The sequence below is a fragment of the Semicossyphus pulcher genome, unplaced genomic scaffold, assembly GCF_022749685.1.
Source record: "Semicossyphus pulcher isolate SPU_LCO1_2020_fin unplaced genomic scaffold, fSemPul1.0.p SCAF_1, whole genome shotgun sequence".
Lineage (NCBI taxonomy): Eukaryota > Metazoa > Chordata > Actinopteri > Labriformes > Labridae > Semicossyphus > Semicossyphus pulcher.
Genome location: NW_027211603.1, coordinates 29497717 through 29611806, shown reverse-complemented (window position 1 = coordinate 29611806; position 114090 = coordinate 29497717). Strand labels below are relative to the sequence as shown.

Here is a 114090-nt window from a genome sequence, read left to right as displayed (position 1 = left end):
TCCACCTTCAAGAGCAGGACTACTGTTGAGTAATGTAAATCTCTGTACGCCAGGCAGACGGAATCTCTTTACACTACTCATGCAAGAAAGCCCATCTGAGACGATGTCCATGCTGCAGGGATGACCAGGTTATGTATTTTTTTCTTTTTTCTTCTGGAAAAAAAATCTGGCACTCATAATGAAAATTCTGTACGCTAGGGTTTGGAATCTGGGTGTCTCACGATTCGATTCGATTCCGATTCTTGGGGTCGCAATTCGATTCAGAATCTATTTTTTAATTGGTACATGCTTCAGGATCTACTCCAGTCCTTTGTGAGCTAATAAAAGCGGTGCAGCAAATAATGGCATGAAAGCGTATATGATTTTCATGTTTTGAAAAAGTTATCAACTGATTACAATAATAACACACAAAGGCAAATCTCAGAGAAAAGGTAACATTTACCTCAGGGGTTGACAATGAGCACAATTTTCCACTGGCACTCCGGGCCAGTAACTTTCCAAATTCAATGGCCCTGCCGTTAAAACCACGGGCCCCCAAATAATTTGTTTTCGGTTCATGTCAAACTTTGTTTCTCCTTATGTAAGGGTTCTTATTACTGAATATGTGTACAATTGTGGAACTACTAATATAGACCAAACATTATCATAAGGGTATAAATAAAGAGGTTTAATAATAACTATTAATAATAATAAATAAGCTTTATGGTCTTCTACTTTCTGTAGGCACACACACAACCTTGTGCTGTTTGTGCAGTAAAAGCGTTCACGGCACGGACGTGCCACAGACTGATAGCCACCTCGTGTAACCAGCCAGTTTGCCTCGATCATCCCGCAGGCACATCTGTGAAAGAAGCAGCGTGGCGCGCATGTTTCCAGTTTACAGGTGACAGGTGACACACATACTCAGCATGCACAGCGGCCATTTCACTCTGTGCTCTCACAAAAAACAGCACTTATGTGATATCAGACTTTTCCTGTTGTTCTATATGTAGGAAACACAGCTATTGATGTTACACTGCTGGGGGGGTTATAAACATAGTGTCGGGCAACAGGCAAGTGCTTATGTTGAGCCCTGTACCTTGTTTTCTGCGGAAGTTGCGAAATGTGCACGGTGAGATGGGAAAAAAAATCTCAATTTGGAATCTTAGAAGGTAAGAATCTCGATTTTTACATGAATTGTTTTTTTTGCCCACCCCTACTGTACACTTAAACTTATTTACAGATTTCGGAATAAACAGATGACATTTTTTTACTATCTTTACTTTCGTTCTCTTCATTATTCCTTATTCTACCCTGATTGTCATAGTTTTATATAAAATCAAAATGGAAATATGACTATACGTCTATAAACTATGCTGGAGATATATGGCAATTCTTATTTACATTGTGCTTCTTTACCCTTACCCTTTTGTCTTGTAAGTTTTCATTAAATTCTTCAGGGCCACCTTTATTCATTCTTGTTTTGGTTATTTCATTTACTCAATATTTTTGTGTTTTTTTTTGGTTACGTTGACCTTTACCTTTATGTTATACCTTTTTGTCTTTGTCATATTATGTTTTCTCTTATTCTCTTAGTTTCTTTTTTGTTAGTTTGCCTTTTCAATTCTTATGTTAGTCACTTTAAGAAAAAATACATTCACACCCTGTGACCTGTGTCACATGACCTGATTTTTGCTGCACCTGGCAGCCCTTTTAATTTATGTCCTGATGAAGACTGCTGAGTCGAAATGCTAACTAGCTAGCTGTTAACTTGACCTATCCATGATTCAATTTCCACACCAGTTATTTTTTGTCTCTATAAATTTTTCTTGTACTTGGCACTTACAATTAAAGTTTGACATAGTTTTCTTTTTCACTTGATTCTTGAAATTTTTCTTTTTCTAATGTGTAGTCCAAACGCTCTTCTGTCCTGTCCTTGAAATTAATTATTCTTGCAGCCAGCTATAAAGTAAACTAAAGGCTATATCTCTTAAATCTTTTAAATGGACAGAATCTTTAAAGGGTCTTTTGCATTTACATCTCACGAGAGAAAAATCTACATCTGACGCACAGCAGGGACACATTTGTCAAATTTGTTGAGAAGTGTACTGGAGCTGACATCCTCATGTGTTGCTTACCATTTCCAGATTTGAAACCCAAAGCACAGGCACTCTGCTCCTACCTGAGCCCCACTCCTCAGACCTCCACCCCAGCTGCAGACATCCCAAGCTTGTTGAATCTGGTCCCAAGGCCTCAGTCCACCATCCCACCTGCTAAGCCGCCTGTGGTCTCCAATGTGGTCCCCGGCCTTTCTCCCTACATTGCGCAACTGCAGCATGTTGAAGATCCACAACTGTTCAACAGGATCAACCAGCAGATCAACCAGCAGATCAACCATGAAGTGGTAATTGATATGCTGAGGTATTTTAGTTTCAAAAAACCCAAATTTGTCACTATCTACAACTCCAACTGATCTATTTTTCCTTTTAAGTGTCGTGATGATTACATTTCCATTCGTCACCTTCAGTCTCTTCTAGCTGCATAAAGAACATCTCTCAACATATTGTCATATATCTTCCCTGTTTATTACTTAAATATTTAATTTCTTAAATGTTCAGTAATGTTGCTATGTTGCAGTCCCGACTCCTGCTCTTGCCCCTGTGCTCTAGTCCCAAGTCCTGCTCCTGTTCCTTCTCCTGCTCCTGCCCCCTTGTTCCTATCCCGACTCCTGCACCTGCCCCCATGTTCCAGTCAGCTCCCCAGCTGACTCTTGTTCCAGTCCCAATTCATGCCCCCGTCTTACAGTTGGCTTTCTGACCGACTCTTGCTCCAGTCCCAACTCCTGCACCTGCTCCCGTGCTCCAGTCCTGACTCCTGCTTTTGCCTCTATGTTCCAGTCCCAACTTCTGCTCTTGCCCCCATGTTCCAGTCGGCTCCCCAGCCACTCATGCTCCTGTCTTGACGCCTGCTCCTGCCCCCATGCTCCAGTCCTGACTCCTACTCCTGTTCCAGTCTGCTCCCTGGCCAACTCCTGCTCCAGTCCTGACTCCTGCTCCTGTCCCCATGTTCCAGTCGACTCCCTGACCACTCATGCTCCAGTCCTGACACCTGCTCCAGTCCTGACACCTGCTCCTACCCCCGTGCTCCAGTCCCGACACCTGCTCCTGCACCCATATCCCAGTCTGCTCCATGGCCAACTCTTGCTCCAGTCCTGGCTCCTGCTCTTGCCCCCAGGTTCCAGTCAGCTCCTCGGCCAGTCCTGCTCCTGACTCGACTCCTGCTCATGCCCCCATGTCCCAGCTGGCTCCCCAGCTGGCTTCTGCTCCAGTCCGTACTCCTCCATCTTCCAGTCCCAACTCCTGCTCCTGCTCCTGTGTCTGCTCCCTGGCCAACTGCTGCTCCAGTCTTCCTGCTCTTACCCCTGGGTTCCAGTCAGCTCCCCGGTCACTCCTGCTCCTCACCATAATCCTGCTCCTGTGCTCCAGTCCAGCACCTACTCCTGCCCCCATGTTCCAGTTGGCTCCCTGGCTGACTCCTGCTCAAGTCCCGACTCCTGGTCCTGCTTCTGTGCCCCTGTCTGCTCCCTGGCCCACTCCTGCTCTATGTTCCAGTCAGTTGAGACTGGAGTCTGTTCCAGTTCCAGTCCAGACTCCTGCTCCTGCCCCAATGTTCCAGTCCCGACTCCTGCTCTTGCCCCTGTGCTCTAGTCCCAAGTCCTGCTCCTGTTCCTTCTCCTGCTCCTGCTCCTGCCCCCTTGTTCCTATCCCGACTCCTGCACCTGCCCCCATGTTCCAGTCAGCTCCCCAGCTGACTCTTGTTCCAGTCCCAATTCATGCACCCGTCTTACAGTTGGCTTTCTGACCGACTCCTGCTCCAGTCCCAACTCCTGCACCTGCTCCCATGCTCCAGTCCTGACTCCTGCTCCTGCCCCCATGTTCCAGTCGACTCCCCGGCCAACTCCTGCTCCAGTCCTGGTCCCTGGTCCCTGCCCCCATGCTCCAGTCCCGACTACAGCGCCTGTTCCAGTCTGCTCCCTGGCCAAGTCCTGCTCCAGTCCTGACAACTGTTCCTGCCCCAATGTTCCAGTTGGCTCCCTGGCCACTCATGCTCCAGTCTTGACACCTGCTCCTGCCTCCATGCTCCAGTCCTCACTCCAGCTCCTGTTCCAGTCTGCTCCCTGGCCAACTCCTGCTCCAGTCCTGACTCTAGCTGGCTCATTGACCGACTCCTGCTCCAGTCCCTACTCATGCCAGTCGGCTCCCCGGCTGGCTTCTGCTCCAGTACTGCCCCCATGTTCCAGCTGGCTCCCTGGCTGACTCCTGCTCCAGTCCCGACTCCTGGTCCTGTCTTCATGTTCCAGTCCCGCTTCTGCTCCTTCCCCCGTGCCCCAGTCTGCTCCCCTGCTGGCTCCTGCTCCAGTCCCGACTCCTGGTCCTGTCTTCATGTTCCGGTCCTGTCCTCATGTTCCAGTCCCGACTTCTGCTCCTGCCCCTTGTCCCCCAGTCGGCTACCCTGCTGGTTCCTGCTCCAGTTTTAACCCCTGCTCCTGCCCCCATGCTTCAGTCCTGACACCTGCTCCTTTCCCTGTATTTGAGCTGGCTCCCTGGCCGACTCCTGCTCCTGTCCCGACTCATGCCCAAGGGTTCCAGTCAGCTCCCCGGCCACTCCTGCTCCTGCCCAATGCTCCTATCCTGACACCTACTCCTGCTCCTTTGCTCCAGTCCCAACACCTGGTCCTGCCCCCGTGCTCCAGTCCTGACTGCTGCTACTGCCCCCATGTCCCAGCTTGCTCCCTGGCCAACTCCTGCTCCAGTCCCGACTCATGCCCAAGGGTTCCAGTCAGCTCCCCGGCCACTCCTGCTCCTGACTCGACTCCTGCTCCTGCCCCCATTCTCCAGTCCTGACCCCAGCTCCTCCCCCCACTGTCCCAGCTTGCTCCCCGGCTGGCTTCTGCTCCAGTTTTAACTCCTGCTCCTGCCCCCATACTTCAGTCCTGACTCCTGTTCCTGCCCCCATGTTCCAGTCTGCTCCTTGGCCAACTCCTGCTCCAGTCCTGGCTCCTGCTCTTGCCCCTGGGTTCCAGTCAGCTCCCCGGCCACTCATGCTCCAGTCGTGACACCAAATCCTGCCCCCATGCTCCAGTCCTGACCCCTGCTCCAGTCCTGACCCCTGCTCCTGCCCCTATGTCCCAGCTGGCTCCCCGGCTGGCTTCTGCTCCAGTCTTGACTTCTGCTCCTACCCCTATGTTCCAGTCCTGACTCCTGCTCCTGCCCCCATGTTCTAGTCCTGACTCCTGCTCCTGCCCCCATGTTCCAGTCTGCTCCTTGGCCAACTCCTGCTCCATTCCTGATGCCTGTTCTTGACCCTGGGTTCCAGTCAGCTCCCCGGCCACTCCTGCTCCAGTCCCGACACCTGCTCCTGCCCCTGTGCTCCATTCGTGACTCCTGCTCCTTGTCCAGGCTGCTCTCTGGCCAACTCCTGCTCCAGTCCTGACTCCTGCTTCTACCCACATGTTCCAGTCGGTTCCCCAACCAGTCCTGCTCCTGCCCCCATGTCCCGGTCAGCTCCCCGGCTGGCTCCTGCTCCAGTCCAGCACCTGCTTCTGTGCTCCAGTTCAAACACCTGCTCCCGCCCCTGTGCTCCAGTCCTGACTCCTGCTCCTGCCTCCTGTTCCAGTCTTCTCCCTGGCCAACTCCTGCTCTTGCCCATGGGTTCCAGTCCCGACTCCTGCTCCTGCCCCCGTGCTCCAGTCCGACTCCTGCTCCTGCCCCCGTGTTCCAGTCTGCTCCTTGGCCAACATCTGCTCCAGTCCTGACTCCTGCTCTTGCCCACGGGTTCCAATCAGCTCCCCGGCCATTTCTGCTCCTGACTCGAATCCTGCTCCTGCCCCCATGTTCCAGCTGGCTCCCTGGCCTTCTCCTGCTCCAGTCCTGACTCCTGGTCCTGTCTTCATGTTCCGGTCCTGTCCTCATGTTCCAGTCCCGACTTCTGCTCCTGCCCCCTGTGCCCCAGTCGGCTCCCCTGCTGGTTCCGTCTCCAGTTTTAACACCTGCTCCTGCCCCCATGCTCCTGTCCCGACACCTGCCCCCGTGCTCCAGTCCCGACACCTGCTCCTGCCCCCGTGCTCCAGTCCGACTCCTGCTCCTGCCCCCGTGTTCCAGTCTGCTCCTTGGCCAACATCTGCTCCAGTCCTGACTCCTGCTCTTGCCCACGGGTTCCAGTCAGCTCCCCGGCCATTTCTGCTCCTGACTCGAATCCTGCTCCTGCCACCATGTTCCAGCTGGCTCCCTGGCCTTCTCCTGCTCCAGTCCCGACTCCTGGTCCTGTCTTCATGTTCCGGTCCTGTCCTCATGTTCCAGTCCCGACTTCTGCTCCTTCCCCCGTGCCCCAGTCTGCTCCCCTGCTGGCTCCTGCTCCAGTCCCGACTCCTGGTCCTGTCTTCATGTTCCGGTCTGCTCCCTGGCCAACTCCTGCTCTAGCCCCCTGGTTCCAGTTGGCTCCCTGGCCTACTTGTTTTACAGTCCCGACTCCTCCCCTTTTGTCCATGTGCCAGTCCTGACTCCTGCTCCAGTCCCTGTGTTCCAGCTCGCTCCCTGGCCCACTCCTGCTCCAGTCCTGCTCCCGCTCTTGCCCTGGGTTCCAGTATTGACTCCTTCTCCTGCCCCCAGGTTCCAGTCAGCTTCCCGGCAAGTTCCTGCTCCTGCCCCGGCTCCTGCCCCCGTGCTCCAGTCCGACTCCTGCTCCTGCCCCCGTGTTCCAGTCTGCTCCTTGGCCAACATCTGCTCCAGTCCTGACTCCTGCTCTTGCCCACGGGTTCCAGTCAGCTCCCCGGCCATTTCTGCTCCTGACTCGAATCCTGCTCCTGACTCCTGCTCTTGCCCACGGGTTCCAGTCAGCTCCCCGGCCATTTCTGCTCCTGACTCGAATCCTGCTCCTGCCACCATGTTCCAGCTGGCTCCCTGGCCTTCTCCTGCTCCAGTCCCGACTCCTGGTCCTGTCTTCATGTTCCGGTCCTGTCCTCATGTTCCAGTCCCGACTTCTGCTCCTTCCCCCGTGCCCCAGTCTGCTCCCCTGCTGGCTCCTGCTCCAGTCCCGACTCCTGGTCCTGTCTTCATGTTCCGGTCTGCTCCCTGGCCAACTCCTGCTCTAGCCCCCTGGTTCCAGTTGGCTCCCTGGCCTACTTGTTTTACAGTCCCGACTCCTCCCCTTTTGTCCATGTTCCAGTCCTGACTCCTGCTCCAGTCCCTGTGTTCCAGCTCGCTCCCTGGCCCGCTCCTGCTCCAGTCCTGCTCCCGCTCTTGCCCTGGGTTCCAGTATTGACTCCTTCTCCTGCCCCCAGGTTCCAGTCAGCTTCCTGGCAATTTCCTGCTCCTGCCCCGGCTCCTGCCCCTTTGCTCCAGTCCGACACCTGCTCCTGCCCCTTTGCTCCAGTCCCACACCTGCTCTTGCCCCCGTGTTCCAGTCTGCTCCTTGGCCAACATCTGCTCCAGTCCTGACTCCTGCTCCTGCCCCTGTGCTCCAGTCCTGACTCCTGTTCCTTTTCCAGTCTGCTCCCTGGCCAACTCCTGCTCCAGTCCTGACTCCTGCTCCTGCCCCCATGTTCCAGTCGGCTCCCCAACCAGTCCTGTTCCTGACTCAACTCCTGCTCCTGCTCCAGTCCCAACTCCTACCCCTTTGCTCCAGTCCGACACCTGCTCCTGCCCCTTTGCTCCAGTCCTGACTCCTGCTCTTGCCCCCTGTTCCAGTCGGTTCCCCAAACAGTCATGCTCCTGACTCGACTCCTGCTCCTGCTCCAGTCCCGACTCCTGCTCCTGCCTCCATGTTCCAGTTGGTTCCCCAACCAGTCCTGCTCCTGACTCGACTCCTGCTCCTGTCCCCGTGCCCCAGTCTGCTCCCCTGCTGGCTCCTGCTCCAGTCCCGACTCCTGGTCCTGTCTTCATGTTCCGGCCCTGTCCTCATGTTTCAGTCCCGACTTCTGCTCCTGGTTCCGACACCTGCTCCCGCCCCTGTGCTCCAGTCCTGACACCTGCTCCTGCCCCCGTGCTCCAGTTCCGACACCTGCTCCTGCCCCCGTGCTCCAGTTCCGACACCTGCTCCTGCCCCCGTGCTCCAGTTCCGACACCTGCTCCTGCCCCCGTGCTCCAGTTCCGACACCTGCTCCTGCCCCCGTGCTCCAGTCCGACTCCTGCTCTGCCCCCTGTGTTCCAGTCTGCTCCTTGGCCAACATCTGCTCCAGTCCTGACTCCTGCTCTTGCCCACGGGTTCCAGTCAGCTCCCCGGCAACTCCTGCTCCAGTCCCAACACCAGCTCCTGCTCCCTGGCCACTCCTGCTCCTGACTTGACTCCTGCTCCTGCCCCCATGTTCCAGCTGGCTCCCTGGCCTTCTCCTGCTCCAGTCCCGACTCCTGGTCTTGTCTTCATGTTCCTGTCCTGTCCTCATGTTCCAGTCCCGACTTCTGCTCCTGGTTCCGACTCCTGCTCCTTCCCCCGTGCCTCAGTCTGCTCCCCTGCTGGCTCCTGCTCCAGTCCCAACTCCAGGTCCTGTCTTCATGTTCCAGTCCCGACTTCTGCTCCTGGTTCCGACACCTGCTCCCACCCCTGTGCTCCAGTCCTGACACCTGCTCCTGCCCTGTGCTCCAGTCCTGACACCTGCTCCTGCCCCTGTGCTCCAGTCCTGACTCCTACTCCTGCCCCCGTGCTCCAGTCCGACCCCTGCTCCTGCCCCTGTGTTCCAGTCTGCTCCTTGGCCAACATCTGCTCCAGTCCCAACCCCAGCTCCTGCTCCTTGGCCAACTCCTGCTCCATTCTTGATGCCTGCTCTTGCCCCTTTGCTCCAGTCCTGACTCCTACTCCTTGTCCAGTCTGCTCCTTGGCCAACTCCTGCTCCATTCTTGATGCCTGCTCTTGCCCCTGTGCTCCAGTCCTGACTCCTACTCCTTGTCCAGTCTGCTCCTTGGCCAACTCCTGCTCCATTCTTGATGCCTGCTCTTGCCCCTGTGCTCCAGTCCTGACTCCTACTCCTGGTCCAGTCAGCTCCCTGGCCACTCCTGCTCCAGTCCGGCACCTGCTTCTGTGCTCCAGTCCTGACACCTGCTCCTGCCCCCGTGCTCCAGTCCGACTCCTGCTCCGCCCCCTGTGTTCCAGTCTGCTCCTTGGCCAACATCTGCTCCAGTCCTGACTCCTGCTCTTGCCCACGGGTTCCAGTCAGCTCCCTGGCCACTCCTGCTCCTGACCCGACTCCTGCTCCTGTCCCCATGTTCCAGCTGGCTCCCTGGCTGACTCCTGCTCCAGTCCCAACTCCTGGTCCTGTCTCCATGTTCCGGTCCCGTCCTCATGTTCCAGTCCCAACTCCTACCCCCGTGCCCCAGTCAGCGCCCCTGCTGGCTCCTGCTCCAGTTTTAACACCTGCTCCTGCCCCCACACTTCAGTCTGCTCCTTGGCCAACTCCTGCTCCAGTCCTGACTCCTGCTCTTGCCCCTGGGTTCCAGTCATTTCCCTGGCAACTCCTGCCCTCATGTTCCAGTCTGCTCCCTTGCCACTCATGCTCCAGTCTTGACACCTGCTCCTACCCCCCTGCTCCAGTCCTGACTCCTGCCTCCTGTTCCAGTCTGCTCCCTGGCCAACTCCTGCTCTAGCCCCCTGGTTCCAGTTGGCTCCCTGGCCTATTTGTTCTACAGTCCTGACTCCTCCCCTTTTGTCCATGTTCCAGTCCTGACTCCTGCTCCAGTCCCTGTGTTCCAGCTCGCTCCCTGGCCCACTCCTGCTCCAGTCCTGCTCCCGCTCTTGCCCTGGGTTCCAGTACTGGCTCCTTCTCCTGCCCCCAGGTTCCAGTCGGCTCCCCAGCCACTCCTGCTCCAGTCCCAACTCATGCCCCTGTGCTCCAGTCCCAACACCAGCTCCTGCCCCCTTTGCTCCAGTCAGCTTCCCGGCAAGTTCCTGCTCCTGCCCCGGCTCCTGCCCCTTTGCTCCAGTCCGACCCTTTCCTGCCCCTTTGCTCCAGTCCCACACCTGCTCCTGCCCCCGTGTTCCAGTCTGCTCCTTGGCCAACATCTGCTCCAGTCCTGACTCCTGCTCCTGCCCCTGTGCTCCAGTCCTGACTCCTGCTCCTTTTCCAGTCTGCTCCCTGGCCAACTCCTGCTCCAGTCCTGACTCCTGGTCCTGCCCCCATGTTCCAGTCGGTTCCCATACCAATCCTGCTCCTGACTCGACTCCTACTCCTGCCCCCATGTCCAAGTCAGCTCCCCGGCTGGCTCCTGCTCCAGTCCGGCACCTGGTTCTGTGCTCCAGTCCTGACACCTGCTCCAGTCCTGACTCCTGCTCCTGCCTCCTGTTGCAGTCTGCTCTCTGGCCTATTTCTTCTACAGTCCTGACTCCTCCCCTTTTCCTTTCCCTGTGTTCCAGCTCGCTCCCAGGCCCACTCCTGCTCCCGCTCTTGTCCAATTTTCCAGTATTGATTCCTCCTCCTGCCCCCAGGTTCCAGTCTGTCCCCAGCCACTCATGCTACAGTCCCAACTCATGCCCCTGGGCTCCAGTTCCAACACCAGCTCCTGCCCCTTTGCTCCAGTCCGACTCCTTCACCTGCCCCCATGCCCCAGTCCTGACACCTGCTCCTGCCCCCGTGTTCCAGTCTGTCCCCAGCCACTTCTGCTCCAGTCCCAACTCATGCCCCTGTGCTCCAGTTCCTTCCTCCTGTTCCAGTCTTCTCCCTGGCCAACTCCTGCTCTTACCCCCCGGTTCCTGTTGGCTCCCTGGCCTACTTCTTCTACAGTCCTGACTCCTCCCCTTTTGTCCATGTTCCAGTCCTGACTCCTGCTCCAGTCCCTGTGTTCCAGCTCGCTCCCTGGCCCGCTCCTGCTCCAGTCCTGCTCCCGCTCTTGCCCTGGGTTCCAGTACTGGCTCCTTCTCCTGCCCCCAGGTTCCAGTCTGTCCCCAGCCACTCCTGCTCCAGTCCCAACTCATGCCCCTGTGCTCCAGTCCCAACACCAGCTCCTGCCCCCTTTGCTCCAGTCAGCTTCCCGGCAAGTTCCTGCTCCTGCCCCGGCTCCTGCCCCTTTGCTCCAGTCCGACCCTTTCCTGCCCCTTTGCTCCAGTCCCACACCTGCTCCTGCCCCCGTGTTCCAGTCTGCTCCTTGGCCAACATCTGCTCCAGTCCTGACTCCTGCTCCTGCCCCTGTGCTCCAGTCCTGACTCCTGCTCCTTTTCCAGTCTGCTCCCTGGCCAACTCCTGCTCCAGTCCTGACTCCTGGTCCTGCCCCCATGTTCCAGTCGGTTCCCATACCAATCCTGCTCCTGACTCGACTCCTACTCCTGCCCCCATGTCCAAGTCAGCTCCCCGGCTGGCTCCTGCTCCAGTCCGGCACCTGGTTCTGTGCTCCAGTCCTGACACCTGCTCCAGTCCTGACTCCTGCTCCTGCCTCCTGTTGCAGTCTGCTCTCTGGCCTATTTCTTCTACAGTCCTGACTCCTCCCCTTTTCCTTTCCCTGTGTTCCAGCTCGCTCCCAGGCCCACTCCTGCTCCCGCTCTTGTCCAATTTTCCAGTATTGATTCCTCCTCCTGCCCCCAGGTTCCAGTCTGTCCCCAGCCACTCATGCTACAGTCCCAACTCATGCCCCTGGGCTCCAGTTCCAACACCAGCTCCTGCCCCTTTGCTCCAGTCCGACTCCTGCACCTGCCCCCATGCCCCAGTCCTGACACCTGCTCCTGCCCCCGTGTTCCAGTCTGTCCCCAGCCACTTCTGCTCCAGTCCCAACTCATGCCCCTGTGCTCCAGTTCCTTCCTCCTGTTCCAGTCTTCTCCCTGGCCAACTCCTGCTCTTACCCCCCGGTTCCTGTTGGCTCCCTGGCCTACTTCTTCTACAGTCCTGACTCCTCCCCTTTTGTCCGTGTTCCAGTACTGACTCCTGCTCCAGTCCCTGTGTTCCAGCTCGCTCCCTGGCCCGCTCCTGCTCCAGTCCTGCTCCCGCTCTTGCCCTGGATTTCAGTATTGACTCCTTCTCATGCCCCCAGGTTCCAGTCTGTCCCCAGCCACTTCTGCTCCAGTCCCAACTCATGCCCCTGTGCTCCAGTCCCAACACCAGCTGCTGCCCCCGTGCACCAGTCAGCTTCCCGCCAAGTTCCTGCTCCTGCCCCTTTGCTCCTGTCCCGACACCTGCTCCTGCCCCCGTGCTCCAGTCCGACTCCTGCTCGTGCCCCCGTGTTCCAGTCTTCTCCTTGGCCAACATCTGCTCCAGTCCTGACTCCTGCTCTTTCCCACGGGTTCCAGTCAGCTCCCCGGCCACTCCTGCTCCTGACTCGATTCCTGCTCCTGCCCCCATGTTCCAGCTGGCTCCCTGGCTGACTCCTGCTCCAGTCCCGACTCCTGGTCCTGTCCTCATATTCCAGTCCTGACTCCTGCTCCTGCCCCCATGTGCCAGTCTGCTCCTTGGCCAACTCCTGCTCTAGTCCTTACTCCTGCACTTGCCCTTGGGTTCCAGTCAGCTCCCCAGCCACTCCTGCCCTCATGTTCCAGTCTGCTCCTTGGCCAACTCCTGCTCCAGTCCCGACACCTGCTCCCACCCCTGTGCTCCAGTCCCGACACCTGCTCCCGCCCCCGTGCTCCAATCTTGACACCTGCTCCCGCCCCCGTGCTCCAATCTTGACACCTGCTCCCGCCCCCGTGCTCCAGTCTTGACACCTGCTCCCGCCCCCATGCTCCAGTCCTGAGTCCTGCTCCTGCCCCCATGTTCCAATTAGTTTGCTTAGTCTGCTGCTACTGTGACCCAACCCTGGATAAGCGAAAGATAATGGATGGATGGATGGAAAATTCATCCCTCAAGAAGGTCAATTCCTTTCTTGAAGCAGCACATAAGCCACTCTTCAAACAGCTGAGCTGCATGCCACCCAAGGTCAGGCTACTTCTTAAAGAATGGAAGAAGCTTGAATTTCAAGATGGGGTGTTGTATAGGAAATGTCTTGTGAATACACTGAAATCTATCAGCTTGCCCTTCCCCAACAATTCAGAGACTGAGCTTTAAGTGGCGTACACAAAGAAGTTGGCCATTTAGGGGCTGAATGTGCCCACAGCCTTGTTCATGCAAGACTTTATTAGCCTAAAATGGCGAAGGCCATTAAAGAAATGTCAAATGTGAAAGGTGCTTCAGTAAAACAAGCCTACAAAAAGCTGGAACTGGTGTGCATGGACTATGTGCCGATAGAGCCTGACAGTCGTGATACAAGAAACATACTGGTCATTACCGACCACTCAATGAAATTTGCAGTTGCAATTCCAAATAGAGACCAAAAGGCAAAGACTACTGCAAATAGTCTAGTATAAAGGAATTCTCTTCTGTCATAGGAGTGGAAAAGGTGTGCACCACACCTAATCACCCTCAAGGGAACCCTGTAGAGCGTTACAAATGCACACTCTGAGTATGCTTGGAACCCTGGAGGAGAAAGACAAAAATAATTGGAGAGACTATGTGCCACATGTTTGTGCATACAATTGTACAAGGAACGACACAACTGGCTACGCAACCTATGAATTAATGTTCATCCTGCGTCACCAGTTGACTTTATCCAGGAACCAGTCCTACTGCGGGTCCTGATGGTACTGTTTCAGAGTATGTTCACAAACTGTGCCAGCGTCTGCAGGAAAGCTATACACTGGTTTCTGACAGAGCACGTAAGAGAGGAGAACAAAACAACCAGATTTTACACCAAAATCAGGCTAACTGAACTTGTCATAGGAGACAGTGTTAGTGTGAAATGTTAACATTTGTTAAAATCATAAATTATCTGATAGGAGTGAACAATTCATGTTGCGGAGAAGAGGATCAATGAGGGACCTTTCTATGTAGTCAAGCCTGAGAGAGGCAATGGTCCACATCGCACAGTACATGGAGATCTTATTTACTTCAGTGTTCTGCCCATTAATGCTGCTCCAGAAGATGAAATGGACAAAAGATTCTAGGAGGGAAAAGGAAAGAAGCAGGAAAGAATCAGACAAAGACATGAATCAGAGTGATCAGGAAGAGGACATAAGTGAAGAGGATGAAAGTTATTGTTTTGAGAGGGCATAGTGGTAACAACAAAAGTTGAAGTGATTTTTCTCTTCTTGTTATCCAGAGAGAGTACAGACGATACAAGTATGATAGTAGTGCCAGCAAGTAGCACTCATGAAGTAAGTCAAAATTGATTTATAACTGGGTTTCAAGTGGAAACTAGTAACAGTAAATAAGTACAGATTTTCAGAATCTGGAAAAGAAAGTTATTCAAAAGCCATTGAGCTGCTGACCCAGTCGCAGCGGCGAGGGTATTGAATATTCCGGATTTTTTTGTTGATGCTGTACAGCAGACAGAACTGTGCTGCTCAAGTCTCCACCATTCCACTGCCTCCTGCTTTCCATCTCCATCACCACCATCTTCTCACCGTGCACTGGATCTTCATAATCGTCATCATCTTCAATCTCCACTACTCATTGGACTCAACCTTCCTCATCTTTTCCATCATCTCGGGAGTCAGGATGGACAGTTTTCCTTGCTAATTATGGTAGGAACTTCAGTGCATGCTCTTCAAAGAATAAAAAAAATCATGAAACAGTGCTGAACAAACATACGTACGCAGGTACAGACAGTTTAATTCTGTTTTTTTTATTTGATGTTTTTTATTGGTTCTAAAATCAGTGGCTGAAGTACAGGTGTACAAGTTTAGTGATTCCTTTAACAAAATGTTAAACCTTGTGCTGTAAATGAAAGAAAACTAAAACCATTACACACTACAGTTAAACATAAAGCTCAATGTTAGTGTGAGTTATTTAGGGAAGTAATGTTGTTGTGCACTTCCCAACTTCATATAGCACCTATCTCCTCATAGAACCCAGACACATAGATTTACCTGTTACACTTGGCAACATACTCGCCTAGTTACACCAGCAACCTTCACCATTCACTCCACCTGAAGATTATGCCCAATAACATCAAGCAACCTGCACCTCCACATGCTAATTTTTGCTTTCGCTAGACTTTGAAAGGTAGTCATCAGTGTGATTCACACCTGCGAGATGAGAGATATTTGTTAGTGTATGTCTGCGTTTTCGGTAATTCTGTCTAAAAATAATCAAGAAGTCAATAAGTAAAAAACATTAATGTTATATATCTGTCATACAGCATAAACTGAAACTAAAATTTGTGTTGACGCACTTCTAAATGTAAATAATCCTACAGTTGTCTCCAGTGTAATTTCTAAACAGAGCTTCACCGACATCCAGGAACTGATCAAGGTACATAGTTTCTTCTGCTACAAAAGCTGTTCACCAGCAATGCATACATCTGCTCCCCATCCTCCAGGGTTTACAATCAACTCTTCCCCTTATATCCTCCACAAGTCAGCTCCCCCAAAAAGTGCAACATAGTTCTTTGAAAAAAAGTTAAATCTTCTATAAAGTAAAAAAAATAATTGTAATTTCAATCAACCCACAGATATTATAAATGCGGTTTAACCAGACTAAAAACAAGTACATTTTTATGTAGCTCAGCATAAGTTCAAGCAGGAAGACTGTTCATACTCATTCATTCAGTAGCCATTATTCATCCATGTCACATTCTCTCTGTCCTCCTGTCTGGTGATCAGCTGATTATGGCCGTCCAATCATCCTGCTGCTGTCAAATTTTAAATCTGTTCTCCTCTCTTCTGCAGATTGTTTGTCGTTTCAGCTCGATCATTGCAACCCTCCTCCACCCCGTTCACCTCCAATCCATCTCATCAGTGTGCAAGTGCAGCTCCTCAGCTCATCCTGCAACCTGTCTTCACCTCCATCACCACCACCAGTGTCAAGACTCCATCGGGGGGTATCCTATTCTGCTCTCGGCCTCTACTCCTTAAAGTACATGAAGACGTCACAATGGGGTCTAATCGCCAAAGACTTTGCACGTTTCATTATTTCCAAACTTGTAAGTAAATAATTGTTCACTCTAAATGAAGTTTGTCCTGATTGAATTGATTAAAAGAAAATACTGAGGGTTTTTTTAATCTTAAAATGTTTAAAATGTGCTTTAATTTAACACCTAATTGGACATCTAAAACTTTCAATGAAAAATTAAATGAAAAAAAATGTCCATATTGTGCTAAATATAAGTAAACCTGATACAAGATACAAGATATAACATTGACTTGATTGAAGAAGAAACTAAATTATAATGCATTATGAAGTTATTTATAATAATCCCACTTTCTCGTCCCATTCAGTCATGACTTTTCACCAATGAGGTTCTGCTCAAGATTTCTGCCTGTTAAATTTTTTTCCTGGACACTGTTTCCAAGTGCATGCTCCTTGCTGGAATAATGTTGGATCTTTTAAAAAACATGACAAAGAATACAGTCTCGACCCAAGTTACTCAGGTACAATAATACAATTCCAGTAATAAGTGACAACATTATCAAGATAATTAAAGAAAAACAAAACTTTTTTTGAGAGTTCATCATAAAATTGTGCACTTCCTGTTGGGTTTTAGGTATGGGTGTAAAGGGCTTTTTGTAGGTGTGGACATGCTAGATATCCATACCAAATTTCATACACCTAGGTGAAAGTAACCCCACCCAAAAAAGCGATTCAAAAGTGACGAAATAATAACAAGAATTCCTTCGATTGCAATGGGTTCCTTCGATTCCAATAGGGTCCTCGCACCCTTAGTGCTCGGGCCCTAATAAGACCAGGTAAAAGATTTAACCTTAGTAAAACAACAGTAAATAAAAAGCAAGATAAAATGGAAAGTGCCATTAGTATAAACAAGATATGATGACAAGAAGATAAAATATGAAGATATCCATACATAGGGCATCAATACTACAGGATACTGCTAAAACTTGTTTATCTCTCTGATGGTTGCTGTGACAAAGCTATTTTTGTACCCCTTGGTTTTACAGGCTGGTAACCTATACCTTCCTCCAGAGGGAAGAAGCTGAAAATCCTAATTTAATGGGTGGGAGTGGCCATTTAAAATGGAGCCAGCCATCCTGTGTAACTGTCTGGTGCACAAGGATTCTGGGTTCAGCTGTAACTCTCCAGTCAGCCTACTTCCTACCGTTTCACAATTTGAGTCAGACAGTGTCTGTTTTTTAACGACAGGTTCCCAAACCATGACAACAAGCAAAATGATAAAATGGATTAGATGGATTCAATAAAGATAGATTCAATAAAAGCATGATAAAATAAGATCATAAAGGTTCTGTCAATGTGAAAAGGGGACAGTTTTCTTAAGCAGAACAAGTGCTGGTGTCCTTTTTTACACACAGCTTCACAGTTAGCTTCAAAGTTCAGTTTACTGTCTATTATTGTTCCATGATAGGAGAGAGAGGGTCCTTGGATTTTCTCTTAAAGCAGCTTCCCAATATGTTTATACAATAAGTCTAACATTACCTGATTATATGTTTGTCTTTAAATTCTAAATCTTAACGGTAAAAATATCTAATGTATTTAAATGAGTAGCTCTTGAATGGGAAAAATGGCCTCAATGCAATTAACATGCCAACATGCAATTTATTCAGTATAATTAAGGTATAATCAACAAAACACATTGACCACAGTGATCATAAGAAAAGTGTGTGTGTGCAGTGAGTGCTTGTACGAGAGAGCGGAGCAACAGGATTGTACATCTACGAATGAAGAGACCTCACCCTCAGGTCAAGGCCTCACTCACTCATTATACTCTGAGGTGGAGAACAGGAGGGTGGAGGGATTACTGCACCAAGGTTAATGGGAATAATGAGAGCAAACAGCTGTTTGATAAAAGGATTAGGTCTATGTGAGCCACCTCAGACTGCTCTAGAAATACATTCAGCAATAAAAAGCAGTATTTTTAAGATCTATGGTGGACATGCAGGTTTATTGACTTCAAGTTCAGTCAGAACTACATGGAAATATGAAAACAATTAATCCTGAGAAAAGATTTGCACAAATAGCCCCAAATCTGCTGCTAGTTACAGTAAAAGTGTGAGATCTATCGGACAAAAAATATCTCCATACATTTAAGTGAAGTCATGGAAAATTCAAATTCAAACAATTAAAGAACATAACACAAGGGTTTGATTTGCTATGAGATATAAGAAACATGCTCTTATGCTCACATAAGGCCTATTCTCCTGTCTTGGTAAAGTTACTAGTATAAGCCTTTAATAATGTGAAAATTGGTTAAAAAAAAAAATATATATATATTTTCCAGTACAGCACAGTTCTACAACATCATACACTCCCTCCTCAAAAATGACCAAGAAGTTGCATCAACAACCTTTTTGACATTTTCAACTCAACTAAACTTCACTCCGGATTTATTGCAGGACTAATATGTTGCATTATTCTTATGCACTATTCTACAATGATGAATTACAGAAGTGGAATTTCCCCAGAAGTATTATGAAATATTTATTGAAACATGAGAATTGCTTTTCGAGTAATCAAAAATGTCTGTTACTAATCTTTGTGTTTTATCTCATATCAGTTACATTTTACATCATTTTTATGACATGTATCAAATGTCTACTATATTTATATTAAATACTCTTCTGTTTAACAACATACACAACTGTAGTCTAAATCCTGACTTATATTTTTGAGTTTGATACTGACATCAATTTCAGAGTGTAAAATTCAGATTACCATTATGGAGGCCAAAGCATTAATATAAATATTAAAAATTATCATTATCATACATTGTCAACCAATTCTAGTACAGACCACCGTCTGCTCATTATATTATATGATATTAAAAACTATTTGGCTGCATCTTTGTTTCTTTTTAATCAGGGATGATTTCTTGATTGCTTATTTATGCACTTTCAATATTAAATATTACTCGTCCTAATTGTTATAGAGAGGGATCTCTCCCTGTAGGAGACACGAAAGAACTTAACTGACAGGGAAAGTTCATGTAGGGATGTCAAGGGTGTGTTCCCGTGGATCATGGCATGACGCAGCGCGTGCGTCTATCACGGATGTAAACACTAATCAGTCCACGTGGAGGAAGAACTTACAACAGCACCGCTGGAGCTGGAGGGTTTTGTCACACTGGGAAGAGGTCACTTTGTGCGTTGGATATTTTTTGTAGGCTACGGCTACAGCAGGTTATGATATGAATAAGGGCATTTTTCTCTCGTGTCTGTGAGTATATGAAGTAATACACACGTATATCGGTATTTGCTCTCCCTCCTCTGCCATTACCTATTTTACTGCAAAGAAATTAGATTAAAATATGTTTAGCCAACACATGCGCATAGATGAGAGATGCTATTTACTGTTGTGCTCAGTTGTCTTTATTTTGCCTCTTATTACCTTTCTTATATTTTTCGTAGTGCACGCGCTATTTGGCAGGGCTTTTATTTTGAAGGCCCTGCTCTGAAGAGACTCTGTTGTGTCTGGCTTGATAGTTGATGCTCAATCGCAGAGGAGGAAGTCTGTCAGAGCCTCACATTGCGGTCGATGTCCTGAGCTGTTACCGACGGGTTTCTCACCACAATATCTAACGGTCATGAGCTGAATAAAAGGACGGTCGTTGGAGGTTTTTAGCGGCAGAAACAGGTAAAACTTTACTCATGATCTGCTTTTTAAGGTACAGTAGATGTAGAAAGTTTAGTTAGGCTAGCTGTTGGGGTCTGTGAGGTGGGGCTGCTCAGGTGAGCCTCCTTCCTGCTCGGAAATATTTCTTCTGACAGGTGAGAAATCCCACGGTCTTCTTTAGGCTACTTCGTGGGAATTCCCCACATTATCTGCCGACGTCTGTGTGGAGCCGAGGTCCAGCTCCCTTCTAACATCTGGGAACACTTTTTTGTAGCCGCATCACATTTTTAAACAATGTATGCATTTGTTTCTGTGTGTGCTGCATGCCGAATGAAAGAGTAGCCTCTGTTGACTAAATTTAGTTTTGAGTGTTGATGTTATACATTTAATTTGACTATAGGAAAGAAGATATAGGTTATATGCAAGATTTTTTAAAGGAGATTGGTCTGACCGTTTCTTACTCAGCAGCAGGTCACTTTTAATAAGTTTGTTGGAAATTGTTTCAGGTACTTTCTCTCAATCCTCTAATACATACCTGCATGTTAAGCTATACTCCCACCCTTGTTTATGTTGTCACAGCGTACAAAAGTTTGTAACCACAAATCTGACAATCACATTTTTTAAATCTTGTCAAACTTCAGATAGTCTTGTTAAGTGCATGAGTAGTGTTACTTTTTGTTGTGTGTTTTCTGCAGTGAGCTTTACTGTTGCCCCATATCAAAGTGTAGGAACCGCAAACTGACACAGTTTCAGGAAATAGCTTCTCCTCCTCCGGTTCACACAGGTCTTTTATGCAGTTGCACAATTTTTCCCACCGAATGAGAAAAGAAACATAAAAGGCATGTAAAGTCTTTATGACTGTTACTGTATCAGCGTTTTAAAAGTGGTTTATATAAAAAGTAAAAATGACAACATGTTTCCCTGATATGTAGAGAATATGATGATCTGGTGTCTGCAACCAGGATGACAATTCACACAGGGGTCATTTCTGAGCTGGCCTGGTGTTCAGACACGATCATTGTTCGTGAAGCAGAACTGTAATATTTAGAGGATGCTGTCTGCAGAAGTGCTTTCATGTTTAACAACGGATTAACCCAGTATCGCTTTAAAACGCCATCATCCCTTTTTCTATTCTGTCTGGCATTTTGTGAAATCAGTGTCTTTGTTCGTCTCAAATGGTGGCGACCTGGTTTTGGAGTGAAAGCAGAGATGTGAGCTTGTTTTTCTAACAGCCGACAGTACATGTGTCAGCCTGCTGCAGAAGCTCCTGTAATAACAACTGCTGAGGCTTACTGTAGACAGGAACTATTTGGAGAAATGAAAAATATATATAATTGATAATATTTAATGTAATAAAAGTAATAATCTTACTGTACTTTACCCTCACTCACAGACTAATCTGGCTGGGTTTATTGCATAGAGCTATCTCTTTTGTTTTCTCTTTACATGAGAGAGTCCGAGAAATGACTCAAATGTGATGCAAGTGAGGTCAGCGTGAAGGTTTTTTGGTCAATGCTGTCTGCAGATTATGCCGTGTCTCCTTGAACTGTGCTGGCTCTGCCTCACAGCCTTCATGTGGCCACAGCGTCGGCCGGCTGCAGGACTGTAATGGAAAAGACAATTCATTATTTAATCCTGAGCAGGCTGATGTTCTTAAATCAAATGTGGTCAAAGAGTATATTTGTATGTTTCACCTGGTCAGCTGTGAAGTCATTCAAACTGTATCTGATATGTTCACGGTCGGTGTCGCTGAGCCTCTCAGCTGTGCGGCCTTCTGGTTGTAAGTCTCAGTTTCATGAGCACACCAGGGTCATGTTTAGCAAATGAGTTACTAAATGTTATTAGGACCACACCTACAGTTTTACAGAATTAGTGCCGAACTCATGATCAATTGTTTTCTGCTCCCATGATGCTCCTTGTTGGTCCCTCTGGCTTTGGAGGTTATCGTAACCGGGCTGTTAAGGTGTTTGGGACTATTCAAAGTTAAGTATTCGTAGGGTCTTTCTTTTAAGAGTGATTCAGCTCTCAGTCAAAAACCATAATGTGCTTGAGAACAACAGTTATATTGTAGGTGTTTGGTAGAACTGATTTACACACAAAAATGTTGCTAAAACAGCTGCTAAACTTCCACAGTATATAAAACCTTATCTTGTGTTGCACTTATGTTCTTTCCCGGGTCAATAGTCGGTTGTCCATGAACATATTTTTGTGTGCATCTGTCCAAAGAAAGATACAGGAGGTCTTCCTTGTCTTTCAACACATCCACAAATGCTGCACTAATTATCATCTGCACATACCACTCTGCCTTTTGTACATCTGCCTGAACACTTCTTCATGTACATCTGTTACACTGTGTTACATCTTAGTTTGGAGTTAACTGCTAGTTGTTAGTTCTGTTAGTTCTCTTCTGTCTTGCATGCCCCCGTGTTATATTGTGTTTTGTGTGATATTATCTATATTATATTATAATATATCCCATCCTATTGTATGATATCATATTATAACATATTAAAGGGATAGTTCAGATTTTTGGAGACTAAGTTGTATGAAATACTTGCAAGTAGTGTCATGGATGCAAAGCTATTAGCTTACTCACCGAGTCCCGTGGGCGGAGTTCCGGCCGGGTCTGAACGTAGAAAAAGTAGTTCCAGCGAGATGCCATGGTCATGAAACCAAAAGGTATTACCCTACAAAAACAACACGGAGGCAATGGTGATCCATTTGCAACACAAAATCATCATCCTAGGATTTCATATACTGCGCCCTTTTTGGCACTACTTCTCTCTTGACAAATCCAGTATTACTACGCCTGCGGCAGGCCAGTTCTCTTTATTATTATTATTGTGACTTAACTGTTAACATGTATATGTTTGCTGTGCCCTTTCTATCCTAAATAATATTGCACATGCATACCTATACTAACAGAAATGAACATTCAATTCACGGGCAACAGCTCTGGTGGACATTCCTGCAGTCAGCATGCCAATTACACGCTCCCTCAAAACTTGCGACATCTGTGGCATTGTGCTGTGTGATAAAAGTGCACATTTTAGAGTGGCCTTTTATTGTGGCCAGCCTAAGGCCCACCTGTGCAATAATCATGCTGTCTGATCAGCATCTTGATATGCCACACCTGTGAGGTGGATGGATTATCTCGGCAAAGGAGAAGTGCTCACTAACACAGATTTAGACAAATTTGTGAACAATATTTGAGAGAAATAGGCCTTTTGTGTACATAGAAAAAGTCTTTTAGTTCAGCTCATGAAAAATGGGAGCAAAAACAAAAGTGTTGCGTTCATATTTTTGTTCAGTGTATATCTATACTGGTCTTGAGACCTCCCTCCCTCCCCCAATGCCTACCTACCAGGGTTAGGGCTAACCCTAACCCTAACCTAAAAGCTCTTTGCCAGCCACCATTAAACAACAAAAAGAGAAGAAGCTGTTTTAAATTCAGAAGTTATACTTGTTCTGTCTGGTTGGCAGTCTCGACTTGTTCTGCCATGATCAAAGCACTGCTGGTACAACAAACTTCTTCTGATGAGTCAATTTATTCCCTCAAAGCCAGTTCATGGGAATGACGTAATTGGCTTTTCTTTTGTTGCTAAATTCCCAAACTCAACTTTGAAAGTTTTTGTCGACAATCGTATGGAAACATGACTATGGATGATCTGGTTACCTCTGTCGCTCGTTGAGCTCATTTCTGTTGCTTGCTCTCACAGTTGTTGATCTTAGAACAGAAGTTGATTGTAAGTTGCTCTGACAGAAGTGCAGGTAGTGATACACCCTAACAATAAAATGCAGCAACAAAAGGAGAGATGAAGGCTACTAGCCCAGTAGAGTGTGATGCAGGTCAACTGGTTTGTTGTGATGTGGAATGAAAGACATCCACCTTTCCTGTTTTAGACTGGTACAACCAAGACTGGTGCTCCCTTGTGCTTTGATAAACCGGTCACTGTGGAATTGAGCTGAACTACTTTTGTAACCCGGTCATGGCTTTAGTTTCTGTGAGTAATAAATCACAATAAAAGTACAGAAACTTTATGTAAAGGATCTTTGTGATTTCAGGTTTTTTGAGATTCAAAGTCCAGGATCGTGTCTGCTGAGGAGCTGTTTTGATCTTAGGACTTATTTTCATTTGTAATTTATTTTAGAAAAATGAAAATTTACTGCTGTTCAGTGTTTGCCATAATGTAATGAAAGGTTCAACTGAAAGGTATCATGTTTATATCTAATATTAAAGCTATTAATGAGCCATCCTTTAGAGTCAGCAGAGGCGATGATTGTAAACTTGCCTTATTGTTTTCGTCTGGCCTCTTGGAAGCAGCCGAACCAAGCTATTAACACAACATCGACATTCTGAAACTCTGAAGGAAGTCATTTAAACAGACTCTTCAGCAGACAGCTGATCTCTTTCAAATCCAGCAGACACAGAGCAAGAGCAGCATTCACTTGAATACATTTGTCGTATTTCTGTCCACCAGAGTCCAATATTCACTCCTCTTTTTACAATAGTTCTGTTTTGGTCTCCTCCACCTCCAGAGGAAACCATCCTGCTCTTCAGCTGCTAAATGCTCCACTGTTTGTTGTAAGTCGGCTGTTTGGTGCTTTACGGGTGGTATACAGTTGTTTTCAGAGCCTATTTGCTGAAACATGTTGCAGCTAATGCAGCTGAAAATGAAACCAAAGCAATGAGCTGGAAGAGGCTGCATGTCTGAACAAAATTGCATATTTGGGTGTTACCTTTCTGTAACTCTTTCACAATGAGCAACCAATTTCATTTTACACATAATCCAATACCATTGTATCCCTCCTGATACTTCTTCTGATACCTGAACTTGTTCTAGGACCTATCTTATTCCAGTGGGACAGAAAATGCACATACAACAGCTGTATGCTAATACTGCTAACCTTGTGTTGCAGCGCTTGTATTACCCCTCTAAATGAAAGCCCTGCATACTGGTCACGAGGGGCGGGATAAAATATTATTTTAATTTACAAACATATGGCGCTCTAAACAGATTTCACTGTGATCTTGCAATATATCGATTATCACCGTATCGTGATATTATCGTTATTGTGGGCCATGTATCGTATATCGTATCCTATTGTGAGTTACCCTGCGATTCCCACCTCTACTGGTCTCATTGTCATTTTATTGGTGGATTTTGCAGTTTAAGATTTTACCAAAGTGCAGACATTTTGTTAGCTTGGACTCTTTTCTGACAGGTGTTAGCTAGGTGCTATCGTCATGTGATGAATCAGCTTAAATTAGCTCCTCTTTGCTTACAGAAATGAGTAAGCAATGAGATATATAATATATCCATAGTGGCAATACAGAATTGCTGTGAAAGCTTAGTTTGAAGTGGCTAAGGTAAAGATACACTGTTTTTCCTTTAATATAGGGCTGCACGATTATGGCCAAAATAATAATAATCCCGATTATTTTGATCAATATAGAGATCACGATTATTAGTCCCGATTATTTCTTAATTATAAGAGACAACTTTTTTTTTACGTACTTTCACATTTAATTGAACAACGCTTTCAGCTCCATTTGTGTGCTACATCCCAGCACATGTACAAATTTTGCATCAAACCACGACCTAACCAGGTTCTTTGCATTGATGCATCATGGGTCATTTCAGTCTGTCAGTCTTTCGCGGTTATGGATGTCTGACTTTACGCTGGACAAGGACAGTAGGGACATTATTCCTCTTGGCCTTCATACACTCATCATGCACCCTTTGCATATAATTCTTTCTTGCTTATAACATCAGGTGCACGAAACCTGTAATACCTCCAAACAACTGATGACGAGCCGTTTCAGCTGAGTTTTCTACGGGTGGAGCATTATAAATGTCAATATTGCCGTCAGTCAGTTTATTTAATCGTGAGGATGAGAATTCGATTAGAGCTTTAAATGAACTATAAAAGAAAGATCCTCAATGAGGCCTATCAGTCACCATTTCCCCCCAGCCTGCCGCCTCTGTCTCTCCCTTTTAGTGATCCCCCTTCTAATCCTTGTATTTGGGTCAGGCTACAGAAATCTGAGTCATTACTTTTTGCATTTTATTTGAACTAGATATTGTTCACGTAGTTGGAGATGAGACTCATTCCTGAGATAAACACTTCTAGCTCTTACTCGTCACACTGATATGCATTTGGAAGAAATAGCATGTGAGTGAAATCTGTTGTATCTGTAATATGCATGTGTGATTAATGTTAGATGTTAAATTGCCTTGTCTGTCAATCTGTTCCATTTTCAGTGCATAACATCTGTCGTCATCTGTGCAGGTTTTGTAAACACTGGCTCTTGTCTTGTTCCTCGATCTGTCACCTCCCCCTCGCCTTCTCCACTTCCCCTCAACAGCTGATAACATGGCAGGTCATCGGTCGCAGTTAGTGACACAACAAACAAGGCCAGTAAGAGGCTTAGGGGGGTGTTCCTCTAGGAAAATCAGGTTTTGTCAGAAGCAGCAGCGTTAGCTTTGGGCTGCTGTTTGTACTGCAGAGATCACTTACAGAGATGACAGCTCGGAGCATTAGTGACGCATCGCAATAAGCTCAGACTGCTTTGTCAACCCGCCGTGTGTGCATGACATAGAGATCCTGTTTTATGTAAGAGGAGTGACTTTGCAGTGGGTTAACAGAGAATGATTGACAATGACTCAGCAACTGATAGTCACATTCAGCAAACATATAAAAGGTGCAGAGCAGTTCAGTGGCAGTTTGTCAGGAGGCAGCTTGTTCTGTATTTTGTGTTCTTCTTGTGTCTGATGTTCAGAGTACAAATGCTTTGTCCAAATGTTTCGCACCCAACAATCTATTTTTCAGACGGTGTGGTGACGATGCAGAATGAAGGGAAAGTGTAAGGAGTTAGTGTTCTCATCATAAATGGCTACTTTGAGTTAAAGCTCTGGGTTTATTGCTCAAAAAGGCTGCATAACGTACAGAGTTTGTGTAAATACCATTAATAAATCAAGTATAACATTTAGGTACTATAAAGTAATCCACGATGCAGGTGAAAGCTTGGAGCAAGTGGGTAGACCTTTGAGCTAACATCGTGTTTCTAGCTAAATATAGTTTTTGTCTGATAAGGGGATGTGAGAAAACAGTTAATGCCCATGGGTACATTACCCTACACACACACCCTCTTTAATCTTTGCCTGTATATTACAGTACATGTTATAATTGCTAAAGGCCTTCTCCACAGCGGACATGTTTACCTCCAACAGGAGGAAAAGAACAGGTGTTTATAGCAGCATTAATGATGGCTGTATTCCATTTAGCTGCTTTAATTTCATGGTCCTGGTTGTGTGCATGCTGATTGTGTCACAACTGAACCCAAATGCACGACTCAGAAACAAAGTTCAAATAAACAATCTTTTAATAACAAAGTGCAAAATGAAAATCACTCCACAGGAAAAAAACTTCTATGACAAAAAAAGTCAAAACAAAGTATCAAAATAATACAAAACCTGACTTGACAAAGAGCATGGTGTGGAAATGGCGTTGATTCTATGACTCACAGGACAAGACGAACCGGCACCCAACAAAGAGAAACGCAGGCAATATATAGACAAGGTAATGGGGACCAGGTGGAAACTATCAGGGCAGTGAAGACAATCAGACCAGCTGGGAACACACAAGGGGAAGGGGCAATCCAACATAAGCAGATTTCTTGGACATGACAAACAGGACCATTAAAGTTATTATAACACCTGTGCTTGTCCTCCTGTTGGATGTAAAAATGTCCGCTGTGAAATTGTTTTTGACTTCACTATCATCGTGGTGGTTGTGTCATTTCTTCCTATCAGTTCCCATGTAGTGTCTGCACTGCAGTTCTATGTTGAACAGGGGTACTGTGTTTAATATTTTGTGGCTGCTTTCACATTGATGAAGAGAGAATTTAGAGTTGTTTTAGGAGATGCTACAAATGTATTTGTTATTTAGACTTCCTGCAGGCTTAAATAGACTTTAGATTTTACTACAAAGAAAATCCATTTAATTAATTAACATTGGGATACAGTGGTTAGCGCTGTTGCCTCACAGCTAAAAGGTAACTGGTTTAAATCCCGGTTCAGACAGAGTGGGCCTTTATGTATGGAGTTTGTTCTCCCCGTGCATGTGTGGGTTCCCTCCGGGTACTCCGTCCCACAGTACAAAGACATGCTCGTTAGGTTCATTGGTGACTCTAAAATTGCCCGTTGGTGTGAATGTGAGCGTGAAAGGTTGTCTGTCTCTGTGTGTCAGCCCTGTGATTGACTGGCACTGACAGCAGGGATAGGCTTCAGCCCCCCCCTCGCGACCCTGAACAGGACAAGCAGCATAGCTAATGGATGGATGGACGATTATCTTAGGAAAGGACTTCAAAAAAACATTGCAAATTTTAGGAAATACACTTATTTCTCTATGAGCCTATGGCCCACTGATGAAAGCCTTTGCATTTGCAGTATATAGTATTATTACAGACTGGGTGTCTGTGGTGACATTCATGGAAAAAATCACAAGCGGCGCCCAGTTAGTGACGCGTTTTACAAAAGGGAGCCAACCATTGACGTCTGGTTAAATTGGGACGTGTCCTGCTGCCATTTGGGGGCCCCCAAGAGAACGAAACTGAAATCTTGGAGATTGTCAGTTTAAAAATGTTCGATCGATACAAATCTAATGTCTCTGTGCCAAATATTAAGCTACAGCTAGCAGAGTGTTAGCTTTGCTCAGCATGAACACTGTTAAAAAGGGGAAACTGCTAGCCTGGCGAGCTAAAGTTCACTGATTAAAGCTGTCATGTTTGTTTTGAATGAAAAAGTGAAGTATAAAAGTGACACCTTGACTTTACAGGGGGTTAAACGTGCTGGACTGGTTCTTGTCCCAGAGGCACAGACAGGCAGCGAGAGGAGAATCCATGAAGTCTCTTTGTAATCGAGACCATTATTACACGTTGGATTAAGTACTAATTTAATAACTGAGAAATAACTTTTTAATTAATGAGCTTAAGAGATTACATCTGTTACCTTTTGACAGGATAGACCTAGCTGTTCCCCTCTGTGTCCAGTTTTTGTGCTGAGCTAAGCTAACTAGCCATCTGGTTGTAGCTTTACATTTGCAGTAACAGGCAGACATGACTTTCTCAGTAAGCCTTGAGTTGTAGGAACATGACACCTGTGTTGAGGAATGGCAGCTTAATGTCAGTCATAGCTGTAGACAGTGGCTGATTCTTCTCTGTGTCTGTTTTTCTTACAGCTCTCAGTGATGTCCAGATCTTAGACACAGACTAACCCTCCCTCCTGTCATGGACTCCAAGAAGCCGGGCATGCTGCGGCATCTCCGCCAGAAGATGATGCCACATTTCCGGCGAGACAAGACGAGCCCGAACAAGTTGGCCGTCCAGCCCGAGCACAGCATGGACCATCGGATGAGCTCCTCTGTTCCAGACATGAGGAACATGAGGCAGGAGTACTCTCCCATCTCCCACAGCGCACAGCTCCAGCGGTTAAACTCTCCCTGCTACAGCAACCCCTCCTCACCGCTCGTCAAGCCTGCTAGAAGAGTGGGAGGAGGAGGGAGGAGTGGCCTGAGGACGGAAGGTGAAGGAGCTGGGTGGAGTGAACACAGTCTGAGTGTGCCGACAGACTGCACGGACTGGGCTTCCTCCCAGGAGTCATTCAACAGTGTCTATGAGGAGGAGAAGAGCTCTCCAGAGACGTACTACAGAGCTGCGCGAGGCATGGAGCCTGAGGAGCTAGGCCTGCCCGAGATGATGACCGTCTACAGCCCAGACCCTCCCTCTGCGGGGGTCTCCAAGGACAGCTTACAGGTACACACTGTTTTATTTAAGTGTTAATCGAGACAAGAAAGAGCAGATCATTCCTCCAAACATAAACCAAGATCTTCAGCTAATGTCACAAAGATTTCTTGGCTTTACTCGAGAGAAGTATTTCCATTTCATATATTGCTTCTGTAGAGTCATGTAACAGTGAGCATGATGGTAGAAGAAGCTTGTGTATTATTGTATTTTGTTCACAGGTAAGGAGGTGATACACTTCTAATGTGGTGACTGGTTTGTGTACAGTGGTGGGTGTGCAGTGTCAGGTGTATTTGCACAGGACGTACAAAGTGTAACTTGGAGGAGCTGGATGTAGTTGTTTACTGAGGCCCTTCCAAAATCAATACTCTACAGCAGCTCTGGGTAAACTGTTTTTACTCCGCTTAAGCACGAGATTTAATGACTGGTGTCTTTGCTGCTGCATTGTGATATTTTCTGCAGCGACAAGGATAATGAATGTGTGCAAAACTGGCATGGTCACATATTTGGTGCATTAGCTTAGACAGTTGTATGTTTACAATGAAGCAGAGAGGGAAGCCTTTCTCCAGTGATGATATCATCTTGTCAGACAAGATGAGGTGTGATATCAGTGGGAATCAACAGGTTGTATCAGGTGCAGCCAGCTTTCACTGCTCAGGGTTTGTAAATTGAACATTTTGGAATTTTCAGGCTCTGTTCTTGCTTTTATACGTACTGTAAACAGGTTATAAAACTTTATTTAACACTGATCCCTGTGTGACCGATAAAAACACCGGGACCGGATCAGCACAGACATGAAACGCACCGCTTTGTCAACAGGGCTGTCGAAGTTAATGCTCAATAAAGGTTCCTCACCGCTGCGTTAATTGATCAGTTCGTTGGTTTTATTGGATGCCTATCATTTCACATATTCAATCCATGTTGAAATGCTCAGTGTTCCCATTAAGAGATTTGGAGTCATTTTAAGGCAAAACTGAACCGTGCACAAGAAATTAACATTAGAAAAATCTGTAGCATGCCTTTCATTTAGGGGTTGCACAGTGGTGCGGTAGTTAGCACTCTTGCTCACAGGTAGAAGGTTCCTGGTTCGAATCCTGGTTGGGATGAAGTGGGCCTTTCTGTGTGGAGTTTGCATGTTGTCCCAGTGCATGCGTGGGTACTCCGGCTTCCTCCCACAGTCCAAAGACATGCTCGTTAGGTTCATTGGTGACTCTAAATTGCCCGTAGGTGTAAATCTGAACGGTCAGCCCCGTGATTGACTGGATGGAAGGATTCCTTTCATTTAGATCATTAGAAATGTTGTTTAATTGCTGGATTTTAAACCTTCCATAAACAGGATCTTATAACTCTTATAACTCGTTTATAATCTTATTTCTTTTATAGTCAAAAACAAGAATGCCTAAGGAATATTTATCAAAGACAAGCATTAGGAAATATCTGTCAGGATGTAAACTTTGTGCATAAAATAACATTTCCTGAAACATGACGCCTAAATCAATAATTCCATGGAGCTGGAGAAGTATCTGTAAATAAGGCCTATCCTGCTCTTTAGAATAGGTGGCTGATAAGCTTGTCAGTGTGAAATGAATAAATCAATAAGGATAAGAAGTGCAGCCAGCTCAAACTGCAGGTCTGTTATTAGTTCTTCACTATGAAATCTGACGACACTCGTAAACTCTCTCAAACAGCATTATGTTGACTGTCCCTGTGTTAGAGGTTCGTCAATGCTGTTTATGCTTCCTGTTATTTATCATATCACACCAGGTCTCAGGCCTGTCAGTCATGACTCTCTACAGTAGCTTTAAACAGTGCAGAAATGAACTTGGATTAGTTAATACTAGAGGTGGGAATCGCAGGGTAACTCACGATACGATACGTTATGTGATACGTGGCCCAGGATAACGATAATATCACGATACAGTGATAATTGATATATTGCAATACAATCATTGATACGTCACGATATCTGATTAACTTCTTCAACTAATGAATTTCCTTTCACATTACTCTCATGTCACAAGTGCCCCCGTGAGGAGTCGTGCAGTAGTGATGCGCTGAGCCAAATTTGCAGTGAAATCAGTTCAGAGCGCCAAATGTTTGTAAATTAAAATATTGATATTTGGTGCCACCAATCGATAGTGGACGAGTCAGGACAACGATATATTGCCGCATCGATATTTTGTCCCACCACGTTAATTTATGCTTATTTTATGCACCCTTATTTTGAACTGTTGAAGAACTGGGCAGCTGTATTAACTACACTTACATCTATATTTGACATATCTATATTATTATCTGCATATTATTGCTCTTTGATATAGGTGAACAATGTTTTTTTATTTACATTCTATTTTTGTCTTCATCAGATTGACGTGAACTAAAGCAAAGGTAATTGCTGTCACATTATACACCTTTATGTAAGGTGATCCGGTTATCTCACTGACAAACAAAAGGGCAAATACACACAAAGAACAAAGCATCAGAGAGGTCACAGAGCTGGACAGATTTAAAGACATGAAAAGGCCTGATATACCTTTGACATTATTAAAAGAAATAAGCACTATAAGCTGTGTTAGGTATGGCATACTTTCAAAAGCAGGTTGTAGTGCCTGTTGGACCAAAGCTACCATGTAGCTGTTGCTCTGCACATCACTGTAGCCACAGTCTGTACACCTTTATAATGTGATACAGCTCAGGTTTACATACAGCACACAGTCTGCGAGATCGTAGCCTGACGGTTTTGCCTATTCACAATGTTTGCTGTTAAGGCGGCGCATTAAAGCTCATAGTTGAGTTAAGACCTTGTTCATTAGAAAATACAATGAACAGAGGAAACAATGGTCGCGCATCATCTCCACCTCTATCAGGTTCCACACAGTCTGGCAGAGCCATTGTTTTCCATTGAGATGAGAAGCTGCTGTTACCGTGAGTTACCGTGTGCCTTCACTGCACAGCTCAGTGTGGCAGAGCTTCTCTTACCAACAAATCATCTTTCAGAGCGTAGGAGTAGAGGAGTGTTTTTTATGTTTGGATGCTTTTCTTTTAAGGTATTTTTTGCCTGGTTTTAAGTTTAGATGAGATGAAGTGTTTACAGCTGGTTCACGTATCAGTCACATTGGATCTCCACAGATAAACATGGATGAACCAAATGTGCTGCAAAACAATGACGGCAAACAGTGAATGTTGTCTAATGACTGCACCACACCCTTTTTGATCTTACTGTGATGACATGGCATTTGGTACAGTCAGCTCCTAATGCATGTCAACACCAACTCTAAAAACTTTTTCACAAAATCAACAACAGTACCTGCAAAGGTCACTCATTCAGCACAATAATTAACAGCTGACAAAGACATTTACAGATATTATGGATGGGCTGATGGGAAATGTAGACGTTCATGCCTCCCTCTGGATACATTTGATCACTTTCTGATCAGCTGTAATCTTTTATGCTTTCAAGCAAATGTTGCCAATCCTACAAGATAAACTAGTCCTGCATTCACGTGCTCCTCAGATGGTTGTGTGTCACTGCAGGAAACTGATGTAGGTCACTTCAAGAGCCACATAGCCTTTTAAATATAAGATGGGAGCAAAAGCTGATATGTGATACATGAATTTATAAAATGTGTTGCCATCAACACAACGTTTACTTTTGCCTGCGTTTTTTTCTGTGCAATTTGACATCAAGTTAGTCATCCATCCATGTCTGTATCGCTTATCCTGGTTAGAGTTGTGGGGGAGGTGGAGCTTTTAGCCAGCTGTCATTGGTCGAGAGGCGGGTTACACCCCGGACTGATCGCCATCGTCAGTCACAGGCCTGACGCATCTCTTTAAGTAACATAACAAAGAGTCGGTCTAGACCTGCTCTAGTGTCTCGAGATAACTCTGGTTATGATTTGGTGCTATACAAATAAAATTTGATTGATTGATAGATTGATAGAGACCTTTCATGCTCACATTCACACCTATGGGCAATTTAGAGTCACCAATGAACCTAACGAGCATGTCTTTGGACTGTGGGAGGAAGCCAGAGTACCCAGAGGGAACGCACACATGCACGGGGAGGACATGCAAACTCCACACAGAAAGGACCACTGTGTAGGAACTGGGATTCAAACCAGGAACCTTCTAGCTGCTCTACGACTCGGATATCCAAATTTTCACCCACTTTGTTGTTGTTGTTTCTACACTTGGGGGGGCTTTGTTTGTGAACTTTCTCAGTCGGGGATAACTTGCTGAACATGCTAAATATAAGAATGCTAGCTTTGACATGTGAGCATGCCTCAGGGAGCATGCAGTTGTGCATGTTGGTAGATTTTTTTTAGTGTTGTCAAAATCTAGTTTAAATGTGGTTTTTATTCTGTTAAAACTGTACTTACATGGTTGGTATTCCTAAACTAAATAGTGTTTCAACTTTAACTACAACTAGTGCTTTTGCAGTAAAGGAATATTATTGGCAATTTAAGCCTAATTCAGTTGACATAAACAGTAGACCATGTATTGTACACAGTGGAAAATCTACAGGGGTTAATATGGGCACAGCGGTTAGATATGCCATGGTTTCTTCAACGCTCAAGGAAATGTATTAAAAACACCACAGAGCACTTCACAGAAGTTGGCAATGAAGGAATAATTCTGAACCTTTTTTTTCCAAATGAAAATGAAAATGTTTCGTCCCTCGAGGTTTTAGGGGGAAGTAAAGGCTCAGACTTGTTTTAGTAGCGTTGACCTGAACGAGCAGAAAGAGAGCAGGAAAAGTCTTTATTTTTTCATTACTGTGTACTTTGGTTTAATGCTGCTGTTCAGTCCCCAGGAAGCAGGAATGTTTAATAAATGCTCAGAGGATTTGTGGCTGGCTCGTGGAAGAAAAACAAAGAGAACTGATCAGCAGACTGAAACTTTTCTGTCATTATCTGGGACCTTACACTTCCTTCATTTATCACATGATAGATGTAATATGTAGCTACCTTTTTCTCCTCAGAGTGATGATCTCAACAGTCACGGCCTGAAAGACGAGGACAACCAAAATGTAAGTGCTGCTGTACAATTTGGGCACCTGTTAATTTGTTTATGATTTATGATGTATGTCAGAAATAACAACATCATGTAAAGGTGAATGTAGGTGGCTTCATCCTGAGCTGCAGGTCTGTGACTGGGTGTTTTGACTGCATCATTGTGCTTTGACGGATGGAAGTTTGAGTCTAAGTCAAAGTTTAATTCCAGATTATGGTGTTGCAACCAGGACATGATATAACAATAGGTGGCGTGTGCTTCAGTGTGTGCCTTGTCTTCATGGCTTTTGTGGCAGGTCACGGTCGGGACGCTGAGCCGGGTGATTCAGGGTGACCGCGGTTTATTCTCTGAAAGATGCTTGGTTTGGCGGAGAGGCTTAATAGAGATTAAATAATCCATGGCCTGCAGAGGAAGCAGAGGCGGCACAAAACAGTATTAAGCCTTCCAGGGACTGAGCTTTTATATTGCATCAAAGTACATTAAAATCATAATCATTACAGTGGAAATAGTAAAGTACAAAATAAGGAGAAAATGCATAATGAGTAAGAAAAAGAGGGATACTAGGCGCTCACGGTAGCAAGTTGTTAAACTCCAGGTGAATGCTAGGTGCTCTTGAAGGCTAAAAGATGAACCAAATATTTGGACAAGGAATTGATGGTCATAGCATGTTTAATACACGTACTTCAATGGATATTGTAATCACAGACACTTTAAATGTATATAACTCAAAATCCATGATATAGTAAACGAACAGTTTTAAATGAATACGTAAGGGGGAGTTGTGTGGACCTGGAGGTCCACACAACTCCCCCTTATGTATCCAACAGGTCTCTCCCTGAAGTAGTTTATTAAGACGGTCACCACCTCTGATGGATTGTTCCACCTGCTCGATCTCTTTCAACAGGCTGTCGTTGCTGTGGTGGAAGTACATAATGAGTAAATTCCAGCCTGTGATGATCCGGCATGAACACATGAAAGCAGAACAAAACAAAACCTCACAATGTTGTGAAAGATGCCCAGAACTGCTTGTGAGCAGCTTGTGTTGCTATGGGGACCATGTAGATATCACTTTTCATTTTCACCCCAATTCATCACTTTATTCTTATTCTAGAAGAATAAACAACCACAACATGCAAACTCTCCAAATATACTTAAACTGTAAATAACATCTTGTTAGATAAAATCAGGAAATATGAAAGGAATAAACTTAGAGCATTTTGAAACCATTGTTAATACTTTTTAAAGCTCAGACTGAAATGGGACTTTAGCAACAACAGCTGCAGTGTTAAGTAGACAAAATATTGATACAGCAATATATCATCGTCCTGACTCATGCAATACAACTATCGATAGGCTGGTGCCAAGTATCAATATTTTAATATATAAATATATAATAATAATAATAATAATAATAATAATAATAATAATAATAATAAAAAAAAAAGTAATGTATCGCAGATTCACTGTATTGTGATATTATCGTTATCATGGGCCACGTATCTTGTATCGTATCGTGAGTTACCCTATGATTCCCATCCCTAATCCAGATACAGCTGCAGACTTAGAAAGTCTAGATCTAATCAGACATAGTACTACTACACGTGACAGTATAATAATAATAATAATAATGATTGTTTACTGTTGTGTGTTTCCAGTGTGAGATGGGCAGCGAGACCTCGACTGTCTCAGAGAACTCCAGGGATCTGGCTCGGTCCTTCCTGCTCACCATCAACCTTAAGGAGGGAAGAAACCTGGTCATCAGGGACCGCTGTGGTAAGAGCCTCGTCTGACAGTTACAGTACTGACATGAACACTGTCACTGTCTGTAAGGCTGTGTCTGTAAACGACTCCACCACTGTGTAAGCTTTATCATCTCAGCGTGTGATGATTTAAAATGTTTAAAATAAACACATTCACAATATAAAGTACACAGCAGATCTCTCTTTGTCTATTCATGATCTGTGGCTCTGCATGCAGACGGTGGCAGCCTAGCTGTAGCTCGGGCAAAACAAACTAGATCATCCTCTGATTCTGATATCATGCAAACAACATTAAATCAATTGGACCAACTGGAGAAAAGAAACCTTAATATTGCAGGACAAGAAAACTGGATGGATGCAGCAAATTAGAAGTGTTCACTTCACCCTCATGTTCTTAAATTGAAAATCTGTTTGATGACAAATTTTGAACTTCCCCACTAGCTGGTCCAAATGTTCTGGTCTTACATGAGACATATACAGATGTTCTTCATGATGCTGAATCCCACACCCAGACTTGAGATCTGGCCGATACCAAATACCCCTCCGATGCTAGTGTAATACAAAAATAAACATAAATTCATGTTGATAGCTGCACACTGCTAGCTCTGTATGTTTGCTTTGCTTTGTTGTTGACAGTCCTCAGGAATCCTCGTCTAAAAACAAGCTGAGCTGACGTTAGAGGCAGTCTCTGTTACGGCCCTTTTGCGTCTGCCAAATAGTGTCAGAGAAACACTGATTCTCAACATTAAAGTGTATTATTTTGTATTTTTGCCAGTTTAGTTATTTTACCCAAGACTCTTTGCTACTCTTACACAGTAATTGCTAGTGGCAGCCATAATATACAGTATTTTATTGTGTACAGTGTTACAATTTCATTTAGCAGACCCCTTTGTGCAAAGCGACGTACATCTCAGACTTACAATACAACATAAGCAAGGATCTAGACAGGAGGGAAGAACGTGAGTAAGTGCCAACACAGCCAACAGCTTCAAGTTCGATCTGAGACAGGTGCAGAGAGGAATTGCACAGAGGAAGTGCACAGGGTGTAAAGAAGCAACATCAACATCGTCATCATTATCATCATCATGGAAATCCTGATCAACATCAGAGGCTGCTGTTGCGGAGAAAAAGGAACAAGTCCATTTTTGGGGGGCTAATAAACGACGGTATCCGATCTGTACATTGAATAGTGTAGGGGAGACCGGGGTTGGTTGTCACAATTTTTGCTCTCGTGTGAATTACTCATGATCAATACATCTTGCATTGGTCATTCCAAAATCACGGAAGCTTAAAGTTTTGCCTTGTAGAAATGAATATCCCTTTCATTCTTGTAAAACCAACCCCATCACAGGGTTAGTTGTCACAGTGTATGGGGTTGGTTGTCCCTATAATTATTAATGGAGTTTTAGAAAAAAACACGTGTCACTTTTTCGTTTTTTAAGCTAGAGACACCAAATACGGGGCTGCAGGGTGGTGCAGTGGTTAGCGCTGTTGCCTCACAGCTAGAAGGTCACCGGTTTAAACCCCGGTTTGGGCAAGGTTGGCCTTTCTGTGCAGAGTTTGCATGTTCTTCTCGTGCATGCGTGGGATCCCTCCGGGGTCTCTGGCTTCCTCTCACAGTCCAAAGACATGCTTGTAAGGTTAATTGGTGACTCTAAATTGCCCATAGGTGTGGGTGTGAGTGCGAAAGGTTGTCTGTCTCTATGTGTCAGCCCTGTGATTGACTGGCGATCAGTCCAGGGTGTACCCCGCCCTTCGCCCAAATGACAGCTGGGATAGGCTTCAGCCCCCCGCGACCCTGAACAGGATAAGCGGTATGGATAATGGATGGATGGACACCAAATAAGTTTTAAAATTAATACTATCTCTATCTCTTTGTATTTGTCAATTTGTTTGAATTATCCTCTTTAATCAAGTAAAATGAAGGCATTTAGTGTTGCAAAAGGAATTATTTATTAATATAACTATTTATTGTGTGTGGATGGAAGAGAGAGAAAGCGTGTGTGTTATCGGAAACATTTGAGAACATAGAGACTGTAACATAGGTGTTTGCTGTGCCGACTGACTTTCTGAACTAGTTTGTCAGAAGATAAAAGACCAGAAGTGACATCGGTTCAAAAGACAGCCTTAAAAGTAGCCTACATAATATGTCCAACATCTGTCACATGTGTGTGCCCCCAGAGCAGTGAAACAACCATCCCCACTCTTGACAAAGATTTTATTACCACATGGCTTTAGCTGGCTAGCTAGCTGAAACTATGCTCAAATCCAACTGTCTTCTCACATCAATGTTATCTGTGATCTCAGCAAAATGACTAGATAGAAATGATCATGGCATCAGGCCAAATGTTTGATATGAACATGATGAAACAGCGCCCTATCGTTTGGCTGCACAACCAACTCGTGAGACAACCAGCCCCGGTCTCCCCTACTTGCTGATACCCGATACAGCATTTTGTATTTGGAGGCACTTGATCCGGGTATCTGTATCAGAACAAATCAAAATCTACATACTATATCACACACTGTTTCCTTGTCGTGTTATTAATATCTAACAGCTTCAGTCGACTGTGTCTTCTGCATTCATGTTTCACAGTTAGTGGAGTATTAACTGCTTTCATCACACATGGTTTTACAGTTTGGCACCTTACATTTATCATGACCGTGTTCATTTCTGTACCAGTGAGTAAGTGCTACTACTGTTGTTTCTTAGTCCTCGTGTTGCGTTCTCATGCTGTAAGTGGTGACCAGGGACCAAGTCCTATCAAATGTCATGATGTCTGTGTTTGTACACACTAGAAACCTGTGTCCTCTGCCTGTGTGTGTGTTCTTTCACTGGCCTCATCCTGTGTGTTTAGCCTTGGCTGGTTAATGACGACCAGGAGTGTCTGTTTTTATTACATGCTATGTAAATGATTCCAGGGTAACCAGAGCCAGCTGAGTGTCAGGTTTGCTCCTGTAGTATAACAGCCAGGGTTGGATTCCTCACAGCGTATTAGAACCTGTCTGAGCCACACCCAGCATTCACTACAACAGGCCTTTCACTCTGGGTATGCACTATCATGATTACACTCTCCCTCTCGTGTGGATTGTATTTACACACCCGGCTCAGGAGAAAATAATGCAGCAGATAAAAGCGGAGGATCGAGTGGCAGGAGAATTTGGTTTCTCTGCTTTGTTATGAAGATCATGCAGTCTTTCATTTTAAGCAGTGCATGAACAACCTTTTATTTCTCTGTTTGATCAGATTACATACATACATGTGCAGCATATGCTGACAGCTGTGTGCTGATGGCAACACTGCCGTGTTATGTAATAGGTTTGTGATGCCATGCTTATATTGAAACGGCCAAACCCTAAAGAAGCAGGTATGATCGTACAGGACATTGATGCACAGGAGGTGGTCCACACACAGTGTCAGGCAGTCTGCTGCCCTCAGCTGGCCGACTGACAGAACAGCTACAAACCACTTCCTTTACTTTGAAGTGTTAATGATTTAACAGAGCAGCAAACATGAGATATCAGAGTATAAAAACACTTTCATCTAAGCTAATAAAAGAAAGCAGTGCTGTATACTGACTCTTGGATTAGTCACCTTTTCCTTTTGCCCCACCTGCATTTGATAAAGAAGTCATGAGATGCTAATAAACACATAACTGTGTGCTCGCAGTGGGAGCTACAATCTGATTGGCTTTCGTTCAGGAAGTTGTGGTAACATCGGTTGGGGAGGAAAAAAACCACATCCTCAATACAGACAAACAAGGGACGACACTATGAGCAGACTGGTCCTCTCTTTTACTGGAAGCCCGTACGTTTCAGGAAATTAGAGGCAGGGTCTTTTCTCGAAAGTAAAAAATACAAAAATAAGTAAAAAAGCTATTTAACAGTAGTACTTTCACTTTCAGGGGACTTACATAGAATTAGATAAAATTAGACAATAAAAATAAGATATTAAAAATAGCAATATAATACAAAATATGCACCAGGTGGAATTAAAGAGCTGTACAGATGTGCAGGTTTGTACAAGATGATGCAAGTGCACATGTTTAACAGTATACAAATAAAAACAGTGCAATGTAAACAGACAGTATATAGTCCAGTGTGCGTTAATGTAATGCATACATCTGAATTAGAGACTTAGCATTACTGTAGTGGCTGTAGAAGGAGGGTGGGGTGGGGCCGGGGCCTTGTTGATGAGGCTGGCAGCAGAGGGAAAGAAACTGTTCTTGTGTCGGGAGGTTTTGGTCCTGATGGACCGCAGCCTCTCACCGGGGGGGAGGGTCTCAAAGAGACTGTGTCCAGGGTGAGAGGGGTCGGCCACAATCTTACCTGCACACCTCAGGGTCCTGGAGGTGTATAGGCCGTGTTTGGATTAAGCATCAACTACATAATCCAAACCGCATTGTTTCATGTTGTGCATCATTTTCAGGTACCAGCGACCCTTATGTGAAGTTCAAACTGGAGGGGAAAACGTTCTACAAGAGCAAAGTGGTTTATAAAGACCTGAACCCCACATGGAACGAGACCTTCTCCTTACCTGTGAAGGATCTGAGCCAGAAGCTCTACATCAAGGTAGCTCACTGTCTCTGATTATCGGTAAAATTCAACATTCGGTGGGAAAGTTAATTGTCATTCTGTGGGAGATTGATTCTGTTGAATTTGGCAGAGCTACTCGATCTGTGTCTCAATCTGCTGAGTGCTTCTTGGGAATTACCGTTATTGCACTTCAGCCCCAGAGGCATGCTTGAGGGACGTCTAATTAGCAGCTCTTTGGAATCAGTCAACAAATGAGTGACCTCAAGTTGACTGTTGATATCCTCCCACTCCTTGGGTTGAACATGTTAGTGCAGTGCATTGGTGTTGTTGTGTTATTACCATCATTTGTTTTGCTTCCTGCACACAATTGTGGTAAAGACCAAAAATGTGATCATTGTGTATGAGGCCAAGACACTCACACACACACACACACACACTATTACAATACTTCCTCCATGTTGCTCTGTGTATTAACAGTGTGTTGGTATTTGACGTGACAGGTGTACGACCGTGATCTGACAACTGACGACTTCATGGGCTCGGCCTGTGTCACCCTGAGTGATCTGGAGATTGACAAGTGAGTGCATCACTGAGGGTTGGTGGGAAACTCTGAGTGAGTGTAGTACGTGCTGGAAGCAGTGAGAGTGTGCCCTGATGATGTAGCTTAGAAACAGATTATACATATCAATAATTCAGTTTTTTACTTCCCTTAAATTTACATTTTTTCAGGAATGTAGACCATGATATGTACTGAGTCAGTCTGCAGTTAAAAAAATAAACATTTCAGGGCTCTTTAGTAAACATACCATGTGATTAAGACACTTCAAAAATGTCTTTGAACATATCTTTCAACATTTCTGTACTGCAGTGTCTTGTTACTGCTATAAGCTAATTTCAGCTGGTCAAGTTTGTACTGTTTGTTCTTTTGAATAAGCCTAAAAATAAAGCCTTGTCTTCTTGTGAGAAGGTTGAATTTTGTTCATGTTCAGTGACCAAAGATCACTTAGTTTTATTTTCCCTCATGATGTAAAATCCTGTATCTTAGGAGCAAAATGAAACAATTACGAGCAGGTTCAATAACTGCACAGTGTAGCTGTAATTTGTTCCTTCCGTTTGCTTTCCTTTTACTAATCTCACAACTCCTCTTATTCATCCTGAGACCCCTTGGGGGGGTCCCGGTCCTCAGGTAGGAAACCACAGTACTAGATTTGAGTGTTTCTCTACTTCCAGCAGGTGTAATGTGTGCTAATAGTGAACGTTGTTAGAGGCTGTAGTTTGAGAAGGTTCCCACATTTATTTTCTTTAAAACCTTTATTATTTAAAAACATGCTACAGTGCAGTACACAATAGCTGTGTCCCAATCCACGGGCTGCAGCCCTCGAAGGAGGCGGTCCATGGAGGATGTGTCATTCATAGCCTGTGTAGACCGATAAAGCCAAACTGAAATGAGACGGTCTGGTCTACAGAGGATTGCCTGTTTAGTCACCAGCTGTTCCCGCCCTTACCCTTGACTCACCAAACGCCGCTCCTGTCGCCTAGCAACAGGTAGCTAGCGAGCTAACTAACTAGCTAGCATATCTAACGCCACGTAACTTGGCCTGTTATTTTAAAGATCATTTGTTTCAAGAGCCCTTTTTTTATTTTTACATTTGTATTGCTAGGTATTCGATTGAATTGAAACCAAAAACGTTCACATTTAAAGTGTAAACTCGGCCGTTTAACAGTCCGCAAGTCAGCAATAAATCTTGGGATATGTTGGGCCACGAAGGAGGCACCCGATGGATCCTTTGTGGCCCGGGGAAAAGGAGGATGCATTTGTTGGCCGCATCTGAAGGAGCCTTCGAAATGGGACAGCCTTCGACGCAGACGTCCTTCAAATATGCCCTTCGAAAGGATTCAGCCCCTGTATTGGGACACAGCTGATGTCCCATCTTTTTAGATTTTTTTTAATATGCCATTAGCACAATAGCTAAATAGTCCTAAAACAGGTACTTACAAAAACATAAAAGAAAATTTACAATTGCAGGACACCTCACAGGACAGTCCATAGGACAGCAAATAGAAAGGTTCACAAACAGTTTTAGTTACAAAATGGACACAAATAACAGACCCACATACAATAAGGTGACTAAAAAGCAAGACGAACCCGAAGCCCTCCGAATGGACATCCCCCTTACAAAAGTCCAGCTCAATTCTTACAGCCCACTCATGAGTCCACCTCCACGTATGTTTAAGTCAATGCACCAAATGACCAAATTACCATACATCATACAGCTGTATAGTCCAACACAGCAGCCCTGTAATAAATGCTTTCTTTGTGAAGTTTATTTTATGATCAAAAATGTTCTTAAATCAGCTCTATCATTGCTCTGAAAACGACTGAATCACCAAAAGGAAAGTATCACTAACTATAACCTTCAAAATGACCTGGGGGTAGATGTAACACCTCTCTGACACTGTCAGCAGAACTAAATGTGATTACTACATAGAGGTAGTTATCACTGCAGGGCTGTTGTATATAATCACAGTGAAGAAGTGTACTAAATAAATGGTTTATTTAGTACAGGTTTATTCTTCTTATGTCCCTGCTCCAACAGCCCGCATTAATAACCACATTACCCACAGTGCACCAGTGAAGCTGCTTAGTATCTAATAAGAGAAACTGCTGGTTAGTGTCCTCTTTCTGCCTCGTACTTCTTTCTAATTGAAGTTGTGATCCCCTTCTCTTCAGGGTCAACGAGCTGTCTCTGCCCTTGGACGACCCGAACAGCCTGGAGGACGACATGGGGGTCGTGCTGGTGGACTTGAGTCTGTCGCACAGAGACGGAAGCAGCAAAAGAGGCCATGTGTGGCAACCTCCCATATATATTTACTGCATGTTGTCTAGCAGTAGGGATACTTGTGCTGCATTGTATTTACCCCACATTTATGTTTCTACACCGTGTTTCTGTCTGTGTCGTACTAACCACAGTGTTGTTCTGTTTTGCACCTAACATGCATGCTCCTGCTGACAGCGGTGGCCTCAAAAACAGAAACGAAGCTTTAGGGTAAGGCATGATGGAGGGAGCACACGGGACAGACATGAGGGGAACAACATTTTATTTTGAAAGTCTCAAGTTCGAATCCCTTTTCACACAAGAGGGCAGCAAATCACCACATTCTGCAGAGTGTGTGCCTATTGAAGGAAGCGACACACAACTCAATTTGTTGTTTACAGTCAGCCTTCAGTCAAAGACGTAACAGTATTAGGGCACTTACAGGATAAGTCTTGCAGGATTTTCCTTATTGTTAACAAATCCTATAACAGCAATGAATAGATCATACTATCAAGCATTGTCTGTGTGTCAAAGCTTGTAGTACCTTTGTGCCATAGACCACCAAATTTTATCTAAAAGCTATAAACCTCGCTGGTTAAGCATGTACTTAATAAGCCTTTTAAAGGGAAACCAAACTCCTTTTAATACAGACATTCAGGATCAAATAAGCTCCATCATTACGGCAGCTTTCACTTTTGTGACTGACCATCAATCCCAGTGTATTTCCACACCAGCAGCTGGGTTTACATGCACTCTTCTTTGTCATTCTGATTGGACTGTTTACATGGGGTGTGATCCATTACCATCAGGCGTTTACATTCGCCGAAGCATTTAATCGGAACAACCGTGTGACATGCGCACATTATGCATTCGGTTTGGCGCTTGTGTAACTACACAGCTGCACCTAAAAGCTTATAAAATAGTGGCATAAGAAGGTCCAAATTTAACATGGATGTGCACACACACACAGCTCCACAAGTACCACAGACCTCAGTTTGTCTCTGTTACTTCCTCCACTGCCTGCTTAACAGAGAAATGACACTGCCCCCTCATTCTGTCTGCAAACCTTTTATACTGAAAAGCGAGGCGTTGTGACAGTCCCGCCATGAACAGGCTGTTTAAAAGGGGCTTACAGGTAAATGTGCCACACCTTAGGATAATGGTTAAAGGCTGAAACATTGCAAAAGAGAGACAACACAGAAGAGTAATGAAGTTTGCTTACATTAGCCGCCATAAGCTACTGGTCATGCTAGACTAAGTAAAGCTGTGGGAGCAAAACCTCTGACCGTATTGAATTTATAATGGGTGTGTTTCATTCCTTATGAATTCAACCTTTTATTTATAAGAAGAACAATGAGTTTTGTCTCTTTTTAAAAGCAACAGTGTCACGTTTCAAGGAGTCAACAACATATATGACCCCCATGTGCTTGGGGCCCGTGACAGGTCGGGGAAGTAGGAAGCATTAAGCACAGACTAAACACTGCTGGTTTTGTGTTTTATAGGATTTGTTTACAATAACAAAACAATAACAATAGAACGTGGCCAACCATATCCATTAAATGGTTCTGGTTGTTGTGTTCTGACCTGTCACTGCTGAGGTGTTTTCTCCCACAGAGCAGCTGCTGGATGCATGCTTTGTTTGTGTCATCATGCCATCTGTACTCTCTCCTCTGTAGTGCATGAGTCTGTGTATGTGTCGGGCAGCTCTCTCTGAAGGTGCTTTAAACCAGCACATCTGGCATCTTTGCTCATTCCTGGGATTAGTCCAAAAACTTTTAACCTAACTGCATGTTTGTAGGTGGAGTTGCAGCCACGTGATTGTGTGTTTGCAGTGGCCGCCATGTGCACGTTCCCCTGCTGCAAAGTGCATTCTGAATTTAAAGGTTATTTCCTGCCCATGCATGTGGGCAACATACTCAAACATGACATCATAGGCAGCTTGATCTGCATTAATTGAATCTGGGTTAAATTTATCTCCCTTCAGTGCCGTGTCTTCATGTAAGCTCAGCTAATTATCTTAGAATATGGCGGCCTATTATATATGGAAGAGAGACTCTGCTCTGCATTGTAGCTACTGCAGGCTTTACCTAATCTCTCTGTGAAATGAAGGAACAATTTCATGCTCTTTTCACTGGAGAAGACAGATAATGCTGTCTCATTCGGCCGTGCCAGTTGTAATGTCTGAAGCACTGATTTGGAGCGTGCTGCCATCTGAGTTAAGCTTTATATGCTGTATATGTGACAGTTTAGAGGTAAAATGTACTTAATAAATACATATGAAGTGTTTTACATCCTGTTTTCTGTTGTATCCTGAGCCTCTTCATGTCCCCCTTCTTACCCTTCTCTCCTTTGTTTGACGTCCCTCTCCTGCAGTCGGGAGGCTCCTCTCAGAGCTTTCGCCTGTCAGAGATGCTGAGGAAGAATCAGCTGTGGACGTCCGTGGTGTCAGTGACTCTGGTCGAGGGTCAGGAGCTGCCGCTGGACACCGCTGGAGGTCAGCTCTTTGTTCGCTTCAGACTGGGAGAGCAGAGATACAAAAGCAAGGTACTGGATGGAGGACTGATGCTATTCATCTCCTTCACCTCTTCAATTCTCAATTCTTTTCCACTGTCCTCTTCTTCTTCCCTTCCCCTGCTCCTTTTCTCCTCTCCTCCAATCCTCAACCATTTTCTTTATTTCTTTGTTATTGTTAAACATCGTCTGTAAACTCTTTTTTTTTTTCCTTCAGTCTTCTGCTTGTCTTTTTTCTGTTGTCAGATTACACCGATCTGGTATTTGCTTACAACAAGGGAAATAAATAATGATGTTTGAAGTTAAATATTGGAAATGTTTCTTCAAGGCCAGCATCCAGTTTTTACAAATCTGGACACATAACCTCACATGTATGTACAGATAAGGTGTTACAATTGTGAGAACGTCAAATGCTGAAAAAAAGATTCAAAAGGTCGGAAAAAGAAAAAATTTAATGGGAGGAAAAAAGAGCATCGTCAAAATACTGTAGATTTTACAAATTAAAAATATGGATTCCAAACTCTTTACTATTTTATAAGGTATAGTCCATTATAGTCTTCATTGTTTTGTTTTTATTGATATTTAGTATTTACTTTTAAGGTCCAAGGCCGTGGTTCTCAACTTTAAAAAGAAAGTGTGGCATAAAGTCAATGCTGCGCTTTTATTTTGAAGGACATGGGTTTCCTTTAACGTGCGTGCAGTAGTAGTGAAGTTTATTCACACTCCTTGTATACACTGATTGGGTAATCCCAGCTACAGTTACATTGACATTCTTCAAACTAGATGAGACCAACAGCAGTTGCATTTCTGTTGCACTTTTTTACTTAATTGTGTAGAGGGAATAGTTTCCTCTTATGCACTGCCACCTGCTGGTCCTTATGGTTGACCATGATACTGTTGTGTTTTGTGATGTTGACATACTGTGTTTTACTCACTGACTTTTGAACAGCAACCATTTATTTAAATATTTTGTTAAAAAGGGGTCTTTCACAGTGTACTGAATCCCTGGTTGTTATTTTGGGCACATGCCTTTAGCTGGGAAGAATGTAAAGGCATCTGTGATTTCTTTAGGTCTCTGTGAGCTGGGCGTGTTGGCTGCTGCATTATAAAGAGTGGCCTCTATCGATGATTGTGTTGCAGTAGAAGAAGGGGCTTTACTTTTCTCTGCGCTTGCTCATCATTGTTTGGTCGTAGATAACTCTGTGATTGAATTTCAGGTGATTAAACCAATTGGTCATGTTCGAGTTAAATTAATCCTTTTAACTAGATTTTGTTTTTTAAATAATCGTTGGAAACCAAAATTTTATTTGAAATTAAAATTTGATTAACTAAGCAGCCCTACTGTGTATAATGTTTCGTCCTGTCTCAGGTCCAAACTGCACCATTTTTCATTAAAGCTCCTGTGAGGAACTTTCAGTTTGTGTGGATTTTGGCGCCCCCTGTGGACAAAGCCGTACCTCTTGTCTGTTTGCTGATTTTGTCCTGTCCATGCTGAAGTAGTGTTTTTTAACAACAAATCTCATCCTGCTTTCTTTAACAGTCATATGTATCACTCATTTTAAATGTTTGCCCTGGAAAATTTAAACAAAGGCAGCGTGCAGTTAATCTCTTCGTCTGACACCTCCCCCCCACCAGCAGGTTCAGGCATATATAACTATATAGAAAGAACCAATCTTGTTGCTGATGGTCTGGTTTGCTTTTGTAGCTCATATAGAGTCATCAGAATTAATTTCAGTCCTCACAGGAGCTTTAAATACATTTTGAGTGGCTGAAAAATGTCAGAAATGTGGGTTGTGGTTTGTCATTAAGTAGGTGATAGTGGGTCCGGAGGCGAGACCAGCTGAGAACCTGACTGGTCTGAGGGACCCTCTAAACTCTGATATGATTAAAGTGCTCCACGAAAGTCTTTAAACAAATGTAAATGATGAATAATCGTGAATGACTACATATGCCACACATTTTAATTTTCTTATTATCCACATGCTGTTCCTGTATCTAGAGGGACGTATAATTAATACATCAGTACAATAATAAGATAAATGGATTTTTGCCTGAGCTGTAATCCGGCTCATCCTGGCAGCTGGATGATGTCTGGCAGTGATGATGCTCACTTTTCCTGCGCTGCTGGCTCTGCGGCTGCTGTCGTTGACGATTATCTTGTTATTCTGCATCATCATCCGTTACACATCACAGCTACAGTACATGCTGATGAGCGTGGAGATGCAATAATTAATTGTTGAGGCTTAATGTGCTGTGAAGATTCGTGATGCAGATCTTTGAAGCTGTCAAACATTTTACGCACTAAAATTTACATACATGACAGACATTAACATTTTAAAAATGATACATTTTCTAAATATTTCCTGTGACAACCAACGAGAAGATTAGATACAAGTCCAAATTTTTGACATTTTTGAGTGAGTTAATTTTAAGCCTGCAAACAAAGGTAAATTATCATTAAAACATAACAAGAAAATGTTCTCCGACTTTTTCCGACTCAGTGTCCATGCAAGTAAATTTTTCTCTGTTTTTTATTCCTGATTCAGAATCACTGTAAGGTGTCCAACCCTCAGTGGAGAGAGAGGTTCACCTTTAACCAGTTCTTGGACAGGTCAGACGTGCTGGAGGTGGAGCTCTGGTCCAAGGAGGGACGGAGGACTGAGGAGTGTTTGGGATCGTGAGTCTGCATTTCTTTTGTGTCTCTTGTGTGTGCATGCTAATGTGCATGTTATAACCATTATTGTGCATGTCTATGTCTGATATATGTATTTTTATTGTACCTGCACATGTGAAGCAGAGCCTGACTGATAACAACACTTTTTAGAGGGTAAATTCCCTGACTTAAAGGTGTTATGGCTGGTTTTTGATCTGGAATGAAAATAGACCTTTTTTCCATGTGGACTTTGCAGTGATGTGAATCTATAAAGATTATCAGAAGGCTGACAATGTATAGTAAGGCTAAATATTCTTTAATAATGAAATTTGTTTTAGTAAGCAACCAGTTCCAGTGGTAATGGACTCTAGTGTACTCTGCTGGATGAACTCCATGTAGACACCATTTCTAAACCACCACAAGTGTTGTTTTCTGCATTATATGTTCTGTAGAAAAACGTCAGAAAAAACAAATGATTCTGATATATCCGTGAAAGGCAGAGACTGATAATATCTGCAAACAATATATCGATCTGGCTGTAATGTGAAGGTCCTGTGTGTGTGTGTGTGTGTACGTACAGGTGTGAAGTCAACCTGACCAGGGTCCCTTTCGATCAGAGGCAACTGTTCACACACACTCTGGACCAGGGGAGAGGACGCCTGGTCTTCCTGCTCACACTGAAGACATGCAGCGGCGTCTCCATCTCTGACCTCTGCGCCGCACCGCTCGACGAGCCTCGCGAGCAGCAGATCCAGCTCGACAACTATGTCAGTACCTGCACTGCGTTTCTTCCAGTGTCACTTTTTCCGACATTTGTTTGTTATTAGAAAAGTCTTTGAAGCTCCTGGGAGCCAACAGTTTTAGGCATTAAAAATAACTCTATAGAAATAATCAGTCTTGTTGCTGATGGTCTGGTTTGCTTTTGTAGCTCATAAAGAGACATCAGAATTAAAATCAGTCTGTTTCATAGCCAGCGAAAAAGTCCTCACAGGAGCTTAAACTAACTTTTGAGTAGCATTGCTTGTTTAAGATCTAAGCTAAACCTTCTAGCCCTGAGGCTAACGTTAGTTAGCAAACGACTGTGCTTCTCTACAGCAGGTTGGAGTCAGTCTGTGTTTTATCTGTTATCAAAACAATATGTGAAGTGGTACGATGCTCAATCTGGCACACACAGTAATCTTAATAATAACCTGCATTAAGTGATGTGATTGCTATTGTTTACATATCATGTAGTGTGTGGATGTTTGACATTAGAGAGAAGTGTATCAGTGATATTTCTCTGTGCTGCAACAGCAGATTTAAATCACGAGAAGTTTTAACATCATAAATGTTTTTAGATGGTATTGTATGTGCGTTTATATTGTGCGTGTGCTGCGGCCACTGGTTTCAGTTTATGCCTGAAAAGTATAAAAAAGCCTGAATAGACGGGTAATCCATTACACTAAGCGTTTAGTTGGATTAACTGTCAAAAGTGGATTTGAGAAGTGTGGCAGCGTGTCCTGTTGATGGATTGAAGTGTTTGTGGAGAATACTAAAAGTACTGGCTGTGAGATTTATGATTTAAACGCTCAAGAGAAACTTTTCCAACGCAGAAAAAAGAATTTCACGGTTATTTCAAGAAAGACAAAAACCGTCCAGTAAAAGCTCTTTTATTACAAAAAAACCCAGAAATCTAATAAATAAGAGAATAGTACGGTGGCAGTCAGTGCTCTCTGAGTGATTTCTCTCTTTTTTTTTAAAAAAAGTCTTTATTAAGAGACGGTTGAGAACATTTTACAGAGACATAGCCGTGTAGTTACAGAGAGCACAAAGGGTCTGCACTGAGTAACGCTCTGCAGCAAATTAAGTGTTTTATAATATACATCTTATAAGAGAATCCTTTATAGTGATTTAAATTATTAAAAAGAAAGGCAACACCTATATCAATAAAGCATCGGTTAATTTGTCAATTGAAAGAACTGTAGCTGTGACTGTGAGTGTTTTCTAAAGTCAATCACACCTCCTGTCTGCTCACTGTCCCCGCAGAGTTTGAAAAGGTCCCTGAAAAACCTGCGGGATGTTGGTTTCCTTCAAGTCAAAGTCATCAAAGCTGCAGATCTGCTGGCTGCTGATTTAAACGGTGTGTTTCCTGACATTCATGTTCTTTCTTTGCTCTGTCTCGCTGTACAGAGGGAGCCCCGAGTGAAAGTGTTTGTGTTTTGCAGGCAAGAGTGATCCCTTCTGTGTGCTGGAAGTGGGCAACGACAGACTGCAGACCCACACGATCTACAAGAGCCTCTACCCGGAGTGGGACAAAGTCTTCACATTGTCAGTCTGAGCCTCTCTCTCATATTAATACATCACTATGTGTGTATGTGTGTGAGGAGTACCTGACCTCCTCTCTTGTCTCTGCAGCCCCGTCAAAGACATTCATGAGGTTCTGGTGGTGACTATCTTTGATGAGGATGGAGACAAGGCGCCAGACTTCCTGGGAAAAATCGCCATTCCTCTGCTCTCGGTACACACACCTCTGAGAGCCCGTCGTGCAGACAGTACACTAATCTATTTACACTCTGTGTGTAAATTAAAGTGAAGAGGGTGACCTCACTGCACAGGGTTGAGGACTTGCTAAGATGTAATCCAGCTTGACTGATGGTCAGGGTCATGTCTGAGTTCAGCACCTGATGCCCTTTCTGTCCCGCAGATCCGCAGCGGACAGCAGATCGCCTACCCGCTGAAGAAAGAGGACCTGGGCGGGCTGTCGAAGGGGACCATCACTCTGGAGCTGGAGGTTATTTTTAACCCTGTGAGTAAAAGTTCAGCCTGGAAAGAGGACATGAGCGCATGATGGCTGTGAAAGATGGGCCTGATTCTGTCTGCGTCTCATCACTTCATGTTTTTATCAGGTCAGAGCGGGCATAAGAACGTTCCAGCCGAGGGAGAGGAGGTTCATGGAGGATAATCCCAAGTTTTCCAAAAAGGTTTGACTCATCTCTGATTAATTTCCTGTATAAACAAGGTTAGAGAATCATCATTTACAGGCAATAAACACATTATTCTGTAACACACCTGCTGCTTTGGATTGTTGTTTTAATGTGTTTGTTTAAGCCAGAGCAGCAGATACTTATGAAGGGCAGAATAACCCTTAAATATATATTCATTATAAGTTATAATCTCAAAGATCTCAGTTTCGTTCTCTTTGGCGCCACCTATGGCGATAAACAGTAATTGCGGGAGCATACTCCCCAGATATCCAGACAGTGTTGCATGTGTGACGTCCACGGTTGGCTCCGGTTGTAACTCTTGATTTTCCTGGCTGACGGTCGCTTTCCTTTTTAGACTGTTTGCTTCATCTGAGCATCAAATTTGTTTCTTTTTCTTTGGATTTTCACTTATTTTTGAAGTTGTATCTGTAGTCATCGATCTTTTCTTTGTTTGTTCAGCCATAGTAGATTACTGTTTACTCGCAACACTTGCAGAGACCGGAAAAGCAGCCGCTTAGCTCCGCCTACCCTCTCTGGCAGACCAACCACTGCTGGCTGATGGAAAACGCGTCACTAACTGGGCACCGCTTGTGATTTTCTCAGAGAAAGTTGCCACAGACACCCAGTCTGTAATACTGCAGATGCAAAGGCTTTCATCAGTGGGCCACAGGCTCAATCACCATTGTGTTACCTCATTCAGTGATAGATAGTGACTTAACAGACATTTATTTACATGAAAATCTTCGAGATTATTACTTTAACTTACTGTCTTATATGATAATAAACTGAATATCTTTGAATTTCAAATTGTTAGTTGAACAAAAAACATAAAGAAAAAAACAAAACTCAATTACTAAAAATGAGTTATTTATCAGAGAAATTATTGGCAGATATAGGCATTAAACGTTAAAGGCAACCAAGAGTAAAGAGGACAAGGGTCAAAGGTCGCTGCACTTTTGCTAATATTTCTGCAAAGCTTGGATAATTAAGAATTTAAAAAATGGGAGCTACTGAAAAAAAGATGTCGGTGGAGAAGAAAACGTTTCGATTGTTTATTCTGAATGAGCTCTTCTGGAGGTTTTCATGAACATTTCTGCTCTGCTCTTTCCTGAAAAGCAACAACTGCAGGGTAAAGTCCTTCCTCTGCCAGAATGTGTTGAATCGGGCTTTAATTGACCCCGACTGTGCCGAGTTCTTGTCCGCTGTTCTGCTACATTAGTTTGATATACAGTGTGCAGGACAGGGTGCGAGACAGGGTGCCTGACTGTCTGTACTCCCCACAAAGACTCATTGTTGTCAGACAATACATCGCTCACTAACGCCGAAATTGGCTTCCACACTGAGCACTGGGATGGTAACGTGCGGCGTTCCCCTCTGTTTAAATGTTGAAAGTCTCAGTTGACAAAATCAGGTCAGATTACTGACATTTTTTGACCTGACCATAATGGCTCGCTCCAAAACATACCAGCTACTCTCGTGATTTACCTCACTGACCCCACCAGCTCCTGGTGCTTGGGAATGAACACATTTCTTCTAAAGTTAACTATATACACATGATCAGGAGCTCTTTAATCCATATTTTAAACACCACTGCTGTAATATTTATGTGTTTTCATGTTGTCTAATCTGTATCTTTCAGGCCCTGGCCAGGAACGTGCTGCGAGTTAAGACACTGTACAGGGCGATCATATCCACTCTGCAGTACATCAAAAGCTGCTTCCAGTGGGAGAGCGTTCAGAGGAGCCTGCTGGCCTTCCTGGTGATGTGCTTTAACTGCTTATCAACACGCTATCTGCATTTCCCTCTTTTCCCTCCGAGCTGCAGAAGACAGGCGCAGTCTGGCCAGCCCCTACTTGAACTCTCCCAGAGAGAATCTTAATCAATGCGGTGTTGGGCTCAGCAGAAAGGCAGGCTTGGCCCCGGCTCTGTGTTGGAGTGGACGCTTTTTTAGCGTTGCGTGTCTCGTGGATGCAGAGTTAAGCCTCAGCTGGAGCGGGTACAGTCCCAGTGGAGCCGAGATAGAGTCTATTTTTGTTCTACTTCCCTGACAACTCATTAACCCTCTGTCCAATCTGTACTCGGTTTGATTTAGACCCCATTATGCAGACAGAAGTCCAATTAAAAGGCTCTTCAGAGATAAGGCTTATTCTCCATCCAGCCATTGTTGAAAACAAGTGTTAAGCAAGTGTGAAGACAGGAACACAGGACGAGCTTCTCAGGCCTTGTCTGTAACTGCACGGTGGAGTGAGTGCTGATCTTTCTGACATTATTCCCTCCCAAATCTGGCTTGATTGAAACCAAACAGCCAGTTGTGCATTAACTATGCAGGCAATCAAGGTCATGGAGAGTTCCTTCTGTTTTTGCAGCGGCCGTCCTGTAGATGGCACTAAAGTTTTGCTCAGCTTTCTAATGTGGGGAGACGGGTGAAGTGATACTGTACGCCAGCCAATAGCACAGTTTGTTCAATTTGCTGTGAAAAATGGGAGCTGCTGCACAGAGCTGTTATCTGAACAGAAGCTACTGTTTAGCCTTGAGTCGTGCATTTACATTTGTAATTTAGGATCTTTGGGACCTCCAGAAACGGAGTCGTCCAGGGTCAGCGCGCTTCAATCACAGACTGCTGCCATGGAAATATTTAAAGCAGAGTTAAAGCACACTGGTGGCAAAATATTCTTATTATTGGAATTATGAAAAATATCCAACTCCGCTCTGATAATTAACAAGGATAATATTGTTGTTTTGCCTGACAGCTCAGACACACACACACTCAGGCACAAACCATACAAGCATGACCAATCACACTACGCACACACACACACACACATCCTCCCACAGCATCTGAGTGTTTGAAAGACAGTACCATCTGTACTCATGTTTTCACACTTCCTGCCTTTTCAAGCCTCAGTGAGAAGACATAAATGGCTGCTTAATATCGCCACACGAGAGAAATGAAGCAAAGCTTCACTCCACATGACGGGACGGAGCGACGAGCTACCTGCAACATCTGCCGAGTGTCAGACAGCTTCATGCAGAGCGCTGCAGACACTGCAGTATACTTTAAGAAAACTATATGTGTTTCCACATACTCCTTTCAGTTTAGAAAAGAAATTTATATTTATAAGCTCAATTTGCAGAAATATTTGTCTTTAATTTGACACATTATGTAAAATGCTCTTTCACTGTTCTGAAATGTGTCCTTGATTTGAGGCTGCCTAGAATCACTTGCCATCAAATCCTTTATTATTCATTGATTGTGGAAAATCAGAGCTTCTTGAATATAAAGTTTTGGACAGATTACAAACTTAGTACTTGTTATATAAGGAAGAAAACAGTGAATCATGAACCCAGATCACTGGATTTATGATGTTCAGAGTGCATGCATTAGTGCCTCCTCATCACGTCTACATTTGTGTCGCTCTACAAAATCTTTCAAACTGAGTCCAACTAACCTCGTGGGGATCCACTGAGAATAATGTAAAGTTGAAGATTATAAAACTGCTCTTTATCTTTTCTAATAATTATAAAAAAGTGAAATTAAACAGTTAAAGTCCGTAGAAACAGGAGGTGTTGCATCAGAAATGAAAGTCTTTGCAGAACAGCATCAGTAGACGTGCACCTCGGCTTGCTTTAAAGAGATGGTAGGAAAGTTTTCCATTTCACAGGATCTGCAGCAAAAAGCCACATTGCTTAATTGAAACACACTTATTACCATTAGATATATTTAGTTTTCTATTGTTAGCAAACTTGTGCTTCACTGACTTTTCTCTTGTGTTACTATTAATGACTACATTTTAGCATTTAGTAATATCCCGTAAATGTTCCTGTTGGTCAGAATAGCTGCTGTTCAGCAACAGTTACACTTTAAAACAATGAATGATGTCAGCTCTTGGATTACCGCTGTGCCATGCAAACCCTTCCTCCGAGCATTAGTGTGGAAATCCTGCTGCACTCTGAGAATGTGCTACCCTCCAGTTCAGTAGCTCTCTAACATTAGGTAGCCTGACTTTTTTTCTCTCTCTCTGTGATCTGGATTGTATTTCCAGAGCCCTTTTTGCTGTCGAAGACTGTGTTATGCCTCTCACGCTGAAATGGGCGGCAATTATCACAATCTTTACGGCCTGAGTATACATTTCCACCAAAGCGTGACTTGGCTTCCCCCTCCGTCCCGGCTCTCGCAGTCATTACAAAGTCCTCACTAATAAAACATAACCCTTTCAGGGAGGAATTGGTTTCATCTCCTCTCCCAGGCCCTGTTTGGCTTGTGATAACACAGACAAGAGCATGCTTGGCTTTTTGCACATTAAAGCTGATGCTGGTCGTGGTGGTGGTTATAGGGGGGGCTTCAGCCATCTTTCATGTCAGTTGGTGCCTCAGAGGAGAGCGATGTCTTTACCAGATGTTCACTTCTATTTTTATTAGCGTATAAAAACCTGTAACCCTTCCCCACGCCTTGTGGCTCGCTGCCATTTTGGCCGGCGCTGCCTCTCTGACGGGATTATTTTATCGGTCCATTTAGAGACATCACAAGCCATCCTCCTTTATCCTCTTATCCTTTTTACCTGAGCCACGCACAGGTGGAATGTGCATCACAAGTGCCATTATGGATGCTAATGACATATTCACACACGGGCTCCCTGTGGCTGCGTGGTCGGCTTTAATGTACACCAGATGAGAGAGGCAGAGCAATTAGACGTACGTGGTTAATGTCAATGCAGATGCAGGGGGTGGAGGGCACGCCGGCCCTGCACAGCATATGCAGAATAACTGTGTGGCTTTGATAGTGGCAGGAGAGCCTTCATCAGCTTGACCAGTGCTCGTGTAATCAATAACAGATAGGATCAACCTTTAGCTAGCAGGGAATCGGGAACTATTGAAAATGTCTTAATGAAGAGCAGTTTGTTTTATCCTCCTGCCCCCCTCCTGTCTGCCCTCGCTGATATCTGACCCCTGACCCCCTCTGCCTGCAGGTGTTTGTGGTGACAGTATGGTACTGGGAGTTTTACATGCTGCCCTTCTTCCTGGTCCTGCTCATCTCCTGGAACTACCTGCAGATCCGCTCCGGTCGCGTCAGCCAGGACGTGGTGAGTCCAGAGCGTCTTCATCAGCCTCCTCCATCATGTTCCCTGCTGGCTCCCGTTCACACTCCTCTCCTTATTGTGTCGAGTAAAAAACAGCTCCCTCTACAATAGATTGCTCTCATTTTGTTCCATAGCAATCAGCTGCTCCTAGCTTTATATGAATAAAATAACACATAATGCAAAGAAAACTCCCTGAATAGACTAATGCAACATGATTACAGCTCAGCTAATCTTCAGTGTTTTTCTGCGTCTAACACTGCTTTCTTATTGTCCTGATTTCTGCCTCTCCTCGGCTGTAATTGCTCTGTTGCCCTCCTCTTGTTGTGACTGGTCAAATTAGAGGAAGTTTTTGGGCCTCTGCTCTGTAAAGGTCACAATTCACAGTGTTTCTTTTTTCAGCTGTAAACACTTTCAGCTTCACAGAAAAGAGGAGGGTGTATCTTGTGTGTGCTCAGTGTGGAGTAGCAGCTGTATTTACTGACTACAGTACTGGTAGTTCAACACAGACTGTAAGTTATAGCAAATTATATACACAGAACTGTGTTCAGACAACAATGTTCTTTATTATGGAGTGAAACCAGTTAAATATGTGCTGTTTTACAACCATAAAGAGGTGCAACTTACCATTACTCATTCTGTTTTTTTAAGCCTATACATAAGCATTTGCAGCTTACACTTATTTCAGTATTAATCTGCACAATATATTTATACATTTTTTGCTCTATTAAGCTTAGAAAAACGTGGAGGAAAAAAAGCTCAGCACAGTTTCTGAAAGCCCAAAGTCGTGTTTTCAACTTCTTTTGTCCGTCCGTCTAAAACCTCCAGACTCTTGATTCACTGTCATGAATGACAAGCACGAGAAGCAAACGAAGCTGCGACCAGCAAATGTTTCACATTTCTCATGGATATGATATAAAAATAATCAAATTAGTTGGCCGTTCATTTTCTTTTGATCAATAAATCCAGTAATTGTAGCAGCTCTAAGTTGTTCCCACAGCCCGAGGCAACTTCTTCAGATTGTTTCCTTTTTTTGTTTTTTTGTTTTTATACCAGACCAACAGTCCACAACAAATATATTTATCACATAGTTTATAATGATTCCAACAGCAGTATCATCGGAATAAAGCTGTTATGGTTTATTTTCTGAATAACTAAATGATTAATAGACTTTACAGGCATCACTACAGAATATAGCACTTTTACATTAAAAATAAGAATAAAATAACACCATTTAAAGCCGTGCATGTGGTGTAAAGTGTGTTTTTAGAGACTATTTTGCTGAGAGAGAAAACTAAAGTAAAGGTCTGAGAACCAAATCACTGAGCTGAAAGATGCAGAAACTCTCAGTAGACCTGTAAAGCTGGTGATAATTGTCTGTGTGTTCGTCACATTAAGGGAAAGTATAAGTAATCAGGGCTGCCTGTTTAAGTCAGCGGCTAAATCACGCGTCCCGTGTGCAGAGGCTCAGTCCTCGATGCGGCAGCCCGGATTCAACTCTCACCCTGTCCTGAGCTGCGTTTCGTCCTCGCTCTCTGCCTCTGATACTATCCACTGCCCGCTCTCCATCAATTAAGGCATAAAAGGCCAAAAAATGTGTCTAAAAAATATATATATATATTTATAAGTAATCATGTGATCCTCTGAAAATACAAGCCCTGATTACTGCAGTTTGAAGTATTTAATTCTGTAGGAGATGTGTGAGTCGTCTCACCTTCAGTCCCCCCGGCCTGGCCTGTCACTCAGCTGTCCTGTGGTGTTTCTTTAGGCTGACCTCAGGGTCGCGGCTGGTCCCTGCTCTTTGTCACATGACGACCCCGTCAGCCCTTCAGAGTTCATCCAGACTCCCAAAATGAGACAGTGTGTATAATGCTTGAATATCACTTGTTTTAACGCAGGTCTGTTTTGTTCAGGTCAACATGGATTTGGGGGAAGAAGAGGACGATGATGAGAAGGTTTGTATCTCTTGTGGCTGTTCTCTGTTTACTAAGCATCAGTATATTTATTTATATGCCAATAGATAGAAAAGATGTTAGCTTTATTTGTACATGTTGACAAAGGTTTGTGCCTCTGATCTATGATTTTCTCTTGTTAAGCTTTTTATTCAGCTCTAAATCTTCTGATGCGTTTTGATTCCTGCCAGCCTCCAGTCTTATTTTTGGTAAACTTGCGGTTACTAAAAGACATTTGGGCTTAATGAAGACCTCACCAGCCCGCTCCCACTTGTCAGCACACATTCATATGCTAATAGAGAGGCGGGGAAGGAGGTTCTGCTGCATTGGGGAAAGTCCCTGAGCTTAACACGCCATATAATACCATCAATATGGAACTAATGACAGCACTTAGACATGCCTTTTCAAAGTTTGTGTTCAAAGTGTTACAATGCTTTTAGGCAATGAAATATTCCTTCACAATGACAGCAGTTTATGGCAGACGTTGTGAATGGGCTGCGTGGGCCTGATGTGAAGTGCTTCTCATACTGGTTCCAGTGGGAACATGACCCTGAAATGGCTGAAGTGGTTAAATGCAGCAAGTAGGTTTGATGGATATTTGACTTCCTTACATGTGTTATTTTAGCTTGATAGTCTCTGTGCGTCTGGAATATCGCAGGTTTGAAGCTCTTTTCCCAGGCTCGCCCTCCCTGTGTCTGGATGGCAATGATCCAGCAGTCTCTCATACTGTTTCTGAGCAGAAGCAAACATTTATCACAGATCACACGGTGACAAAGACCACAGTCCCCCAATGACCACCTCTGCTCCCCCGCCGACCGTCCTCACAGAGCGCAGCTCCCCTCTTTAGTCCTCCTCCGGCCTGTGTTTGATGTGGACATGTGGCCGTGTCTCCGTCTGAAGTCTGATCTCTGTGTTTACTTTAAAGCCGTCCGTCCCTCCTGGGACCTGGACCAGCCTGAGAACAGTCTCTGTCATAATGTGAAGTCCAGTCCCCCTCTGAAGAGCTTTCACTTCAAACACTTTTAAACTTGCTCTTAAAGAATCGGCCTCTCCATTCACGTTTTGCAGACGCTGTTATCAGCGGTGAATGAGTCTGTTTCACTGATCGGGTTTTTCTTAAATAGCTTTTATTATTTAGTCTTGTAGAGAACAAAACTGTGGCCTTGACAATTTGTCGGATGTGCCTGGTTAGATAAACCTGTAAAGTCTCTCTCATTGTATAGTGAAGCTGACACATTTCTATAACTTCAGAGACGCTTTCAGAGGGCTCTCAGGGTTGAAATCAACCTAAAATCAAATAGCTGTTGTTAATTATCATTCCAGTAAATGATGCTTTAACCTTTTTCATATTTATTAAAGCTTCCTTATTTTTGAGATGCTTTCTTCTCATTTGAAACCGGCAGGTAAATGGGAACACACAGCCACATGAGAACACACACACATACTAACACAATTATCAATGATCAAAACGACATAAAACAACTACATTTAAAATAAGTAACACAAGTGTCTTTTGTTTTCACTTGTATTTTTTCTTAGTGATTTAAAGAGTTAAGAGAATTTAATGAGCTGCATGTCTCAGAATTTTCTGACCGGCACAAAACTCTAATTCGATTCATAAAAGAGGCTTTTATTTTGAAAAATGTGTACTTTAGCTGCTGAAAATGATTTACTAACCCCTCTGTAAAATTCCCCTCTGATTCATACTAAACTCTGAACAGCATGAAAACTTTGTGTCTCAGAAGTTTGTTTTTGTGCTTCAGGAGTCGGAGAGACGCGGGCTGATGGAGAAAATCCACATGGTCCAAGAAACCATCATCACCCTTCAGACCCTGCTGGACGAGATCGCCTGTTTTGGGGAGAGGATTAAAAAGTGAGAATAAAAGATTCATCGCCCGGCTCGCTGCAGTGAAATATTTATCTGTAGCTCAGCTGGAGGGATCTCAGATGTTTTTGGTTGCAGCAATGAAAACATTTTCTAGAAATGCCTCTTTTTCTGAATATTTAACATCATGGTAACTGTCCTGCCCTTTAATTATTCATAAAGATAGTCTGAGATACATTTAATGATAAGTTTAACTTTACTTTGATGAGTGTTTTGTTTTATGTAAATTAAGTAGTAACAAAAAGTCTTAATTTTTCAGCACTTTCAACTGGTCGGTGCCGTTCCTGTCGGGCCTGGCTTTCCTGATCTTTGTCATTGCAGCAATCCTCACATACTACATCCCAGTACGCTACATCATCTTAATATGGGGTGAGTCTCAGACTCTAAATCATGTCTTTTGTTTCCATTTTAGCTGCTTCCCCACCATAAAATACCTGTCCACTAGGTATTTATTTGCTGTCATTGTAATAAAAAATGTCTTTATTTCCTTTCTGAGCGTCTTTCTTTGAAACATTAGATCTACAAGGACACAGCAGTATTTGCTTTGTGTGTTTCCAGGCAGCTTCGACCTTTTTCCTTCTCTCTCTGGTGATGTGTGAATTAAAGCGTATCTCATTGTTAAAAATCTTACTGAAAACAATTATTGTGTGCCTGACTCGAGTGTAAAATGTTGCTGTTTTCCAGCCTTCAAAGTGAAAGTAAAACAAGAGAAAGGCACACACACACACACACACACACACACACACAGTCGTACTCGAGGCGATATTTTCTTGGACAACAAGAGTCTCCTCTCGTTTGTTTGTGTGGAAACAAAGAGCCGCAGCCACAGGAGACTAGTGCTAATGATATGTTGGTGTGAATTTCTGTTTTAGGTATCAATAAATTCACCAAGAAACTACGGAACCCGTACAGCATTGACAACAATGAAGTGCTTGATTTCCTGTCGAGGGTGCCTTCAGATGTGCAGAAGGTAAGCCCCGCCGGATCAGCCGGCCAGGAAGCCCGAAATCCCAGAGCCCTGCAGCTCTGAGTTTTACTACAACAACTCCCAGGCATCCAGCGCTCCTGTCTGTATAATTAGCTTCATCTGTATAATTATGTAGCCCCGTATAATTTCTGTTGTGTTTTGGTCATGATACATCCCTGGTGGAGGTCTGCTGTTCCCAGGCTGAGACAGGAGACGCTGCTGCTGCTGGTATCTCCTGCATGAACTCAGCAGCCTCAGCAGGAGTAAAATATCAGTGAACACAAAAGAGACAAAAAAGTAGCATCATTTTGTTTATTCGTAAAAATAACCAGATTTTTGGATAAAATTCAGGATGAAGGTAGCAGGATTTTGCATCGATTGTGCAAAATGTATTTCAACTACAAATCCTCTATAACTCTGAGCTATTCAAAGGAAATGTATTCATCACTCCTACTCTTTTTTTTCTCATCTCATCTCTCCTCTTATATTCGTGTTCCCTTGTGCTGACCTCTTTTATTCCTTTCATCCCTCTTTCCTCTGTCCCCTCTCTCTCTCTTTTTAGCCGCAGTCATCTCTCCTCCTCGCCCTCCCTGCCTCTGTCCGTTTCTCTCTAAGCTGTTTGACCCCGTTTGCCTCCTCCCTCTCCTTCGATGCCCTTGGGCCTCTGGGTTTAGTGACGCTCTCTCTCTCTGTCAACTCTCTCTGCTGACCACTGTTGTTGTGTCCTTATGACTACGGCCGTCCTAGTCAGCGCTGGTTGTTCTTTATCATATGCTGCCTCTGAGAAATTGTTTTTCATTAGACATAACTGAACAAGATGTAATGCATCAGCGGTAGAAAGAGACTCTCACTCTCGCTGTAGTTGCTCTGTGAGTAAAGAGCTTCTTGTTTCCTGCAGGTTCAGTACAGCGAGCGGAGAGGCAGCAGGAAGAAGAAGAACCTGTAGACTGTAAACGGAGCACGATGTGGAAACAGCCATGATGCTGTTGCTTGGGAGCGTCTACCTGAAACTGTTAGCAGAGGATCTGCAGGAGCTCTGCAGGGCGTCTCTCTTTGCTTTATTTCAATGAACAGCTCAGCAGCACTCACGTCGACCAGCACCTAAAGACCTGCCAACCAAAGAAGTCCACACTTCCTTTGACCACATTTGTAACAGAGTTTATTTTTGTCTCTATCTGTGCATTTCTGAAATCATTTGTAATATTATGTCCGAAGAATGTAGGTGTTTTATTGTATGTACAGTTGATTCTCTACGATGAACAATCAGAAGCTGCTTTATTCTATTTTCTGCCCGGAGATCGTGTGCTCCTGAAACCAGCTGAACTGTCAGCTGTATTTTACTGAATGTATATGTTTGGAAACATTTGTATATTTTTAAAAACATGAAGATTTTTAAACTCCGATTGGCTGCTCCAGCATTCGGCTGGGATCAAAGTAACTTTCCTGTCAGGTCACTTTCAGAAGTCGTGTTCAGGAATTTTCTACCAGAATTTATATATTTTCACCCAAAAAGTCACTTTTCCAAATATCACACAACATTTGTCCAAATACAGCAACATATCAAAAGTTAGTAGCAAATATAATGCATTATTATTTACATTACTTTGAGGATGTATAGAGAAATGTGCACGCAGAGTTGACTGACTGATTTCACTTCAGTGCCTACGTAAAGTTCAGTTTTCGTTCTTCATATTCATACATCCATGATTCTCTGCACCCTTTGTTGTGTATTACTCTGCTTGTGAGCGGGAAGGGTCCAGATCTGTACACACATGACTTTATTTATTAATGACAATCACTAATGAAGACTTTGTGTCTCATTTCTAACAGCAATAAATGCACTCGACCACACCGCCTGTGTTCCTCCTCTGTGTCTCCGCGTGCCGTATTCTTCCTCCTCTCCGTGCTGCAGGATTGTGGGCGTCTAACCGCACAGTTTCAGAGCCCCCTCTCTTCATTAGGCTTTCATGAAGCGAGGCGAGGCTGTGCGAGACCTCGCCGGCACCCTGGCTCCCCGCTGTGCCGATGGCCCTTGGGCGTCGCCACTAGCAGGAGGACCTGGGTGACCTCCTCTCAGCTGCTGTGACGAGACGCCTGCAGCCAGCATCCTATCAAGCTCAGCAGCCAGACAGACCTGCAGCGGCTCGCAGGCTGCACAGCGCTCAGGAGCAGGAGGAGGTTTTAAAACCTGCCACAAGCAACAACAGCAGCACCAATTTAGGGATTGGAGAATGGGAGTAGTTAAGATGTTGGCGTTCGCAGTAATACCCGGGGAGTTATGCCTTTTAAGTCAGAGCGCGTGGGCTCTCAGCTGCAGCCTTTAAATGAGGAAAACTGCTCTAATAAAACACAATAATAATCCCTATATGTCTGTATTAAATTTCATATAAATACTCACTTCAGATATCAGATATATAAACACTGCTCTGCTTGAGCTATACATAAAACAACACGTCCTCTGGAGAATAAACTGAACATCCTTTAACTGCTCGGTGTAACACACACAACATCCTACATGCAGCTACAGTATATAAAATAATGTGATGATTTGTCCAATTGTCTTGAGGAGCGAGTGTGTGGAGAACGTGGCAGATGATGACCTGTGTATCTCTTCATCTAGTTATAATGTTGACTTAGGTATTCAATATTAATAACCTGCTGTCAAGGACACTGGAAGGACATCTCAATTTGACACTTATAGGCTCGGCATGAATATGTATAGGCAGCGAGACGCGTCAGAATTACCAAGTAAAATCACAGTTCACACGTGGGGACTAATGTGATGTGGCACACGCATTCTGATGAGACACAAATACAGCGGCTGATCGGTCTCTGAAGACTTGTTATAGCTCGATACTGGACCTGAGAACGTTCAGCTGCGTGTGTGTGTGTGTGTGTGTGTGTGGAGACAGAGGAGCTGCATATGAAGCCCTGCAGAGGCTGTGAATGTCCACTATTATCCATTAACAGTCCTTATTCACACATTAGTAACACATCTATTATGAACTCTGTGTGAGACCGTGCAGACAAAGGTCCTGCATATACAGCTCCACAGAGGTTTTAAACGTCCAGTATTATGCATTAACAGTCTGTATTAACTCATTGATAGCTACATCAAACACTGATCAAGTGTGTGTGTGGAGATGGGATGGAGTGGGTCTAACCGGCTACGTCATTTTATCTATAAACCGTCTCCACAGCAGCAGGAGGCTGTTTCCACACTGACAGGTGTGTTTGATACACGCCTCACTTTGTCTCTATTTCTGCCACACTTCACCTTCACACTCTTCCTGATGATTAAAACTTCATGAGCATTGAATTCTTAGCACAATTTTTATATTAATTTTCATGTCAAAAGCCTGGGAGGCTTGGAATAAAAGTGCAGATATGGTTAACCTTCACGCTTTTCAGATCACACCGAGCAGCTCAGTCAGGGATCAAGTCTGTTCTTTCTTCCTGTTTCCAAACATCCTCGCTCATCTTAAGAGATGTATAATTATCATGACATTGATATAACCATAACCATCATTGCTGTTAACCTCTCACTACAAACTGACGAACAGATCATGTGTTTAATAAAGAGCTCTGCTCCATGGAATGAGAGTGAACTTTTCTTTTAGCTCTTGGAACGAATGAGAATAATAATATTTTATAAATAATATGCTGTCGAGTTTAAATGAAGGTATTTTGTTGTTGGTTCAGCCCATCTGTAATCAACTCTTATTCTAATTTTTGGAAAATGTTTGTTTTCTCACGATTGTTTTATCCTCGTTCAACATTCATGCCTGTCAGTAATGAGCCTGATTGTGACCACGCTGACCCCTCAGATCCCCCTCAGCTCTCCCACAGTGTTAACAATCCTTCAGGGAGTCTGGGTGCAGGTAAATCACAGGCGCACTGTGTTGGAGCTGGGCTGCTGCCCAGAGGCTGTGGGGCGACTGTGTCGTCCCGCAGCCGGGCCAACATCAAAGCCCCGATCCAGAAGAGCCTGAGGCTACAGCAGCCGACAGCTCTGACTGACGGAGGAGACGCACAATGATTTCGTGAGAGAGAATGATGAACACACTGATATTAAGTTTGGCTTTTGTTTCACTATTTTTAAAGATCTGCAGACTTCTCGAGAAGCAAAATAAACATGTTTGTTGTTTCATCTCAGAGGATGAACCTGAAAAATGATTTCGCTAATTAATTCCATAAAAAATCTCCAAAACTGACTCAGTATTTTTGGACGATCTGTGGCACACCAAACTTATTTATTATAGAAGATAAATCTTTAAAATCTGCTCTCAAATAAGTTTTAGAAAAGGCTTGAAAGGCTAAAACAAATAGGCCCTTTGGTGTGCAGCAAACATTACTCTAATACTGTATATGTATTATGAGTTTTATTTTCATCTATGACTAAATACACAGCATTTAATTCTTTTGTGTAGGCATCCCAAACTTTTTTATAAGTCGTACCCCACAGCCCTCTCAGATAATCTCAACCCTTTCTTTATCATCACCACCAGTCATGTTCTAAATGTGTTCATTGATAATCAATAATAAATTGCAGATTTATTACCTACTGATGATACATTAAATACGGTTTTAATACTCTTTCCTTTCACTTATCTGTTGAGGCTTCAGTTTGGTTTAGTGTATACTTAAACCATCAGTTACAAGGGCAGAAACTGGGCGTTTCATCCATTTAGCCATCAGGCTAATTTTAGCGACCTATGTAAACCAGAGGTTCCCAATCTTTTCAGACCATGGAGCCTACCACTATTTACTAGAGCAAAATAAAATTCCCAAGAAGGCTACCTCTATCCTCTGCAGATATGTTCTGGCAATATAAGAGCCAACACAATTTAAGTAAAAGTATTTATAATATGAGTACAATTTAACTGAGACAAATTAGCCTGTTTTGGGTGTAGTCTACTAAGTCAGCCACGATTGCAGTTAGCATAAAACAACTCTGTCAGGGACACAGCTAAGTGTTGCTGCTCGACTTTATCTTAAACCTTGTAGCCTTTTCTCAATTTGTTTAATTCTGTTAATTAATGACTGACGAGTTTGAATGCTTAGCGAGCTAACGTTAGCTTGATATCCCATGATATGTCTGATGTCATGACAAGACAACCCTACGTTGTAATGTCCATGATGAAGTATTATTGGTCTCGCAAAAAGGTAAATGAAATGGCAATTTTTGTTTGAACTGAAGAGCTTTTAGCAGGGTAACTAAAGCTAACGTAACATCAGCGGTACAGTTTGGGAATAACTATCTAAACCCTTTTGTTTTAGCTAACTCTTTCAATCATTTAGCCTTTACTTAAAGCTGTTTCAACGTCCCTCATGGCTTGCTAATAGTTTTGACACACTTCTTTTTGTGAAAGATGATGTTGTATTGTAACTGAAACTTGACAGATAACATTTTTAAATTAATTTGTTATTTCATGTGAGCTACTGCGAATCTTTCCTTAAACCTTCTGACATCTGCGGAAGAATGTGCAGATACCCGTTTTGGTACAGCAGGTACAGCAGGTACAGCAGGTTTATTTTGTATTCATGTTATATCAACTACAGTGTCTGTGATCGTGTTCTTGAGGAAAGCTTGAGCAACAGTGTGGCTAACTGCTGGGTTTTTAACAGGTGTTGGAAAACAACACAGCTCTGACACAGAAGAATGAGCTCTGAGGAAAACTTGTTGGTAGGATCAAGTCATTGTTGGTTTTGGTCTCTTTGTGAGCTTAATTCTGTGAGATTGAGTTCTGGAGGTTTTATTTTGAGCATCGGAGCCTTAGATTATTGCCGATCAGTGAGCTTACTTACATAAGTATGGTAAGCCAATAAGGTAGAAATTATATAAATGAGCAACAGAGACAAAAATAGAATGAATGCATTAACTTTATTATGTATATCAGAGGTTTCACACATTCATTTACTCCTATATTCTGCTGTTTGCTTTTCAAAGTACTTTATAACTGAGATGTGTTTTCCTAAATGACCACTTTGAAACATTATCATTGTTGTTAGCAGCCGTAGAGCAGGTTGATCCTCCTGATGTCCCAGTAGGACATGCCCTGCCTCTGGCCGATCTGGACGTTGGGGTCGGGGATGGGGGAGATGGAGTCCTTCCCGTACTGGATGGAGAAGGCTGTTCTTCCATAGTGCATGATGGAGGAGTAGTCGTAGGGAGTGTTCAGGTTGTTGGTGGACTGCTTGTAGAAGTTGTAGGCCATCTGCGGGTTGATGTTCTCCCAGTTGATCCTGACGTAGTAGTCGCGGTCGCTCCTGGTCTGTTCGTGCTGGAAGCCCAGAGCGTGGTTGATCTCGTGCATGACGATGCCGTGGTAGAGGCAGCCCTGCTTGTTGAGAGAGAGCACCTGTCTGCCTCCCTGTCTGCCCAGAGCGGAGAAACATCCGGCCTTGTTCTCGATGCTGATGTAGTCGTACTCGTTCCGCCGGGGGACGAAGCGGATGCAGGTCCTGCTGTGGTACACCTTCATGGCGCGGTCCATCTTCTGCCTCTCCCAGCTGGTGAACTGGCTGCTCACGGTGAAGGGGATCGTCACCAGGCCGTTGGAGGCTTTCCTCCACAGGCAGTTCTGGGACCAGCACATCATGGCGTTTCTGGTTCTGGGAGCCAGCAGGTCTCCTTCCAGCAGCATCTCGTCGGTGGCGTTGTTGGAGGTCAGAATCCTGGTGGTGATGTCCACGGTGTCTGGGACTTCTTCTTCTTCTCCGCTTCCTTCCTCCTGGAGAGGAAGAGCCTGAGAGAGGCCGAGCAGGAGCAGCAGCAGCAGGCTGGCAGAGGGAGTCATCTTCAGGGTGGGTCTGGAGGCTGTGGAGCTTCTGTGGAGAGCTGCTGTGGAGAGACTCCTTGAAGCTTGATGTTTGACTCAGGTCAGTCCACACTCTTTATACTCTCCTCTACAGGTGTGTCTGCAGGAGGATTATGGGTTGGGGTCCACACTGATAGGCCTAAATAAACCTCTGGAGGGAGGACTCCACAGACAAACCTACTCTTTAAACACAGCATCTAATCCGCCAAATGTTTCTTTGTCCACGTTGTCCTCTCAGTGTGCCCTTTAGTTACACAACGCTCAGCTGGTTTTATGTTTCTTTGTTTTACAAAAGGCTTTTAGGAACCTTTACCAAAGTATATATGTAAAAATTAAAATGATGTGACCCAAATACAGTGTCTTCACTCTCTGATGACCTGCGTAATTGAAATCCCCAGCGCGCCTCTTATGACAAGCTGTTAAAGTTGTAGCAGAAGCTGCGTGTCCCTCTGTGAGGATGATAGACGGCCTATTGAAACTCTTGCATATGTAGAGGATGCTAATAGGTTCCTGTGGGACGTGTTGCTGTGGCCGTGCCCGAGACGGCTCTCTAGTCTCAAAAAAAGAGAATACCAAATTGTATGAAACAGTCGAAGCTATTGTACAAAAGCATCATGGCGGCCCGTCCATCAGGGACACATGGAGGGTCTGCCAGCAACATTTGTTTACTGATTCATGATGCTAATTAAAATGCATTTTAATTAAAGGAGTTTTCTGTTAGTTTGATGCAGCTGTAATTTAAATTTACCACTTTTATTGACAACGGAAGGGCGATTAAATGGTTTCCCTTTCATTTCAGACGCAGCTTTGTTCAGTAAAACCTTTTTTAACAGTAAGTTGTGGTTTATCGCTTTTTAACCATCAAAATAATGTTTTTTTATGTGCTTTTGTGTCATGAAAATATGGACTGGGCTGAATTTGTTCAATTTAATTATCACATATAAGCCGACTACACCTTCCTTGAATCCTGGCCTCATATAAAGTGTAAAGATGAATTGTGAAAAGAATGTGTGTTTTCTCTCAAATGCCTCCCCCCCTCCTCTCAATCTCATCAGCCACCGTGATTAAGGTTTGGCATTGGGGATTGTGCTGTCTTTTTGGAGAGATATTTCAGCTGCATTTCTGACACTCTGAAAGGAGAGGAAGATAAAGGAGGCGTCGGGGAAAAAACTCCTTCCCGTTGTGTGAGTCCTAGAGAGGGCCTTGAACCCTGCCATTCACGCCTTTCTCTCCATCAGCTGAGTCTAATTGCCAGAGAGGACAGGAGACCCCGGGCCCGATCGTTCCTTATCCTCTTTAGCGCTTTCAGGCCAGTGAAAGGCGAGCTTCTGCTTTTGATCTTTTCTCTGATTCGCTTTTTCTTCTCTGTCATCCCTACCATCCTCTCCTCAGGAGTGACACCAGCTCCTTTCACTGCCTGCCCCCGTCTCCATCTGCCCAAAATAATGACCAAGGCCCGGGCTTTATTAAACAGAGGTGGAGAAGGGAGGTCAGCCCTGCGAGAGGGAGAGGGAGGTCTGGATGGGGACTCCAAACTCGTCTAAGGAGGGGTGCCCCTTTTCCAAATCTACTCCGTAGCCTCTCGGATTCATCCCTTACAGTTTTCATGGCCTTAGCCTGCAGAAAGCCCATTCTTCAGCAGGCCACGGACGTGAAGGCTCGTCCTTTCCCAGAGACGCTGCTACAATAAGACCCCGGGCTGCTTGAGACAATGGCGCCTGTGTGATCTCGCAGCCAGACTCGGGATGAGACGATGCCTTGCTTGCCAGTCCCATGGGAGGGTAGAGCCAGTGGTCATTGTTGACAGCTAATGGACAGCATCTTTCCACTGGCAGGCCCCCCTGCAGACTGTGTCACTTTAGGTTGCTTAATAACAACACTCAGGCCGGACCGACGGAGGAATTCTATCAGGAACAGCAGTTTGTTTGCAGATGAAAATCATTCCCCTCACAAATCTGAAAAGCTAACACTGGGGGGTGATTGGATGAATGCAGCCGGCGAGCACAGACAGCATTCAGCGAGGAAATTCAATATAACTTATGAAAAGAGGAACTGGTCGTATGTCTGAAAAGAGCAGAGTTAGAATCCCTTCATTCAGCTGGAACAATTAAATTACTGCCGTTTGTTTTTCTTAAGCCAGAGCAGAGACGTACTGGCGCTCAGTAATAGTGCCGCACATGCTGACATACAAGCTGCAGGAAGAAAAGACTCTGCACATCACTGTTAAATCACATTTTAAACACATGGAGCAACTATAGGTGCACACTTCACGTTTGGCATGAGTCGGATCGGTGTTAAAGAAGACGTCGTCTCTCTGGTGGCTGCTTAACATTACCAGGAGCAGTGTCTGTCCTAGTGAATGCACACACACATATACTGTACAGTTCTAACTACACTCAAATAAGAATACATTCCCATATTGTTTTCACTGGTTTGCATGAGCTCTTCCACAGCACAATACGACTGAAGCTGCATTCAGGGATACAAACCGAGGCGTGGGCCGTGCTGTTGTCCTTGGTGCATTTTTCAGGCTGTTCATCCTTAACACTGAGGGGCCGTGAGCCGTGAAGGACACATAACAAATCTGAGGGGGAAATATGTGCCGTCGTTTCTATCATATGAAGCCAAACTCCCAATAAAACCAAAAACGGCCGTATTCAAGTCAACATTTACTTCCTTTATTTACTGTCTGAAGTTAGTCGAAAGGTTAAAATTAAACAGCCGGCAGCGTTTGGTTTCTCAGAAGTGATTGTGAATGTTTCCATCCTCTGCTGCATGATTTACCTCCATGTCTCCACACGGAGCAGAAAATCTGTCCTGTAAACAATATCACATCTGTGCTGATATCTGTTTCACTTTGAAACACTGGTGGTCTGAATGCGAGACATATTCATTCACTTAATTCCTCTGCCCTGTTTAAAGCTTCACATCTAAAGCCTGCAGACCCCGAATACTGTTGTTTATATAAATATTAGACTCTTAATTTCTTGTGTATGAAAGTGAATATAAATCTCATGGTCAGCGATCAACATGATCATGTTTTAGAGTTTCTTTTGTACCATATTTTATAGGAGCAGTGAAAAGTCACACAAACATATTTTGTTACATCTCAGGTATGCAACTGTACACAGCTACAGTAGTCTAGTAGTGAACAGTCAGTGTACAGTAGGCTACTGTACTATCATGGTCAGAGCTAAATGCTAATGCAGCATACTAACATCTTGCAATGACAATATTAATGTTCTCATGTTTGGCATGTAAAATGTTCACTATGTTCCCCCTCTGAGATTAGCATGTTAGCATGCTAACATTTGTTGATTTGCACTGTGCATAATAATGTCAGTGGATCATGACAGTTTTTAAGCTCATCCTGAGTCAGGTATAAATTTGTGATCCAGTTTTTCTGGAAATCCATCCGATAATTGATGAGACATTTTAACATGTGGCTATAGGAGCAGCGTGTGCTGTTTGTTGGCTCTTACAGACTGTGTTCCCTCCTGTCTTGAGCGTTGCTTGTGTTGCATTAACTCTCAGACGTACGTCGCTTCGGACGAAAGCGTCTGCTAAATGAAAATATAACAATGTCACAAAACGTCACATGTTCAGCTCATGGTTAGCCTGTCATCACTGGACCAGTTTGCACCTCTCAGTTCATTTTCATTTCAAAGAAGTGTTATCAACGAGTGCAGAACAAAATGCCCCCTGGACGCTAACCAGTCAGAGCAATGACACATGTGCAGTAGCGGTAGGCTGCTAGGCTAGTTAGCTTGTCGCAACATTTATTAAACATAGCTTCTAAATCAACATCATGCACTGACTTTTTACATGATATAGTTTAGTAGCTAACACTTATCATTTCTAAGTCACCTGAACTGCCATCCAGGTTTTTAATAGTGACATGAAAGCGGATTCAGAGTTTTCTGAATTAGCGGCAGCCATCCCAGCTGGAACTGTTATGTTCTAAGAACATTCTGAGAACGTTACATGCGATGTTCTGGTAATGTTTTGAGCGGGCAGTTTTATTTGGTTCCCAGAATGTTCCTTTTAATAGTCGGAGAACGTTATATGAAAACATGTTCAGAACGTTGCAGTGAGAATGTTCAAATCACATTTCAGGAACGTTTTATAAATCATGTTCAGGTAGTTGAGGCCGTACTAACATCCTGAACAGATCCTCAGAATGTTGCAGTCAGCATGTTCTACCTTTGTTTTGATGTAACATTGAGCAAAGGTTTTATAAAAGGCATTCTGACGTCCCAGGCCTCAATAACATGTTGCAGTTAAAACGTTTTGTCTTAGTTTGAGTTTCAATGTTACAAGAACTTTATTTGAAATGATAAACATCCTTAAAACGTTCTTTGAATGTTAGATTAAACCGTTTTCTTTCAAATGTAATTAGAACTTGTAGGTAATGTTAGCCAATGTTATGGGAACGTTCCCTGCTAGCTGGGATCTTGATTGTTTACATTTCTTCCATTTTAGAAACATTGCCAAACTAAAATCTGTTGTCTCACAAGAGTTAGAGATGCTTATCATGTTTTTTATTCTTCCCGGCTCGACTATTGCAATTCCCTTTTCACCTGCCTCAGTACGTCCTCTCTCGACCGTCTACTCATTGACCAGAACACTGCTGCAAGGCTGCTGACCAGGTCCAGCAGGTGAAGTCACATTGCATCTTTTTTTCATTACATTGGCTTCCAGTTATATTCAGAATTCATTTTAAGGTCCTTGTTTTCATTTACAAAACCCTGCATGATCTCAGACCTGCTCCATCCCTACGTCCCCTGCAGATCCCTCAGGTCTTCTGACCAGGGTCTACTTGTCGTCCCTCATGTCCGACTGAAAACTAAAGATGATCGTGCTTTCGAAGTTGTAGCTCCAACGCTTTGGAACACACTGCCTATGCAAATACGCTCTGCGGTTTCCAGTGACGCTTTTAAAAAGCAGCTTAAGACGCACCTTTTTAAATTGGCCTTTGATCATCTCCTGTAAGTTTGCACATTTGTAGTCTTTCTCTGTTCATTTTTATTTATGATTGTTATTACTGTTATTGTATGTATTGTTGTTGTTGTGTTGTTTTGTAAAGCACTTTGTGACTTTGCTCTGTGAAAGGTGCTTTACCAAATAAACTTATTTTTTAGTTATTATTTACTTTTATTTAAAATGCCTCAGTGATGCTCCTCTGTCATTTACTGTATAAAATCACCCAGATAAACATGGGTAACTGGAAGGAGTCAAGGTCTGCTGGGAAGAGGACCAGACACATACTAGCTCATAGTGTAAAAATCACCACAGAGAGGGACTTTTGAGGTCTACAACATTTAAAGCCAGTCCCTCCAAATTCATGTTGAGAAGTTTGAGTTTAGCTGACAGACAAATCCTAAAGCAGCGCTGCTAGTGCAGCTAAACACACATTTTAAAGAGTGTATTGTGTGGAGTTGTCCTGTAAAAGGATTATCCATTAAAAAAAGGATGAATGGTTTGATGCGAGTAAAAGTCCCCCTTTCTAGATTTAAACACATCATAGCTGCAAATAAACAGTTAGCCAATTAAAGCCGTGGATGCCTCCGAAACACCTCCTGGAAATCTTTCTCCGAGCTGAGAGAGAGTCGTGTCTCAATGACTGGCTGCAGTGTGCTGGAGGCAGTCAAGTGTTTATTTCATGTTCTGTCTGCAGGCAGGAGAAACTTTTACTTCTTCAGACTGTTTTCATCCTTTTATTTACTTTTTAACGTGCCGTAGTGAGCGGCTATAGGAGCAGAGTGTGATGGATCCTGGAGTGCAAGAGGAGGAGGGAGGGGGAGGAGGGCAGGGTGTTAGGTCAGCCTGATAGAGATGTCAGCACTGCTCCAGTAATCTTGTGACGCCTAAGAGAGCGGCAAAAAAAAAAAAAGAGTGGGGAGGGAGCCGGACGGCTGAAAGACCAGCGGCTTGGTGACAGCAGAAGCACAGACCACCCCAACAACAGCAGCAGGGGATGCTGGGAGGGGAGGGGGGGGAGTGGAGCGGGAGTGGGGGAGGAGGGTGTATGGTGGGGAGGGGTGGGGGTGTGAGGAGTGAAGCCAGAGGGGGGAGCTGATCTTCAGTTACACATTATAGCTGATAGTTAACCCTCCTCCTCTCAGCAGTGTGTGAGAGAGAGACAGAGTGGTGAGCCAGTTATCAGCGCAGTGGAGGGTTTAAGCCTTGTCCACCTCATTTAACGTCCCCACCAGGCTGCAGCCGTGTCTCCCACTGCCCACTGCAATGCACCTAATGAAAAGCAACAGACACACACTGATGGGAACTCCACAGGAGACGCTCAAACTCAAGTGGAAATGGATTTTAGGACAATAAAGGAGATTTTTTTTATTTTTTGCATACTTTCTTTTACTTTCTATTGACCTGTTTGATTTTCAGAAAGCACACCTCTGCACACCTGGGGGCAGCTACAACCAGTCACAAACATGGCACTCATACCGCACATGCTCAGTTTGACCAGGAAGACAGAAGACATGACACACTTGCTGCTGCATTTATTGAAAAACGTTTTAAAGGCCTGAAAGAAGTTTTTTATGAGTTGTATTTTGTAAAATAAAATGTCAAATCGTCCTTAAATCTTTGTGTGAATTCATTAAAACATACTTAGTTTGGATTATTGTTTGGTTGACCTCTAAGTGACAAGGTTAGCTTGGGTCAGAGTCAGAGTGTCTATGCAGCACACGATGTTCTGTCATGGCACAATATGCTTGATTAAATAAATACATGTTAAATTAATTAAATTAAATTCTATTCTTCTGGTTTCACACTGAGACATACAAGAGCATGTGTAACATCTGTGCATTGACTTTACGTAGGCCTCCTGTGAGTTGTAACTGGTTATGAAACAGACTGAAATGAATACCGACGCCTCTATACGAGCTACAGAAGCAAAGACACCATCGGGGAGAAGTTTGATTATTTCTACATTGTTATTTTTAAGGCCTTTTTTAAGTTGGATTCACAGCACAAAGACCAGAAGTGCCTTTGTTCACTTTTTGCGCAGCAGTTACTCACAGTAAGTGATCGACTGACAGTTAGAAGAAAGCAGGAAGAGATTGTTTTACTAGTAACACAGGAGAGGATCAGCAAGGAGACACTGCTTTGTCCACAGGGGTCACAAACTGAAAGTTACTCACAGTAGCTTTAAAGATGACATATCTTAGCTATACAATCATTTTTTTAAATGTTTTTTTATCATGTTTGTTTGGTTTAAAACATTTTATACATATTTTAATTTCATAATTTTTCCCAGCCTCTCCTTCCTCCTGAAACCAACGAGCCGTTTTGCCATTCAAAGGTCAGACCTTAGCCACGATTGGCTGACAGCATTTGGAGTGACCGCGTAGCCCCTCCCCAACGTGTGCGATCCCACGTGAGGGAGCGTCACTGCACTGTCACTCCAAAGTTGTAGAAAACATGGCCGCTCTAGGATCGGTTACTCGGCCTTATATGTACGAGCGAGAATCGCCAGGCAGTATTGGAATGGTCAGTTAAAATCTTGACGACTTGACTACAAGCTCATGCAAGAAGGCCGCCTGAGGTGAATGACGGTGAATAACGATTGGTCGATGTCGGCGAAAGCAAGGTTCTATGTAGAAACCTGCAGCTGTTCTGAACATCCCATTTCAGAGGCGACCATAAAGGCAACAACAAACACCCAAAAATGAAAATATGAGAATATCCATTCAAAAGATACGGCCCCTTTAACAATGTATTCAATCAATTTGACTAAATAGAATAAATGCATATTTTTATATATTATGATGCTTCCTAAAGCAAAAAAACTAATGTTAGTTATGGAACGTATTTTTAATATGTTGCAGCCGTCCCTGCTCAGGAATGGGGTCAGCTGCAACATCTGACTTCTTCCATCAATGAATATTGAGAGCGATATGTTTTACTTCATCATCTTTAAATTGTACAGCCTCGACAGATTTTTTTATATATCTGCATTCTCTGGTCCAAGGTGTCTCTGAGTGACTGAAAGAATGCAAAAAGTGTTGCACCTGTCCCCAGTCTCCCCTACACATGCTCGTACACACTGTCTTGCTCTCCTTCAACACACACACACACACACACACACACACACACACCCACACACACACACACACACACACACACACACACACACAGCATGTTTGCCCATGTCATGCACTCTCATAAACATGTAATCTACCCACAGACAGGGTGCCGTGTCGTGTATGGAGCTGTTGAAGTGGAGCTTTAGGAGTCGGCCGTTCTGTTTAATGGCCGCCCCGGTAATGAAATGTGATTCAGGTGCTAGATGAATATCTGCAGAGAAATGTGTGCCCGCTTGCTGGCTGCAGCCCAGACGTCGCCTCCTGCTCGCTCCTGCTGTAAAGTGTGATCTGCCGTGTTTGGCCTTTTGTCTGGGACAATTATGTTCACCATTAACAAGCTTTCTTCTGTTATTGTTCATATCAATTAGAGGTGGACGGTAATTTGAGCTGATGGTGGAGACGGTGCTCAGAGATGTAGTGGTGCGGTATGGGGGGCGAATAATGCCACAAAGAGGAGGAAGTCGGACGTTGTTGCCTCTTTTTCTTTCTTTCTGTTGTTGAATTTTCCTGCTATTTTGTGGCAGCATGTTGAGTGTTCAGAATGATGGCACTGTTCACATTTATTTCAGAGACACGACTGCTTGGTGCAGCAATGAAAAGGACAGATATGCACTTGGCTGTCCTGCAAAGAAGATGACCCTGGCTTAACTTTGCCACAAAGCAGTGCAGGGTCATCTGCAACACACAGCATTACCCAGTACGAGACCTATTCCTGCATAAAATGTGAAAGTTTTTGTGATCAGAGGATAACATCTTTACAGCTGGAGTGACAGCAAAAAGTGGAAATCTGTAAAATCCTTCACTATATTATTAAATACATCTCAACTCATGGATTTGTTGCATAAACTGGTATTACTTTGTGGATGGAGGGTCGAGGTTTGATCATTCATTTGGGAAACAATTACATAAGAGATCCTTCAACCTCAATAAATACTTTCATGAATATAACACTTTGTTCTGTGTTTTCCTGCTTTTATATGAATCTAGTGAATAACAAATGTAACACACTTAGTTATACTGTATGTAACATTGGTGGTCAGATACATTGCAATAAATGATGTGTTTTATCTTAACAACACAGAACATTGTCCTTTATTGGGAGGTAATGGAATACATGAACCAGAGCTGTTTAATAAAAATACAACATTTTATATACATATAAACAATTATATATTTTATTGGTGAAATAACATGACAAAAAAGAAAACATAAATGTCTCATTTAATAAAAATTGGGATAATGAACAAGATCACAGTTTCAAATGCATTTTAAAATTGAGAACAATATAACCCCGTGCACCTGCACAACAGAAACACATGACTGCACTTAAAGAGTCTCACAGCAACAGTGAAATGATGTCTAATGTTACAGCTGCCACAGCCTAGTCAGTCTATATAAAACAATGTTTCTCTGGGTAGAAATGTTACTATTAGGTGTTTAAAACAAAATCACAGCTCAGAGCAGGTGAGCGGTCCTGCTGTAAAAATACTGAATATCTACAGAAAACAACCGCTAACTTTAGCTACACAGAAATCCAGTTATTACTGAAGCTAACGTGAGTAGGCTAGCTGTTACCAATACTACTATTACTTCTTCTTCTACTACTACCACTGTAGGTGGTGGTGCTGAGCAGGTTGTGTGGATAAACACACAATCCTTGGATTAAGTGGAAGTTCACTCAAAGTTTGAGTGTGAAGTGTGAACAGAATACTGAAATAAAGTCTGGTTAAATCTCGATAATTACCACTGTTATCCTAAAGAAGAATCTATGCATTACAAATGAGGAGATAAAAACAACCAATATGATTCCAGGTTAGGTTGAACTGTAAATGTAAAACAGTTATTACATTGTGATACTTGGATTCGGTTACTGTTTACATTCTTTAACAGGTACTTCTAACACATCAAACACATTTTTAAAGTAACCCACATAGCAATGCATTCAGAAGATAAACTGTTAAAGACTGACTGAATAGAATAATTTTTTTTTCTGGAAAACTTACAGAAAAAACAACCAAACACTGATAAAGCTGAGTTGCGGTGAGGCCCTGTTAATCAGGTGACTCAGATAATTCTGTCAACTTTGAGGTTTTAAATCTTGAATTGCTTCATCCCTAATTAAAATAATAGATATTTAATACAGTGCTAACTTCAGACTGAACACTAATTTATGGGTGCATTAGTGCCCCTGGCTCTCTGTGGCATGAATAACTCCTCATACATGGCAGCATTCCAGCACTAAGACCCGCTCGTCCTCTTTGTGTGAGCTGCAGAGCGGCTGCGTGGTGCCCATCAGTGGCACGGCTCAGATAATGACTTATTGATAGTGAGGGATGCTGGGTGCCCCATGCATATTAGCATGACGCCAGCTGGTCGCAGCACCGCGGCTCCACCACCCAGAGCATCGCTAATGCAATTACCTGCACTGGGCCGCTGCACGGAGGTCGCTCTGCTGTCTCTGTTTATACATCTCAATCTTCAGTCAACACTTTCAGTCAAGACACAAAGCAGAGAGTGTTTTTGGGTCACGTCTTCTAATAAAGTCTATGTTCTGCAGAGTGTTGTGTTTGTATGCATCAGATCGTCTGGTACTTTAGTTTAGACTGAAAGAAAAGACTTCTTAGTTCCCAAACTTCAGTTTTGCTTCGCCGCTCTGTCCCTAATAAATACACAATGTCATATTACAATACTCTTGTAACTTGTTTTTACAATGGCACACTAAAAGTTAGTTTATGTGATGTTAAATGATTTTTTCTGCATCTGTTTTCTTCCTTTCATTGTTTTGAATAGTGTACTAGTGGCAATTAACATCACAGAATAAAATCACCCTGAGATTGGGCTTCACTGGACATACTTGCACATGTCAACAGTGTACAGTGATAAAGCACAGAAGTACAGTAGTACAGAAACTCATACATATTCCTACATTTAAATACATTTAAACTTTTATCTGATTCATGCAACTAAACTGCACGTAGGCTGTTATGCAGTCCGACCTTTTTGTTCTCACAGACGTACACTCGGATGCACACAAGATGCATCCCCTCTTATTTTCCAGCATGTAAAAGTATCTTTAAAGAAGATGGTTAACAGAGCAACAGCAGTCTGTTTTCTAACTTTAAACGAAATTTTGTGATGCTTTTTGATTTGTGCACAAAGGTGACATCACGCGAGCAGGTACGCCCGAGTTTAGACTGATGATGTCATCAGGTCAAAGCTGCAGAGTCATTTATCTGTTATTGAATCATCACAGAATAATCAGCTTAGACAGGACACAGCTGCATCTGCCACATATATATATTTATTTCTGATATATATTTAGATATATTCTTATGTATGCTCAGTTATGGATTAGAAATACATTAATCTGTCTCTTAACGATAAAAAAACAACAAAAAACAAACCCTAATGCTGAGCAGGGACAGTTCTACATGTTACCCAGTTGACATGCTTGTGCTCAGAGATGAAAAACATTTCTATCAGGGCCAGAGAAATAATTCTGGCGTGTCAGAGGAGCTGTGCAGAGGGGAGGGAGGGCGGCAGCTAGATTCCCAGCATGTCCACATATGACAGTCCTTCGCCCAGGGCCGGCCGACGCAGAGACATTGTGCGCCTGTCATAGCTGCCCTTCAACGGCAGATGAAGCTGTCAGCAGGACGATGACTTTATCCTGACAGCCGCTCCGCCCTCTCTCTTCAGAGCCGCGCAAATAAATATGTTGGGTCTCAAAGCTGCCAAGGCAGACGTTGGACAGTGGGTCAGGGGGCCAAACGCGGAGCAAAAGCATTCCCTTCCCCTCGTAACCTGCTCTCAATGAGCCCGCTCACCTCGCCAGGGCACCCATTCAGCCTGAGCCATCCAGAGGGCCCCGGGGCCCCCAGATCTCACACACAGGGCCTGCCGGGGGAGTTCTGACAGCCATCACTCTCCCTCTCTCCCTCTCTCTCCCTCTCTCTGTGTGAGAGCCAGAAATATCCTCAGCAGAGAGAAGCAGGCAGCACACCAAACAGTTGAAAGCGTCTCTGACAGAAAGTGATTCAGCCTGATGAGGATGATCTGACCCCCCCTCACTGACTCACTGTGCACAGAGATGTTTATTCACAAAGTTTCTGTGCATGATGAAGTCAACATTTGATGATCAGAGCGACACGCAGGTGAGAGCAGCAGCTCTGGTGTGTGTTTGGTTGTTTGAATGGAGCTGACAGACCATCTGCAGTGTGAGATCTCCACTTCCTTCCCCCTCAGCTCCTTTTTTCTCTTGTGTAAGACACAAATCATCTCTCTGTTTCAGCTCGCTTTCTCCAGACTAACTAAACTCCATCAAGCTGTCTTTAATGATCCAAACAGTGATTCTAGTAACATTTAGTGCTGATTAACAGAACAGAACAGAACAGACGGAAGTTTAACAACTCATAGACGCATTCATTGATTAGTCAGGTCATTTTCATCGTCTTAATCGTCTTTGATAGAAAACTTAATATATTTTATTTATTTCACTCGTTTCTAATGTCCTCTTATAACATTTTATGATCATGTTTGGAGCTTTAAAGAGACACTTTATCTTTCTCTAGCGTTGAATGGTAAACATGGAGCGATGCATGCAGCAGACATTTAAAGGCCACACACAAGCTACAGAATAAAAGCCTGTATTCAGGTTTGTCAGTGCTGGGCTCTCATATGTCGCGGGGGTGAATTCTCTGTTCTGCCAAATTTGACAGTTTGAAGGTCCGTGTCCTTTACAGGCGGAGAAACATCACATACAGCTGTAACTCTGGATTTACAGGCATCAAAGAGAAAGAAAAGTCTTTTATTGTGTAGATTTAAAGCCTGGTGAGTTTTATGTGTTTTTGCTTTATTAATGTTAGTTTGGCAGACAACAAACTAAATAACAGGACAATGACAACAACAACAACAACAAAATAATAATAAAATAAAAAAGTTACAACCTTCGATTAAATATAATCAACATGAAAAAGAAGAATGATCAAACTATTAATAAATCAGTAGAGGAGGGAACAGTGGTGACACTACTGAAAACAAAGGCAATTTGTTTTAATGAGAAAACAGAACATTTTTAAAGAAGTGAAATGATGACAAAGAAGATATTTTCATGTTCTGTATTGTTGCCTTTTATTGCTCTAATAGTTGTGTATACCAGTATTTAGCAGTGTGTTTCTGATAAGCCTGTGTGTAGGGCACTTCAGGTCATCTCCCGTTGGTTTCACATGTGCTGTAAAAATAAAGTGACTTTACTTTGTGTTTCTAATCCAAAGCCAAACAGTCTGTGGATGTCACCTTGGACTTTTTATATGTTCTTATATTTTATAGATTTAACACTTCAACAAAAACTGCTGCAGATAAATCAACCATGAAAATATGTATTACGCACATGTGTTAGTAACTATTGTGTGGCCATCACTGTGATAAAAAAATAGTTCTGTAACTAGTAACACTTGTTACATTATTATTCTGACATTTTCTATAAACTTCAGCCTGAGTCCTGTTTGTGTGCTTCTGCACCTCCTGTGAGTCCCTGATGGTTTGTAGAAGGAAATATTTATCTGAAGTTTTTTTTGTCAACACCTTTACAATAAAATATAATTTCCTGCCTAAATTGCATCAACTATGTCCAATTCTGTCCTGTACGCCTGTTGTTCCCTCTGTGATACTTTACTTCACATTGGCCTCCAAGAAAAGTCTGTCTAACAAAGCACGAGGAATGTGAAGGTCGAACACACGGCGCTGAATAAAAAATATGTTTGAGGCTCAGAGCAAAAGAAAAATTTATCGGAGGAGAAATTCTGATTACTTACAACCTTGACATGTTTTATTTCCACAAGATTATTTTTCCTTTATTTGACAGCAACATTGTGAAAATTGTGTCGGAATAAAGCACAGTGATAAGAATCCCTGCTGCAGCTCTGTAGCTCTGCAGGCTGCTGCCGGGCTGCAGAGGGTTAATTAAACACTGTGTAAGCAATATTTGATTGTAACTATAATTTCTGCTATCTTACAGATGTTTTAGAGGGCAAACAATTCAGGCTGTGAGACAAAAACAAATCCTGGAACCCACCAATTTAAGTGCAGTACATTTCACTTACTCTGTCATTATATAACAGATTACAGCCTGCTGTTACATAACACGGCTAAATGGAGAGAGTCGCTTTGCACGCAACCCAACCCAAAACTGATGCTACTTTGTGGATTAACATCTATTTCCTGCATTTGTTTAACATGGTGACAATGTTGTGCATATATTGCTTCAACACATTTAAATGAAACGTGTGCACATACATTAATTTAAATTTAAAGTCAAATATTAAATCTACAACAGAATAATAAAAACTGACCTCTTTAAATAAAGCTCTTCATATATTATTTGCTTGTTGTAAAATCCATGCTGTTAATGCACTTTAAATGACCTGGACAGCACTATGAATAAAGCCCATAGAGCTAATGTAATGCATGCAGACTATCAGCTCAGCAGACTGAAGCCTGAGTTTGCACTCAGACACATTTGGAGATGCACAGTTTGCTTTGGAGCTGGTTTACCTCCCTCACTGAGGTGACCCTTACATTTAACCCTTTAAGGCTGCACTAAACAACAATTTCCTGTGCAAATCCACAAATAAGTAGCTGCAGCAGAGACGAGACTCCCACCTCCCCCAAAACACTGTAGACCCTCCACATTTACACAAACAACAGGCTGATATCAGCGTGCAGGACATGAGTGATGAGACAAGAGACGGATTATGACAGGAGAACGCTGCATCATTTTCATATGTCTGCACTTGGTTACGTTTCAAAATGTTCACAGACTGATGTGCATGCTGATGTTTTGAAGTAAACAATATGGTGATCGCTCTTGTTTGAAATGCAAATGTTGCCTCTGTTGATGCCTGAATGAAAAAATACATGGATGTGACAGAAAAGGAGGATTTTAATGGGAAATGTTGGGCAGCTTGATAGCAAACTCTGTGACTAATAAAACTTTTAATCATTTTACTTCTTATTCCAATTAAATCCAACCTTCTCCAGTCCAGTGACTTTATATAAGTTAACTTTGACTGAATAAATGAGGGCTTCATACTCTGTGATGCATTCTAACCTCTGTGAAAGATTCATGCTCGGTGAGAATAAATAGCTGCAAATAGCTTCCTGTGAATAGAGCCATGATAACTGTGAGCATGCTGACCGCTCGTCAGGACAAATGTAAAACAGAGGGATATGTGAAACTGTTTAAACTCAAAGCACAACTGTTGGAATACTTTATGTTTAAAATTCAGAAGAGTCTCCAGGTGAGTTGGACTGGCTGTACCTGTTTTGCTGCAGTTTTAGGCTGATATCATGCAGACTGTCTTATACTGCACTTTGCACCCAGACCCCTGACCCTAACCCAACACAGCTCCAAACCAGAGCTATGTAGTCCTCAGACAAACAAATACAAATAAGAAAACCCTATCAATTAAAATAAGTATAAGTTGAGGAATTTCAGTGATTGTCTGATCCCCTGCCGCCAAGTTTCCCAGATCAGCGGGATTACAAAACAAGCAGTGGTCAGGAGATCAGGAGGTCAAAGGTCACGGCACACAGACAATATTCCTGTGACCCATGAATGATCAGTGATCATTAAATGGGTTAAGAAGGAAACCAGAGTCTCTCCGTCTTTGTCAGGAACAATGGTTCGCGACAGGAAACGGCAAACACAGGAGACAAATGTACACTGGAGAGGCTCAGTTATCAGAGCGTCGACACGTTGCTGTGCGCCTGTTAGCTTATATTATTACCCACAAGTCACCTTGTTCCCAGCCAATCACACGCTGTTTCTGAGTTTCATGTGAGACGTTTATATAACTTCTGTCTAAACACATAAAACTATTTTATGTGCTTCTGGCTTTATGAAATATTTGTGTTCTTAGAATACAGTCATGAAGAAGTCAATATTTTGGTCATTTTGGAGGGTGTAGTTTGTGCTGTTGAATTGTTAGGTAGTATGCTTGTATAAATGGGTTGGACAATAACAACTCTATGAAAGGGTTTTAACTTTTAACCATAACTAAATTTAGAATTACTTGTAGGCAGGCCATGTATTATCACAGAACTCTTGTATTAGACTGCATTATCTTATAAATGATAAAATGGTATATTTTATTGTTTTTCTCTAAAGCATGTGTAACTTTGCCCCCACAGGAGGGCTACAAACTCTTGCAGCCGGCTTGCTGTTCTTACTTACACCACAGAGATAAAGTAAGAACACAGGAGACAGTAACTTGTCAAAATGTCTATGCACAAAAAATGCACAACATACTAACATTTTAGTTTCTGACTCTTTAATATGTTTGGTTTTAGTTTATGGCATCTCAGTGTGGTAGATCATTTTTAAGGGAAATTTATTTAATTAAACTTTTTGGAATTTTATAAATATTTTATAAAAAAGTTTCTACAGTTTATTTTGAAGTCAGAATGAATAAGATCATGCACTCATGCCATTGTGGACTGAAGTTCCCTGCAAAGTAACATGTTCTGTATATTTAAAGCTCCTATGAGGAGTTTTTTGATGGTTATGAAACAGACTGAAATTAACTCTGATGACTCTATATGAGCTACACAAGCAAAGCAGACCATCAGAGACAAGATTGATTATTTCTATATAGTTATTTTTAATGCCTGAAACTGCTGGCAGGGGGGTAGGTGTCAGATGAAGCGATTAACTGCACACTTTACTGTGAGTGATACATGTTGAAGAAAAGCAGGATGAGATTTGTCGTTAAAAAACCACCACTTAAGCATGGTCAGGACAAAATCATCAAAGAGATAAGAGGTACGGCTTTGACCACAGGGGGCGCCAGAATCAACACAAACCCAAAGTTCCTCACAGGAGCTTTAAGTGTGTGTTTTCTTGACGATGATAAGGCAGCATTAGTTTTTAGAGTCTTAATTAGATTTTAGTTTGCATAGATGATAGGTGTATGCTAAAGAAGTGGTTCTCAAAGTGGGGTCCTTGGACCCCTGGGGGTCAACAAACCATAGCCTGGGGGTTGGTGAAATAATTATAATAAATTTATAATAAATTATATAATTTTGCTGCATCATTACAAACTGCATGTCTACAGATAAGGACCATTTGAACCAATGAAACAAGCATATTGTGTCCATTACTCCCGCCCACGTTAACTTTGGACCAATAGAAACTGATGTTAGTGTGACACATCAAGTCAATCTGTCATGAATCACTCAACTCACTCAGGTCGCAGCGAACCGTTCCTGCTGTCTGGCTGCTGGTCATTCTCTGAAAGCTTTAAGTTGTCAAGTTGAGTCCACAATCAGTTTGAATAAGTAAATGTGTTTCTGTTTATCACTATGAAACAGGTCTGCAGTATTTAGGTTGATAACTTTTACAATACAAATAGTTCCAATGGCATCTAAGAGTCCTCATAATCGGTGTTACGATTATGAGAGGGTCTTTGGAAAATGTTCTCCCCTATAAGGGGTCCCTGGCCCCACATAGTTTGAGAACCCCTGTGCTAAAGGACTGTACTACCTCTTGCCTCTGTAAAACAGATGATTTCTCCAGCCCCATGTCGATACAATGTTATCCAACACCCCAATCTCCATCCTGCAGAAACATTCTCTTTGTGCATTAGACATTATTATTGCATATACAGTATCTCCTTGTTTAATGTCAGTACTGATGCACTAAAGCTAAATAGCATCATATTGTTCTGATGGGTTTTTACAGATAGGTAGGGAACTTTTGCAGTTTTCAACATAGGGGTCGTGGTCCTTCAAGGGGTCACATCAGAGGTTAAAGATAATTAATGGGAGAGAAAAGAAGAGAAATCAGCTCTGGTTCACAATTTGTATTTTAGGTGGTGATTTTTCTCTTGTCGTTTGATAAAATATCGTATATATAATTTCACTTATTTGAGTCTCAGTGATTTAAATGAAAGCATGGGAGAAGTTTAGAGGTGAAATACCTCTTTGGTAGATGTGCTTACAGCTCACAGGCTGAAATCTGACACACAAGAAAGCTCTATGGTGTTCAGGGTCACCACCCAAAGAGAAGAAAATTCCTGCTTTCATCTTTAACAATGCGTTATATTCAAAAGTCTGGTTTTACTATTAAATCTACATTTAAACAGCATCAAGTAGCTTTCAGTATGTGTAGTTAAAAGTACTTTATCTTCCTCTGAATTCTATTGGACTAGTACATGAATACAACAAAATACAAAACCTACACAACCTATGTTAAATATCAACAATCACAATATGCAGTAAAAGTGATATTCCAGGTAATGTTTTAATTTTACACTTTGACTGTATCTTAAATCTTCCGACATGAACACTGGAAACAGGGCTGCAGAGGGAGCTGCAGAACCCCCTAAGATCCTGCAGAACGTTTTTAACCATCCCACCTTTTTACCCATATGTTACAGCACATGTTACACGTTTTTATCTCTGTCAAAATATTTAATGCTTCCTGCAATGCAACATGCAGGAAGTTTTCCACTGCTCATAAAACATTAATGTTTGAGAGAGTTTAGAGAGTTTTTTACTAAATGAAAGTAACCGAAGTCGTCAGGACACAGATCATCCTGTCAGACGGAGCAGAGAGAGTTCAGACCAGTCCACAACAGCTGGAGTGTCTGACTTGACTGTGTTTGCTGCTGCTGTACAGTGACACTGTATTATAGGATGTCAGATGTGGTTATAGAACAGGTCAGTATGTAGATTATGATTGGTAGATTATTTATTAATATAATATCTCTGTTGTGTAAAGCAATCTGAAATTGTTGGTAATACCTATTAAATGTTAACAATCTTAAACATTGAAACTTCTGCACAAACTATAAATGTCACTCATCATGAAGTATGAGGTCATTATATCGACTTTCTCTGAGCACGCTCAGCTCTGACTGACTTAAGTGACCAACCTTTCATGAGACACTTTGATGTTAAAGAATCCACAGAGAGATCAGTGTCCTACTTTTGTCTCCGCTCTCCTCGGACTTCACCACATTGTCTGATTTAAGTGTTGGCATGATTTCATTCATCCCAGTATGATTTTCCTTTTGGCCCAGAGGCCTTTTCATTAAAAAAAAAAGGAAAAAAAACTTTTCATAAAGGAACATTTGCATCTTAATGGATCATAGCAACAGCAGAGGCCCTCTGTGCTTTTCAGACTCACATACACTGCTGCGACAAACAAACAAAAAATACTATTTCAGATGTCAGATTAAAAGCGTTTCCAGGAAGCTTGTTTCGATCGTGTTGTAAAATCAGATCACTGATAGCGATGTATTAGAGGGGGATTAACATGACTTTCGCCCTGCTTTCTGAGCACAATAAAGCTTTAATCTGGGCTCGGACTGGGAGGCCGGGCTGCTGCGCCGGGCCAATCAGGAGCCTCTGTGTCTGCAGTATAGCTCCGCCCATCATGGTGTCTCCTGTGCCGCTGCTGCTGGTGGTGGTGGTGGTGTAGCGGCCGGGCCTGGCAGCAGACGCAGCGACAGACGCGCCCCTGGGATTCCACCTGTCAGCCACAAACGCACTAATCGACAGGCCTCGTCTAAGCTGAACTCTCTGTCGCCTCTCTGTCAAATCTTCATCTTCTCATTCGGCTGACAGATTCCCCTCCCCCCCCCACACCCCCACCCGCTTTTTCTTATCCATCCCAAACTCCACCCATACACCAGCCTGCATAAAAACACACCAGCATCATCCCGTCATGCCGGCTGCTGCACCCAAACCCTGCTCGGTCTGTCTCTGTTAAAAAAAAAAAAAAAGATTGGTTTGTTCTTGCTTAAAGGAATAATCCGAAATCTTCTGTGCAGCTTCTTATTAAAACAACCCCCACCTCCTCCACCCCCTCCTCCTCCTCCTCGCTGCCTTTCAGCTTTAATGTGACAGAGGTGGGCTTTAATGTTCTGTGGTAATTGGGTAGGAGAGGGAGAGACTGTTTGGGAGGAGGAGGAGGAGGAGGAGGAAGGGTCATGGTCAGGTTTCTCATGGAGGTTATTCTGCATCTGTCTCTTAGCAACCACAGACCGCTCTTTGTACAGTCCTTGAGTTGATTGGTGCTTTTTTTTCATACCTCCTTGGTTGCTGAAATGTTTAGCGAGGGGGCTCCTCCGCAGACAGACAGACAGACAGACAGACAGACACAGGCTTCCTCTCATATTCTCGTCGCTTTTAAGAATTTGTTTGCATGAGCATCAGATGGACTCTCTGAGGCGTGGCACTCAGACTCACTGTAGACTTACATTATTCACCACTAACAGCAAGAAACAGGAATTTAGAGCAATGGTCCTTTACAGATTAAATTTGAAAGCTCTATTTTGAAGTTTTGACATTCAATCAAGTGACTGTATCATCCCGGAGCGTCTCCCCGCTATCATATCCCCCCCTTCTCTTTAGCCAATGTCAGGGAAAGGGCAGCATGGGGTCAAAGGTCACTGAAGGAGCCAGGGGAACCTCTTGATTCACACGTCAGCTTGAAGACATCAGAGCGCAGTGGCCTGATGTCAGTCCGACACACTGAGCAGGATTAAAAGGCCAATTTGGGGACAAGGAGGAGAAATAATGGAAGAAGGAAAGACCTGGTTCTTCTTCACCCAGAAGATAGAAAGATAGATAGATAGATAGATAGATAATGGTTTGACCTCATCTTACTCTGAGACGACAAAAAAAACAAAACACATGATAAATGTATCCTGGAGAAAAAACGTTTCACTGCGTTTCACACGGTGCAATGTATTTCCGGTATGTAATTAAATGACAAAAGAGTGTTTACTAACAGTCACGTGCAGCTATTGATCACCTGTAAAGGATAAAAGAAGCCTTGTCTTTGATCTGAGGAGGTTTTCCGTGTTAAATGTGTCCCTCGGATATTGCCGTTGAACAGGAAGTGAGATTGTTTCTTAGATGTTTTAGCCTGCAGGTCCGTTTAATGGCAGCTAACAGATGGAGCTTCATTTCAGCGATCAAAGTGCTTTTAATTCTCCTGAACGTACAGTATTTCCCAATATCAACACATTCAAATGAAGGAAGCCGCCGAGGGACAAAACAGCTGCTGCATTTACGTGAACTTTTATATTCATTAGGTTTCGTGACAGGACGTTTGGTAATAATAAAACAACTCAGTACCCTTAATTGTTGCGAAAAGAGGATTCAGCTAGTTTAGATTGGGTCTATAAGGTAAGTCTGATTAAAGGCGTTAAGTTAAGCCAATGTACAGTATGTACCGCGTGCAGCTTTTTCCTGCAGAGTACAAAGTTCAACACAGCGGCGCTTATAACGTTTACATTTACCAAAGTAAAAGCACAAAATCACTAATAATTACGCACACAACAAAGACAAACACTTAGAATGATTTAAATACCAATAATACATAATATTTTAAATATTTAATAAATAATAGACTATAGGGCACATTCAGAAGTATGTCTCATCAGATATTATTTCTCTGTATAATAATTAGCCTATTAAAGGATTTATGGAGAAACAACGATTAAGTAGGGATAAGCTTTGTTTTTCGGACCAAACGCTCACTCTTTTTTATTTGCGTTTTGCCTTTTTTCCTCTCTGAAACTACTGCTCCTTTAATGTATTTATTCTTTCCCTACATGCGTTTTGTGTTGTTGTTGTTGTTGTTGTTGTTGTTGTTGTTGCCTATTTAATGCAACTTCAAGGATTTAGACGAAAATGTTATTTTTCCAGTGAGATTGTTCTCTGTGAGACTTTTCAGTGTAGACGCGCCACAAACATCTTCAAAAACATCTAAATCGAACAAATAAAAAAATCAGGAAATAAAAAAAAAAATGTAAGCAAAAGAAAAACGTCTGTGTGATCAACTTCACAGCAGAGCTGAAGAAGCGCTGTTTGTCTTCAATATATCGTAAGTGGGGCTTTATAAAAGCCTACAATGTTTTACTCTGAAATCTATAAAATAATGTTAGCAGTGACCGAGTCAATAACTCTTATCGATAGATTCACTTATGAAATAAACGACCCGGTGGCTTTTATTTCCATTTCGATCTAAATAAAAAGTTTACCGAAGAATTTACTGCATGAAATATTTCAGCCACAACAGATTCAACAGTTTATTCAGGAGCGAGTTTCTCTGAAATAATAAACAGCGCTTATTTGTTCGATGTTTTCCCGTTTGACTTGTTCAAAGACACGAACCACTCAATAAGACGTTCACCTCAACCAACCAGTGAAACACAGCCCAGCCTACATACAAAATATAAAAACCGGAGTACAAAAGAAAAATAAGAAGTGAAGGTCTGATCTCATATCGACTGCTTTCAGAGAAAAGGGAAGCTGCAACAACAAATGACATGACAGATCTTTTCACGACTGTAAAACTGAATCTTTGCTATAAAAGAGTTTTATGATAGCTGTAAGTCAAACGAAGAATTTACTTTTTCTTTTCTCTTTTCGTTTTAAATGTCTTTCTTAATTTAGATGGACTGATAAGAGCCATATATTCGAGAAAACGGAGTCGCTTTTTGTTTCCCGTTTCAATCAAGTGTCCTTTACTTTAAAAAATCTGGATTTAAAAGAAATGATTTTTTTTACGGCTAAGGTAGAATTATTTCTAAACTATTTAAATATATAAACACAGACTACCTGTTGAAATGATACTTTTGGTGTCATTGTAGAACAGTTCTGCTTCATTACAGCTGTGAGAGTGATAATTATCGGTTATTGAAACGGCTCGAGGAGCTGCACTCAGTTATTTCACTTGACAAATAAACTACAGGACGCTTCAGCAACACTTCATTTATTATATAGACCTTAAGTTAAATTCTCATAATTGTATTTAATGGTTGGTTTAATTTCACAATTCTGCTGTAAAGCTAAAACTCTAAAAAAGGTCACGTAGCACATAAACACACGCGGCTCCGCGTACAGTCAGCACAGGACAGCTGGGCACGTGCGGCTGTCTGCTTAAAAACGAAGGACTTCACTACCGACATTTATGTTTAAATCCTGAAATATTTTCTAAAAGCATTTCATAGATTGCAGACTTTTTTTTTTAAAAGCGTCTAAATCCTCAAACATGGTTCAAATAAATAATATGAAATATCAGTGGCTGCTGTGAGCAAGAAAACTCGCACCAAATGTTCTGTTGTTTTGTTAACAAGGTGGAAATATTGCAGAAAAATACAAGGGTGTTATTACATACATGTTAGTTTATTTGATCAATAAAATGTGCTTTTCAGTCTTTTACTCTTTAGAGTAAAAACATTGTGGTGTGCGAGCTTCCTGTGGTTTGATCCTCTTATATTAAGTCTTCACTTGACACAATGACCATTAATATTTTAAAAAAAGGGATATAAAGAGAGATTTGATTGGCTGCACACTTTCACTTCTGAGAGCTGATTGGCTGAGAGCAGACCCTGCTGCGTAATGACTGATTGAGCTGTAGAGAGGCTCCATCTGAGCAGCAGAGCTGGTGTTCATCCTGCTCAAACAGAAGATCTCAGCCTGAGCTCTCCTCTGCACACCACAGACTCCTTGGTATTTCCTTCCCCATGGACCAGTACGTGTGTGGGAAAAAGCTCCATTGTTTTACCGTGGCCCTTTGGCCCAGAACAGCCAGGGGCCGTGGAGCGCCCAGCTTCATCCTCCTCAGGGTAAACTGTTGTGACAGAGCACTCGGGGGCCCCTCATTAGCTCTCTGTCCACTAAGAAGCAAAGAAGCTGCTTTAATCCTCTCTGTCCTCCACAATCTGGCAACACAGACACCATTATTATTCCTTTTTCATTCTGCCTGATGTCTTATGCAGTTTAACCACCTCTGTGATTTATTACAATCCTTTATAGCAAAGAAGCACGTTTGATGAGAGGTGTTAACATGCAGCAGAAACTGGTTTAAAAAACTGAAATTCACTTAATTATGATGTAAAAATGGTTCATTTTTTTGACTAATCCCAAAAGAGCATATTAATATATCTACGTTTTGATGGATGTTTTACTCTTTATAGTTTAAATAATGATTTATCTGCAAAGCTTTATTTTGGTCCAATACACTTTTAAGAGAGTGAGATGTCACACTCCAATACAAAATCTATTTCTTTTATCTGCATTACAACAAAAACAATGTGAGTGTGTGTGAGCGTGTGTGCTGTTTGTTCTGCATATGTGTCTATATGCTTATCCGCCTGATGGAGCTCCATGCAGCAGAACTGCAGGAGAGAAGTTACAGATTTTCCAGCAGCAGGTCTTTAAATAAGAGAAAATTCAAATAAATGTTGAATTACGCAGACGGCCTGTCGATGGGAAGTAATTAGTTTGATTAAAATGTCTGATTAGTGACAGTAACACCGTCAGGAACTGGCTCCACATCACCGCGCAGCTCTGCCCAGCTCTCAGTTTCTTACTCTGTTCCAGTAAAAGTCATGTGCTCGCTCACACACACACACACACACACACACACACAAACACGCACACACATAAACACACGTTTGTCTTGTTTTCGGAGGGGGACCAGTCATGAACAACATGGAATTAAAATGGCAAAATAAACCAAATACACTTTATTTATAAATCTTGAGTTATAATTTAATACGGTACCAATATGTTAACCAATATGCTTTCACAGTACATCAGAGTGGTTGTCAAAAAGAAGTAAACACAAATACACACACACACACACAGACTCACACACGCACCCACATACACACACACACACTTTCAGTTCAGCAATACCCTGCAGTGGTCTATTGTGCCATTAAGCGGCCTGGGCTCATAAATGCATGACTTTAAAAGAAATAGATTTGTTACTTGACCTGGCAGGTTGAGCACAGACACTGTAAGAACACATCAGGCCCAGTGCTTTAAATCTCTGTCAGTGGATAAGACCTGGAAACATAAATCAACCACAAGTGTTTGGTAATGCATTAATCGTTAATCCAGTGAAGTAATGCCATTACTTCTCCCCGCAGCAGTCAAAATACCCCCCCTACATATACAAATATCCGCTTAACCCACAGCTATCTAACATTCAGCCTCCTTCCCTTTTTCTAGTTTTAATAAGACTCGTCATCAGCTCTCACTTTAGATGAGAAATAACTGAATTTATCTGGAAAATTCAAAGATTGTGAAGAAGAATAAACATGAGCTGGAGTTTCTGATCATTTAACAGAGGAAAGCTGTTTTAAATAATGTTTTTTAGAAGGCAGAAATGAAGCATTATGGCAGGAAGAAATCATTAAATCTGCCTCGAAGTATTAACAGAAAATATTAATGTAAGAAAGTCATGATATCGCCTTGTCAGGAGGAATGCATTGCTTGGCGCCAGCTCACAAGAAGTGCATTCTCCAACATTTTAGCTCACGTTCTTCTCATTCTTTGTACGTCCACGTTGCAAATAGAGTAAGAATCCAAAGTAACTAAAACACAGCATTAATCTCATCATTCTGTCTGTACACAGTTGAGCAAACAGGTTAAAGTCAGATGACGTCGGGTGTCAAACACCTGCGTTTAAATCTTTCTGAAATGTTCCTTTAGTCCAAAGTGCCATGTTTGGAAGGTATGAAACAAAACGAAAACAGATCGACACGAGACAATCCCTGCAGTTCTCTCACTGGCCGGGCGAAAATACGGAAAACATTTTTTAAAAAAGGAGCCAAAACATAATTTACAAGCACGATAAATATACACACAGGGTCCAATAAATATTGTTTGTTATCCCAAAAACCATGTGTGGGTGGTCACCACACTGCAGAAAAATGTCCGTCATAACCCGTCATTTCATGTCATGAAACACCGTTTTATCTTGGAACAAGGGAAGAATTCTGCCAGCAGGTCGAATCGTTCAACGTCTGCAAGTGTGGTCATTTTATTTTAGGTCCTCTAGATGCAGAATAAGGCAGATCATTTCAATGGAAAATGGCGGTTCTATGAGAAAATGAGCTGAGATCTTATTTATTGGAAATGTTTGTTATTATCTTTTTCCGCTGACAGTTTTGCTCCCTTGTTCAAAGCAACAGATTTCACACAGCACTGAAAAGACGTGTTTGAGGTGTGGTTCCCTTTCCTGACCTTAGCAGCACCGCTGTGTTTTCTCCTTCTTCTACTGAATGGGCATGTAAGGCCAGTTAAAGCTGCTTCCAGACAGCAGCATGTCCCTTATCAGAGTTTCTATGGGGGTCTTCCCCACCAGACGGACGAAGAAAAGCTGCTCTATGACAGAGGAAGAGACGGTGCGGAGGGAAGGCAAGCGCAGCAGCAGCTTCCCGAACCTGTTAGGCTGGTTGGGGTACTGGCTCCTCACATACTCCTCTAAAGCACACTGCGATTTCTCCTGCAGACCCTCCACATGGGCCACGTCCGACAGACCACAAGCATCTACAGACGGAGAGAGCGACAGCGAGACAGAAAGAAAAGGGAGAAGAAGAAGCGATCAAGACCAGTGATGCAACCAGGCAGCAAAAATGACAAACACTTAAATGTTGCAGGTGTCTGACTGAGTGTGAGTGCTAGCACAGTGAGTACAGCTCCCAGCAGCAGAGACACACAGCCTAAATCAGAGGTTAATGTAGTGTTGTGAATTATAGGTCTACTAGAATCATCACAAGGTAAAAGAACACCTGAAGCAAACAAAATGTATATTTGCAGATAAAAAACACTACATTTTCGCTCTTGAAATGTTCGTTTTTCGCCTGAATGGTTCATCACAGATCGAGGTGTTACAGGAGCAGGTCGGACTGCACGCTAATGAGCATTGCTGGCTGGCTTCTATAATTTTATAATAAGCAGATCTCATTAAGTCTAATAGAAACAGAACAGTAAAGCTGGTACATATAACAACCCCCTGTGAACAATATTTAACAAACACGGATTAAGAAATAATGTACACTAGTGAAAAGGTGTCAACATTTTAAATGGAAGTAGATCAAATCTGTGGGTCGATGCGATGCTGTAAAAACAACAGCATGGAAAAGCAAACCAGCATCTCGCCGCCCTGTCATTTAGATAAATTAATATCTCGTCAGTCTCATGGCTGCAGGGATCAAAGATGGCGCTAGTGTTCCCATTAAAATCTAAAAGCTGATGTTCGGAGCAATAAAAAGGAAACAGTATCGATATGTTCGTGTGCACACGCAGGGGGTCCACTGCTTGTTTACACACTGTGTGTGTAGCATTTGCACTGTAAGGCTGCAGGCCGGATGGCAGCAGGGGTTAAAGAACGGTCTCTGTGTCCCAGTTTAACGGCACGTGTTCAGATGTGCTTGTAGGGACTAAAATAGCCATGGATAGAGAGCTTTTTTTACATTTTACTCTGCTGCTACTCATCCTTTAGATCCTGTTCACCATCAAACAGCTTCTGACTGTTATCAAAAGGACCGGAAATAACCTGTGTGCAGACACACGGTTACACTTAGTTCAGTTAATGAACAAGTGATGAGACTAATTTACAGGTGAACAGCTTTAAGATGTAACAAAATTATTTATTTGCATTTATATTTTCTTGAATTACTTTTAGAGCCATGGCAAGTATTAGATTAAAAAAAATACACATTTCTCCTCTTTAATTAGTTTCATTCTATACTTTATAATTAAATAAATAAAAGCAAATGCCTTGAAATTAAGTTGGCTTCATTTAACTGCTTGATCATTTTTTGTTTAAAATAAATTATAACAAAATGGTAAATAAGATCAATTTAATAAATATATTTGCTGATGCATCATGAGCATGACGCAACAATTGAAACATATTTAAGATGCAGCCCAGCCTTGTTGTGATGTGGCGGCTTTATGCACAGTGTTTTATTTTCTTAGGGGCTGCAGAGAATTGATGAGGGTTGTAAACAGAAAAAAACCCACAGCCTCTAAAATGTCACAAAAAATAAATAAATAAATAAACTTGAACCTTCAGTGAAGTTCAGTGTGTTTCTTTAAGGGCTGAGTCAGGTCATTTATGTTGAGCAGAGATGCTAAAGAAATTATTCAGTTAGCCATGAAGATTTTAAAAAGTAAAAACAATTTTTTTCTTTGTATTAATTCATTAATTAAATTTTATACTGATTGGGGCTCATAGATGTCTATGTATTCATAGATTCAATAAATGTTTTGCATCTAACAGCCTACCTTTTATTTATTTATTTATTTATATTACAGTACATTGAACAAAACCATAAGCAAACCATTGATCTGAACACAACAATAATCCTTAATAAAAAAATTTCTTTTATTTTCTCTTCATTTTTATTTTTTTATTTTTTTCTACGCATTTTACGCAAACACACATTTCAGTAGTGTTCATTAGTACACGGCACATTTCTGAGTAAATAGGCTCATTTATGGGTTTTAACCAGCTTTATGTGTCCTGCTGCAATAATGTTCACACTGTCATCATTATCATCGACATGTTCGTTTTCTACAAATAGTTTTTAGGCCTAATTTACGTTTTTATTTTCAATCACACGTTTACGATCAGACGGCCCTTAACCAGAAACGCCTTCCTTAAAAATCAAAATGGTGCCGGTTCATCCATCTTTAATATTCCGCGATGCAGTCTACTGCTTTTCCGTATTTGGTCAGTAGACCTACTGGTGGGTGTTTGACCGGATGTAATTTAATTTATTTCATTAAACCACTTGTACACTTCAGGGTACAGAGATTTAGCTTCAGACACATGTCAGCCAGCAGGCCTCCATGTTTGAACGCAGAGAGAGCCATTTTACCTGTGGTGAACAGCACGATGGCCTTGATGCAGCTGTACTCTGCTGAGTCCACGTGCAGCACCTTCAACTTCTCCACCTGCTCCTGGAAGACCCGGATGTGGTCCATGAAGGCCACCACCCGGTCCGCGGACATAGGGGAGGCATGCAGGCCGGCGGCGGCCAGCAGCGGGGCGACGTGCACCGGCATGGAGCACTGCGCGGCGTTCAGCACGAACAGTTCGCTCCAGGTGAGGCGGAGCAGGGCCACCTGGTCCGTCACCTGCAGGTCCGGGAAGAACGGGATGTTCCGGGCCCACTCCACTGCGCTGAACAGCATCCGGGCGGCCAGCTCACAGATGTTCTCTATGCCCATGATGTTGTTGCTCTGCAGGCACTGAGAGCCAAACCGGGAGGTGGGGTAGGGCTCGGCCCGCAGCAGGAGAGAGATGTACCCCGACAGGTAGGAGTGACACTGCAGAGGGTCGCCGTTTGTCAGCGCGAACTGGCCGTGATAAGACTGCGTCGGAAGTCTGCCTCTCTGGACAGCTGCAACCAAGCACAGAGGAAATGTCAAATCCAGCTGGAAGGCAAATAATACAGCACATAGTCTGTGACATTTAAAGAAAACTCTTCAAAGCCACAGACGTATTTTAAAGCAACACATGTGTCAATTAAACCAGTATAACGTCTTATACACACTCACACTCAGCCTATTAGCATGTTAGCCATTAGAGGTCATTTTTAGGGCCAAAGCCTCCAAAACCAACATGGCTAACAGTTGTAGACAGCTCCAGGACAGAAATGTCACATTGTCGGAAATGCATTTCGGCCACGACCTGAACTTGAAGGAATATGTAAAATTTGAGCGTGTTTCTGTGTCTTTGAGCCCCCGTACTTTACTCTAAATTGTTTAAATTCAGGCCCAAATCTATCGCCTTCGCACTTTTAACGTTTATTTCACTGTAGCTTACTTTCTGGTGAGTAACTTCGCCTGTTTTATGTCAGCCTCCTGGGAATGTGTCGTGGTTTGTTTTCCATCCTAATTTTTTGTGATGAAATCTTTCAAAACTTTATTTAAATGTGCGGTAAAACATTTCTTACAGCAGTTTTTGGATGCAGGCTAAACCGGGCTACGTTGGGCCTGTACGAGCAGCATGCATAATGAATACGAGCATACACACACTCATATATACACACACACACACAGAGTGAACGCATAATCTACCAAAAACGTCTCGCGCTTGTAGGCTACACTCTAAAAGAAACAACATCTAAATTTAATCTAAATGTAGCAAAATAACGTGCGAATTTGAACACGTTACATTTAAAGCAGTTTTAGACACACAGCGGCCGTGTAGCGAGCCAACAACAATATACTACACATGCTACAAGATGCTAGCTGGAGCACTCTAATCTCTGGAATATCACAGGCGAGACGGGGTTATGGTGTAGAGAGTAGCCGCGACGAATATACAGACGGAGAAATGTACAGACTAGACAAAGGCAACACTAATGGCCGTGCAGGAAGAAATTATAGTCCACTAGCTATACAAATGCAGCGTGCATTAACATGTACAGTAGTTAAAAGCAAAGACATGCGGTCAATGGAGAATAAAGACAAGAAATTGAACAGTGTCCTGAGCCGTGTATGCTGGATAATATGATGTGATAATACCGATAGCAACAACAGGAGGACGCCAGCCCGTACCTTCCCTCCTCATGCCGACTTTGAGGCATTTCTTGAGGCGACAGTACTGGCACTGGTTGCGGTGGTGCTGGTCCACGGGACAGTTCCTGTTGGCCCTGCAGGTGTAGGTCAGGTTCCTCCTGACGCTGCGTTTGAAGAAGCTCTTACATCCCTCACAGGTGAACTGTCCATAGTGCTTTCCGCTGGATTTGTCCCCGCACACGATGCACTCGATCTGCTGGCTCTGGTGTTTGTCCATGGACGAGGAGGAGGACGAGGAAGAGGAGGTGTTGTTATTGTTGGATGTGGTGTTCGCGGTGGTGCTGGACGGATTGGGCGGCGGTGCGCCCTGAGGTGCTGCTGCTGCAGCCGGCGGTATTTCCAGAGAGGCCGCCGGGTTCATGTGTCCTGACAGCTCCCCGGGCAGAGAGAGAGGGGCGACCTGGGATACCGGGGAGGAGAGGGTCCCCTGGGTGTCCCCGACGCCCTCGGTGTTTCTCCACGCCACCATCGCCATGTCGACCGTCTCCAAAACTTTGCGCGCCCAACTTTCCTCTTTTTACGATAATTAACGCACACAATTTGTCTGCATAGATTATTTCTACACTATCAAGGAAACTGCGGCATTGTTTGACAAAATTAAATACAAGTTACGCCTCACAGTGCGCATATAGAGCTCATAAGATAACGGCGATATAATTATAACGCGCGACTTCACAAGTAAAGAAAGGGCAGTCACCCAGAAACAGGTTCAGCGCGGCGGAAATCCAAAAAGAAAGCTTCCTTCAGAGCGAGATAATGCTCTATAACATCCACAGAGGAAACATAAAGACACAACACTGAGCCAACATCCACCGAGGAAAGCAGCGTTATCCAAAAGAAAGAATAAACACAATCTGATCCTTTCTGTCCTCAGTGTCCAGCTTCAAACAGGACAGCGCGCGAGCAGATGCTTCATCAGAGACCAGGCTTTCCAGACGCTCCCTGCTCTCCTGATCACTCAGAAGTTACATTAAAAAGACAACGGAGGGAGAGGGGGTGATGGATGATGATTTTGATGATGCTTTGCTCTGGGACGGAGGAGGAGAGTGGTGCGTCTAAACGTCACTGGCTGTGACTCGCTGACGTCAGTGTTTGGGGCGGAGTTAGCGCGCGGTGGAGCTGGTCTGAGAGCAGCGTGGAGCCCCGTTTGGATTTCTGTTGATACACACAGCCAAGTGCTTACCTCCCCCTCCCCTAATCTTTTCTACTTGTCTTCTGCATGTGCGGTGTGTGTGTGTGTGTGTGTGTGTGTGTGTGTGTGTGTGCGCACGCGCGCGCATGTGTGTGTGCATACTGTACTTGAGTCATATATTTGAATTGATTCTATCAGACCGTTGCCTCCATCATACATCATCCGAGAAATAGAAAACATACTTTAGCTCACACTTTAAGTCTCTCATGAGGAATGTTACAGACACAGAAGCAGCAGACCTTTACTGTTGTAATTTGATGCCACCTAGTGTCATTAAATTACACTGAAAATAACCTCATAGGATTTTAACTTCAAAATCCACGAGACAAATCTACATTTTTGTATGATTGTCAACATGCTTGTTATTTAAAGTGTTTTTAGACATTAGTTTACTCCCGCCTGACTATTAGGCCTATATTTGTGTATTTTGACTTTGCAGTATATTTTTTTATTATAGCTATCTATTCTCTATCTATCTCTACATATCTATCTATTATATCTATACATTCTTTTTTTTACACGTTTTTGGATCTTAAACTGAACAAACACTCACATTTAATAAAATTATCTCTGTTTCTCTCCATGATACTTTTTTGTTGTATTATCAGGATATATTATAGAATAATTGAACATGTTTATCTGCATGTTGAAGAGCATGCTAACGATGTGATAGCCGCCATAAAAATAGCTTATTATAATTAAATAAGAAAGTTATTACTTTGATTTATTTTTACACAAATGTCACATGTTTACAGTTTAACCAAACCGAGGACATTTCTTCCTTTCCTCCCTCCTCCTACTGTAGTTCAAAAAGTCCCTTAAATGCTTTAATCAGACATGTTATTGTCACAAAATACACTGAATTCACATGTTGAACACACAGGCCAAAAATAATGACTGTTTGCATATCGTATCGCATGTCATCTTGCAGGACATTTTGTATCCTGTTTTGTTGTATCTGTTTTATTGCTGTTGAGTCGGTTTTGTCTTGTGTATTTGTTTTGTGTATATGTTGTTGACTTCATGTATTTTAAAAGCCCATCTAGGGACGGGCTTTGCAAATTAGCCAAGGCTATAAATGCTGTAGTGTGTGGCATCAGCTTACTTGCTTCGTACAAATAAACATTAAATAATCAGCTCTTATTCAATTCCTGTCAACAATTTATTAATATTATGAAAATATAACCAGAGACATGTTCACACACACTGGTCCGACTCAGTGCACACATTGTTTAACATGTGCATACTTAAAGTCCTTAATAACATAGACAGTAGTACAGAGCTGCACAAACTTACAGTTGAAACCAGTAATGCACCATTTCTCTGAGAAATTAAACCCTTTTACTTGCACGTATGCAGTAAGATTATATATGTACAGTGTTGTCCACTCTTCCTGGGCCCTCTGTGTCTCCACAGACTGTGCTACTTTTAGCTCTTGATGTGATTTTGAGACTTCTGAAATTATCTCAATGTTCATGGAGGCTCTCTGTAACATGGCTGTGTCTTGAAATAAAACTCTGCACGGCCATGTCTCTGTTGACTCATGCTCCATGGGTCCTGAGGCTGAGTGTGCCGTCACGTTCTTCCAGACGGCCAGCTCTGCAGTCATTCAGTGACTGCTCACACACAAAACAAGCTCGGCCCTGCTCTGCTAACAAAACACACGGCTAGCGTCCAAGACCAATCAACAGTGGAAGGTCAAGGCTAAAGTGTTTACTACACTGTGGGGGGATGATGCGTTCCTCCACAGTTTAAGTCACTGAACCCTCCCCTCCCCGCTCTATCTAGTGACAAGTCCTGTTAGCATTAATCACAGATTTAGCAGTTTAAGGATGATGATTCCCCCCTGTTTCTGGTGATCCAGTGCCCTTTAAGTCTTATCACAAGTGGGGAGCTGAAATCTAGCTAATTGAAGACAAAGTGAGAGAGAGTACGGCCGGGCGAGTCCCGCTGTGTGTGCAAACCAGCAGGATGTGACTGTTTACAGCTCAGTGGGAGGCTGGCTGCTCTGTGAGGTGGCTCCGTAAATATATATTGTTGAATCACAGCTCCCTGCTAAGCTCTTTACCCCTCCAACCAACAAGTGGCACCATATGGTTATCTGTTAAAGCCACACAGTGTTCAATATAGGGACAGATGCAGGAGAGGTACAGAGCAGGTCTTCTCGAGGTGACAGGGAGGGAGCAATGGCAGACTCTGTGCTCGTCCACTGAAGGGACATTAAGATGAGACACAAACACAGAAAACAATATCAAACTACAGGATTATTAGCTGAAATTGACTTTAGGAATCTGTAAAAAGTTGTCAGAACATAGATATAACACTTTAGAGCTGACTCTTTCTAGTGTGTAAATAATTGCATACCTCACAGACTTCTAGGAAAATGCAGTAGTATTCTTACCATTCAGAGTAAATGGGTGTGGTGTAAGCTCATTATGTTGATGGGATTAATGGTCGTGATCTAAAAGTATACTACAGCCTGTCTCATATCCTCCGGCGGACTCTTCCCGTCAGTGTTTTGGCAGACTCACAGCTTCATTGAACGCACAGATCTAGGAAGGTCACGACCCCAACCTGAGGGCTGCAACACAGTGAAGCGAAAACACGATTACAACGGAAAACAAACAAGAGTGTGTTTTAATGGATGAGTAAATGCATCCTGCTGTATGGGCTGAGACGCATAACAAGAAGAAAACCAGTGCTAATTATCAACTATACACCAGTATCACTCTCAACAATGACAACATTTGGTTTAAATGGATATTAAATTATATTTGGAGCATGTATTTTTCTGGAAAACAAATAAAATGTTGATGACTCATCCTGCACTTGGGGGTGGATTACTTAACATGCAATGAAACGCTTCTGCAAACCTTCGGACCAATCCCCTGTTCACACAGATGTCATGAGCTAGCTAGCTGTAGCTGGTTTAGCTCAGCGCTTAAGTTGGCGGTCATATATAGAGGCTATGGTCCTCGATTCAGTGGCCCCGGGTTCAACTCCCACCTTTGGCCTTTCGCCACGTGTCATCCCCACTCTCTTGCCCTGTTTCCAACACTATCCACTTTAACCCAGCAGAGGATGTAAAAGTGACACCCACACGTGTTTTCAATTCAATGACCAGTGACACCTCTAGCTGGATCGATATTAGGTGGAGCTATGCTGGAAATGTTATGATGTCACCAAACACTCTTCCTGCTAATAAGAATGATGAAGGTGTGGCTCTACATGTCACACAACACTTCACTTTGATTGACGCCCGCCTGACGCCTGATTGCGTTTCCTGTTTCGGTGCTCCAGCAGTTTAAAGTGGTCTATTCTTACCGTTCAAAGTAAAACTTTGATTAAGTAGATTATGAGTCTAATGTCGACGTTAAACACATAATTGTAAGTAAAATGTAAAGGATGCTGCACAGTCAGCAGAGCAGGGAGGTTGTCTCTTTGCTGTTAACCTTGGCAGCCTTTGAAACAAAGCTGAGATCTCTTAGGCTGCTAAGCAGGGTCAAATCCTGGGCAGGGAGCAACAATAACTTGTCAGTTAGATTAGCGCACCTGAGCCTCTGCTTCACCTGTGACCACTGCACCGCCTCTCGGCTTTCATTAACCCTCAGCCGCCAACCTCTGACTCGTTCAGGCCGCTGCAGCACTCGACATGCAGCATGCGGTGGATTTCATGCATGAGGGACTCATTGTGCTACAGGTCAGCGTGCAATGATAACGCAGCACCAACCGTCCTCCCAGTCGTGAATGGAGCCATCAAGGCGAAGTATAAGGATCCTCATTAGGACTTGTACAGAGCCCTACTTAACCTTTGACCTCACTCAGACGTGAACTCATTATCTGGCACAAGATTAACCCACATAGCTGAAGAAATGATCAAATACATACAACAGGACTGTGAACTGAGACACAACTTTGCAGTCGAGTAAGCCTGATCTGTTTTTATTATGATAACTTTTAATGCATCATCAGTTCTTTGAATGTTTTTAACTTCTGCTCATTGTTCTGCTGCGTAAAAAATGCAATATTTCCTGTTATGAACCAGAACAAGTGTGCTGATTGCATTAATCACCTGAGACCCTCTCCCTCACTCCCCTCTTTCAAAACTGGACTCAGAACACATCTATTGAAATCTGCTGTTAACCCGTGACCGATCATCATCTTACTGTTGTAACTGTTTTCTTTTATATCCGCATTTTAACTGTATTTTCTGCACCTTGATTGTTTTATACTGTTTATTGCTTTTACTGTCTTTGCTATTTTGTTTTAACATGTAAAGTGTCTTTGAGTGCTTTTTAAAGTGCTATATAAAATAAATGAATTATTAATACACTGAACAAAAATATGAACGCAACACTTTTGTTTTTGCTCCCATTTTTCATGAGCTGAACTCAAAGATCTAAGACTTTTTCTATGTACACAAAAGGCCTATTTCTCTCAAATATTGTTCACAAATTTGTCTAAATCTGTGTTAGTGAGCGCTTCTCCTTTGCAGAGATAATCCATCCACCTCACAGGTGTGGCATATCAAGATGCTGATTAGACAGCATGATTATTGCACAGGTGGGCCTTAGGCTGGCCACAATAAAAGGCCACTCTAAAATGTGCAGTTTAACTGTATTGGGGGGGGGGGCAGAAAACCAGTCAGTATATGTGGGATGTTGGTCCACTCCTCTTCAATGGCTGCGAAGCTGCTGGATATTGGCAGGAACTGGAACACGCTGTCGTATACGCCGATCCAGAGCATCCCAAACATGCTCAGTGGGTGACATGTCCGGTGAGTCTGCTGGCCATGCAAGAACTGGGATGTTTTCAGCTTCCAGGAATTGTGTACAGATCCTTGCAACATGGGGCCGTGCATTATCATGCTGCAACACGAGGCGATGGTCGTGGATGAATGGCACAACAAAGGGCCTCAGGATCTCGTCACGGTATCTCTGTGCATTCAAAATGCCATCAATAAAATGCACCTGTGTTCGTTGTCCATAATATGCCTGCCCATACCGTAACCCCACCGCCACCATGGGCCACTCGATTCACAACGCTGACATCAGCAAACCGCTCACCGACACGACGTCATACACGCTGTCTGCCATCTGCCCTGTACAGTGAAAACCGGGATTCAACCGTGAAGAGAACACCTCTCCAAAGTGCCAGACGCCATCGAATGTGAGCATTTGTACACTCAAGTGGGTTATGACGACGAACTGCAGTCAGGTCGAGACCCCGATGAGTACGACGAGCATGCAGATGAGCTTCCCTGAGACGGTTTCTGACAATTTGTGCAGAAATTCTTTGGTTATGCAAACCGATTGTTGCAGCAGCTGTCTGGGTGGCTGGTCTCAGACGATCTTGGAGGTGAAGATGCTGGATGTGGAGGTCCTGGGCTGGTGTGATTACACGTGGTCTGCGGTTGTGAGGCCGGTTGGATGTACTGCCAAATTCTCTGAATGCCTTTGGAGACGGCTTACGGCAGAGAAATGAACATTCAATTCATGGGCAACAGCTCTGGTGGACATTCCTGCAGTCAGCATGCCAATTACACGCTCCCTCAAAACTTGCGACATCTGTGGCATTGTGCTGTGTGATAAAAGTGCACATTTTAGAGTGGCCTTTTATTGTGGCCAGCCTAAGGCCCACCTGTGCAATAATCATGCTGTCTGATCAGCATCTTGATATGCCACACCTGTGAGGTGGATGGATTATCTCGGCAAAGGAGAAGCGCTCACTAACACAGATTTAGATAAATTTGTGTACAACATTTGAGAGAAATAGGCCTTTTGTGTACAGAAAAAGTCTTAGATCTTTGAGTTCAGCTCATTAAAAAATGGGAGCAAAAGTGTTGCGTTTATATTTTTGTTCAGTGTATTAATAATGAAATTAACACAAAGAAATTTTCTGTATGATATTCTGTAGCATGCTACTTTTTCTCTGTGTGAGTTGTGTGTTTGTCTTCTTAAAGGAGGAACAAATGGTCAAATACAGGTTGTGTAGTAGTTTGCTCTTTAAGATAACAAAGAACTTTATTAACTAAGATTGCAAGGTAATCCATAGTCCAGGTAAATCCAAAGTTACAGTACAAAATACTAGTAATATAACAACTCAAATATAAGGGAAATATACAACATACAACTGACTGATATAAATAATGAGGTAAAAAGGTAAAAACCCTTACTTGCATTGCTGTATATTTTTTGCTTATACTTTTTTAATGTATTTTCGTTGGAGATTTATATTCATCTGAACATTTACTTTTTTATCTATGAAAAATATTCATTGTGAAACACATGAACATTGACATTTCCCAAAATTATTTTACACAGCATGACAATAGAGCTTTTACAGTGGTAATCTCGAAGATCTCAGTTTCGTTCTCTTTGGCGGCACCTATGGTGATAAACAGTAATTGCGGGATCACACTTCAGTGTCGCATGTGTGACGTCCATGGTTGTAACTCTTGATTTTCCTGGCTGACGGTCGCTTTCCTTTTCAGACTGTTTGCCTTCATCTGAGCGTCCAATTTGTTTCTTTTTCTTTGGATTTTCACTTATTTTTGAAGTTGTATCTGTAGTCATCCATCTTTTCTTTGTTTGTTCAGCCATAGTAGATTACTGTTTACTCACAACACTTGCAGAGACCAGAGAAGCAGCCGCTTAGCTCCGCCTACCCTCTCTGGCAGACCAACCACTGCTGGCTGATGGAAAACGCGTCACTAACTGGGCGCCAGACACCCAGTCTGTAATACTGCAGATGCAAAGGCTTTTATAAGTGGGCCATAGGCTCAATCACCATTGTGTTACCTCATTCAGCGATAGATAGTGACTGAACAGACATTTATTTAAATGAAAACCTTTGAGATTATTACTTTAATACCTAAACTATTGTCCGTTCTACGTCCAAAAACATTATATTTCTGGGTTTATAGCTGTCACATAAAATGTACAACTATATGAACAAATGGGCTGCTTTAGCTCAGTTGGCAGAGCAGGCGCTCCATATACAGAGGCTACAGTCCTCGACACACTGAACCACAGGCTCCAGTCCTGATCTGCTGGTCATTTGGTCATTCCCCTCTCTCTACTCCCCACATTTCCTGTCTCTCTTCAGCTGTCCTAAACAATAACGGCAAAAAAACCCAAAAAACTATAAGAACAAAAATCGAGTATTGAATTTATATTAGCCTGCTCTACAGCTAGCTAACATTAGCATCATAAACAGAAGCTTAGCTAGCTTAGCAGCGTCACTTAGAGAGAGCTTCTGATCTGATGATAAAAACTTACAAATAAACATAACAGACTTTATATAATGCTGGTGTAATGAAGACGTTCATTCTTATATAAAAATATGACATTTTCGACACTTTTTGAGTTTGAGTTTATTTTATTGATCAACATGAGCGGTTGAATACATCATGTAAATATGCCAGATTTAGCCATTCAGGCTAATTAAGTCCCTGACAGGAAAAACAAATAAAACAATAAAAGAAACGTACAACAACATGACACACTTAATATAATAACAAATCATAAGTAACACATCACAATGAGCACTTGACCTCACAATGACCTTACTAGCTACTTCTCCAGATTATGAGCACGTGTTTGGTTGTCGAGCAACCTCTGCTGTTGTTAGTTCTGTGGGTGTAGTGTTCCAGGTATGTGCTGCTCGATAGGAAAAGGAGAGTACTTTTTCTTTGTGGTATTTTATAATCCCCTCTGCTAGCAGCTCTGGTAGATGAGTTTTGTTTAATGAACCCTTTGAGCGGAAGGGCCAGACCATGAATTATTTTATACACAAGTAAAATATCTGCAAATGTGATCGTGTTTTTCTGACTTTTTGAGTTAAAAGACTGATCCAACTTTGCTCCGTGTCATCTCCTGGATTGTGTGTGTTCCTCCCCTGGCTGTGAAACTCTCAAAGTAGGACTGTGAGGACTGTTAGGATTCGGTGCTTCCAGGGACTTTCTTGTCCTTGATCTGTTGATCAGTAAGCGTCCCCAGCGAGGTGATGCTGGGTCGTTGTGATGTACTGCGTGTTACATTGGTTCAGACGGCTGCGTGGAGGCCGGGAGGGACACAAACAGTTGGCGGCTTATCTGCATGACACAGAAACTCAAAAAACACGAGTCCTTCCCGGTGCATTTCAAGGTCAGGTGGCAAACATGACTGTAATTCAGCGAGACTGCCCCTTTGCATCTGTCTGCGTACAGCTTTACAAGAGGGTGGTGGAGGCAGGTTGCACGTGTAGTCCTTTAAAACAGGCCTTTTGACAGATAATGGTTTGAATATGGCTTATAAATGATAAAAAGGTGAGACTTTAAAGCCACCTTCTTTGCACATTTACACAAACCTTAACACAACAAAGACCCCCTCTCTCTTTTCACTGGACCAAATGTCATTCAAAGCAAACACACATCTTGTGTCCTTCACAGCAGCACATTTCCTCAGCCTGAGATCGCTGTCCGTATTGTGATTGATCATGTATTTGTATCTATTCATAGAGGCCAGATTCATCATCCCAATTTGTCAAGTTGCCGGAGTGCTGAGTTAATGATGTGCAGGGAAAAAAGAGGACTGTTTAGACTCATCTGAGGTTTCTCTTCCTCACCTCGCCTCCAAACGAGCAGCCCAAGCTTCAGCGGGCTGCAGGAGCTGCTTGGCACCCTGGGTAATTAGCGTGATGAATGCTTTAGCGGCACAAATAGTGGCAGTCCCCTGTCTCTCGCTCATCGTGTGGCTGTGCTGTGCAGGCTCAGGGGCTGCGGCTCATCAGGGTAATGGATGATTCTGCAACCGGACAATCCCTCAAACAACAGCGACTCCACTGAGCAGGACACGCAGAGTTTTACAGGGTGAAGCTGTGCGACTCACTTTCCTGAAGGCATCTCTGCTGCTTGTGGATATCATGTACATCTTTGAAGGGTTACTGGCAGCCAATAACAGTTCATCCTGGACATATGTGATCAATAAGGTACTTTGTAATGCCTGGAGATATAAAGAAATGATGTGAGATATTATTATAAATATGTTTTGTGATCTCTTGCACACAGCCTCTTGCACATACAGATATGCAAACATCTTCATACAAACCCTCTGTGGGATTCCTTCCCTCATAGAGCCGTCTCCGCTGAAATGATGGATCACATTATTAGATTAGAGGAGAGCAAGGACGGCTGGTGACTGGATTTGCAATTCACGCAGCCCCTTTTGTATATGCATCTCTTCTGCATGAGAGGGATAATTGGGCCGTTGTCACTGAGTCAGAGATTGTTTTTTTTTAACAATGTGGGGAACCTTGCAATAAATCAGGTCAGCTGTCAGAGCCATGTCACCAGACGAGGCATTAGTCAAATATGCAGAATAATCCTTTAGCATACAATGTAAAGAGGAATACATCATCATTTGTTTGAAGTCCAGGTATCCTAATTTCTGCAACAAATGAAGGGCGTATGGTGATGTAGTCTTGTGGCCGAGCCTCGGGGTGAAGGCAGCCATGAAGGTCTGGCTCTTTGTGCTGTCATTTCAGTACCAGCTAATGGCCTGTGCTTACTCTGTGCCTTGACTTTTCAACCCACTGTGACAGTGAATCATACACGGCACATAAGGCTGAATTCTCAGCCATGTCATCCGTGTAGCGGAAGCTGAATATGTTGACTGCCATGGACAGGTAATCCATAGCTGTATCAGTAGAAAAAAACACAAGTTCAGTGAATTGTTTCGATAGCAGCCAGAGCCACGGCTAACAGAGCGTGAAAGACAGGCGAGGTCGTGGAAAGGTTATTTCTGGGTCGAGGAGGTGAGACTTTGGGGATGCGGACACGTCAGTCCTGCAGAGTCCTCGGGTCAATGTGAAGACAAGTGGAAGACACATTTCTCTGTCAGCACGCAGAGAGCCCGCACGGGTTCAGGCTTTTGTCGTGAAGTCCCAAGTCATTGAGTCAATAGCCAAGGAACATGACACAACCTCTCAGAGTCACTCGGCATCAAGCGGAACAGGGAATGGCATGCTTTCCATTTCACTGCACCACGGCCCCGCCGAGACCCCGTCTGCACTCGAGAAACAGGAGAGCTCTCAGGCCCCGGCTCTCGCATAAAAGCAACGCTGCAGCCTGGCCCCGGACACGCACACGGATCCCTCAGAGCAGCCGTACAAGGTGATCCACCGGTCAATCCATAACCCCGGCTATTATCTCCTCCGGCTGTTGTAGCGCGGCGGGGATAACCACAGGGCTTGGATGACAGGAAATTAGATCATGGCGAAGCACAAGCACATTTCGATTAAACTGATGTCAGGATTTATCTTCTTCTGTCAGTGCGTTTAGACGGAGGAGAGAAAAAATGACCTTTCACTCTATCCGACCAAATAAAGGCCTTTATCACAAGCACGGCTCTACATGTCATCCAGAGAGCTACACCATAATCTGTGTGAATAAAAACATTAGATACAAATTTAATTAAGTGTCTTGTATATCCATGTCATCATCTGATGACGGGATTTCCAACCTCTTTGCAATATTATAGCGAGGACATTTCTACTAATAACCCCAGATCACAGGGTGCATACTGTGTGCAGAACACGAGCCATGAGCTGCGATGTTCCCCTCTCAGAGTGTTTGATTGTCATCCAGAAACCAAAGATTTGAAAAAAATAAGAATAAGTTGATTCTTGTGACCTTTCAAAGTTATAACGTGACATTTACTGGGGTCTCGATCCCCAGGTTTGAAAGCCCCCTTCCAGTAAATGAAACACAGTGCAGTTCTTTTGTGTTTGAGATGGTTTTCGGCACTAGCTTTGTCCCTTGGTATGACAACTTTGGCTCAACTGGATTTCCATGTAATATGATACAGACGTTTGTGTGGCCCCTCAGAAGGAATTGTATTAACTTGGGTAGACCCTTGAACTTTATCAGGCACCGTCATTTGCTCTAAAAATATGTTTCCCTGCAAAACTACTGACATATCGCTCTGCCTCAACTGTACTCAATGTTTAGAGCTAAATGCTTATTCCCTAAACAATGATGGTGAACATGCATGGCTGCAGACTCTTAATTTAGGAATGGGGTGGCTGTGGCTTAGAGGTAGAGTCTGTTGTCCCCCATTCGGGAGGTCTTCCTTGAATGCATCAGAAATGATCGATCCGACCTTCGTTCAACAAACGAGCATTTTAAAAGTAGTTTTCTTCTCCTCTTGAGGACAGACCTGACAAAGCTTCATTTTTACTTTTTAATAATCTGCATCATGAGGTTGTTATTTCTGCAAAGGTAAGACCCGTTAATTAAAGTGAAAAACAAGAGAAACGGTTTCTTTTTCTGTAAACGCTGCAGCATGCAGAAAAGGAAGTCGTTTATTGCTAACTGCTGGCTCCACGCCCAACATGTTCACCATTGTCCCCTTCGTCGTCAGACTATAGCTGATGGGATCACAGGTTGATGCAAAACTAACTACTTGGATGTGTTAAAATCTGATGAAAAATCTCTTTTGGCTACTTATGGTAGCAGATGTTTGGTGGATGAACAGTTGATATGATTGAGGCTAATTGAATATATATGAATATGAAAACTGATTTGATAGGTGTGAAAAACACCTCAGAGTGACACTGAGATTGGATTAAGCAGGAAATCATCACTGAGTAACAGTCAGGCAGAAAAGTTCATGTTAAAAACAAAAATAGTATATTTAATGTATTTACAATAAACATACAATCATGTAATCTTTTTCAAGAAATATACAGAACATAAAGCTTTTAAATATAAAGTCATATAATTTAAAGAAAAAAGAAAAGAAATCAGAAGAAGCATTAGAGCGTATCTAAAAATCTTTAGTGATGCTTTGAAAATATAGGTGATATTTTTTCTTATTTCAATGCCCTTTTCTGTTCAGAGGTCCTCCTGCAAAGAGCCGTGAAATCTCACATTGAATACCACCCACAACAGAAGCAAACACATCACTCTAAAACCGTCACTAACATGGTTAGCACGTGGTTTCACTTTAGTCAAAGGCATCATGCTGCCTAAAGGCTCAAACCAAAGATTATCTATCTACATACGAAGAGTTTGCTTCCAAAATATCAGCCATCGTTTACAAAAAGTGACTGTAAGAAATATTTAACAGCAACAAAAAAAAGTATGGTCTTATTTACAGGATAACTGTCCATTGATGTCAAAATGCCTCTCGAATGATAAACCTCAGGACTGCTTTTTTCTTTTGCCCAGAAATGCGGTATTTTGGCAGTAAACTCTTCATATGTCAAAACTTCTGTCACTAAAGATCTGCTATAAAAGTCAACCTGCTGTTACCACAAGGCAAGGTCATCAAAAGAGAAAAATGAGAAAAATAGGATGTAAAAAAACATTTATGCTCCAAAGGTATTTTCTCATCACAAGGCAAAACAGTCCTGTCGCCGCAGGTGAATGCAAGGTCAAGCATCAGACAGACCCAGAATATGTTGGCTTCTTCTTCGCGAGTGTCGAATGTTACAGTGCACAGGTTGATATGGCACAACATCAGAAAGTCTCAGAGTAGAGCTTTATATCCAGGCACAGGTGCAGGACTGCTATCAGTGAAGTTTGGCTGCTTTGTCTACAGTCAACCTTATCTACTGTACAATGTCAGGCTGTAGCTTAACATTGGTGCCACTTAGTTCAAGCAAAGTATTGTTTTTATTTGGACCAAAGCAACAAACAGTTATCAGCTCTGCCACTGATGGAAAGAGATTACTCTAAATTAGACAATACCTTCACTAGTAGAAAAGTCCTACATATTAACAGTTATTACATCCTAAATAATACTGTTTTCTAGACCCATATACAATATTTTATAGGCAATATGTTTTCGGGACACTTCTGTATGATATGGTGAAAGTAAGTTGAGGGATATCACAGAAAGGCTACATACAGCTGGAGGATCTGCTCTGAGCTCCAGCGGTCTCTGCAGGACGTCACAGAACACTTCTATGGTGTCACTTTGGCACTTGTATGGCACTATTATATACAGAGGAGTCAGCACTATGACACACTGGACGGTACAGTTATCAAAGACAGCGCCACCTGTTGGCTGTTGCCGAGGAGGAGATGGTGGCCAGCTGGTAATGTGAGTTAACACTCTCCTCCCTGTTTTCAAGCTTTGTTTTTAATGGTTTGTACATCCCAGCATCATGTCCGGCTGTCCTGAATGTCCTGCTGGGAGCAAATCCTCCCATCAGGGACAGTCCCATTTAATCAGTGCCCGAAAAAAATCTTTCATTGTAAGAATTCAAGTCTCACTGCGATGCTAAAAAAAATGGTATTTATACTCTGCTAGCTCACATCAAACCAAGCTGACAACTTTAGTCTGGTCTGGTTTGGCATGGCTCTGTGTTTAATTCAGGTCCACTCCAACATTCTCTAACCACTGTCCCCATTCATTATCATATACTCGGTATTATTTATGGTGCTAAAGCACCAATGTATAGTTTAAATCTTATACTCTTCGTTCACTGAAGTGCTAAACTAAATACATCATATAACTGGAGTAGGTCCATAATTATTTCCACCATTTGCAAAATAAATGTACCCACAAAACATGATTGGCAGCATAAAATATAACTAAAGTAATGGATTAAAGGTTGCTTTAACTAACTCAAAACACCATTAAAGGAAATGCTCATTTGCTTTCTCGCTAAGAGTTAGATAAGGAGACCTGTACCACTTCCAGGTCTGTAAATATGAAGCTAAAACCAGCAGCTGGTTAGCTTATATAATAATCTTTGAGAACCACTAAGGCTTATTTATTGATCATTTATATCTCTTTTGATTTATCCATACAAGAAACAGGTGTAAAAAAGACATGTTTAACTTTTGCAGGGGCGACGTGCTGGACTACTCCTTGGCGAGGTGCATTGACCTCCTGGAGTCTTGTCGTCACTGTGCATTAGCCAGGAAACCCCGCGTTACAACTTGTTTCTTTATGCTATGATCTCTGTATGGATGAAAAAAACAGATAAACAATGTTAATAAATTAGCTTTAGATGTGTTGGTAGTTACATTATTTTAATTTTTGGACAGAGCCATGATATCTCCCATTTCCAGTCGTTATGCTAAGCTACGCTAACCGGCTAATGGCTCTATAGCTTCCTGTTTACTGCACATACA

The 114090-nt window shown here is 43.1% G+C and overlaps 5 protein-coding genes across 8 annotated transcripts; 1 reads left to right on the top strand and 4 right to left on the bottom strand.

The window, feature by feature from the left end:
• Positions 1-8473: 8473 nt before the first annotated feature.
• Positions 8474-9295, bottom strand: LOC138589568 (uncharacterized). The gene has a single exon (XM_069659962.1). The coding sequence runs from the start codon at positions 9293-9295 to the stop codon at positions 8474-8476; it is 822 nt and encodes a 273-aa protein (XP_069516063.1).
• Positions 9296-9330: 35 nt separating this feature from the next.
• LOC138589491 (fibroin heavy chain-like) lies at positions 9331-11296 on the bottom strand. The gene is made up of 2 exons (XM_069659837.1): positions 10787-11296; positions 9331-10479 (listed from the first exon to the last, which is right to left on the bottom strand). The coding sequence occupies exons 1-2, from the start codon at positions 11294-11296 to the stop codon at positions 9331-9333; spliced, it is 1659 nt and encodes a 552-aa protein (XP_069515938.1).
• An 8111-nt stretch (positions 11297-19407) lies between these two features.
• Positions 19408-63291, top strand: LOC138591884 (multiple C2 and transmembrane domain-containing protein 2-like). 4 transcript variants are annotated; one of them, XM_069662551.1, is made up of 23 exons: positions 19408-19525; positions 28748-29321; positions 34291-34338; positions 35978-36095; positions 40512-40654; positions 41119-41195; positions 43350-43464; positions 43633-43665; positions 45808-45978; positions 48492-48622; positions 49179-49365; positions 50624-50717; positions 50803-50905; positions 50993-51095; positions 51282-51383; positions 51484-51558; positions 53201-53320; positions 56529-56642; positions 58550-58591; positions 60352-60461; positions 60733-60842; positions 61346-61443; positions 62339-63291. In XM_069662551.1, exons 2-23 carry the CDS (start codon positions 28797-28799, stop codon positions 62384-62386), a joined length of 2667 nt encoding a protein of 888 aa, XP_069518652.1. In that variant the 5' UTR covers positions 19408-19525; positions 28748-28796; the 3' UTR covers positions 62387-63291. The 4 variants fall into 4 exon arrangements, with proteins under 4 accessions (XP_069518652.1, XP_069518649.1, XP_069518650.1 ...); XM_069662548.1 differs by lacking the exon at positions 43633-43665; XM_069662549.1 differs by lacking the exons at positions 19408-19525; positions 43633-43665 and adding an exon at positions 19578-19659.
• A 4157-nt stretch (positions 63292-67448) lies between these two features.
• LOC138591930 (high choriolytic enzyme 1-like) lies at positions 67449-68240 on the bottom strand. The gene has a single exon (XM_069662552.1). The coding sequence runs from the start codon at positions 68238-68240 to the stop codon at positions 67449-67451; it is 792 nt and encodes a 263-aa protein (XP_069518653.1).
• A 24641-nt stretch (positions 68241-92881) lies between these two features.
• Positions 92882-99639, bottom strand: LOC138585497 (COUP transcription factor 2-like). Its single transcript, XM_069657815.1, has 3 exons — positions 98750-99639; positions 97063-97587; positions 92882-94723 (listed from the first exon to the last, which is right to left on the bottom strand). The coding sequence occupies exons 1-3, from the start codon at positions 99243-99245 to the stop codon at positions 94449-94451; spliced, it is 1296 nt and encodes a 431-aa protein (XP_069513916.1). The 5' UTR covers positions 99246-99639; the 3' UTR covers positions 92882-94448.
• Between the last annotated feature and the right edge of the window lie 14451 nt (positions 99640-114090).

What these genes read in the sequence shown, in the direction of transcription:
- LOC138589491 (XM_069659837.1), bottom strand. Translation starts at nt 11,296, where the DNA reads ATGGGGGCAGGAGTAGGAGTCGAGTCAGGAGCAGGATTGGTATGGGAA. An exon ending in ACACAGGGACTGGAGCAGGA is followed by an intron (nt 10,480 to 10,786) that starts GTCAGGACTGGA and finishes TTGGGACTGTAG; the next exon opens with CATGAGTGGCTGGGGACAGA.
- LOC138585497 (XM_069657815.1), bottom strand. Translation starts at nt 99,245, where the DNA reads ATGGCGATGGTGGCGTGGAGAAACACCGAGGGCGTCGGGGACACCCAG. An exon ending in AGTCGGCATGAGGAGGGAAG is followed by an intron (nt 97,588 to 98,749) that starts GTACGGGCTGGC and finishes GCTTGGTTGCAG; the next exon opens with CTGTCCAGAGAGGCAGACTT. An exon ending in CATCGTGCTGTTCACCACAG is followed by an intron (nt 94,724 to 97,062) that starts GTAAAATGGCTC and finishes CTCCGTCTGTAG; the next exon opens with ATGCTTGTGGTCTGTCGGAC.
- LOC138591930 (XM_069662552.1), bottom strand. Translation starts at nt 68,240, where the DNA reads ATGACTCCCTCTGCCAGCCTGCTGCTGCTGCTCCTGCTCGGCCTCTCT.
- LOC138589568 (XM_069659962.1), bottom strand. Translation starts at nt 9,295, where the DNA reads ATGGAGACAGGACCAGGAGTTGGGACTGGAGCAGGAGTCAGCCAGGGA.
- LOC138591884 (XM_069662551.1), top strand. Translation starts at nt 28,797, where the DNA reads ATGGACTCCAAGAAGCCGGGCATGCTGCGGCATCTCCGCCAGAAGATG. An exon ending in GTCGCGTCAGCCAGGACGTG is followed by an intron (nt 56,643 to 58,549) that starts GTGAGTCCAGAG and finishes TGTTTTGTTCAG; the next exon opens with GTCAACATGGATTTGGGGGA. An exon ending in AAGAGGACGATGATGAGAAG is followed by an intron (nt 58,592 to 60,351) that starts GTTTGTATCTCT and finishes TTTGTGCTTCAG; the next exon opens with GAGTCGGAGAGACGCGGGCT.